General features: G+C 35.4%; 2 protein-coding genes across 2 annotated transcripts; one reads left to right on the top strand and one right to left on the bottom strand.

Annotated features, from left to right (window-relative positions):
• Nucleotides 1-10,893: 10,893 nt before the first annotated feature.
• Nucleotides 10,894-93,818, bottom strand: LOC145283959 (histone acetyltransferase KAT7-like). The gene is made up of 14 exons (XM_080133057.1): nt 93,583-93,818; nt 75,212-75,311; nt 70,547-70,606; nt 54,611-54,859; nt 50,225-50,307; nt 45,812-45,898; nt 37,468-37,677; nt 32,766-32,963; nt 30,347-30,436; nt 21,629-21,769; nt 18,940-19,033; nt 16,886-17,032; nt 13,304-13,410; nt 10,894-11,786 (listed from the first exon to the last, which is right to left on the bottom strand). The coding sequence occupies exons 1-14, from the start codon at nt 93,601-93,603 to the stop codon at nt 11,673-11,675; spliced, it is 1,701 nt and encodes a 566-aa protein (XP_079989183.1). The 5' UTR covers nt 93,604-93,818; the 3' UTR covers nt 10,894-11,672.
• Nucleotides 93,819-121,113: 27,295 nt separating this feature from the next.
• On the top strand, nt 121,114-124,903 carry LOC145283958 (uncharacterized). Its single transcript, XM_080133056.1, has 2 exons — nt 121,114-121,583; nt 121,937-124,903. The coding sequence occupies exons 1-2, from the start codon at nt 121,432-121,434 to the stop codon at nt 124,455-124,457; spliced, it is 2,673 nt and encodes an 890-aa protein (XP_079989182.1). The 5' UTR covers nt 121,114-121,431; the 3' UTR covers nt 124,458-124,903.
• Nucleotides 124,904-130,971: the final 6,068 nt, after the last annotated feature.

Here is a 130,971-nt window from a genome sequence, read left to right as displayed (position 1 = left end):
CTTCAATCTCTGGTCCTCCCTCGCCAATCTTTCACGATAAACACCTGCCTAGCTGAAACCACTGTCAAAAATTTTCCCCACTCTTTATCTGTGCCAAAATCAAAACGTAGATTCCATGAACAAAACGTCTTTCTTAGAAGTGCACGCCTGTGGAACTCTGTTCCGGTTGCCTGTTTCCCACCTAACTACAACCTGGATGTCTTCAAGTCCAATGTAAACAAATTCCTGATGAACCGTCCCCTAAAGTAAGACACTTTATCAAATCTCCAACACTAACGTACTGTACACACAATAACCTTTATCCCTGAGTGGCTTCTGGGCCTTGATAAGTGATGACTACCTTGTAAAAAAAAAAAAAAAAAAAGTGTTCCATGGGTTAATTATTTGTGTCAATGTACATGCAGGAGGGTCGTTGGCTGTGATGTTCATATTTCGAACGTGATTCTTTTCCCATTGAATGGTTCCCTCTAGTGGTTTTCTTGCTGGGATGACTTGCGAATTATGCTATTGATGTAGACACAGAAAAAAAAAAAAGGCTTTGATGCTCTTGTGCATTTGGTATGTTCGTTTAGTTTGTGTTGATGAACAGGGTTTGTCTCAGCGCCACTCTTGTGTGCATTTGGTATGTTCGTTTAGTTTGTGTTGATGAACAGGGTTTGTCTCAGCGCCACTCTTGTGTGCATTTGGTATGTTCGTTTAGTTTGTGTTGATGAATAGAATTCGTCTAGGATCGGAAGGAATGGTGAAAAATAAATCATGTGAGTTCGCAATCCACACCAAGTGAAAGATGCGACTCAGGATGATTGTGTGTGAATGAAAGTAAAAAAAATCTTCAGTTAAAAACGAAGACAACGAAAGGAAATCTCATTTCAACATTTGATAAACAACTTTATTTGTTATCTTTGTTAGTAGCGTGTACAACAAAGAAACGTGTTAGTAGGAGAGTTCAGTGTTTGTGCGCACTTGTATTTATAGTAGTAACGAGAAGAGTTCCTGATGTGGAGACGTAGGCCTGTTGAAATAGAGAGAAAAGTGTTCAATGTGTTTACGTGTTGTAGGAGCATGTGGCCGATAGTAGAGACGGCAGCCCCCTTTACTAATTCCTTATATAGTTGCTTTCTGGAAGCTCATGAAAGATGACTAGACCTATATAGCCGCCTGAGCGCGGCTCAACATTCTCTAAGGAACTGCGTGTCGTTCCGTGGCCTTTGACATGCCTCGACCGGGTAGTCAAGGATGAGGTGGGGAAAGGTGACCTCGATCGCGAGGTCCCAGACAGACTCCTCCATCAAGGTTTAACTCAGGAAGGCCAACCTTTCGGCATCGTGATGACACTTCAAATTGGGCATTCCCAAGCCTCCCTCACAAGGACGTTGAATACAGACCTGTCTGCGAATCCAATGCCTCCCCTTATACCAGAGCATCTTGGGCCTTTAGGTGTTTCACAGACAGGGAAAGTATGGCCAGAGTATATAGAGTATGAGAGGAAAGGTGAAAGTGGCGCACAGCTACCACTACCACAGGAAAGTTTCCTTCACTGCCAAGAGGCGACCACAGCAGCAACCTTTGACCATACCTCTGACCAATTCTTTATAGCTGGAGACACGGTCTGAACCACACGCTGAGGATCCAAACCAGGCCATCTGTCCAGCTGAAAGCCACCGGAAGGATGGCGACACCTTTCCATGCACCCAAACGCAGACCAACCAATTTGCTGCGGTTGATTTTGACTCCTGTGACAGTTTCATAGTGAGTGAGCGCCTCTGTTAACTTTTCGATGTCTCGAAATCATGACACGAAGATGGTGACGTTATTGGTGAACACGGCGAGTCTGGCAGAACTATTCTGCAAAGGATCAAACTTGCTTCCCCGCTCCATAGCCTGTGAAGTAGCAGCTCCAACGCAAGAATGACAGCGGAAATTCCACAAAATGTATACAATATATACACAAAGACAATTTACAGTTGGTAACCTTAAAAATTAAACTAACTGACCTAACTAATGATGAGCGGAGGGGGATGCTCCTCTCATTTATGGAGATACAGAAATATGCGTGTTTACGTCATGCTGTCCAGACGAAAAATGAGGCCGATAGAGGAAAGGGAATTCTGGGGTTGCATTTCCGTGTATCTCTGCGCTTATGGCCAAATCACCACCGGCCATGCTGAAGAGTGTGTTAACAACCGTAGCACCAAGATATAGTGCCACACCATTTACTACCTGTAATCGCCTCGACTAAAGTTTTGTGTATGAATAACATTAGTTGTTCCAGGAAGTCTTGTATCTCTAGTAAGGCGGTATTCAACTTCCAGTACCCTGCTAGCTTAGGCCTATTTGTTAATTTTAGACGGGCCATAACTAATTTATAGTCTGAATAACCTAGCCGGTGAAACTCTGGACATGCTATGAAATCTAAGTCGCTTTTTCTGACTAGCATCCTATTTGGGTAAGAAGATAAGCTATTGATGCATGTTCACGTCTCCCTCCCAGGACGTTTGACTCGAAACCTGTCAACCAGATTGCATCTAGCCATAAGATCGGCCAGGCTTGTCTCGCACCTTTCCATCCCTCTAGCACCCCCCTTCTATCTTATCTATGTTGGGGTCAATCCCCCACTAAAACTACCCACTTTGGACATGCGATGAATGCATCAAGCTGCCTGAGACCCTCTCCCAAGCAGCGCTAGGTGCATGAACTGCGATGACCTGAAACACGCAATGTTTGATGGCAACACTGGACACAATCAGCCAGCACTTGACAATCCCTGGACAAAACAAAGTGTGTCTCTTGTAGCACAGCTACATCCACTCCTAAGTGCAAGAGGTCCCACCAGAGGCAAGCCGTCCAGTTGGATAACCTCAAGCCCCTCACATTCAGACTAGCCAAGTTAAGAAACATGATGATGTACTCATCCTAGGCACTGTCGCTCCCAAATCAAACAATCATGAGGTTGTTTGCACAGCAACTGAGAAAGCTAACATGCTTGCTCGTCAGTTTGCCTCTAACTCTACCTTGGACCCAGCAAGCCATTCCCTCTCTGATTTTCCTCTGTGGACAGAAGCCACGCTAGATGATCTAAAGATCATGCCCTCCCAAGTACATGATATTATAAAAAACCTAGACACCTCAAAAGCACGTGGACCTGACCTCATACCGGCTGTGATATTAAAAAATGCTCCGCTGAGGTCGCTCTTGTTCTCTGTAAACTCTTTAACAGATGCCTTAGCAAATCTTGCTTTCCTGGCTGCTGGAAAACTGCTTCTGTGGTACCAGTTTACAAAATCTCTGGCAAAAGAACTGACCCATTAAATTACACCCAATTAGCCTCCTCCCTCTTTTTGCCAAAATATTTGAGTCCTTAATTAATCAAGCTCTAGTCCACCACCTTACAGCTGCTAAACTTCTGTCAGACCACCAATATGGATTTAGGCAAGCCCGTTCTACTGCAGATATTTTAACTATAATCTCTGTTTATACCAAGCACTGGATAAAGCAAGGGAGGGGAGGGCAGTAGCCCTTGATATATCTAAGGCTTTTGACAGGGTATGGCACGATGGTCTTCTGATGAAAATAAAATCTTATGGTATTACTGAACGAATGCTTAGCATAATTAGATCCTTCTTAAATGAGAGAAGAATTCAGTTTGTCCTCGATGGGCATGCATACAAAAAATCTGATATAAATGCGGGTGTACCTCAGGGATCGATCCTTGGACCTTTATTATTTCTGATATTCATAAATGACTTACCTGATAAAATTGTCTCCGAGATGGGTATATTTGCTGACGACACCACGCTCTATAGCAGGCACGTGGGGAAAACTAATGAGCACATATCTAAGGTAATGGCCAAAACACTAGAGGAAGACCTTCAGTCTGTAATGGAATGGGGTCAGAAATGGATGAATACTGATAAGACAAAGCTCGTTTCTTTTAATAATTACATGAAACCTTACAAACCACCAATAGCTATGGCTAGAGATACTTTACCTGAGAGCACTTCATTCAAGCTCCTTGGCTTAATGTTCACAGGAAACATGAGTTGGAATAGATACATCGAGATTATTGCTAAGGCTGCTGCAAAGAAAGTGGGCTCTCTTTACCGTGCTAGAAAGTTACTTATGCCTGAAAGTATCCTGTACCTCTACAAAGCTACCATTCGTCCATGTATGGAGTACTGCTGTCACATTTGGGCTGATGCATCTGATACTAGTTTCTCGCTCCTGGACAGGGTCCAAAAGAAAGTTGCCAAACTAATAGGCCCCGAACTGTCATCTAAACTTCAGCCCCTGTCCCACCAACGAAATTTTGCATCCCTCTGGCTGTTTTACAAGTATTTTAATAGTGGATGCTCTGACGAACTACAAGCCCTTGTACCCCCTCGACGAAAATACCCCCGACAAGCAGCAAAGTCCCACCCCTATACAGTAGATATCCCTAGATGTAAGAAAGACTTTTACTCTAATAGCTTCTTCCCCAGAACTGCAGGACTTTGGAATTCTCTTCCGGTTTCCTGTTTCCCCAACTGTGCTGATATGCAGAAGTTCAAGTGTAATGTGAACAGACATCTTGCTGCCCAACTCCCTACATAGTACCCCTGCAATTTAGGTCCCTGGTAGTAACCCCCTACATCAAAGTGGCAACATGCCTTGTTTGGGGTGAAAATGTAATTAAAAAAAAAAAAAAAAAATTCCAAAGTCCTCTGGTGAGAAGATGCTGATGTTTTATGCCATTTCTTTGATGTCTTTTTGGCTGCACATGATGCTGCTGATGTCCAGGGGAAATGTTAGTTTTAAGGCACTGTACAGTGACGGATGCACTAATACTGGGAGCCTTGCCTTGCATTTGGGCAAAAATTTGTCGAGAGACTCTAATTAGAGGGAATTTGCAATAGGCTTTCTTCTTGGCTTCCAGCATCTGCCAGACCTGGCGATTTGATGCAGGCCGTCATGAAGGAGGCACCTTTAAAGTTTATAGGAACTTCAACGTCCTTACCCCCCATTTGACAGAGGTTTAAGATTATTCCTTTGTTCGAATACCAAATCGCTGAAAACAGACAAGGGATTGATTTTGAAGATGTCCTCCCCAGTTTAGAAGGGGAGGACTTTCATATTTTTTTCTGACTGGCACCTCCTTCTTCCAGATCCAACCAAGGTGGGCCGTAGTGGTGGGTGTGTGAACGCTGGTGTTAGTGTTGTGGTGACTTTTTTGGAGTCTGGTGTTGGTGTTGTGGTGATTAAAATATTTTCCACATGTCTCAATACTCTGTATACCAAACTTCAAGTCTCTAGATTGTTGAGTATATAGGTTGAGAAGTGTCTTCACACACACACACAACCACATTCCCACTTATATAGATATAGATTTGCACAGGGAGAAAACATTTGTGTTTTCTTTTTTCAGCTTGATTCTTATTAAAATACAAAGAGAAATAAAGGACAACAATGCACTACAACAGATGTTGGTGGACATACTTAAATCATTGTCATGAAAAATTCTATGAACAAATGAATGGAAAGTTAATTTCGGTTTACTATAAGTAATGCTATTAGAGATTTCACTACTATTGCTGTTTTATCAGGTATCGGTTAAGTCTGTTCAAAAGGAAACGAGGCCGATAGCCATTAGTCGCGTGCTCTCGTGTAATGAATGAATGTGTGAATGTAGGATTGACATGAAATTCTTAAAGATAAACTAAAATGACCGAAAAATGGGCTGAAATGACTTAAATAAATAAAAAGCAAATGACTTAGAATAACTTTAATGAACTTAAGGATGAATTGAATGACCTTAAGAATGACTTGAATGCTTAAAAAATAACTGGAATCCTTCAAAAACAACTTGAATGATCTGGAGAATGACTTGAATGGCTTTGAGACTGACTGGTTGTAAAGTGGGTGATCATTTTACATTAAATTAATACAGAAAAGTGATCCCCCACTTTATATCACAATAAGTACAGAATATAGTAAAAACAGATACTACACTTTGATTTTGGCCAAAAGGCCAAGAAAAGGGTATTTATTTGCTCCCCCACCGAGAAAATTAGGCACAAGGCCAATTTTTAATGTGAGGAGTGAAAGGAAAATGGGGATCAACTCCCTGGGGAGTAGGGGAGCTGGATAGTGACAATTGGTATGAAAGGTTGCCCCTACATTGACAAAGGTCTTATATGTGGGGTTGACCCCACATATGGTCTTTGCTTGCAGTATCTGCCGGAACAGACACTTTGGGATATTAAATCCTTTATTCATGTTAAAAATACATTGAAAATCAACAATGAACAAAAAAACTTAGGCACATGGCCAACTCAAAAGGGGGGATTGTGGGGGTCGTTGGTCATCCTTGTCACTCCAGAACTAAACAAAATCAAAAGTTTCTCCCAGCTAGTATCTTCTTTCCCCATAATACCGCATTCACCCTTTCATACTGGGGGACATCCTACTTAACACCCAATTTTTAAAACATTTTTTATTGACGTGTAAAAACAAAAAAAAAGATAATAAAAATGGTACAATAATTCATTTGTGTCGTTGGGGGAAGAAAAAAAGGTGATTAGTAGGACCATCCCAACCCCGTCTAGTTCCACTAGGTTTGTAAAAGGAACCTCGCTTCTGCGGGTCAATCTCTAAGTGGGGATGCCCTCTAGATGGGAGTGAATCGAGAAAAGAAAATTTTGTGGGTAAGGAATGGGGGTTAGTTTGTATTCCTTTCTCTCCAAGATGGGTGAAATTTAGAGGAAGGGGTGAAAACAAAAATTGCAAGAAGGAGGGGGTGGGGATCTTGGAGGCTTCCCAATCGGGGAGGGATGGAACACACACTCAGCTAGCTGAGAGGCTACTTGTTTAATTTTACTTTACGGAACTGCGCGTTTCACACCTAGGCGGGGGAACACCTATTCAAATTTGGCTCCTCTTCGTACACACAGACTTGCTACATGTATCCATCTTCTGTCAAATGCTTCTATCACATCTGATCTTCACCTGTAGTTGGTGTTTAAAGAAAGCGATCAGATCCTGATCAGAAAAAGACCCCCCCCCCCGGCAACCTTGCAGACGCGACGTCCAAATCACCATTCTCGCCACGGCCAGGATCGTAACGTAGACCATGTCTTTCCCGGTCCCACGACGGCCTCACGTTGTCCACAACATTGGATACGGTAATTGAGCAAGGATGCTAAGGATCGATGCGAGCCGGCACCTCGCTGACATACGACCAGTACTGGCAGAGTTTGTGGCAATCGAAGAAAGCATGATCAGTCGTTTCTACAGCTGTTGTCCCACAACGGGGACAATCAGGCGACTCCAAAAACCCAGAACTGCATTGTATGTTGTTGAGTCAAAGTGCATTTTGGGCCAATCTCCAGGTCAGAGAGAACTCCGACGAATTGTTCAACTGACTCGAACCTGGCGCCCAGCTCCACGCGGAGTGGATCTCACTCTGCTGCCAACCCAAACACGTGCATAGCGGGTCGGCGGCGGCCCCCTTCACTAGATCCCTGTGGAGTTCCGACTCCACAATATGTAGCGCGTTATGTACGTTATGTAGCTCCACATTATGTAGCGAGGCTTGGCACTCTTTCATGTAGGCAGATTCTCCCCGCGGCCTGCGACGGCTCTCGATAGAAGGGTCGAGAACGAGGTCGGGGAAGGCGGTAGTAACCACGGGGTGCCACGGTTGGTCATCTTGCATATAGTGGGTCAGGAAGGCCAGCCTCTCAGTGTCTCGATGACACTTCAAGTCCGGCATTCCCAAGCCTCTCTCACATGGATGTTGAATACAGACCTGTCTGCTGACCCAGTGTCAGCCTCTGTCCGAAAGAAGCAAGAACAAGAGTTCGACAAAAGCTGTTAGGTGTTGTGCAGGCAGGGGAAGTACGGCCAGTTGGTAAAGGATGAGAGGAAAGACATAAGTGGCGCACGCCTCAGCTCTACTCTTTAAGGAATTTCAGTTTTTTTAAAAAACACAATACAAGGGAAACAACTAAAAGGGAATAAGGGTTTTTTTGTGAAATTACCTCCCTTGGGTTGGGCATATTTTTTTTTCTACTTTTTTCCATTTTTCTCCTGTAGATTTGTCGCAGTAACCAAAATAATATGGACATTCACATCTCATCACAAAAATTCAGAATCGCACTATTTGTAGTGAAAATCCAGATCTGTGTATTTCTGCCATTGGTCGCATTTGGTAGACGATCGTATGTAGATCAAAGGAGTAATTGTCACTTATGACTCCCATTAAAAGTCCAAAAATGCAACTATAATTTAATCGGTTTGATATCATCTCTTATCACAATATTTTATAATTCTATATGACTATGCACATGATGCTGTCAGTATCATCACTGATGCTTGCTTACGGAACCAAGAGGGAAAAGATAAGAAAATACCAAGGTACAACATAAAAAGAAACTTAAATATTATTACGTTGGTGCAAAAATAATGTTTTTTGACGTTCAACTTCAAAAGATCATAACTCTTTTCATAATAAACTTTATTAATCAAAATAAAAACCTTTAGAATTGACACATTTTTGCCAACGAGAAACAAGTTTATTTATTCCATTACCATAAAAATCCGACCAAGATCAAAGTGTAGTATCTGTTCTTCGGATGCAGCACTTCCATTTCTTGTTCTCTTTCAGTGGAGGAAGTCTTTCACGACTGAGACAATTTTTTATTTTTGTACCTTTTCTCCATGTTAAAAACGACCTTGGTGTCTAACTCTGTCCCATAGGGAGGCATTGTAAATAGGTACCATAAAAATCCGGAATTCTGGAAGTGATGAAGTCATTAAAGGCCGATTTGGCATCATCTCGGCCTTTGAAGCATTTTTTGCGCAGAAAGTTGTCGAGATGCTTGAAAAAGTGATAATCGGTGGGCGAGAGGTCTAGTGAATATGGCGGGTGAGGCAGAGTCTCATAGCCCAATTTGTTCAGTTTCTGCAGGGTCAGTTGAGCAACATGGAATTGTCATGGAAGAGAAGTGGTCCCTTCATATTGGCCAATCTCAGGCACATACATTGGAGCTTCTGGTGCATTTCGTCAATTTGTCGGCAGTACTTCTCTGTTGTCATTGTTTCACCCAGATTAAAGAAGATGCGATGGATGAGGCCAGCTGCAGACCACCAAACAGTCACCATAACCTTTTCTTTGGTGCAATTTCGGCTTTGAAAAGTGTTGTGGAGCTTCTCCTACATCCAACCACTGTGCTGAACGTCGCCATTTGCCGTAGAGGATCCACTTCTCATCACATGCCACAATCCGCTCAAAAAACGGGTCGTTTTTGTTGTGCAGAAAATGCGTAGAAGAAACCTAAAATCGACAATTTTTTATTATCTTTTACTTCATGCGGCACCCATTTATCCAACTTTTTTGATTTGCCTATTTGCTTTAAATAGCAAACAACTGTTGAGTGGTTGACCTCAACTTCAACAGCAACTTCTTGTGTGGTTTTGCGAGGATTGGCTTCAATTAAGGCTTTCAAATGTTCGTTATCAACCGCAGTCGGCTGGTCGCGACCATCTTCATCTTTGAGGCTCTCGTCACCACTGCGAAATTTCTTGAACCACCATTATGCCACATGTTCGTTAGTGGTCCTGGGCCAAACACATCATTGATATCACGAGCTGTCTCGGCAACTTTTTGGCCCAGTTTGAACTGGAACAAGAAAATTGTGCGGATTTGAATTTTGTCCATGCTGTCGAAAAGCCTGCAAAAAAAAAAAAAAAAAAAAAAAAAAAAATATGAACAAAGACATTGAGAACGGCAACGAATAACATGATTCGATAGAGCAAAAAATCTGCTTCAAAATGATATATAACATGGCTATATATATCAATGAATTAATTCAGAAATCATGTATAAAAGTAACATATGTGAGAAAATGATATTGTTTTTGCACCAACCTAATAATTTCGCCATGAAACAAAATGTCTTATGTACAACATGAAAAGAAACTGGAATCTTGGGAAGATTTCCATCATTCTAGTAATTATAGAAGCAACCAAATTCATGAAAAGGAATTTATAAAAAAATACCTGATGAACCAAGTGCAAGAGAAATACAAACAATTACCTTTAAAGGAAGAGTTAGAATCTTAAAAAGATCTCTCTGTTGGAGTAATTAAAATAGCAGGTCTGGCATTCAGTAGAATGCCTCATCCCAACAAAAACAAAATACGAAAAGAAAAAAAAAAAAAAATCTACACTGGAATTTTCAGTTACAGCTATAAGAATTCCTAGATAATTAAATAAAATTGTGTGATCACTTCTTGTGCGTCTGTGTATGTATTTCTCGTCTCTATGTGATTACACATTAAAAAAAATATATATATATTAATAAATATGTAGTTTCGCATACAAAAAAAGTAAAAATAAATAAATATGTAGTTTCGCATACAAAAAAAAAAAAAAATAAATATGTAGTTTCGCATACAAAAAAAAATAAATAAATATGTAGTTTCGCATACCAAAAAAATAAAATAAATATGTAGTTTTGCATACAAAAAAAAAAATAAATATGTAGTTTCGCATACCAAAAAAATAAAATAAATATGTAGTTTCGCATACAAAAAAATAAATAAATAAATATGTAGTTTCGCATACAAAAAAAAATAAAATAAATATGTAGTTTCGCATACCAAAAAAATAAAAAATAAAATAAATATGTAGTTTCGCATACAAAAAAAAAATAAATAAATATGTAGTTTCGCATACAAAAAAAAAAAATAAATAAATATGTAGTTTCGAATACAAAAAAAAAATAAATAAATAAAAAATTTACAAAACCTAAAGAAAATAAATAAATATGTAGTTTCGAATACAAAAAAAAAATAAATAAATAAAAAATTTACAAAACCTAAAGAAAATAAATTCCAATGAAATCAAAACAAAATAAAGGGTTAAAAATTTAATTTATTATTATTTTTTTTTTCATCAACCAGAAGCCTTGCTGCCAATTTATTTATAAGATGGGAGACATGGACTTGTAACATTAATAATCACAAGTTTCGGCAAAAATGTTTACAGCCACTTTTGTCTCAAAGTCTGATCAGGAAAAAAAGGGGGTATATTGACACCTGCCAAATTTCAAGAGAACAGATGTACTCCCAAAGTGGGAAGTGGGCGGGGTGAAGGAGATGTTAAAAAAAAAAAAAAAATTAAAAATAAAAATTTGTTATAAAAAATTTCTTTTAGTCTGTGCCAAAATGCCAATATGAAAAATATTGTAGATTTCAACCAAGAAGTTTAAAAAAATGTGTTTTTGATATAAATCTGGCGAAAATGATGGCCAATTTTGATCATTCATACAGCCACACATTCACACGTATATACATGCATATATACACACACCGCACACAGTCATGCACCGATTGACTATATACAGATGCTTAATCGAAGGCATTGTTATCGTATGCACGTATGTAAAATATCCGTGTCGGAAATGCCGACAAACGTGATGCTAAATGCATACATAAGAATGCATCCGTGAAATTCATTCACACATGACAGCACGGGGAGATGTTCAGATGAGAGAGAAGTGACTTGTCTTGATTGAGAGATTATGGTTAATCCCATTGGCAAAGAATAACTAGCACAGAACTATCTTTTCAGTAGATGCACGCAGGCACACAAAAAGAGAGGGAGGGGGGGAGAGAGAGCTGATGTCCAGGCTGTCAAACCTGAAGAGCACGTTTTGAAGGTGCTGTCCATTTTAAACAGTTTGAATCAATAGTCTTGAAATCTGGTGGACGTTTGGATTTTTTCTCCAGAAACTCATCAATCAAATCCTACAAAAGAAATTAAAAATATTACATAAAAAGAGAATCAGAAGAAAAAAAAATGTAAATATTTAAAAGTTTTTTACACACGCAGGACTTACAAGACACCAACATTACAATAAGTTTAACACATAATAACTTTACATTCAACAACAAACAATTTATACAAATAAAAAGCCGTAGGAAGTAAAATGGCTCCCAGCTTTGCTAACATCTTCATGCATACATTCAAACAAAAAAGCATACAGTAGAACCCCGGGATACGGCATTAAAAATTAGTAACAAAATACAGTACAGTATACAATATACATGTATATAATCAAATAAGATTATAAATAACACTGTAAAGAGGGGGCAAATACCATAACCAGAGGTCGGAAAAACATTGTATTACACATCGTAACCTGGACCCCCCCCCCCCAAAAAAAAAACAATGTATCCTAGGACTATCATATCGTTTTTACTGTCCACACATACCACCTCAAAGCATCACTCTTACAATCACATAGATGATATCTTTGTCATTTGGTCACACGGCGGAAAGACACTTCTATCAACTGACATAACAGTTTTAAATTCACAATCGAACACTCCACCACACACGTCCACTTTTTAGACGTTCTGCTTAACATTTCCAATAATTATTTCACCACATTACAATACTGAAAGTGACACAATGTTCAACGAGCGCGATCAGAGATGCACCACTCTACAACTCATGCTCTATACCGATCCAAGCTATAACATCAGGACCATTGCCAGCGCCTTCAAAATCCAAATTTGAACTATTCAATACTTGAGGGCACAGTTCAACGAGGTTTCCAGTTTATGGTCTTTGATGCGGTTTCAAGTGAGGTTCACATCATGCCACCTCACATCTCCGAAGTCGGCTTGAAAGTCAACACCAAAGAGTACTTGGATGTGCTGAAGAGTGTGGTGATCCCCTAGTGGAATCAGGTGGCTGCTGACAGACCCTGGGTGTGGAAGCAAGACTGAGCATCGGCCCACAAGTCCAGAGACCCAGGCTTGTCTTCAGAAGGAGTACTATGACTTCTCTCACTAGCCTCTCCCAACCTGAACCCACTCATTTGGTCATACGTTGAGAACATCACCAACATAACCACCTACAAAACCAGTTGAATGGCCGCAATCAGCCAAGTATTTGCCGAGCTTCTGCTGGCATTTTTGCAAATGGCATGTTCCCAGTTCTGGACCTGTATCAACACGATGATTAAGGCTGAAGGTAGCTACATTGAATAGATGCCAGCTCTACTACATAATCAAGTAACCCGAATTGATTTTTTTCAATAAAAATTTTAAAATAAAGCTGCAGTGTTGTTTTCTTTAGGGTGACAAATTTATTGTTCCACTCTGTAGTATGATCGGAATAAATGAAAAATATTTTGTTGTCAAAATTATTTAAAAATTAAATTAAAAAAAAAAAAGAAAAAAAAAGCTGCAACCTCAAAAAAAAAAAAGAAAAAAAAAGAAAAAAAGAAAAAAAAAAGAAAAGAAAGGAAACCTACTTGTCTCTTCAGAACCAAATGTTTCCCTTTCCAATATTTGAGCATTCCCAGTGCTTGTAACGTGCTGACAATGTCATTTGCATTTATCGCTGTTTCTTGACTTACATCTAGAAGACAAAAAAAAAAATCAGACATATTCAATATTTTATCATTATGAAAAGAAAAAGTTTCAAGTCAAAATGTGTTGACAAAACATCTTAAAAAGAATATATTGTAATCTATATTTGAATATATTCTTTATGTTTTTTTCTGTTAGTCACTTGTAGATACCAAACTAACAAAATCGAATCGAGAGTCAGTGCTATAATAATTATGATAATAAAAAAAACATACTTCAAAAACTGCTTGACAAAATTGCTTCAAATTTGTCATGAAGCATTCATGGCATACCAAATGTGTTATTCTAATATTATTACTACTACTAATTATAATAACAAGCAGTGCATGCATGGCCCCCCTCTGGTGCTGCATGTGAGATGACGCCACAAAAAATAGTGAAGAAATGATGAATGTGAGAAGTGTTAGGGCCAACGTTACCTTCACATTTTTGTAAAGTTTTAGAAAAATTTAATTGATGAGACAAAAGGTATGGGGTAAAAAGTGTCATTTTTTTTGCAATTTTGTGGCATTTGGAATCCCTTTTGAGCTCCTGGGAAAACCGAATCCCAGTGAGAATGAACAAACGGTGCAGTTTTATGCCTTAAGACATGTATACTTGAATGCAGCACTATGGAGATTCACTATATAGACATACATGTCAAGTTTTAAGTCATATGAAAAAAGAGCTCGAAAAGGGCATGTTTTTTTAGCCCTGAAAGTACCAGAGAGATGCGAACCAGAATTTTGCCAGGGTCACCCATACTGAATCTATATTAAGAACAATGGGCTGCACATTTTGGCCGAATTTCAGAAAAATCTAATGGATGGATCAAAAGTTATGGGGGCAAAATGTGTCTTTTGAGCACCTGGGGACACAATGGAAATTTTCGCAAAAATTTTTTTTTACTGTGCACATCTATTTAATGAAATACAATTTGTGACAAAATTTCAGGAAAAACTAATGGACGGTTACCTGGCAATTGTCTGGACTAACGGATGTACAGACGCCACTGAAATCATAGGTCCCTCTCCGATAAATTGGGGGACCAATAAACCTTTATGGATTCAAAATAGTGCTCAAAATATGAAACAAAGAACATTTTGAATATCAAGTGAATCAAAGGAGCAATAGTACTACTACTACTACTACAGATATAAATATCATATTTTTGTAAGTGTTCGTCTGTGAAACAATAAAGCCATGAAAAGTAAAGATTTCAGAGTGAAAATTACCAAAAACAAAGTAATGATCAGTGGTTGTAGAAAGTCCGCTTGTTTATTTTGTGGAAAAGGGGGTTGACAGCAACTTCATTTTTTTTAGTACGTGTAAGCATGATATGATATGATTTTACCAGTTTGCGTGCAAAAAAGTGTAAGACAATGGAGATAGATGAGAAGTCAGATATGGAGAAAATATACTTGAATGACATGGCTGTTCAGGTTGTGCAGAAGTTTTATTACCTTCGTAATACAATCAGAACACAGCAAAAAAACTGGTGCTGATGTGATTGTAAGAGTGAATGTAGTAAATTCAGGGAACTTCTGCCATGTTTTTTTTTTTTTTTTTTACTTACGTTCACCCATAATAAGGCATATCGCCACTTAGATGAAAAGGGTTACTAATTGAGACCATAGATTAACAAGATGTCTGTTTATGTTACATTTAAACTTCTGCTCAACAGTGAAGGGGTGAGATTTTATTGCTAAGCGGGTTTGCCAGGGATATGTACATTGAGGGGGCACAAGTGCAACAAGTTCATCAGAGCACATTCCATTAAAATCCTTGTAAAACAGGCATAGACATGAACCATTGAGGCGATGGGACAGGGGTCGGAGCTTAGTTGACAAAGTGGGACCTACTAGATTGAAAACACTATTTTTTACTAACTTCACTATCAGCATTACTGTTTTTATTTATTTGCGGACTGTTATCCTCATCTTCATAGCTACTGCTGTTTCACCACGTTTCAGCCAACTCATCCCCTGGCCTTCTTCAGGTGATTAACTGCGACACGATAGGAATGTTGAGTCTTGTCACTATCCTCAGTAATTACTGCCTTCCATAGTTGTTGTATTTACTGGGGATATAGTTACGAGACTCAGCATTCCTATCCTGTCTCACGGTTAATCATCTGAAGAAGGCCAGAGGATGGGTTGGCCATAATGTGGTGAAACAACAACTATGAAGATGGGGATAACACTTCGCAAATAAATAAATAAATATACAAATTACTTGTTTTAAAGGGTTCAAAAAAAAAAAAAAGAAAAAAAAAAGTATTACTGCTTACTGAGAAGGTTCTATCAGGCATCTTAAATCAGAATTATTTGGCAAAAACTAACAAAGTGCGATAAGCCGTATAAAAGATGTCTGAATATTTACCTAAGGCGACTTTAAACCTGGATATGCCAGGCATCGTCACAAGCTCCTCTAGTAGACTGTTGTTTTTTTTCTTTTTTTTTTTACATGGGGGTCACCACTTATCAAGGCCCGAAGGACACTCAGGGATAAGGGTTATTGCGTGTACAGTAATCAATGAGATAGTATTGTAGTAATTATTAGTATTGGGGGTTTTGATAGTGTCATACTTAAGGGGGAAGTTTGTCAGGAGTTTGTTTATGTTGGACTTGAAGACGTCCAAGTTGTAGTCAGGTGGGAAACAGGAAAGCGGCAGAGAGTTCCATTAGCATGCAGTTATAAGAAAGAAGCTTTTCTCATGGAATCTATGTTTGGATTTAGGCACAGATAAAGAGTGGGGAACATTATTGACAGTAGTTTCAGCTAGACGGGTGTTTCTCATGAAAGATTGGCGAGGGGGGATGAGGGATTGGAGCTCAGAAGAGCACCTGCCATGGAAATAGCGATAAAACAAAGACAGGCTTGCAACGTCTCTTCTGTGGGAGAGAGGTTGCAGGGAAGAGAAAAGGGCATCCCCCACTAAGCCACGAAGTCTATTTTGTACTCTGTCAAGGCAGGATAGGCTGTTTTTCGCAGCTCCTGCCCAGATGTAGCAGCAGTACTCCATCCTTGGACGTACTTGGCTTTTATACAGATAGAGAATTGCATCAGTAGTAAGATATCTTCTGGAGCGGTAGAAGGATCTCATCATTTTCCCAGCGTCCCTGGCAACAGATTTGATGTACGTGTTCCATTTCAGATCAGGAGTAAAGGTCAAACCCAGAAGCTTGTCAAAACATGTTCCACAGAGGAAAACCAACAAAGAATGCTGCTTTGTTTTTAACGAGACAACAGTACCTATAATACATTCTTTTGATTTTTACATGTGTATACAATGTGAAGATGTATCAAAGTGAAACTGGTTCAGTGAGGATTGAGGATATGCTTTGCATGGAGAGAATAATATGATGGATGTGACATATTTTACTTTCATCTCATAATTTTGACGTGCAACACTTCGTAACGAGAAAAGCAAACCAACAATTACTACCTTCCTTAAACCTCTACCTCCATTACAATTTGCTTACCTTTAATACAGATTTCTGTCCCCTTATAACGGTGCAGGTAATTCAAGAGAACTTCTTTCCAATAACTACGGTAGCTGATGAGACCTAAATCAGAAAGTGGACGCTCGGGAGATCCAATTTTTTGCTCCATTCGGCTTAATAAGTAACCTGCAAAAACAATTTGGAAATAAAAAATCCGATTTCAAATTAAAAAAAGTAAAAGATACACATAATATAATACTAAATGCCAATGACCATTCCTTTATTAATTTTTGCAAAAGCCAAAATATCCATATAACTTTATGTTTTTGGGCATAAACAATCAAGGAGATATATACAGGGTTGAACGATAAAATTGTCGCCCTAAAGAAAACAACACTACAGCTTTATTTTAAAACTTTTATTGAAAAAAAATCAATTCTGGTAACTTGATTATGTAGTAGAGCTGACATCTATTCAATGTAGCCGCCTTCAGCCTCAATCACCGCCTCGATACGGGTCTGGAACTGGGAGCATGCCTTTTCTCGGATGGTGCCGATTAGATTGGCTTAGATGCTATTGGAGGTCATGTTGGTGATGTTTTTTTTTGTTTTTTTTTTTTACATGGAGTTCACCACTTATCAAGGCCCAATGGCCACTTGGGGATAAGGATTATTGTGTGTACAGTACTCAATGGGATAGTGTAGCAATAGTATTAGAGAATTGATAAGGTGTCATTACTTGAGGGGGGGCGGTTCATCAGGAATTTGTTTGTGTTGGACTTGAAGACATCCAGGTTGAAGTCGGGAGGGGAACGGGCAAGCGGAACAGAGTTCTCAACAAACGAAGTAATCTAGTGGGTTCAGGTCAGGGAAGGCCAGTGAGAGAAGTTGTAGCACTGCTTCTGAAGCCACATTTGAGTCTCTTTGGACTTGTGGGCCGGCACTGAGTCCTGCTGCCACACCCAGAGTCTGCCAGCGGCCACCTGATTGCATCAGAGGACCACCGCACTCCTCAGCACATCCAAGTACACTTTGGTGTTGACTTTCAAGCTGCCTTTGAAGATGTGAGGTGGCATGATGTGGCCCTCACTTGAAACCACACCAAAGACCATAACTGTGACTGGAAACTTTGTTTTCATCACCCTGGGAATGTTCCTCAAGCCTCAAATTGTCTGGATTTGCATTTTGATGATGCTGACAATGGTCCTATTGTCATGACTTGGATTGGTAGGGAGTATGAGTCGTACAGCAGTGCATCTCTGATCTTGCTCATGGAACATTGTGTCACTTTCAGACATGATAGAAAACTCTTATCATTCTTGGGATTTGTACAAAGTTGAAAGTTTCCGGCCACAGTTATGGTCTTTGGTATGATTTTGTTGAAAGTCAACACCAAAGTGTACCTGGATGTGCTGAAGAGTGTGGTGATCCCCTGGTGCAATAAGGTGGCCGCTGGCAGATCCTGGGTGTGGCAGCAAGACTCGGCGCCAACCTACAATTGATTGAGACTACATTGAATAAATCAAGTTACCTGAATTGATTTTTTCAATAAAAGTTTTAAAATAAAGCTGGAGTGTTGTTTTCTTTAGGGCGACAAATTTATCGTTCTACCATATATATATATATATATATATATATATATATATATATGTGAAAGGAATTTTTCATACATGCAACTTATGTTTACATTAGATTTGAAGGCTACCATGTTGTATTCAACCAGGAAGCATGCCAGCAGAACAGTGTTCCAAAGGCAGACAGTTCTGGGAAAGAAGCTTTATTCATGGAATCTGTGTTTAGATTTAGGCACAGATAGAGAATGGGAAAAATCAAATATAGTGGTTATAGCTAGTCGAGTGTTTTTTTTTTTAAGGTGAAAGTTTGGCAAGTGGGGGGGGCATAGATTGGAGTTCAGTCGAGCACTTGCCATAAAAATAGTGATAGAGTAGAGACAGGCTCACAATGTCTCTTCTGTGGGCCTTTAACTGAAAATTTATCCATCTCAGTAACTCTTAAACGAAATGAATTTTAACTTTGGTAAGTGCTCACTCATTAGCAATAAAATGAAAAAAAAAAGAAAACAGAGCTACTCACTGAAATCAATTAACATTTTGCCATAACCCTGACGCATGTATTGTGGCAGAGTAAGTATACAAGACACATTATAGTTCAGAAAGGAATTCTTCTCCTGTGAAAATAAAAATAAAATTTAAAAAATTAAAACTGAGTTTACAACATGAAGTAGAAAAGAAACTATTAATTAGTGCTCCCTTTGAATTGAAGTTTAGCAAACCGACTAAATCCCGCTCATCTACCCTAACCCTACGGTCCCAAATAGCAGCCCTTACATCCAACATGCCTTGTTTGGGGTTAACATCAGTAAAAAAAAAAAAAAAAAAAAAAAAAAATCCATAACTCTCCAAGAAATTCTGTTACTTTCCATGACAGTTTTTTTTAAGGAGGCAAGTTTCCCAGAATCACAACTGGTATCATTTGGAAGGTTTCCTTCTTTTAAACTGGTTGACTCCTCAAAACGGGCTTCAGAGTTAGGATAAATCTATTACTTGAGACGTTGATTTATAAAAATTAACTAATATTGAATATAATGCACCACTTTTTTTTTTTAATTGAATTATTCAAATTAGGTTTTAAAAAAATCTCCCCAAACATCTGTTGAATTCACATACACCTTCCTCTAAAAAAAAATATGCCGATCCTCGATGAAAGCAAAACATTATAAATAACAAATGCTACATATAAATTATTATTAATGGAAAAAAATTTCTTAGATTGGAGTTAAATCTTTTAAAATTTTTTGGAGTCAAAGTCGAGTATTTGGAAGAGAGAATCCAGGACATTGCTTACCAATGTTTGAGAGTATAGTTAATGCTTTTTTTTTTTTTTTTTACACAGTGATCACCACTTATCAAGGCCTGGAAGCCACTCAGGGATAAGGGTTATTGCAAGTACATTACGTTAGTGTGGAGATTTGATGAAGTGTTTACTTAAGGGGGCGGTTCATTAGGAATTTGTTAACATTGGACTTGAAGACATCCAAGTTGTAGTCCGGTGGGAAGCAGGCAGACGGAACAGAGTTCCACAGGCGTGTAGTTCTAAGAAAGAAGCTTTGTTCATGGAATCCACGTTTTGATTTAGGCACAGATAAAGAGTGGGGGAAATTTTTCACAGTGGATTCGGCTAGACGGGTGCTTTTCGTGAAAGATTGGCGAGGGGGGGGACCAGAGATTGGAGTTCAGACGAGCACCTGCCATGGAAATAACGATAAAACAAGGATAGGCTCGCAACGTCTCTTCTGTGGGAGAGAGGTTGCAGGGTAAAGAAAAGGGCATCCCCCACTAAGCCACGAAGTCTATTTTGTACTCTGTCAAGGCAGGATAGGCTGTTTTTAGCAGCTCCTGCCCAGATATGGCAACAGTATTCCATCGGCATGTTTTTTTTAGAGGGAGGGGTATGCTATTTAAACAATAGACATGTGTAGTGTAGCGGGAAGGGGAGGGGGTATATCTCATTACGTGTGTCTCTTTTTCTGTATCTGTGTACGTAATTGTGATACATCGTGTGTGTGTGTGTGTGTGTGCATATATATATATATATATATATATATATATATATATATATATATATATATGCAATAAAGTAAAGTTGACCATAACTTTTTTCTGTTATATTGGCTTTGTCACTTGTAGCTGCAAAAGGGAAATGCATGCACAAAATAACAAGTCAAAGGCTTCCTTTAATTAATTAATTAATTAATGCTTGGTTTATTCTTCTTAGCCATTCCGCATCTTTCTTTTGTTGGCCAACTTGTTTTTACGTTTTTTTCTTCTAGCATCTTAGCGAAATCTCAACCGTGTCTGCCTATCCAAAATCGGAAATCCGACTGACTTGCATGCGAGAGAAAAGATATCTTCCTTTCCATGTTCTCTTTCACATGAACCTGACTAACCTATTTCAGATGCTATCATTAACCTCAGCTACAGAGTTTGACATACGTCAGCAACTTAATCCTTGAACTTTTTTGTACTAACCAACCTTCACAGCAAAATCATAATTTTCAACATCCCGGTATAACCCAGGATAGATTAATTACATGTAAAAGTCTTTGGGAAAAAAAATCATGCCTTTAAAATTTATATGTGAGATTTTTTTTTTTTTTTTTTTACTTCTGTAGTATTTGCTCCATCATGTTTTATTCAACCATTTTGAATAATAAATTTTAGAAAATAAATACAACACAGCTGTAGAAAATATTGATTTCATTTTCACATAACAGTCTAACAAAAATATGTTGAAATGTTTTATTTAGTTGACAAAGAGCAAAAAGTACTTTTTTTTTTTTTTTAAATCGTATACTAATAGTTTCACTCTCAACTTTCATCAGTGACGCATTTCATCGCTGACAATAGTTCAGCCATCAAAATTGAATTTAATTAAAATTTTCAGTAGGTTTAAAATAAATTTGAAAAAACTCTAAATAAACATGCAAGTTTTGAATACAAATAGTGTGACAATATGTCCCTGCACCACCAAAGCTTTTTTTTTGGCAGCTGATATATTGCAGGGGTACATATATCTTGTCTATCTGATTGCTATCTGAGGAATTCTATCATTTCACAATAGCTTTCTGTAGATTAATATCTCTGACGTTGAAGCAGCACGTTTTGGAGATGTTGATTCAAAATAATAAGACTCTTGACCTGATTAAAACATTTCCTGATAAAAAAAATGTCCATGAAATATTTTATACAAAAATTTAACAAACCTTTGAAAAATATCCAACAATATGGCAACCACTGGAATCATTTTCAGTCATCACATAAAACAAGAAAGGTTCCACGTCAAAGTAAAGAGTTTTGTGGTCTAAAAATAATTTTGCTAACAAACATAAGTTCTGACAATAGACCTGAAAATAAAATGAAAAATAGAATAAATTAAAAAAAAAAAAAAAAAACAAACTTTTTTTTTAAATTAAAAAAAAAAAAATCAAAATCAAGAAAAATACTAAAAAAAAAAAAAAAAAAAAAAAAAAAAAATAGTATTCAATCTATATGATTCCTGAAAATGTTATCTTGTTTACTTATCGTCATGAACACTTAATCAGTACATGAATGTTTTCGGTTGTGGAAGAAAGGACGGATGCTAAATAAAGGGGAAATAAGATGACTGAAATATGTAAGTAATTAGGAGGGAAGGAAAAAATAGAAGAATGAAAGAGAGAGAGGGTGAGAAGGAAAGAAAAGAAGAAAAATTAGAGGGTATATAATAATGTAACAAAATAGTTTTCTAAATATTTGCAAATTCAAAAAGGTTTTCAAATATTGGAATTTTGAAATATTCATGAAACTCTTGTGACATCATACCCCCCCCCTCTCTTTACTTTCAATTGTTCATATTCCATTACATTCCTCTCATCAATTCTCTTTGAATTTACCATACATTATATGTCTTTTCTCTTACCACCTAAAACATTCATGTACAAATAAAAATTGTGCACAGACAAGATTAACAACAAACTCCAAAAGGCTTTCACATATATTTAAGAATTTATATATATATATATATATATATATATATATATATATATATATATACAAGAAAACAAAACTGAAAAGTAATAGCGAATATAAACTGAAAAGTAATTCGGAATCAATAACTAAAACAAAATTTAACATAAAAAATAAACAAATAAAAACAAATTAAATGGCATCTTAAGCAGATTTAAAGATTATGTTCCTCACTCCCTATACCTTACTCAAAGAGAGTAAGGAGCATTCTAAAAACATCTGTTTCCTGTGACTCACCTTTATATATATATATCTATATATTATATATGTATATGTTTATTTATTATACAAACATTATTAATATTGAAATGTTTCAATATCAATTCTTTTTTTGGTCTGATAACGTGTTATCCTTGAATTGGGATTCCACTGAAACATGTATGCTCATATGTAACCAATAATGTTTGTATAATAAACAGACTATAAACCAGCTCTGTCCTACATTGAGCATTCTTTAATAATCAAGTGAGTTTAATTGGATTTAGAAACTAATCAATCAATACAACTATTATATATATATATATATATATATATATATATATATATATATAGCTGAGATCGAAATCGAAACCAAAACCTAAAGACAGCGAGTCAAGTATGATAACCATTAGGCCTGCTTGCCACTATCTTTAAAAAATATTTCCAACCTATTTATTCTTATCATGTGAACGATTCACACATGCACATTCATGAAACAGTTGACAAAAAGATAAAAATTCGATGACCCTCCCCCATACCAATTTTTCAATTTTGATCCCTTTGCAGTCTTTTTTGCAGATGAAAACTGATTAAAAAGTTTTCCACATCTCAATACCCTATATATCAAATTTCAGGTTGAATATATAGTTATAGAAGTGTACTCACACACATTCTCACTTTAGATCAATTTTGCAACTTTTTTTATCAAATGACTGCAGACTAAATCAGATTAAGTGAAACAAGTTAAGAAACAATTCATTTCCCTCGCTCTTTTATTTCCACACTCCTCTTCCTTCTACTCAATGAGTTCACATGATCTTTTTACTGGGCATAATCTTTTCACCTTAAAATAAATAGCTCATCATTTTAAAGAAATAAAATAATATTTTAATTAATTTAAAATTAGTTTATGTAATGGAATTTGTTTTTTTGTTTTTTTTTCTTATAAAAATATTTTTATATAAAAAAAACAGCAAAATCTGCAATTTGGTACATTTTCTTACAGAATATAAAAAAAATACACATATATAAAAAAAAAAAAAGATGCTTAAAGTTTTTCTCAAAAAAATTTTAAGAAAAAAGACATAAGTAATAAAAACACTTTTTTAAAGCATGAAAAATATCTTGTAACTTTGGTTTTTTTTAGATGACAATTAAGAATTATCCTTTGGTGTCAATTTCAGAAAGAAAAATCCAATTTTTCTAAGAAAAAGTACTTAATTTATTTTAAGTATTTTTTTTGTAAAATAAAAAATAAAAATAAAAAAGTCTGCAATTTATTTTTCTCAGGTTACACGTGTTGAAATTCGGGGGGGGGGGGAAGTTTGAGAAAAATGAGAGAAGACTGGTTTTCTGTTAAATAAAAATTGAAAATAAAAAATATTTTTGACATTTGTTTTATTGAAAATTTTTTAGCATGATTTTTTTTTTTTTTTTTTTACATAGGTGTCACCACTTATCAAGGCCGATAGGCCACTCAAGGATAAGGGTTAAAGAGTGTAGAGTAGTCAAAAGGACAATATAGTAATCGATAGTAATGGAAGTTCGGTAAATTTGTTAACTTAAGTGGAACGGCTCATCAGAAACTTGTTCACGTTGGACTTGAAGACAACCATATTATAGACAGCTCGAAAGCAGGAAAACGGAAGACAATTCCACAGTCGTGCAGTTCTAAGAAAGAAGCTTTGATCATGGAATCTATGTTTAGGTTTAGGTACAGATAAAGAGTGGGGAAAATTATTGATAATGTTTTCAGCTAGTCTAGTGTTTCTTGTGAAAGTTTGGTGAGGGGGGACCATAGATTGAAGCTTAGTCGAACACTTTCCATGAAAATAATGATAAAACAGAGACAAACTCGCAACATCTCTTTTGTGAGATAAAAAAAAAAAAATATGCCGCTATGACAATTTTCTCTTTACAGATAAAAAAATATGATTTCTATAATTTCTTATAAGCAACTCTTCACCATTTATCAAATAAAAATGTTTTCTATAAAGAATAAGAAAAATCCAAAGTGAAACAATTTACTTCTAATAATGTAATCGCTGTTTCCAATTAAGGGGAGATAACAATTCTGATATTCTCTGACATACCTAGTAATTGTGAAGACAGACGATAGGTTTGCACCTTTTTTTATTCATGCTATGCGATCTACCTATAATACCTTTGTAATCGACAAATCAATCATGATCAATAGCCTCAGAATTCATTTTTAAGCCTCCCTGACTTTACCTAATAATCAAGGCTTTGCTAATCTAATAAAATTTCTTAAATCATCTGGTGTTATGGCCCCATTTTAATAAAACATAAGTTCCCAAATTAGACTGTTACATGTACATCTGTAGTTTTTTTTTTTTTTAATCGCACACAAAATGATGCAACAGACATTCTATTAAAAAAATGCAGATAAGTATGAAGCCCAATAGCATGATGTGTTTATTGATGCCTTCCAACACTAAATGAATGTCATGTCATATAGTCACCTATTTCAGTAAGATATGATATACTCTCTTAGGACCATCTGAGCTCCAATCCCTTGTCCCCCCTCGCCAATCTTTCACAAGAAACACCCGTCTGGCTGAAACTACTGTCAATAATTTTCCCCACTCTTTATCTGTGCCTAAATCCAAACATAGATTCCATGAGCAAAGCTTCTTTCTTAGAACTGCACGCCAGTGGAACTCTCTACCGCTTGCCTGTTTCCCACCTGACTACAACTTGGACGTCTTCAAGTCCAACATAAACAAACTCCTGACAAACCGCCCTCCCCTTAAGTAAGACACTATCTAAACACCCAATACTAATGATTACTACAATACTATCTCATTGATTACTGTACACGCAATAACCCTTATCCCTGAGTGGCCTTCGGGCCTTGATAAGTGGTGAACCCCCATGTAAAAAAAAAAAAATAAAAAAAAAAAGTGATTTTTTTTTTATTATCCTTTTATAAAAGCTTCTTTACTAGAAGCAACTTATCCTGCCTTAACAGAGTTCAAAATAGACTTTGTAGCTTAGTGGGGGATGCCTTTTTCTCTTCCCTGCAACCCCTTTCCCACAGTAGAGACGTTGTCAGCCTGTCTCTGCTTTATCATTATTTTCATGGCAAGTGCTCAGCTGAGTTTCAATCTACGGTCCTCCATAAACACTCGTCTAGCCAAAACCACTATCAATAATTTCCCACACTCTTTATCTGTGCCTAAACATAAATTCCATGAACAAAGCTTCTTTCTTAGAACTGCACGCCTTTCCAGCTGACTACAATTTGATTGTCTTCAAGTCCAACGTAAACAAGTTCTTGATGAACTGTCCCCCTAAATAATCCATTTTACAAAATTTCAACCACTTATGATTACTACGCTATAATCACATTGAATAATGTATACCCATTAACCCTTATCCTCGAGTGGCCTCTGGGCCTTGATAAGTGATAACTCCTGTGTCAAAAAAAAAAAAAAAAAAAAAAAAAAAAAAAAGATGACAACAATTTTTACTTGGTATTATTTGGATTATTGTTCTCATCTTGAGTGTTATTCCATCTACCCTTATAGAATGAAGTAAAAATTAGACAGGAGAACAGTGGAGAGCAAAACTATTCAAAGCAGCAGCACATATGCTGGGAGACAATTACTTACTAAGCAAACCTAGTATAAAATGCATAACACTATGAGAAGCAATAACTATAAATAATAGATAAAAAAAATATATATACATAATCACACATTAGTAATAAATGCTGATAAGTAGTAAAATTGTACTTCTAAAAACAAAAATAGGTTTAAGGCTCCCAAAATTCATACTAGAATGGTTCGCAAGCGCCCGTGGCATAGTGGATAAAGCACTTAGTAAAATTCAGTTCTAAATTACTATTCTGTTAGTCGAAGGTTCATACTCAAAATACAATTGCAAACTTCTACCCAATTATGGCTGGCAGAACAAAAGCATGCTACCTCCGTCCGTGGATTAAATAAAGGGATCCATTCGTGAAGATTCCCAAGTTCGATAAGATACACCCAAAAAAGGTCAGAGGTTATTTTATTTTTTTATTTTTTTACTCACGTTCACCCCTAACAAGGTATATCGCCACTTGGACGTAAGAAGTTATTATTTGGGACCATGCCTAAGAAATATTAACAAGATGTTGGTTTACATTACATTTAAACTTCTGCATATCAGTACAGTCAGGGAAGCAGGTAACGTGAAGAGAATTTCAAAATCTAGCTGTTCGAGGGAAGAAACTATTAGAATAGAAAGCTTTCTGGCATTTAGGGACCTCAACAGTGAAGGAGTGAGATTTTGTTGCTAAGTGGGCTTGTCAGGGATATGTATGCAGAGGGAGTACAGGTGTAACGAGTTCATCAGTGCACATTCCATCAAAATGTTTGTAAGACAGGCACAGGGATGCAACATTGCAGCGATGGGACAGGGGTTGGAGCTTAGTTGACAAAGTGGGACCTATTAGATTGAAGACATTTTTCTGGACCCTATCCAAGAGGCTAGTGGTAGATGCACCAGCCCAAATGTGGCAACAACACTCCATGCATGGGTAAATGGTGGCCTTGAAGAGGTACAGGATACTTTCAGGTATGAGTAGTCTTCCAGCTCAATAGAGGGAACCCACCTTCTTTGCAGCAGCCTTTGCAATATCCTCAATCTATTTGTTCCAGTTCATATTGCCTGCAAATGTTAGGCTGAGGAGTTTGAAGGAAGAATTCTTCAATATGGGGTTATCTGTGGTGGATATAGGTGGTTGAAGAGGCATCTTGTAATTGTTAAAGGAGAGCAGCTTATTCTTACTAATATTAAATGTTACCATTCATTTGAGACCCCCATTCCGCTACGGTCTGGAGGTCATTTTCTAACAATTCTGCCAGTGTCTTGGATTTATGTACATCTGTTCTTCCCTTGTGCATGTTATAGAATGTTGCATTATCAGCAAATATACCCATCTCAGGGAGGTCATTTATGAATATTAGGAATAATAGTGGTCCAACGATCGACCCCTGAGGCACTCTTGCATTAATGTTATGCTGCTTGGATATCTATCAATGACAACCTGGATGGTCCTATTGTCTAAGAAGAATTTAATTATATTTAGTATACGTCAAGTTATACCATATGATTTAATTTTCATTAGCAGTCATTTGTGCCAGACCTTGACAAAGCCTTGGATATATCAAAGGCTACAGCCCTGGTTTTGATCACCTTATGGTATATGCATTCAGTGATAACTACTAAAATATCTGCAGTCGAACGACATTGCCTAAATCCGTAATGTTTGTCAGAAAGAAGATTTGCTTTTGTGAGGTGGTGGACTAGTGATTGATTAATTAAGGTCTCAAAGATTTTAATGGAGAGAGAGAGAGAGAGAAAACTGATAGGGCAATAATTGAGGGTCAGTTCTTTCACCAGAATTCTTGTACATTGGTAGAACAGAGGCCATATTCCAGCTATTAAGGAAGCAAGATTAGATTATTGTAGAGTTTGGAAAGTATGGAGGCTAGCTCAGTAGAGCATTTCTTAATTAGTATAGCAGGGAGGAGATCAGCCCCACACGTCTTGGAAGTGTCTAAGTTTTTAAGATATCACGGACATGAAACGGGGTGATTTTTACATCATCTAGTATGGCTTTAGTTCGCATAGGGAAATTTGGTAGGGAGTAGTTTGTTGGCTCTAAGGTGGAGTTGGACGCAAATCGCTGAGCAAGCAGTACTGCCTTCTTAGTTGCCGTTCATGCTGCCTTTTGGTTGCTCTTTATTCACTGCACTGTAATAGATTTTCCAGAAATCACGAGTTCCTATCTTTTACAATTCAATGCGTTCCCTGATTATTTCAGTATGCTTTCTTTTGGCTGTTGCTATTTCTCTCTTAAAATGATTTCTAGCATCTACGAATTTTTGCCTATTTGTATTTGACTTATGATGTACAAACCGGCAGAATACATGCTTTGTGCAATGACAGCTGCACAATCTGTAGCGAACCATGGGGGTGAGTGGGCTTGCTATAAAACTTCTATGTGGGAACATGTGCTTCAATGCCCGTTTTGCACTATTCAGTTGTCTTAGTGACACACTGTTCAGCAGGAAGAAAGAAGATATTGGTCTACGGAGCATCTCTGATGGCTTTCCAGTCAGTCCTTTTCTAATACTGTCGTTTTGAGCAATGGCGCCTCACCTTAGGGTTGGAATTTAAATGTGATGTCAACTGATACCACTAGGTGGTCTGTGTTTCCAAATAAACTGTGGGCATTAGTCAATCCTCGGGTACCGTGGTGAGAAATAGGTCTAGAGGTGAAGCCTGCTGGTATTCACGATTTGGGAAGCGGATTGCAAACATGACTGCCGCTGTGAGAAAATGGGTTATAGAGAAGCTATAAGTAAAGCGTCCATCTGCATCTGTGTAACCTGAGAAACCAAGCCAATTTCTATGGTGGACATTAAAGTCCCCAAATACATGTATTTGGGTGTTACTATCCAAGGAGAGTGCTGCATCTATACTATTGGAGACATGATCGATTAGGGTACAGTCTTGACTTGAGGGAGAATGGAAGAAAAAATATAACTAACACAGTAATAAAAGGCTAGTCGAAAGCACATAAAAGCCTGGTCTTCTGATTCAAGTTAAAGAAAAGGTGCTACGGATATAGACTTTAAGCCCATGCAGATATCTATCAGAGTCCTTACAGCAGAAAGGGAGGTATTCTGTCATGTTAAAGTAGTTAGAGGGAATTCAGGAGTTGTAAGTTTGTTTCATTTAATGCTAAGATATCCGAGGAGTTTACTAAAAGGTAAGACTCTACATCATCTAGATTTTCTTCAAGCCCACAGATATTTGTGAATGTAAGCCTCAAGGGAGGATGCGAATTGGTTTTGTTTGGGTGGTTGTCTGGTTTGATCATGATAGCAGCAGGGTCCCTTTCCATGCGCTACAACTATCCTGATATTATACAAATGATGATAGACCAGCTGCTCTAAACACCACCCAAAGAGTTAGGGTTCCTGTACTGTAAGTCGAAAACAACAGCAGCCAGACAAACTGTCAATGAGATATCCTCAATCTCTTAGACAAGACTGACCCAAACCCATCGAATGAACACAAGTGACATGCAAGGAAACCCAATTTGTTCAGTTTGGGAGAGAAAGAAGGGAATAGGGTACTGGCATTTAATGTCCTAGTCAGGAAACAAGGCTAAGCACAGGGTGGCTCTGGTGAGTCCCTGGTATTGTACCTCTGCGCCTGGCTAATAGACAAAGAAGGAGTGTGAAAGCTGGGGATAGGAAGAGCCTATCTACTCCTTAAGCAATTTAGTTTGAGTCACCAGTTCTAGGAAGGTTGTTGACCATGACTGGGAAGGCCTCCCTCCCCCAGTTTTAATATCAGTTTTCCATCTAGATGGATAACCTGACAAGATCTACGGGTCTATCACACCAAGAGAGGTAACCAATATTAACTGAAACATTGTGCAAATTACACTCAAGATGAGAACAGTCGTCTGAATAATGCAAATAATACAAATTATCAATCCTATCTCAATTTATATTTACTTTAAACTAAGTTTTATTTAAATGAACCTCGACTTCTTTCTAGGAGTTTTGTCTTAGCATTCCTATTTATGAAGACCTTACATGATGTATTGCTTAACTAACACTCTGGCAGCAAATGAATTTCAATACGATTAGAAATGAGGTAAAAACAAGAAGAGGCCATTTATTGTTTACCTTATTTTTCTGCCCATCCACTTCAAATACAGAAATTATAGTTTTCCTATAAATTTCATCACCAGGAGGATGCCGCCAAACACATTTGGCCTAAAATTTGGACAAAAAAAAAAAAAAAGAAGGAAAATAAAAAAAGCAATCAAAAACACAAAATAAAAGTCAAAAATGTGGTTCACTGCAATCATCACAATTCAAATCATGTCAAGAAATACTGATTGCAACTTTTAGTTGATTGGGCCAAAAACTCATGAATGTACCTTTTCCAATATTTTACCATTTAGGGGATTTTTTGTTAGCAAAATTTTCCTATGTCTACAAGTGCATGATTCTCTGCTCCTTGACCTACGAGTTGAAGGCTAAGAGTTGGTTTACAACCATGAAATATTTTTATTTCTTTCTGAACATCCATTTGGTTCTTTATGATAGGTACATGCTGAAAAAACATTTTTTTGAAAGCACAAATGTATCAGAATACTTGATTTTTAAATTTTAATTCTTGATTGACAGGCTTCAATATCATTTTCACAATATAATAAACAAATCAACCATCTATATATATAATAGTAGCGTTCATGTGTGTTTATGTCCGTGTGTACAACTTTCCTACCACTGGACCAACTATGAACAAACCTGGTATGATGATAGTCCCCCACCTAGGTATGGTGCACACTGTTTTTCAAGGTAAAGGTCAAGGTCATAGCCTATGTATATATATTCTCCTACAGCCCACACCACTGGACCGATCATGACTAAACCCGACATGATGATGGTCTCCGATCTAGGGATACTACATAGTATTTTTCAAGATTAAGTTCATGGCGCGGCTCTTAAAACATCCAGTTACTGCAAGGGTGCCCATGAAGCGGGTATCTCTAGCATATACATCAAAGTCCCGAGCGAAGCGCGGGTACCTTTGCTATTTAAAAAAAAAAAAAAAAAATGCTAACATTTGTTTACTTAATGAATGTTCTTAATTATCGTCTCAATTAGAAAAAAAATTCTGGCTTGATTGAAAATTTAAAGACAAAAGTCAAATACTATTATTCATCTATGCAGAGTAATATAAATGTTTCAAAACATATTTCGATTGTATCAAACAATCATCTGTTTTCATTTTCAAAATCTGCAATATTTCTTAAAAATTTAAAACTATGCCATGCAATCATGCTGACTAACTGATACTTTTTTTTTGTATTTTTTATATTTGCTTTCTTATCTTCAGAAGAGGAGAGTTACCCGAAGATTTCCTGTGATTAGTTGTCTGAAAAAAAAAAACACACACACACACATTTCAGATGCAAATGAATACTGACAATGTGGTTTACTTGCTATTCCAATAAATGGACTACAAAGATGTTATCAAGAGGAAAGGCATCATGTTGAAAACTAACATCATAGTTGGAATGTCCAACATGGACTAAGACATAAACAGACACTGCGATTGTGAAAGTTGTTGAATCGAACTATTTGTTACGAATGAAAATAAAATCTTAATTTGCACACTTTTACATGACTGTGCATAAGAAAATCTTTTGCTTTTATGTGCCATACTAGCAGGGATACCTGCTATATCAAGGATATTGAGCACTTTCAGCGATACAAAAATAAAAGAACGCATAAAAACAGGAAAATGTAATCGCCCCAAAAAAGTAGAAGTATGTGACAACCTCCCCACCAGATATTTCGGCAGAAGGGATATGAAGAGAAGTAGCTTATTCTCCAGATATCGAGCACTTTTTATTGCCCTGTGTTTGACACCCCCCCCCAAAAAAAAGAAAAAATAAAATAAAAAAAATAAATTAATCAAAACAACTTTTCTTTCAATCAAAATAGCAGGGAGTGCCCGTGCGACCACATAAAAAAAATAAAGAGCTGTGGTATCCGGTCTCAAACATCAAAGAGGGGACAAAGGCAAAAACATATGGACAAACGTGCTTGCCTGCACGACCACTACAAGTGCTTATGACATCATGAGGTTGTTAAATATGGTTTTAGTTTGATACGAATATGAACGTTTAAAAGAACATGCAAGTTAGCTAGATCTTTTGTAGATGAATGCAATTCCACAACCCATATATAAGAAAATTGTATTTTCTTTTTAAATAAATAGAAAAGAGGGTTTTTAATATGAATATCAATATACACACACAAAAAAAAAAAATTTATAGGAGTATAGATAAATATATCTATTCTTTCTCTGATTTTAATGACCTTTCTTTATCTTTCTCATGATTTCTATCTGAAGATCCCTCTCTCCCTCTTTCATCATTATTTTGATTTCTCATAAACACACACACACACACACATGCATACTATTTAATTTTTATAAAGCATCCACAGATAAGAATGAAAAATTTTGTACCATGAAAAATCTTTTAAACTTGTAGTAAAATTTTCATATTCCAGCACAAATACTTACCATATGTCGTCTCAATATCGTTCCCGTTTTCATGTATTTAAGACAAAATTCACAGAGATAAACTTTCGGCAAGCGAGCATATTCATCCGGGTATGGAGAAGAGTACCACGTGTTCATTTCAAACCGGCCAATTTCTAGTTTCTTTATTCGATAATCTTGAATATCACTGAACTGATAATGTTGCGTCATTTCATGTTCCTTGAAAAGAGTAAGGGGAAAATCAATTATTAGTTCTCTTATAAACAGACATTTACTCAAATATAAACATTTTCAACCACTTTAAATTGAGGGACTCTCTAACCCAAGCAATAAGCCAAGAGTTCAAATCCCATTAAACTCAATTGTGTCATTTAACCATTATACTGGGAAAGAGGGTATACTATTAATTTTCGATTTCACATAATTAGACGTAAAAATCACAACTTTTGATCAGTAAATCACATACAATGAATCATTTATAATATTATTATTATATTGGAACTTTATGCAAGTAAGTAGCGATTATATTAGTATGAATTTTAGCATGGGTTACATAAGTACATGTCGGAGCAACTTGGCGATAAACAGAAATATACCCAGTTGTAGGTGACGTGATTGAAGCAGGAGTCAAAAGTTAGCTCCTTAGAAATGTAGGTGCCGAAATATAAGAGGTGATGATGTTATGCCTTCAATGAGAGATACAAAAGGATTTTTAAAGTCAGTCCATTGTTGAGAGTGGTATAGACAAGATGTATCTCACAATGTAGAAATCAAAGTGAATGTTGCCGTGAGACTTTGCCTATGCATCACCATTAGGACTAAGAAAATCAAGTAATTAGTTATGTGGTTTCTCTCCCCAATGAGTAATCTCTCTAAATAAAACCTTTGAAACCTTAGCCAGTTTCCATTGTATTTTCATGCACGAGCAGTCTTGTTCATCTAGCTAAACAGAGAACTTCAGATGTCAACAACTATGAGGAAATCACAGCCCAAACATTAAAAAGTGACGATTTTTTTTTTTTTTATATAGGCATCACTACTTATCAAGGCTCAGAAGGCACTCGAGGACAAGGGCTAAAGAGTGTACAGTAGTCAATTGGACAATATAGTAATCGTTAGTAATCGAAATTCGGTAAATTTGTTAACTTAAGTGGAACAGCTCATCAAAAACTTGTTTACGTTGGACTTGAAGACAACCATATTGTAGTCATCTGGAAAGCAAGCAAACGGAAGACAGTTCCACAGGCGTGCAGTTCTAAGAAAGAAACTTTGTTCCTGAAATCTACGTTTAGGTTTAGGTACAGATAAAGAGTGGGGGGGGGGAATTATTGATAGTGTTTTCAGCTGGAGGAGTATTTTTCGTGAAAGTTTGGGGAGAGGGACCATAGACTGGACCTCAGACAAGCACTTGCCATGAAAATAACGATAAAGCAGAGACAGGCTCGCAACATCTCTTCTGTGAGAAAGAGTTTACAGGAAAGAGAAAAGGGCATCCCCTACGAGGCTATGAAGTTTATTTTGAACTCTATCAAGGCAGGATAAGTCCTTTCTAGCAGCTCCTACCCAGATATGGCAACAGTACTCCATCGATCGAGAGAATGAAGCACCTTAAAGACATTGTTTTTTTGTTTTTTTTTATCTTTTGCTGGCAAGACAAAAGTACAAAAATACATGTGGATGTAAACAACGATGTGCAAACTTTAAAATGCTACAATATGCATGGTTTTTAGAATTAAATCAGTATAAAACCATAGGAAGCAATCACTTTTGCACCTAATGTAAGTGGAACGTTTTCAGTTCCTTGGCCTTTCAAGCCAAGATCACAGTTTTGTATCTGTTCTGATGCTACACTTCATATTTTCTGCTCTCGGTCGGTAGAGGAGAAATCCTTTGTGACGGAGACAATTTTTATTTTTGTTCCTATCCAAACTGCCCCTTTTTGGGGAGCTGGATTCCCCCCCCCCGCATTAAAACTCAACCATGTGTCTAACTCGGCCCTCATGGGGAGGTAAGTAAATTAAAACAAATTCTTTTAAACTTTTAGTTTTGGTGGAGTTGACACATAAACAGAACAATACACACTTTTATAATTTTTAGGTCACAGATTTTTATTAAAAGAAAATTTTACTATTTAAGAAAAAAAAAAAAAAAAAAGATAAAGGATTATTTATTAAAAAAATTTGGTGCTTGTCTCCATGTGGGCATGTAAAAAAAATTGTTTTTCAAGAAAAATCTTTATCATGTACATACCTATCAGCACACGAAGATGTCATATTCCAAAAATCATGTTAATTGATCAAGTAGTTCTTTTTTTTTTATTTAAGAAAATCAAATTTTATGACATATTTTATCGAAGGATTAATGTGCCATCCTAATTACAAATGATCGGGAATGTAGGATCCATATAGATAAAAAAAAAAATCTTTCCACCCTCGAAAAATCCTTTGAAATTACCACTTGATAGGTTTTCAGGGGTGCTGAAAACGAAAATAACATTTATGAATTTAACATAAAATGAGCACCCACACGGTGACTCACCCCTAACAAAAATTCTGTGTTTATATTAGGAGGGGTGTTGTGGTTTGATTTTCTTAAACAAAAACAAATTATTTGATTGATATGTGATTTTTGGAATATGACATCTTCGTGTGGTGGCAGATATGTGCATTATAAAGATTTTTAAAGATTTTTCTTGAAAATTTTTTTTTATAGGCCCAAATGTAGACAAGCACCAAAAATTCTTTTAACTAAAAATGTGCATACAACAAAAAACATGTTCGTAATAAAACTTATTTGTAACTTTACCATAAAACTTGTATTGCAGACAGAGGCCGATAACACAACTTTCTCTTTTGCAACTAAAACTATACTACCTGGTCAGTTTTCTCATTTATTTTAAGGAGAAATCCTTCTCGATTGGGGAAGTTAAACTTTTGCCCCAATCTAGAGTGCCCCTTTATTGTTGAAATCCATTAAAATTTATTAAATTTATAAAAAAAAAAAAAAAAAAAAAAAAAAAAAAAATCATGGTCTGAGACAAAAATTTAAATCGTCTCAGTCTAGAAGGATTTTTCCTTAAAACAAATATAAGAAAATTAACATGGCAACATAGTTTAATTACAAAAGAAAATGTTTTGCATACCATTTGCCTCCATCTGCTTACAAGTCCAATGTTAAAGTAAACGATTCAACTCAACTGAAAGTAAAAATTTATTAATCCAGTGCTACTGCGGAAAAGGCATTCTTTCAGTCAATGCTCATTAACCAATGAAAAGAATGTTCCTGGCTGGACCATCCCAACAGGGGTCTGACTTCTATCCATAAAAACCTTCGATTATTATGCTGATATTCACTGATGCTGGCAACTGAGGTTCATACCAGTATAGCAAAATATAGTAATGCTGTTGCTTTGTAGCTGTTGGTGAGAAATTTATACTTGCACAGCAAACATTACCACCTAGAGAGGGTTGGGAGGGTTTTACTAACATTTTGATCTTATTTTGTGCCCCCCACCCACCCCAAAGCCAATGAAATAAAACAAATGACTTTTTATATAATTCTATGTTTACCAATTTATTTTATTGTTTTTTTATTAAAAAAAAAAAAATAAAATAAAATAAAAAAATAAAATATATAAAACCAATTTGATTTGGAAATCTTAAGTAGGACGACCCTCGGTGTGCTTGAGGTATTGTGGGGAACGATAACACTAGCTAGGACTATCATAAATCAGCAACGGTACAATAACAAGGATGACTATAGACACTCCATCCCCAATTTTTGAGTGATCTTGTGCCTAATTTTTTTTTTATCTTGTTTCATCATCCACAATGAGGAATACACACAATCTCACAGATAAGAGCAGAGACAGGCGAAGAAGAAGCCGTAGTTTCATAGAGGGTGAGAAACCTATAAGATGTTGGGAGATATAATAAATACAGTAATTAGCATGACTGGGCTTTACTGCTTATAAGTAACTCATATACAATAATCTGGCACTCCATTATACATTTTGGATATTATAATTGATAAAAAAAAAAAAAAAAAAAAAAAAAAATGGAGAAAGCATATTAATTACAACAAAAAAAAAAAAAAAAAAAAAAAAAAATGGAGAAAGCATATTAATTACAACAAAGAGAAAATAAAGTGTTTTCTCTTTTTTACAAAACATTTAAGTTCTTATCATTTATTCATTGCGGACTATTATCCTCATCTTTTAATTGTTGTTTCACGACGTTTCGGCCAGAGGAATAGTTGGCCGAAACATCATAAAACAACTACTAATAGATAAGGACAATAAATAAATGAATAAATAATACTCATCTCAATAAACATTCCAATTAATTAAATATATACCATTCGATACGGACCCGACAATGAAAGAGCCCTTCAGGGCCATGGCGCAGTGGATAGAGATGCTGAATCTCTACGGTTCCAGGTGAGCGTTGTCTGAAGATAGTGGTTTCAATCCGACCCAAGGCCAGCCAGAGACTTAGTTGGAGACAACAACAACTATGGAAGGCAGTAATTGCTGAGGATGCAGTTAGGATATTCAAAGTTTCTATCCCGTCACGATTAACAACCTGACGAAGCCCAGAGGAATAGTTAGGCGAAACGTCATGAAACACAACTAAAAAAGATGAGGATAATAGTCCGCAATAAATGAATAAATAATAAACTCATCTCAATAATGAATTCCAATTAAATAAAACATATTTCTTACCATTTGTTCACAGGCCCGTGCCTGGGCTTCTCTAAAGAGTCGCAAATCATAATGTGAAGCTAGACCTTTCAAGAGAGGTTCCCGGGTGCGGCCGTGTTTCTCTTTGTGGGCTAAATGTTCATTTTGTAATTCAAGTGAAAGTGGAACATTGCCCTTCTTTCGGATTTCGTTCACTTTTTGTGCTTTGTCTTTCTGTTCTTCTGTTGGTTGCTAAAAGGAATTGACAAAAAAAAAAAAAAAATGTTTTTTTAAAACTCAGTCACGGTAGGAAGGTAAAACTGCTAATTTATAAGATCTGCAAAGTTTTCAACTAAAGTATATGTTGTTATCATTGGGTATTAGTAAGGCTACTTGCCATTGCTTTGGAGAAATTATTCATATTGGGTTTCATTAAAATTCTAATTGATAATGTGGAGGTGTGTGTTAAATTTTGGGGTCCCAAATTTCACTGAAAATAATTACACAAAAATAATCATAAGTATACAGCAAATTTAGAATTGTCATAAAAATGCAGATAAATCATTAAAAATTAAAATTAAACACATTTACTTTTTCCAAATAATTTATTGTGTATTTTTTCTTCATTAATTAGAAAAGGCCAATTTTTTAAAACTTATTTTGCAGAGATGAGTTGGGGAGTTGTAAATGGAGAACTGAGGCTAATAAGTGTTTTTTTTTGTTTTTTTTTTGTTATTCTTTTATTATTTTTTGTTTTTATTATTTTTTTTATTATTTTTATTATTCTTTCAGTATTTTTTATTCTTTTAGTTTTTTTTATTTTTATTAATAAGTATTTTTTTATTTTTATTAATAAGTATTTTTTTTATTTTTATTAATAAGTATTTTTTTTTATTTTTATTAATAAGTATTTTTTTAAATCTTTCAGTTTTTTTTTAAATTTTTATTAAGTGTTTTTTTTTTATTTTTATTAATAAGTCTTTTTTTGTTATTTTTGATTTAAGGTCAGCAAAATTCAGGTTGTTTTTGTTTCTGTTTTTTAAGGCTGCATATGGAAAAGAAGGCTGAGAGATTGAAATTAGTTGTATTTACGAAATATTTGAAAAGGTGTAGTGTTCTTTAGCTGAAAAAAAAAAGGGTACAAATCAGAAATCTGTGAAAGTAAACTGATGAAAGGGTCCGAATTTTCAAATATTTATCGCCACAATTTATCATCTGCATAAATTCCATAATTTGTAGGTGAAACTCTTCTACATTTGTACAAAAAACACTGAAACAAACATTGATTAACTCTAACATAATAATGAATAAATATATATCCATCTATGTATAGCCCAGCACAAAGATTGAACTTACAACCTTTTTAGTCAAGAGAAGTCAAATGCCATGTTGATTTCTGTTAGATTTGTATGTGTTCACCTTCTGGTTAGAATGGGTTCAGCCTATGATCTCAATATAAGCCCATGATATTTCAACTAGAAGACAAGACATTCAGTTGCCTGGTAAATCTATGACAGTCCACTTCAAAAAAACTGAGCTACACTTATTCAACAAATTTCCAATTTGCTATATCAAAAACTGGCCTGTTTATACTGTGAAAACAAGTTATTTAAAGAAAATGTTCTTAGGTATGCTGGACTAGATATAAAGTTTGAAGTTAATTGAAACCTTCAATTCTTAAATATATAATTTATACCGTTGTGTAGAAAAGACTTCTTCAATATTTAATAGGAATAATATTACCTCATCTCTAACACATTTAGAGTTGCACACAATATCAAAATAGGAAATTTTTGTCATTATGGACCAAAATTCAATCTCTGGTCAAACATTTGTAGTGAGCTTTATAAATTTTTTTTTTTTTAAAGACCTGATTCCATAAGTGGCATTTCAGTTTTTGGTGAGTTTAACTCTTTAAATGCTTATCTTTTCTTCTCTCCTATGTATTATCTTGTCTATTACTCTTTTATTAGTAATCAACTGTACCTACCTGGAACTGCCCAGAAACCTGTATTTCTTTGTTTAGTTTTCCTTTATTTTAATAGGATTAAAGTTAAACTCAATTACAGAACAGTTTGATCATTAAGTTATTGAATGAAATTGTAATGTTTTAATCAATGTATAAGTAAGATTTAACTTTGTAATTAAATTATTTAAATAAGACTTTGTTAAATTTAATACTCTACAATATTGTAATTTAAATTTGGAAGTTTTTATTTTTAATTTAACTTACCATTATGGAAGGAAATGAAGAAATAGGAGCTCATAGACTGAAAAGACAACTTTCAAAATTGTTAAAATCTTAAGTTTCTATTTTGCTATTTATTTGTGATAAGAATCGCAATATTTGATTCAGCAAACATTTTTGTTACAAAAATGCAAGTCCAAATTTGGAAAATTCAAACTTTACACCATTACTGATTACTACACTACCACCTTATATTCATTAACCCTTAGCCTTGAGTGGCCTTCGGGCCTTGATAAGAGGTGACTCAAAATTTATAGAAAAAACAGCTACAGAATTTTAGCTACCATAGCTGAATTGAAAACGTGCTTCAAATGATGCTTGTTTTGTAATTGAACTATGCAACTGAAGACTTACGATTATTCAAATTTTACTGATCTATGGTAATATGGTTTAGTCATATCTGCTAGTTAAATGTTTTCTATAAAGTAATCTTAATTTTTTTTTTTTTTTTGCTTTAAGAGTTTTAATAGGAAAAACTTTCACAATCCATTGTTTTTACTGCTTTTCGGAACTAGTACACTTCCCCATATACAAATTACATTTTTCAATCAAAACATTTCTCAAATACTTTCACAAAGACGGTGTTACAATATTTTTTATAATGGGGTATGATCTCTCACAGTCGGAGATTCTATTTATAAATGATGCCACTAGGAGCTGACGAATCGAATTAATTCACGTTCTGCTACCAACCAATCAGAAACCAGAATTGCTCCATAAATATTAACCCTTTCTGTAGCAATTTTGCATACGTTTTCTTTGTGTCAACACGGGAAGAATCTTTTGCTTTAAATTCCAACTCTATAACTGTCTACTGCAAACCAGTCACCTCCCAGGACTTGTGTAGAACAACGAACCACCGGAAACTGTTCTGAAACTAAACATGGCTTACACTTCTAGACAGTGCAAACATTTTCAATCTCTATTCATTAAGTCCTCCCACTTTCCTAATTTCTCTGCCAGAACCAATATCATTTTCATAATACCATTCCCTCTCAGAAGTATGGCAGACTTAAATTGATATAAATACTTATCTTCACATTAGCTTAAAAATGTACACCTTCACATAAGTACATTGTATTAAGCAGACTATTCATAACTTGATTGCTTAATATTACAAAAGTATAGTCTACAGAATTAATATTAAACTTAACATTTTGTATCATGATTCCTTAACTCTTTCAGATCTATGGAGGACCAGATCTGCAATTAAACTCATAAAACTCTTTAAATTTTATTCAACTATTTAATCTCCATTATTAAACATGCAGTTATTGCATTTAACAAACCATAAATACAAATTAAACAATTACATAACCATTCATCTACATATACATTCAGTATTTTAACTATTTAACAATTTCCATAAAACTTGTAACATTTTAACAAATAATTGTGAAAATGCAAATACGTTTAAGTTCAGATTTCTTTAAATTATTTTCTATTATGAAACTAATCTTTCAAACACTTGGAGAAAAAAAATTGTTCTATTAGGTTGGCAATTAAGTTGTTGTTTTTAAAGTTTCGAAAATTATATCATTTTGGTTTAAACTATTTACATTTTCATATTAAAAATACATTGATTAGTTTTAATTTAAAAAAAAATGTAGATTTAAAAAAACAGAACTTGGTTGGTAACCTAATAGAAGTCAATATTTTATTCTTATATTGTTTCCTCAACTTTACAATGAAACTTACAATTAAATGTTCCAGCTCTGATACTATAATTACTTCTCATTGGTCATTTAATAGGAAATCCGTACACTTTTCAAAAATAACATTTAACTGATTGTAAAATACAAAATAAAATTACAAAAATACCCCAACCCAACTTTACAGAATTTTCATGTTGATTTAAATTTGAACTGTATCTTTTTTTTTTTTTTTTTTTTTTGAAATTGCAACTTTAAATTAGAGAAACTAAACATTCCACGAGTTATCAAGTAAATAAATGATATACTTCTATATTCAAACCACAAATTTATTTTGGTCAGATATGATTACACATATTAAATTTTGTACAAACTTCATAACATTTATGCACAAATCGGGTTGTTTAAATAAAGCATTATGCCACCACATTCCTTCATGAAATTTTCATGCTAAATGACACTTGGACATTTTAAACTCAGAACTTTTAATTAAACGGATTCAAACACGACTGCTATGAAATAAAGATGTTTCTACATTACTTAAATCAATTTTGTCAGAAAAATACTTTTTTAAATTAACTTTTCTGTACTTAATATCCTTTCCTGGTCAAAGTTGAGACACTGGCAAAGTATATAATTTTTCAATTTTGTAAAGAAAAACAAACTCAGAACTGCAGTAGGTTTTTGTGTCGCTATTCAAAGGAAACCCAGATTACTGTTCTCAGAATAAATCTAATTTTAGCTGTTTCTGCCGAAATGCACCTGAGCAAGTCCTTAAGTTGCCAAAATTGGCAGTTAATTTTCAAGCAACAAAATATAAAACTGGAAAATGGCTAAAAAGTTAAACTCCTTGGGCTTCTACACAAAAAGCTCTAAACTCTGCATATGTTTAAACAGAAGAGTATAAATTAAGATAAAAATAAATGAAAGTTAAATAAAATTCTTTAAACAGAAGGAACTAGAATTGAAAGTTTTTATCTCAAAAGATATTAAGTAGAATGAAATCTATAACTAGCATTGCTACCCAGCATAACAATAGAAAAATTAAAGTTTTTGCTTGTTCTCTCATATGGGAAGGTCGTAAAAAAAAAAAAATGTAAAAAATAAATTTTTTTTAACTATATTTACCAGTCTTTTCTAGGTGAACACACACTCATTCACTAATTCATATTTATATATGAATTGCTGCATCAACCTGCTTCTGCCTTGTATTAACATAATTATTCATCAGTAAAGAAGCACCCTTCCTTTTAAAACTCCAAGCAACTAAGCAGATCTTGCAAATTAGCAACTGTCCAATTCCATACAAATAGGAGCATAAGAAAGCAACATGTTGGGTCAACAGACTGAATGATATAAACTGATCACATTTGGTTTACGGAAGATACTTTCGAGGTAAGTGACTGCCTTGTCACAGATGAGGACAATCTTATTTCCAAACGCCTGGAAAAAAATGTTGGATGTTTAAACACGCAGAAATCATGCAGCTCTACAATAAATTTAAGTCTCTTCAAATGTCTACTTTTTACAAGAGTTATTGTCATCTTCCAAGGATACTGAAAAAGCATATAGTTTGGGTTGTGCTCTCGGAAATGATACATTAACCAAACTTATTTTTTTTTGTTCAAAATCGTCTACAGCTAAGCTTATTTGAACTGATATTCTTGAATGTTGAGCTGTAAAAAATGTCTGCAAAAATGATTGGTAACTTTCCATATTGCAATATGGAAAATCTAAAACCAGCTACCATTCTAATAGGTTTAATATATATATATTTTTTTAATACTTCAAGTTATTTCTGGGTGTGTAACATCCAATAATCTTGAAGTAGTGCTAGAGTTTATATTTTGAATAAAAAGCTTTCTCATTTTATTAAAGCTGAGTAGAAAATTGTTCACAATTTTGAATGTTGGATTCAAAATCTTTATTAGGTAATAACCTAATAAAGTATTTGGGGGTGAATTCTTTGAAATGAAGCACTTAAATCCAATAATTTGTATTTAATAGACTAAGTACATTATTACATAGCACTGGCTGCATGACTTTTGGAAGAGAAATCGATCAGTAGAAGCTGGCCCTCAAACACTAAAAAACTAATTCCAACATGCAAATCGAATGATATGCATGATTTTATCAACATCAAACCTTAAGCACAATCGAATAACAGGTTGGCTTAAAGGAAAACCAGCAATTGAACTATTAGATCTTAGGATGTCAAGGAAACTAAACTGAAAAAGGCAAATAATAGAAAACATGAGAATTTGTAGGAAACGATTGCAAATTAAATTTAAAAACAAATATTTTTACTTTTCCATTAAGCTATGAAAAAACAAAAGAACTGTCTTTAAATATGGTAGTCATGAGCATTGCTTGAAAAATTAAAATGCTACCTTAGGTACAAAAATAAATATAAATTAATAAACGACTGAAAACTGCTCTCTGCATCCATCTAAATAACTGAAGAAAAATTAGCGTTCAAATAGTTCTAATGAACTATTGAGGATCAAGGACATTTGACTGCTGTATATTTTGTATAACTGCTTATAAAGCCTAAAGGCCACTCAAGGATAAGGATTAACGAGTGATGCAAACACCTTGAAGATTCGAAATGAGTGAAGGATTTTTATTCTAGAAGAATTAAACGTTGGACCTGAAAACAATCATGTAGTCAGCTGGGAAGCAATCCAGTGCTATTGTATTCCACATATAGGAAAGAAACTTTGTTCAGGAGTCCTAATGAGTTTTAGGTAAAGAGGAAGAGAGTAGTGGTAGACGTACTAACCCAGATGTGGCAACAATACACCATGCATGGGTGAATTGTGGTTTTGTAAAAATATAGGATTCTCTCTTGGAGTAATTTTCTAGCATGGTAGAGCCCATTTTTTGCAACAGCCTTGGCAATATCCTCAATGTATTTGTTTCAATTCATATTGCCTGTGAATGTTAGACGAAGTTTGAAAGATGAGCTCTCAGGTAAGATGTTATTTGTCACAGCAATTGGTGGTTAAGGTTTTTGTAGTTAAAGGAAAGAAGTTTAGTCTTAGTAGCATTAAATGTTATCACCCACTTATGGATCTATTCCACTATCGACTGAAGGTAGTTTTCTAGAGTTTCTATCATTGCCTTGGATACGTGTACATTCATTTTTCCCTAATGTTTATTATCAGCAAATATACCCATCTTGGACACAATCTTATCAGGAAGGTCATTTATTAATATCGAGAATAAAGGTCCAAGGATGGACACCCCCTCCCCAAGGCATGCCTGCATTAATGTTTAAACATATGGCCATTAAGGACAACCAGGATTTTAAAAATTTATAGTGTTAAGATAATGATTTTAATCTCGATAAAAATATTGTAATGATACAAAATTTTTACTAGCAAAATACATACAAAAAAAAAATCAAACCCTTAAAGGGATTGTTGGAAACAGTAAATACAATTGTAAACCCGTATTTAAATACGCAAACTAAAAAGGTAAAATATGCAAGAACAAAATAAATTATTAAAAATGATACAGGTCAATTAAGACTCACCAGCTAAGCTGTTGGTGAATTTTTTTTTTCAATCTGTCCATACTTTGGTGGAATTTCGTCCGCAACCCGAGGACTGTTACCCGGAGAATGTAAAGAGGCAGTATGCGTGAATTAGTGATAACAGTTCGATGTAAGAATATTATTGTCGGAGTTAAATGTTAGTAAAGTATTTGAACTGATAAAACCTATCCAAAATGGTTTTGTCGGCAAACAAATGTTGTCAATGAGGATTTTCAATGCATAAATGATCAAAATATTCATTACGTTGTAATCTCCACAAAAATCTTCCATTTCCGTACGTTTACCAGGTAACTACAGAAAAGTTTCTCGTATGCTTTTTGTTTCATTTTTTTGAGAAAACATGGATTTGTCGATGCAAAGTCGACTGTAGCTGTTGATGTTATAGGTGAAAATTTAATGCGTATATTTTGTAGCAATCGTTAAGATTTTGCTAGCTTATCTTATTGCTTATTTTAATTTAAAAAGAAAAAACTAAACATTGTCATCATTAACTAAATCTTTAAATGAATAAAATGTCACATTTAAAATTGTAACAATTTAATGTTTCAAAACATTTTCTTTCTTACTAAAAGAATAAAACAAAAATTGCTGCTAAATAGTCTTCAAATCAATAAAACATGTAACTGTTTTAGATGTATTTATTTAAAATTGCACTCTTTTTAGTAGATGGATCACATGATCTGATTATGAAACAATTCATTTTAAAATTGGTAAAGTAGGAATTGTTTAGTGACACAAGATTAATCACTCACCACAATTGGATAATTTCATTTTTTTTTTTTTTTGTTTTTTTGTGTAAAAAGTGATATCATACACAAACATAAAATCCTTTACATTTACTGTTGTATTTAACTTGTCATAATTCTAATAATGCTATATCTCTCTTAACCATGGTTGCTCCTTCAATGATAATAAAATTCTACTTACCAACCGCCGAAGATCTCGCCTCTCGTTTAAATTTTTGACAACTTTTTTCCTTTCTTCTGAGGATTTTTGTCTTTCTTCAAATCTTTTCTAAAAAATAAAATTTTTTAAATGGTAAGTCAATGAATTGATTATATTTCAAATTGAACAACAAAAAAATCTTTGCAGGTGGAAAGTACAAGATTTATGCCCAACTAAAGCTAGAGTTTAGCCTACCCTGCTATTTCACCCATATGTGGTGGTGCAGTAGTTACTGCATTGTAGGTTTTAATTTTTAAACAATTTTTTTGTCATTTCACCTCAAACAAGGCACAGAGCAACTTAGTTGTGAGAGGTTGCCATTTAGGACTAGATTTGCAGGGACACTATTTATGGAGTTGGGCAGTGAGATATCTGTTCACATTACACTTGAATTTCTGCGTGTTAGTATAGTTGGCGATGCAGGAGCCTTGGAGAGAATTTCAAAGTGCAGCAGTCTGAGGGGAAAAAGCTATTAAGCTATTCAAGCTTTATGGTATCTAGGGATCTCTACAGTGTAGGGGTGGGATTTTGCTGTGTGTCGGTTTTACGAGAGTATTGTTGTCGAAGGGGTACTATTAGAACTTTTTATATGCCCCCTAGATCATAATATCTACGATTTGCGAAGGGACGTGTCTAGATTTATTTTCATCGACTTTTATAAAATTCATGCTACTCCGTTCTGTTGCGTGTTTGTTTGTAAATAAAATTAACTAATCGAAGAGAATGCAGTTCCTCGGCTTTCCTGCCAGGGACATCAAGAAAGCAATCTGCTTTGATCAATGCGGTGAAAACTGTCGTATCAGACAATTGCTATTCATTTGGACACTCCCCCTTTTTTATAGGGGAGCTGGTTTTCCCCAACATCTTGGGGAAAACTGCCTCGCAGCCAAAGTTAAGTGTGATTTCATTCCTCTATCTTTGACCTCATTGAATTTACGCACACCTGCCACTTAACTTTTTAATCGTTTAATTTCAACCATTCTTATTTCTCTTCCTTCGTAGCATCACCGTAAGTTATCAGGCTATTCGCCTCAAGGCTTCCGGTTCGAGCCTACCTACCTACCAAAACTTTTTTCTTTTTACACATCCAAACACCCGGGCAACGCCAGTTCAATACAACTCAAAAATAAGATTTTCAATCTTTTGTACTATGAATCATCTCAGATGATTTATAAGTTTGAAATGGAGGAATAGCATACAATTTCAATAGTATTTAGAAAAACATGTTTATCTGGTGCTGCCCAGTAGTTTTTATTTGGGTTTGTATTACTGTACACATAGATTCGAAAAAGTTGTCAAAAAACAAATATATATAAAATAATTGTTATCAAAAGCAAGATAAGTTACTTTTCTACCAAACTGGATATATTTTTCGTGTTTTTATTCAATGTAACATGTTTATTCAGCTCGAAAACCATACAGTGTTTACCGATGTATTGGAAAATTCAAGATGGCGTCTGATTCTCTCTTTAACACGGTAAGTTTGGGAAAAGGTGTTATAAATAAAAACCCAGATAAAATACTGTTAAAAACTCGCTCAATATATGTTACCGTGACATAGGTTGACATATATTCGGTGGGTTTTTAATAGTATTTTGTATAGTTTTTTATTTATAACACCTTTTCCCAAACTTACCGTGTTAAAGAGAGAATAAGATGCCATCTTGAATTTTCCAATACATCGGTAAACACTGTATGTTTTTCGAGCTGAATAAATGTTACATTGAATAAAAACACGAAAAATATATCCAGTTTGGTAGAAAAGTAACTTATCTTGCCTTTGATAACATTTATTTGTTATATATTTGTTTTTTGACAACTTTTTCGAATCTATGTGTACAGTAATACAAACCCTTTTATTTTTTTAAATACTATTTTGAAAGTTAAATATATTAAAAACTTTGTTATGGAAATATTTAAATCTCTAGAAATTATTAGATGCAAATAGTTTCCAAAACTTTCAATCTCAAAAATTTCATAAGGATTTAAGAATTTTTAAGTCAATTTATTTGACTTTCTATTCAACAGTTTAAATGCTTCTGAATTCCTTTCAAATTTTGACAAGTCAGAAAAGTAATTCATTTTATTTTTAACAAAAAAGAAAAATTTATTTCTAAACAAAAATGCATTCTGGTGGATTTAGTTTCCTATATTTTTAAATTGAATTATTAAAATGTTTTCTGCTACTGCATTTTTTCTTACTTCAATAAATCAGTTAAAAATGATGAAAAACATGCAAAATTTAATTGTTTGTACGTAAAACATTTATTTCATCCAATTTTTTTATCTGCAAATCTTTAAAAAAAAAAAAAAAAAAATATGCAACATTTTTAAAGCAGGACACATGATTTATGCTAAAAGTTAAATTCAAATTTAAAGTTTTAAAGGCTTGAAAATCATCTTCAAATTTCCAACGGACACTGTAAACATCACTGGACATATTTATGAATGTCTATTAATACACCTAATCTTGTTTGTTGCCCACACATAAATTAGATAAATATATATTGAATTATTTTATTTATATATTAATACGATAGCATGTGTTATTTTCTGTGTCACGCTTACATCCGAGTCATTTAATTGTTATGGACTTCCATTTCTTGTAATAAATAATTTTACCAAGAATTCTTCATTAGTTTTGGTTTCAGTTTCAATTCAAGCTGATGCATCCAAGTCATATGGATATATTTTTGCGATTTTTGAAATTGCAACTTTATAATATAAGAATCGAAGGAAAATTGACTCTATAATATATACAAAATCTGCAAGAATTAAAATATCATTTAAAAGTAATTTACGACTGGGCTAGGTCGGGCATCCCTGCTAGCTTAAATACTTTTGCAGTTTTAACAAAAAAGCTACAATATCAGAGCATCTCCATTTACACTGAACATCTCCAGAATGCCAACATCAATATATTACATATGAATGAGTCTCCTGTGGAATTTCCACAGGTCTCACTAGTTTATAAAAATCAAATATTTATTGAAATAAAAATTACTAAATGCCTAAGATAGTGCATATGAGTGCGTGCGGAAAATATCAGCAGCAGCGAAGGATGGCTGACTTGGAAAGAGATTAGCAGCAGCAGCAGCTGAAAAAGTGCATATGCGATTTGGTGCAGCGAGAAAAAGGACACCACGTGCTCGGGAGAAACAAAGTTGACGTTGAAAATGAGTCAAAGGTGAGAAATGGCCAGCGTGAGGTCACCAGGCGAGAGACTTACGTGGTGTTGAGACGAGGGGAAACTAACGATAATAAATGCTAGTGTTAAGAAAGAAAATATGCGAACTCTTATTTTTGTTTGCTTATTTCTTTTCGACTGTGCCTGATGGTGTGTGTGTGTGGGGGGGGGGGTCCAAGAGAAGTTTGAACTGCAATGAACACGGTTTAAGCATGATAGCAAAGTTACGGAAGAAATATTTCTGAAATCCTAATCATTGTAAAATAAAATGAGTATTTTACATTTTGTTAAGTCGCTACATGCAGTTTACATTGTAACGTACCAAATGAAGAAAAAAAAAAAATTGTATGAATCGACATAGTACAACTTTTACTGGCTTAATTCTGTTATTGGCAATTGGTTTTTCCTATCTAGAATCTGATCTTTACAGTAAGGACCACATCAAGGTTACCAACATCCAAAGTGAAAAGGAAGCTTCCAAGAAAGTATTTAATTTAATATTCATAAAATTTTTTTTTTTTTTTTTTTTTTTCAAAACAAGTTCAGATGAATGCAAATCATATTTGGATTCTTCAAAAATACAAATATGAATTACTTAGGACTTCTACTTGGTCATGGCTGACAGAATGAGAGCATGCTACTCCCGTGGATTGAATAAAGCGTTCTGTTCAAAATTTTGTGGAGATTCCCGAGTTCAACAAAATATACTTAAAGGGTAGGGGGTTATGTTGACCAACACGTGAAAATAACACTAAAGATGAGAAGAGTAGTCCAAATAATACAAATCAATCCTCATCTCAAATTCAGAACTGGAAATCAATAATTTGGATCAATTTCAATTTGGTTAAAAAAAAAAAAAAAAAAAAAACACTAAATTTTAATGCGATTCATTCTTACTAATTAGTACAAAAGCATTTACTTATTGCAAACTTATCCTTTTTTGTTTAAGTTGTTTTTTCACGTTTCAGCCAACTATTCCTCTGGCCTTCATTAGGTGGTAACTGCAATAACTGCTGAGAATGCAGTTCGGAGATTCAGAGTTCCTATCCCATCATGTTATCACCTAACGAAGGCCAGAGGAATAGTTGGCCGAAACGGTGTGAAACAACTAGAGGAATAAAAAAAAAAAAGAGGGGATAATAGTCCGCAATTAATAATCATCATCTCAATAAACATTCCAATTAAACACTATAAAAGCATTTGCTTACCTTACATTCATCTGCAGTTGTGTTGTGATACAGCGGGCATCCTGATATTGTCCGATGTGTATCATGTTTCCCTGTCATATGACCTAAAAAAATTCAGGAGACAGATTATTGACGAACCGCATTTTATAATCAAGATAGCACATCCCTTTTAAAATCATCTGTTCTTGGCAGAATGAGGTTGTACAAAGTTAAATTATCTGGCCAGCAAGATCAACCGACTGATAAACCATAAAAGAAATAAAACAGAATTCCTGCTTTCAGTGTAATTCAGACTACTCCTGCTGATAAGAATTCCTGTGTGGTGAAGATAATAGGAGGACATTTTACATGCCAGTCACAAAGATTTGAGTAGGGACATCCTGTAATAGAAGATACTACTCACACAAACGACGGTTCTGGATATGACCATAAACTATATTCGATGGTGAGGCCTCAGCTTGCAGGCTTTGGGAAGTGTGGAGCTACCCTTTAATTGCCATTGCTCCCGGATCCACTCTGACCCGGGGTGGTAGTACCTGTCAGAGTCCCAACTAGGAGTTAAATAGAAACAGACTTGAAAAAAAAATATTCTATAAAAAAAATTTTTCTTCAAAGTCACTGGATTTGGCATTAAATAACCTGAAAAGGGTAGATATGCCGTAAAACCAAAACAACCAACCCAACCAACCACACAAGCGACACCACCTGTTTAGCCTGTCAGATGACAGAATGAGAGGGAAAACAAAGAAAAGAAAAACTAAGTTTGTAGATGGATTCTAATGTAACAACTAGTGGAGAGTACTTGGTGTTGCCCATGTAGAGTATATTGGTACACATGGTTAAAAAAAAAAAAAAAAGTGGGTAATTAGTACTCCTTGCTAACCATTAGGCCAAAGAGGATAGTGAATTCAATGAGTTGATAATTAACTTAATAACCATAGGAGTCACCACGCATGCACAGAAATGAATGTTGCTTTTAAACCTGGCCAGGGCCCAGGCAAGCTTCCTGCTTTCTGTCGTTTGTGTTCAAATAGTTTCGCTTTATCTATAATCTAAAAGCGAAAATGTTTGTATGTGCATTGTTTTTGTATGTCCGCCAAAGGTTTTTTTGGTGGTGGGGGGTGGTGCTCAGAGAGAGTCACTAAATCTTACAACTTTTGTTATACTGTCTAGATTATAATATCTCCAATTTACGAAACGAAGTCGTCTGAATCTTTTATCATGTTACAAAATTTGTGCTGTGATTTCATTTTCTTTATTACTATGGGCCATGCAAGCTTCACACTTTCTGTCATTTGCGTTCAAATAGTTTCGCTTTATTATATGAAAAAGACAAATAAACATGATGATGGCATAATTTTTTTTTTTTCCAACACAAACCAAAAAAATGGTGTCCATTTGCGAACCTGATATTATGATCTCAGAAGTATAGGAAAACTTCTTGCAGCATTTAACCGACAGTGGAACCCCGATCTGAAAAGCCTTTCGCAGACATACACAAACGCTCGCGCCCATTTTGCCTTTTATATTTGCATATGAGGGGAATAGCAGCTATAAGAAGGATGAATTGGAGGACAGGGAATCAAGTTTTTGACAGCTGAAAAAGCATAGACACAGAGAGTTAGTGTTGTGAATTATGGTTTAAGTTAAGAATTTGTATTGAACATATATCCTTTCACTCTTTTCAAAAAAATAAATAAATAAAATATTTTTTTTTTTAAAATAAACAAAATTTTGCAACCGCAGATACTTCAAACTCCTAGGTTCAAATAATGCTGCAAAAAATGGAAGGTACTGGTTTGCTACAATTGAGATCCATTTGCAAAATCTAAAACAATACGCCTGAACTTTATCAATCCTTCAGTGTAAGAGTTAATCTGTAATGATCTCAACTACGAGAGAGAATCGTCAGTAAACTCCAGCAATTATATGACAACCCTAAGAAAAAACTATTTACATTCATACAGATATAGCAACTTGGCAGCAGAAACCAGAAGAGGCACTGGAAAAATATCTCTTGAATCTAAGGCATCTACACAAGGATTGCAACTATAAGGCCGTCAGCTTTGAGGGGCGTAAGTTCTGAGACTATAAATGGACTCCTATCCACATTATTCTTTAACAACTACTCGAAAATATAACAATGGATCTTTGATCAAGCCAGAGTTCTTGAACAAGCTCAGAAAAGTTAAGAATCCTTTATTTCTCAAACAGTTTTTACTGCTGCAACCTCTTCTAAAAGGTAATTGGGTAAAATCAAAATAAAACACTAAATATAACTGGTGTTGGACAGAAATAAAAAATTTTTATTTAAAAATGGTAATAAAATTTTTAAAAATATAGTATTTATACAGAATATGAACAAATAATAGCGTCATTATTTAGAAACCCTTCTTAACATGGGAGGAGGTGGGGTATTTTTTAAAAAAATTATTCTGTAGTTTCACATAATTTAATAAACAAAAGATACCGTGAAAATTGAATTTAACTTGAAAATCCTATTTTAAAAAATAGCAGTTTGTATACTGTATAAGTACTAATAATATTTGACAATTGAAGCAAATATTGTTGCTGGGCAAGAAAGTACACATGATACGACAACCATATTACCTTTAACTTTTTACAATTCGATTTTCAGTTCGGAGAATTAGATGAGAAGGGAGTCTAAGTAAAATTACTTTTTTTTATATAATAAACTAGCCTGGGTCCCTGAGGTGTTTGGAGATGTGTGTTGAGCAAAAAAAAAAAAAAAAAGTGGTAGTAGGCAGGCAGGCTCAAACCCGTATCGCGAAGGAGGAAAAGAACACGAAAAAAAAAAAAAAAAAAAAAAAACATGATGTCTTTGCTGTTGCATCCATCGCCAAAATGGAAGTGACAAAGATTTAAATTAAGGCTAGTCAATCGAAAAGAGGGAATGACTTTCAAAAATATTGACGAAAAAAGTGACCCCCTCCCTGTAAAAAAGTGCTGAGTTGAGGATGAAGGAATTAAGGGTTTTAGTCAATTTTTCGATATTTATCGTATGAAGGATCGAGCTTCGAAACCATACTTGATCTCGTGAAAATCTGTCAAAGTTTTAAGCAGACATACAAACATACATTCAAACAGACAGGTGAGATTTATATTATAGATGTTGGTAAATTTATAGTGTTTAATCCCCTCTATAAACTCAGCATTTTCCAGGAATCAGCAAGGATTCCTGTGAATTCCTGCTTCAAGTTCTGAACTCATTAACATTTCTATTTTGAAATTTCTTCAATAAAATAAAGTCATTAATTTTTTTATGGATGTACATAGCATGAATGCTGACCCCACGGCAATGTTGTATGACTTTTGATCCAAATAAAATATACTTATCCAAATACTCTGCGAAATGTAGTTTCATGCTGAACTTTTTAACAGTGGCCTATATTTAAATGGAATTATTTTATTAGAAACAAAGGTGCTTATTTAAAATTAAACCTATTTAAAAAAAATAAATTAATTGCTAAAAACCTTTATGATGTATGTATCAGTCACAAAACGAAGATGTCATATTCCCAAAAATCACATAAATCGATTAAGTAGTTATTTTTATATAGAAAATAATTTTTTTTTACAATTTTTAGCAACTTGATGGCCGTTACACAGGGATGCTCAGGATGACCCTCAATACATCATGGAGCCACGCAACAAGCCAACACCTTTATGGTGACCTATCACTAATATCACTGAACGTACAGCAGAGAAGGATGAGAGTATCCGGTCACTGCATGAGACACAGCGAAGAGAAAGCAGCAAGCTAGTTCTCTGGATACCAACAGATGGACACCCAAACCGTGGTAGAAAAACGACCCACATTGATAACCTGCTACAGGACAGAGGAATTGGAAAGTGTTCGGGACCTGCAAACTGTCATACGAGATCGAGAGAACTGGAGAAGTCGTGTAGATTTGGTGGTGAAGCGTCCTGAAAGACAACGAAGATGAGAGACGAGATATATCCATTACAAGGCTGATTATGATCTTATCTAAAAACGTGGCGGATGAAAACACTGTCTCACTTAGTCATGAAATTTAATTTTCTTAAAAAAAGATTAATTTGTGATTTTTGGAATATAACATCTTTGTTCTGTGACAGGTATGTACATCACAAAGTTGTTATTAAAGTTCCTACATTTTTATTTAAAAAAAAAAAGAAAAAAGAAAAAAGAAAAAGAAAAAAGAAAAAAAGAAAAAGAAAAAAAGAAAAAGAAAAAAGAAAAAAAGAAAAAAGAAAAAAAAAAGAAAAAAAAGAAAAAGAAAAAAGAAAAAAAGAAAAACAAAGAAAAAAAAGAAAGACAAAGAAAAAAAGAAAAAAGAAAAAGAAAAAAGAAAAAGAAGAAAAAAAAGTGGAATTGTAAAAAAGCATTACAAACAAAAAGTTTACCTTGAGAATCACATCCTGGAAATGGACATCGGGAATTTTCATTGTAATCTGTAAGTGGAGTGGCACGTTTCTCTGCAAAGCCATAAAGAGCCTGCAATTGGTCGTTTGCGATCTTCTCTTCTGGCGAAATTATGATTGCATTTGTATCGGCCTCCGTATCAGAACTCGATTCTGATAACGGTTTATCTTTATCTTTCTCTTTCTCGCTCTCTTTTTCTTTCTTTTTCTTTGACGCATTTTTCGGTAACCCTAAAAAACAAAATAAAATTTATAGCAAAAAACTTTAAAAAGAAAACATTTGCAAAAACATCAATTATTTTTATAATTATTTGCAATAGTACTCCTGCATTTTAAATCCCATTTTTCCGTGAGTCTCACTCGACAACGCCTGACAGACGACGCAAACTGCCAAGGAAAATGTTGAGTGAGCTTATCCAAAGAGAAACCCGAGTCATTAAAAGAGACACGAGTGAGCAGACAACTCCAAATTGGGGGGAAAAAAAAAGAAAGGGAAGCTTTTCATTGCGGGTCAAAAGAGCCATTGCAAAAACAATTGTGAAGTTACCGGAAACAGTTCTTGCATTCTGAAAAATTTTTGCATAAAATGCATTAAACAAAAATTTACCATCATCAGCAGTTTCATATTCTGACACGTCTGTTAAAAGTTTTTAGCAGACATACAAACAAACACAGATTTTTGCCCTTTATATTATAGAAGATGCAGAGCCTTCTTGGTGGTAGACTGGAAAAGTTAGATGACCCAAGAAAAACTGTATACAAACCGTCAACAATAATCTTAGTGATATTCAAATGGAATCAAGATTGCCAAGTTTGGAGGCTGATATTGTAAGATGTCAGAAAACATTAGACCTTTGACAAAGCACGATAAAATGGATGATAATTATCAGTGTTCAGCATTACTATTGTCAAACAACGGCACAGTCTATTAATCATGTGTATACAGTGTGATAACATAAGGAAGCAACACCTAGTCAATGAAGGTTGAGCATATGTATGGAAAGAAATATGAAAATCATATGACGTGTACTGTAGGCATTAAAAACACTTATTTATAAAATCCAACAAAAAATTGATTTTATAAAAAATAAACAAATAAAAAAAACTAGAAAAACAGCCATAATTGTAATCATGTTAGTAGTAGCTAAAAGTTTGTAAAAAATCTTTTATTATCGGCAGTCTGACTATTCAACGGATCTTGCTTGCTAGGACTTCAAACATGACATCATTTTTGAAGTGCAAAGGCCTGAATCTATATTTACATAGGTCATGGTAAAAACAAATAAGATTTGTCTCTGCAAGTTGTGACTAAACTGAGAGGCATTTTTTCAGGTTTTGCTTTTAGCACCAATTTTAACTGTTCTTGCAATTCTTGGATACAAAAAAAAAAACTCCAGAAATTAGGCTTAAGTAAATATGTATATATCCATTCCATGTGACACTAAGAAAAACTGGGTGATGGTATTTTGGGGTGCAAAATATCAAATTTTATTAAATGAATAATTTAATTCAAAAGCTCATCTCGTATTTGAAGGAGTACTCAACATCTGTAGTACTAAATTATCATCATCAGATTAAACTTTTATCATTCAAAATTTATTATACACTAGCGAGGGGTACCCGGCATTGCCCGGGTGTTTTTCGGGGTATGTGAAAAAAAACTTGAAAATGTGAAAAAAAAAAAACAGGTGCTCGTGAAAAAAAAAACCCGAAGCCTTCACGACGCGCAGTTGGAAAATAGTAAAGTGTTAAAAAAAAAACAGGTGCGTGTTTTTGATTGACGTGACGGCGATAGGTATTTGTTCGGGACAGTTTTGAATGAGGTGAATAAATCGGTTTGTTTGTTTTTAAAAACCCGCTCCCTGTTTATTAGGAGGAGCGAAATGAAAGCTACAGTCTGATATGACAAAGTCGACATTGAACAAACGTTACTTAGCTCTCTTGAGAAAACTGGCTTTCGGCCTGTGATTAGAGTCGAGTTTCGCTTTTTGTTTATACCGAAAACCGAATGTAACGCGTGCCGATGCGGGAAATGTGTAATAATTAACGTTTGAAAGTCAATAAAATTAAATAGACAGGCGAGCTCCGTGGTTAAGTGCGAGATATTACAACTTATAGATGATATAAAAAGTTTTAAGAAGTTGTGAAGCGAGCGCTTCTCTGAAAGAAGCCTTTTGTGGACATCGAGGAAAAGCGTACATACATACATTTTCGCTTTTATATATATAGCTTATAAAATGCTTACATTTTTGAAAAACTAAAATGATACATTTAATTTTTGACATCATTTTTTTTACTTACATTTTCCAAATTAAAAAAATTAAAGTTATATTTAAATAGGTCAGTTTTGAAAATTAGATTAGCAAGTCTAAAACAATTGCTTTGAATAACATAGATGACTAAATTGTGCTTGCAATTTTAAAAAAGTAGAGTGCATCTGTCACACTAAACTGTCAATGAAAGAAAAAAAAAAACAAAAGGAATAACTTATATTTCATCATTTCAATTTTGAAAGATTGAAATTACAATTTGTGTGAACTATCAAGAGATAATTTTCAGATCCGAGATATAGCAAATTAAAAAGCTCCAGATTACCTAATATGATAAATATAACTAGTCTGTACCTACTCCTTGAGTGGTGTTGATACAATACCTGAACATTCTACCGCATTATTAATTATCTTTAAATAAAATGGATCCATTTTGAACTAATACCGAATACAATTCATTTATGTTTACTTTTTACAGATTATCAAAAAGAAGTCACTTAGTTTAAAAAAAAAAATGTTCTTGTGTTTTGTCAATTTTTTTAAATTTATAAAATATGTATCAAGTTTTTAAAAAATCCTCGGCTCAAGAAAAAACAATCTATATTGTATGATTTGTCCCTAAAAGTTGGGACACGACAGCCATTAAACTGAGTGGCACTTATAGCACCAATTTCAACTGCTGTTGCAATTCTCTTGTACAAAAACTCAAGAAACAATAGAGAGATATGTGCAGAACAGGAGACTTTGATGGTTTGGCCACACTGAAAGAATCAATGAGAGTTCATGGGTTAGTAGATGTAAAACATTTAAAGCAACAAGATCACTTCAGAAGAAGAAAGGCCAAGGAAAACATGAGAAGTGATAAGAATGGAGTTGAGAAAAAAAAAGGATAAATTCAGATCTGGTTAGAGATAGATTAGTTTGGGAGTCAATTTCTAACAAAACGTTTTCTTCAAGAATTCAAAATTTGTAAAAAAAAAACTATATTCCATAATTTGTCCCAAAAAGTTGAGACACAACAGCCATTAAACTGAGTGGCACTTCTTTCAGGTTTTGCTTTTAGCACCAATTTCAACTGTTCTTGCAATTCTTTGATACAAAAAGCTTAAGAAATAGTGCTTGGTTAAACTTGGTTATTGTTAGGATTAACCTAAAAAAAAAAAAAAAACAGTTATCTCCCTTAGATAGAAAAGCGTGATTGCCCTTGGATTGGAAAAGGAAGGCGACAAAACACTTTGAGAAGAAAATACATGCTTCAAAACCAAGAAACTTATTGCACATCCAGTGGTTAAAAATATCATAAAGTCAATCGTAACTTGTAAATCTGTTAAACATTCCACTTAGTTGTTGTATGATTTTTACATTCAACACATTTTGAAACACGTAACAGTTATTAATCTTTTATAATTCTTACAATTTATGTTTAACAGTCGGCGATTCTAACCATTCAAACATCAGACAAGAGCCATAATCTTTTTTTATATATATACTAGCGGGGGTACCCGGCGTTACCCAGGTGTTTGGAGGTGTGTGTGCTCTTAAATAAAAAAGAAACTGAAGGGGTGGGGGTAGGATCGAACCCGAAGCCCTGAGGCGAAGTTTGAAAATAAAATGTGAAAAAAACATGAACCGTTCGGCCAGGCAGAATGAGTTACTGAAAGATGTTTGAATTTATTTAAGTAAGAACCAAATTGACAGGAGCCCGCACTTAAGTCGTAGTGCGTTACAATGACGACGTAAGCAATGGCTATTCAGCAAATGAGGTCAATGACCAGGTTTGTTTATTATAAGCGAAGTAAAAAAAGAAAACAAAAACTTAAGGGGGGGTAATCAAAACATCGAAAAAACACAAAAAAACTTAACGTAAGGCAAACGAACGATGTTAAATGTAAAAATCGAAAAAACAAAAAAGAAAACAGAAAAACGAACGTTAAAACCAAAAACAAAAAAACACGTGAAAAATGGCTTAAATAAGCCTGTTTCGATATTAAAATTTTAAAAATCGGTGAGTACCCGGGTGTTTTTGGGTGTCGTTAAGAATAAGCGAAGTAAAAAAAAAAAAGAACAGAAAAATGAACGTCACATGAAAAATGGCTTAAATAACACTGGTTCAATATTTAAATTTAAAAAAAAAAAAAAAAGACATCTCACACCACGATTTGAACCCAAAACATTTAGATAACGAACCAACGCACTAACCAACTGAGCTAACGCGACGTACATGAAATTTAGTCAATTCTTCAACTATTTAAAGTAAATCAGGTCATGACGTCATCTGACGCATGCATAGAACCGGTCGTCAATTTGGTTTTAAAAAGAGGGTGCGAAAATTCAGATACCACAGATTTTTGTAAAATTTTAATAATAGGTATAAAGAATAAATTAATAAATTTTTCCAAATTTCAGTTTCTTTGGAATATTTTAAAGAGGTTTTATGGGCGAAACCTTTGTGTTGAAAATTCAAATGCATCAGATTTGCATTGAATTCAATGCATAATCATTAGACGCAGATTAAACAAGATTCACGATTTTCAATTTAAGACTCCTTATGTTTAAATTTAAAACATTTTCTAGAATCATCAAAATCATCTGCTGGATTTTGATCAAAATTGGAATAATTTTTTTTTTTTTTTTTTGACATGGAGGTCACCACTTATCAAGGCCCAGAAGCCACTCGGGGATAAGGGTTATTGTGTGTACAGTAATCAATGGGATAGTATTATAGTAATCGTTAGTATTGGAGATTTGATAAAGTGTCTTACTTAAGGGGGCGATTTATCAGGAATTTGTTTATGTTGGACTTGAAGACATCCAAGTTGTAGTCAGGTGGGAAACAGGCAAACGGAAGAGAGTTCTACAGGCGTGCACTTCTAAGAAAGAAGCTTTGTTCATGGAATCTATGTTTTGATTAAGGTAAAGATAAAGAATGGGGAAAATTACTGACAGTGGTTTCAGCTAGACTGGTGTTTTTCGTGAAAGATTGACGAGGGGGGACAAGCACTTGCCATGGAAATAACGATAAAACAAAGACAGGCTCGCAACATCTCTTCTGTGAGAGAGAGGTTGCAGGGAAGAGAAAAGGGCATCCCCCACTAAGCCACAAAGTCTATCTTGTACTCTGTCAAGGCAGGATAGGTGGTTTTTAGCAGCTCCAGCCCAGATGTAGCAGCAGTACTCCATCCTTGGACGTACTTGGCTTTTATATAGATAGAGAATTGCATCAGTAGTGAGATATCTTCTGGAGCGGTAGAAGGATCCCATCATTTTCCCAGCGACCTGGGCAACAAACTTGATGTACGTGTTCCATTTCAAATCAGGAGTAAAGGTAAAACGCAGGAGCTTGTCAAAACATGGAGCTTCCCCAAGACGAGAGCCATCCATGTAAAGATAGGAGCTTGGTTTTAGATGCATTAAAAGTAACCAGCCACCTCTTCCCCCACTGTACCACGCATTCAAGTAAATCAGAACAAAAAACAACTTAACGATAGCGATTTAAAAAGATAGGGGGTTTGGTGGCATGTGGGCTTGAACCCGGAGCTTTGAGGCCTATAGACTGAGCCTGAACACCTGCGCTACGGTGACAATGTTAACGTAAGAGCGATTAAAGTGAGTCAAGTCAAGGAGGTTTTATTGACAGCGGCACTTAATGAGGTCATCGCGGGAGTGTTACGATGACGGGGCAAAAGTAGTTGCAGGCAGGTAGGCTCAAGCCTGTAACACGAAAGCGGAAAAGAAAATCTGACGTCTTACCGCTACTCCATGATGCAACCGGAAGTTTGGAACATTAAAATTAGGAAAAGTCAATCCAACCAATACGATGACTTGCAAAAATGGCTCGCAAAAAATCGACCCCTCCTTGTAGAAAACTGCCCAGTTGAGGGTGAAGAAATTAATGTTTATGGACAATTTTTTAATATTTGTGGTCCAAGACGTTGAGCTTCAAAATGATACTAATCTCGTGAAAATCCGTCACCTCTATTGAAAGTTTTAGCCAGACATACAAACATACGTACATACATACATTTTTTGTTGACCCCCCCCCCCCCCCCTGTCGAAAATTGTCGATTCTGGTGTGAAAAAATGAACGTTTTGGGCCAATTTTTCGATATTTTTCGAGCAAAGGATGGAGCTTCGATGTGATACCGAGTTTGTGAATTTTCGTCACCTCTGTCGAAAGTTTTTAACAGACATCCAAACATACACACATACATTTTCGCTTTTATATATATAGATGGACTTCCATTTCTAATAATATATAATTTTACCAAGAATTCTTCATAAGTTTTGATTTCTGTTTCAATTATAGCTGATGACACTCAATTCATCTATTTTTTTTTATAAATAATTTTATCAAGAATTCTTCATAAGTTTTCGTTTCGATTATAGCTGAAGGAACTCAAGTTATATATATATATATATATATATATATATATATATATATATATATATATATTTCATAAGTTTTGGTTTCGATTCAAGCTGATGCACCCAAATTGTTGAAATTCCAACTTTATAATATATAAAAACCAATAGAAAATTAACTATAATAATATATACGAAATCTGCAAGAATTAAAATATATTTAAGCACACTTTATAACCGAGCTACGCCAGGCGTTCCTGCTAGCTTAGATACATACTTTTACAATAATATCAGAGCGTCTCCATTTATGCTGAACATCTACAGAATTCAAACATTGATATATTACATATAAAAGAGTCCCCTGTGGAATTTCCATAGGTCACACTAGTTTTAATAAATAGAAATTCCTAAAGTTTTAGTCAATGTTGATTACTATGTCCATTTTATCATTTAATGGACTTAACTCATCATCGGTTGCATATTTCTTTCTTTTTCATCTATATTTGGATTAAAAAAGAAAAGCAATTAGTTTAATATCTGTTTTGCATGCTGGCACATGGATTTCAGAAATTGACTTCCAAACTACCCTATTTCTGGTCAGATCTTTATTCATTTCTCTCAAATCAATACTAAATAGTAATAAAAGGTATATCAATATTATGAACTCAGCTGAGATGGGTAATTCAGCTAGTCTAATATATATAAACAGCTATATGTCCACCTGTCGGTCTCCATATTTTCAAACTCTATCTCCTCCGAAACTAGAAGTTGCAGAGTGGCACGAGGGCCTTCAAATGATTGGATTTTTTACAGGTCTTTAACCGGTTAAAATTGTTTCTAGGGAGTCAAAAATGGGTTAAAATTGAAAAAAAATCGTTAAACATTTTGTACATTCATCTTTAATTTTTTTATCGGTTCACACGCGTGTCATATTGGTAAAGTGGTAACATCACCAGCTTTGAATGCTACAGTTTCGGTTTCGATTCTAGCTGATGGCCCCTAAATACTTTTTTTTTTTACTTTTGAAATCACGACTAATAATATATACAAAATCTGGAGAAATTAAAATATCACATTCAAGCGTATTGTACATGTAAGCACTCCCCCCCACCCCCCGGTTAGTTAACAATAAAATTTAATACTTTGTTTACTAAAACTTTATAAAATGAAATGGAAATTGCATAACTGGCAGATAATCAATCCCTCCTTCACGTACGGGTTATATAGCAAGCGAGACTAACCTCTCAAACTTTAGCAGAGCGAACCAGAGGATGAAAGCTCCAAAATAAAACGCACTTCCTCACTTGTCCAGGTGTTGTTTCTGATAGTCTTGTCACTGGACACAAGTATTACCAGGTCAAAACTGCTGTTGAATGCTGCACAACCGTTGCATCATTTTCAGAAAATATCCATTGTCTCTAGGGTTATTTATTGCTAAGTCTAGATGCTTGCTTCTGCAAGGGTTACAAACTGCATACATGTTTCGTCCTTAATTCGTGGTGCTGTCTGAAGATATTGGTTTGCTGACATAAAATGCACCAAACATTGATGTTATTATTTTTTTCCATTCCTTTTGCAAAACTCAATCATGTTCTGCAAAATGACAAACAAAAAAACAATTTTCCTCTACAAAACAACTAAACACCATGAAGCATAAAAACTTTCTCTAAAATGACTGAATTTGGCATTAAATTTTATCTGAGAGTACGTCTCTCAAGCTCCTTGGCCTAACGTTCACTGGAAACATGAGTTGGAACAGTTACATCGAGGGCATTGCCAGGGCCGCTGCAAGGAAGGTGGGCGCTCTCTACTGTGCTAGAAAACTTTTAACACCCGAAAGTATCCTGTACTTCTATAAGGCCACTATTCGCCCATGTATGGAGTATTGCTGTCATATTTGGGCCGGTGCATTGGCTACTAGTCTCTCGCTCCTTGACAGGGTTCAAAAGAGAGTCGCAAATCTGATAGGCCCTAAACTGGCATCAAAACTCCAGCCTCTGTCCCATCGTCGAAACGTTGCATCCCTCTGCCTGTTCTACAAGTATTATAATGGTGAATGCTCTGAAGAACTGCAAGCACTTGTGCCCCCACGACGTGAACACCCTCGACAGACCCGACAAGCTGCAAAATCCCACCCCCACACAGTAGAGATCCCTAGATGTAAAAGATCCTTCTACTCCAGTAGTTTCTTCCCCAGAACTGCTAGACTTTGGAATTCCATTCCGGGTCACTGCTTCCCCAACTGTACTGACATGCATAAGTTCAAGTGCAATGTGAACCAACATCTCGCTGCCCTAATCCCTACATAGTACCCCAGTAGATGTTTCCCCTGATAGTAGCCCCCTACACCAAAGTGGCAATGTGCCTTGTTTGGGGTGAAAATGTAAAAAAAAAAAAAAAAAAAAAATTAACACAAAAAAGGGTTGATATGCCGTAAAAACAAAACAACCAATCTTCCTTATTTGATGCTTTGTGATGTGACACGTATCATGACTGCTAATTGATTTTCTTTTTTAATCCAAATATAGATGAAGAAGAAAGAAAACAAAATGCAATCGAAAAGAAGGAGTCCTGTTTACGCACGGGCCTGTGTAGACACGTTGCAAGTAAATTCTTTATTTAGATCTGTATGGGTATCTCGGTAAAAACAATATGCAAAAGACAAAAAATAAATAGATGCTCAAGCCTATTTCAACATTAATAAGAAAACCTAAAACTTTCTCTATCACATTGCGGACAGTTGAGATTTTTAAAAAAATCTTATGTGAAACGCCTAATATTATCCATGCAGTGCATTCTTTATACCATAATATGAAATAGGTCAACATTATTTTCAAAACTAATCTATATATATAAAAGCGAAAATGTATGTATGTGTGTTCGCTTTTTCTGTGTGTCTACAAAAGGCTTCTTTCAGAGAAGCAGTCGCTCGCTTCACAACTTTTTAAAACTTTTTATATCACATATAAATTGTAATATCTCACAGTTAACAACGGAGCTCGCCTGTCTATTTAATTGGCTCGATTTCGGGAAGATAAATATTCAATATTTGTCGCTCACCGCATGTGGGTTAGTCTTTTCCCATAACATCTTGGGGGGGAAAAAAAAAGCGTTCAGCAGTAAATGAAATCCCGCAGTCAAACTTGACCTCATTAACTCATTAAAACGAGCACCTGCTAAATCCAAGTAATTAAATTTTCCGTAAGCATGTCGTGATGGGGCAATGGTTAACGTTGCACGTTTTTTTTTTCACAACTTTGCCTCAACGGTTCGGGTTCGATCCTCATACTTACTTTTTTTTAACCCCCCACCCCACACACACACCTCCAAACACCCGGGCAATGCCGGGTACCCCTCGCTAGTCTATATATATATAAAAGGCAAAATGTATGCGTGTGTGTGTGTATCCGCTAAAAACTTTGGACACAGGCCACGGATTTTCAAGCTCGAACCTTCGCCCGACAAATATCGAAAAATTGGCCCAACACATCAATTCCTTCACCCTCAACCAGACCCGTTTTTACCAGGAGGGGGTTGAAAAAAAATTGTATCTTCATGACAAGATGGCTTCTACGTATGCATCGACACATGCAAAAGATGTACTTGAATTCGTTTAAATACTATAAAAACCGACCTACTTTCGCCCACGCATCCATAACGCGATGGGTTAAGTGACAGCGTCGTTACCTTAAGATTCAATCCCAGTTATCAGATATATTTTTTCTCGATTTTTAAACATTTAATATTGAAACACAGTTATTTATACCATTTTTTTCCCCCCACTTTTCACTGTTTTTTTTTTTTTTTGTTTTTATTTTTCCTTTTTTTGGTTTTTGTTAAACCGATTGTTTTAAAAAAGTTTTACGTCCGTTTGCTGTTTTTTTTGTTCTGTTTTCTCTGATTTTTTAAAAAAGTTTAAACAGGGTTATTAATTTGCTTATTCTTCAACCCCCCCCCTACATACACACCTCCAAACACCCGGGCAATGCCGTCCTTTTTTTTTTTTTTTTTTTTCTTTGGTTTTATTTTTCCGATTTTTTTAAAGAAGTTTTAGGTTTGTTTGCTTTTTTTATTTTTGGTTTTTCCAATTTTTTAAGTTTAAACAGGGTTATTACGTTGCTTATTCTTTACCCCCTCCCCCTTCACACACACCTCCAAACACCCAGGCAACGCTGGGTACCCCACTAGTTACATTATATATCTTGATTTGATTGACATTCTGTTTTATGGATAATATAGTCTATAAGGCTGGGACTAAACAAACGTTGTAGAGCACAGGTTCAAATCTATACAAGCTTCATTTATTTAAAGGTATTACTCACACACTCTTTGCAGAAAGGGAGTTAAAATGAAAGAAAATTTTATATATTTTTTATAAAGTATTAACTTTCAAATGGCACATGTTAAAATTTGAGCCCAATCAAATTATTACTTTATAAATTAGTTATTTCAGTATTGAAGCTACTGTTAAAAATTTTCAAAACAATTGAAAAAGTTTAACTTCATCTATAAATATAAAAGCGAAAATGTATGTACGTATGTGTGTTCGCTTTTTCTGTATGTCTACAAAAGGCTTCTTTCAGAGAAGCGGTCGGTCGGTTCACAACTTTTTAAAACTTTTTATATCACGTATAAATCGTAATATCTCACAATTAACAACAAAGCTCGCCTGTCTATTTAATTTGCTCGATTTCGGGAAGATAAATATTCAATATTTGTCGCTCGCCGCATGTGGGTTAGTCTTTTTCCTATAACATCTTCGGGGAGGGGGGGGGGGGCGTTCAGCAGTAAATACTATCCCGCAGTCAAACATGACCTCATTAACTCATTAAAACGCGCACCTGCTAAATCCAAGTAATTAAATAAATTCAAACGCGTTTCCGTTAGCATGTCGCGGTGGGGCAATGGTTAACATCGCAGATTTTTTTTTTTTCACAACTTTGCCTTAACGGTTCGGGTTCGATCCTCATGCTTACTTTTTTTAACCCCCCCCCCCCAAACACCAGGGCAACGCCAGGTACCCCTCGCTAGTCTATATATATATAAAAGCGAAAATGTGTCTATGTGTGTTCGCTAAAAACTTTCAACAGACAGAACAAAAATTCACAAACTCTGCATCATATGAAAGGCCCATCTTCGCCCAACAAATATCGAAAAATTGGCCAAAAACGTTAATTTTTTTCACCCTGAAATCAACACTAAACTGTCCTCTCATGATGCGATCGGTTCTACGCATGCGTCAGACGACATCATAACCTGATTTAGTTTAAATATTTGAAGAACTGACACAATTTCATGTACGTTGTGTTAGCTCAATTGGTTAGAGCGTTGGATCATTATCTAAAGGTTTTGGGTTCGAATCGTAATGTGAGATGGCTTTCTTTTTTTTTCTGATTTTTTTTAAATTTAAATATTGAAGCAGGGTTATTTAAGCCATTTTTCACGTAACGTTCGTTTTTCTGGTTTTTTTTTAACACCCCCCACCCCTCTGCCGACCACACACACCCAAAACACCCGGCCAACGCCGGGTACCCACCGATTTTTTTAATTTTAATATCGAAACAGGCTTATTTAACCATTTTTCACATGGGTTTTTTTTGGGGGGTTTTATTTTTCAGATTCTTTAAAGAAGTTTTAACGTTCGTTTTTCTGTTTTCTTTTTTGTTTTCTTTTACTTCGCTTATTCTTATGTTTTTATTAACACCCCCCACCACCGCCTGAGCACACACACCTCCAAACACTCGGGCAACGCCGGGTACCCCCCCCCCCCCCCGCTAGTCTATAATATAAATCTCACTTGTCTGTTTAAATGTATGTATGCATGCCTAAAACTTTCGAGAGAAGCGACGGATTTTCACGAGATCAGTATCATTTTGAAGCTCAACCCTTCGGATGCCAAATATCGAAAAATTGGCTAAAAACATTAATGCCTTCACCCTCAACTGGTCACTTTTCTACAGGGAGAGGTCACTTTTTTCGCCGAACTTTTCGAAAATCATCTCTTTTCGACTGACTAGCCTCAATTTAAACATGCGTTACTTCCGGTTTGGCAATGGGTGCAACAGCAAAGACGACACATTTTTTTTTCACATTCTTTTCCTTCTTCGCAATATGAGCTTGAACCTGCCTGCCTACTACCATGTTTTCTTGTTTTTTTTTTTGCTCAACCCCCTCCCAAACACCCGGGCAACGCCGGGCACCCAGGCTAGTCATAAGCCGTGTTCACAGTGGGTATTAAGTTTTGTTTAGTTAATCAAAAATAACACTACGATTCAGAGTATTTGTTTGCAACTGTTTAAATATAACAAGAGGCTTTTGAGTGACAATGGATGAAACAGTGTTCTACCATTTAACTCTGGAGTCAAGTCGTGTCAGCTAAATGGACAGCAGCAAGTGAAAACCATCCAAAGTGACAAAAGATGCAAGCATCAGCAAACAAGATTTCTGTTTCTGTAATTTGGGACGGCAAGGTATTTTTGTTCATCGATTACCCTGAGAAAGGAACGAAAAGTTATGAATAGTTACTAGCGTTCCAAGCAGGCACATTAAAGAAATTCCTGGCTCGAACATTGAACTATTGATTGAGAGGGAAAAGATAACAAAATACCAAGTTCTTATGTAGAATATGAAGAGAAACTGGAATCTTAGGAAGATTTCTATCATTCCAGTAATTATACGAGCAACTGGACTCGTAGAAAAGAATTTAAAAAACTACCTGCCAAATATATCCTGTTAAGTGCAATAGAGATTCAAAGAATTGCACTTAAAGGAATGATCAGAATCTTAAAAAGATCTCTCATTCTGGATTAATGTCTGGCATCCAGCTTGAACAAACTAATAAAATTTAAAAAAAACATAAATTATATTCCAATAATGTTTTATTCTTAAATTCTATAAATAAGTAAAAATCAAAATAAAGATGAATAAAAAAAATATTAAAATAAATATTTAATGTGATGCAGAGAAGTCATTTTTGTTGTAATATGAATCATACAATGTTAGATGTAAACTTTTAATATGAAAAATGTAAGATTCTATGGTTTTTATTTTGGTAAATGGCATTATTTCTATATTTTAGTATTTTGAAACTTGCGCAGAAAGGAGAAAAAATACTTGAAGAGAGAGACCTGTATTTAGATGTAAAATCTCGTGTAATATACAGACATGATCGTAAGAAAGAAAAGAAAATAATAGTGAAGATATGACAAAATAGTTATCTATTAAGAAAAATCCCTAAAACTGTGGGAGCAGATATAAGGGTGAATCAAATTACTCCTGACCTATGCAAATGACCATTTAGAGAGCTAAATGGCTGGTGGAATAATTAATATATTAAGGTTTTGGTTTCTAAAGCTACAATGGTCAATTAAATAAGTTTTTAATACTAATAATGCAAAATGCAAAACCAGTTATAGATTAAAAACTACAGCTAAAAATTCCACCCAATGTGGTATTAAGTATTCTTGACATATTTGGCGCTATAAGATCGGAATTATAATACTATTGTTGCTACTACAGAGTTGAAAAAGCACCGAATTTGGCATAAAGGATTGTTGAGATACAAGATGTAATAAAATTAAGAATACTAATCATAAATTCTTTTACAATTGGCAATTTTTTTTTTTTTTTTTTTGCTTATTAATTATTCAACATGATATAGGAAATCCATAGACTAGGCTTTCAAATTCCAATAATATGACACGAGGGCAGAGTTAGACACAAGGTTGGTTTTTAATATGGGGGATCCAGCTCTCCAAAAATGGGTGTGGTCCCCCTCTGGTGCTGCATGTGAGATGACGCCACAAAAAATAGTGAAGAAATGATGAATGTCAGAAGTGTGAAGGGCCAACGTTGCCTTCACATTTTCGCCAAGTTTCAGAAAAATCTAATTGATAGGACAAAAGTTATGGGGTAAAAAGTGTCATTTTTTGCAATTTGGGGGCATTTGTGACCCTTTTTGAGCTCCTGGGAATGCCAAATCCCAGTGAAAATGGACAAACGGTGCAGTTTTATGCCTTAAGACATGTATATTTGAATTCAGCACCATGGAAAACCACTACATAGACATACATGTCAAGTTTTTGGAGTAATATAAAAAAAAAAAGAGTATATATATATATATACTCTTTATATATATATATTATTCCTTAATTGGAATTCATTTTTTGAGATGAGCATTATATATTAATTTATTTTTATTTCGGACTATTAGTCCTCATCTTTATTAGTTGTTTTTTGATTTTTTTTTTTTTTTTTTTAATTGGTTTGTTTATTCACAACGTTTCGGCCAACTATTCCTCTGGCCTTCGGGGCCCATGGCGCAGTTGATAGAGACGTTGAATCTCTACGGTTCCAGATGAGCATTGTCTGAAGAAAGCGGTTTAAATCCCACCCAAAGCGTGCCAGAGGTTAATTGGTCAAAATGTGGTGAGAAGACAACAACTACGGATGGCAGTGATGGCTGAGAATGCAGTTAGGAGATTCGAAGTTCCTATCCGTCGCGGTTACCACCTGACGAAGGCCAGAGGAATAGTTGGCCGAAACGTTGTGAATAAACAAACCAATTAAAAAAAAAAAAAAGATCAAAAAACAACTAATAAAGATGAGGACTAATAGTCCGAAATAAAAATAAATTTTAAAAAAAGAGCTTCAAAAAAGCATGTTTTTTTAGCCCTAAAAGTCCCAGAGGGATGCAAACCAGAATTTTGTTAGGGTCACTCATACTGAATTTATACTAACAACAGTAGTCTCCACATTTTGGCCAAGTTTCAGGAAACTCTAATGAATGGATCAAACGCTATGGGGCAAAAATATGTCATTTTTGGCCATTTTGGGGCATTTTTGACCTCTTTTGAGCCCCTGGGGGCACGCACAATGGAAATTTTCGCAAAAAATTTTTTTACTGTGCACATCTATTTAATGAAATACAATTTGTGGCAAAATTTCAGGAAAAACTAATATACAGTTATCTGGCAATTGTCCCGAATAACGGACGCACGGACTCAGGGACGCCACTTAAAACATAGGTCCCTCTCCGATAAATTGGAGGACCAACAAAAATAAAAAAATTGTCTCCGTCATGAAGGGTTTCTCCTCCACTAATCATGGACGACTTCAAAGTTTTTATTAATTTTCTTGCAAAGAGTCTGGTTTGAAAAACCAGACACTATGTGTTCAAAAGGTAAGAGATATGCAGAAGTTAAAAAAAAAAAAAAAAAAAAAAAACTCAATCTGCAAACAATCTGAATAATTTTATGAAAATAAGAGAGAGAAAAAAATGTTTCACCTTTTTTTGGTTTTACTGTGATTTCTTTTTTGTCTGAAGGTGGTTTTTTGGCAGAAACATCTGAAAAGAAAAACGATGAACAGTTTACAAAATGATTAAATAATTCCAAAAGAGAAAACAGTTTTGTGTGTGTGTACATCTCCTAACAAAGGATATTAATATCAATGTATCAGAACTTTAACCTAATGGCCGTTAGAAGTAATGGCAGTCTATAATTTGCAATGTTACGTTAACACACTGGCTCTTGTTAGACTACCAGTTAAGAAATGTTGAGCCTGATTAGTACTTAGATGGGTGACCATTTCATCTAGCAAGATTAGATATGGGTGTGTAAAATAACGTTAAAAACAGAATTCTTCACATAAGCTAGAATAAGAAATAATCGAAAAATTTCACAAGATAAAAAATAGAAATAGAGCTATGTGCACCGAAAGTTGCTTCACGGTGGAGACAAAATAGATTTTGTTTCTTGCGTGTTTGACATTGACGTGGAAAGACATCTTTTTCTTTTTTCAAGGCTCTTCCACCACATGTATGGGAGTTGACTGGAAAGATGCGTCAATCTAGATGTACTTGCTAGAGAAAATAAACCAAATAAATCAAGCAGAAACTATGATACAACCGTGATAAAATAACAGAGTTATTGTTCTTTTTAATTTATTTTATTACAGCTGGTGATAAAACAAATTAAAAAGAACAATAACGCCATTATTTTCTTAATACCATAAGAGATTTCTTGGCCTTCAGGCCAGGATCAAAGTGTAGTATCTGACTGATGCGACACTTCGAATTTTTGTTCTCCGTTAGTAGGGGAGAAATCCTTCATGATAGAGACAATTTAAAATTTTTGTTCCTTTTCTCCACATTAAAAAAAACGACGCTGGTGTCTAACTCTGCCCCGTGAGGAGGCAAAGTAAATAGGAACTCCGTTATTTTCTTGGGGTGTATCATAATTTTTTATTTCATTTCTTTTCTTACAGAAACAAAGAGAATAAAAGAAAAAAAAAATTCAACATCTCTAAAACAACTGCCAATGTCACTACCTACTGAGCTGACGACTTAGAAGATGCCACAACCAGCTGCTTTGTTTAAAAGAACTGCTCAACCATAACCCCACATTGAGAATACCAGTTACTGTGTAAGTTTGGAAGTGGCTGTAAAGTCACTTTCTCTAATAATCTTGGGAAAAAAAGATGGACCCATCTCTCTTCCTATCATGGTTGATAGACAAGATTTGGTAGGGCTAAAACAATGCCCATCTTTCTACTCTTTCCTCAGCATTGCTTTTTGTCATCTTGAATTTTTCCTTGCCACTGGACTTTAGAAATACTCAAGAAGGAGTGATATGGCTAGCAATTACACAAATCTGGTGTCAAAATAATTTTTTTTTTTCTAAAGAATAAACAAATTTTTTAGTTATCCTTCAAGCAAGTCTGTACAGTTGTTCACCCAAATGTTTGATTCCAAAAAATCCAAAAAGGTCAGACTTAAAACATCTACAATATAAATCTTATCTGTCTGTTTAAATGTATGTATCTATGTTTGTATGTCTGCCTAAAGCTTTGGACAGAGGCGATGGATTTTCACAAGATCAGTATTGTTTTGAAGCTCGACCCTTTGAATGACAAATATCGAAAAATTGGCTAAAGACATTAATTCCTTCACCCTCAACTGGGCAATTTTCTACAAGAAGTGTTCGCTTTTTTCACCAATATTTTCAAAAGTCATTCCCTTTTTTCGATAGACTAGCCTTAATTTAAACCTTCGCCACTTCCGGTTTGGCAAAGGACTCAACGGCAAAGACATCACGTTCTTTTCCTCCTTTGCGGTACGGGTTCGAGCCTGCCTGCCTACTACCACTTTTTTTTTTTTTTTTGCTCAACACACACCTCCAAACAACCAGGCGACGCCAGGCAACCAGGCTAATCTCCTATAAAAAAAATAATGTATACATACTATATATTATTTATAACATTTTAATGAGTATGGGCATGGTTTTCAAGACTCTGTAAGTTTGTTTTTTTTTTCCAGAAATGAAATTCATTAAAAAAAGAAAAAAAAAAAAAAAATTTAATGTTCATAATATTTTTGTACCTATTTACTATGCCTCCCCGCGGGACAGAGTTAGACACCAGGGTCGTTTTTTAAATGTGGAGAAAAGGTACAAAAATAAAAATTGTCTCAGTCGTGAAGGATTTCTCCTCCAACGAAAGAGAACAAGAAATAGAAGCGCAGCATCTGAAGAACAGATACTACACTTTGATCTTGTCCCGAAGGCCAAGAAAAAAATATTAAATTTTTAGTTTTCTCTTTAAAAAGAACTAATCCAAATGAAAAACTAATAAGAACTAATAAATAATCAGAAAGTAATATAGTGCTACATAGTTCAATACAAATAATAAAATCACAATGCAAGAGACAATTTACTCCTTCACTCCAACATCTCTTGGCAGACAATGTTCTTTTCTTTTTTTTTTTTTGAAGGTTCCTCATTTTATGTATGTTTCACTGACTTTTTACTTCACTGCATATCAAAATTATTACAAATTCCTTTCTCAAACCATTAAAACAATAATCAAATATTATTATAATATTTGCAAACGAGGCTATATCAAAAGTAGGTCATTCTCCTATTCTTGTGCAAGGTTGCCAACTTGGCTTTTTTAAGTGGTACAAAATTCTGTCCCAGAAAAACATTAGATGATATTTTAACTGGTGTAAATCGTCATCTGAAATTACCTTGCACTTTTATCTATTTGTTTATTGCAAGTTCAACTGAAACAAGAAAACAATTCAATTTAATTTATATTTTTACAAGAGGAAAAAAAAGAAAAAAAAAGAAAAGAAAAAGGAAAAAAAGGAAAAAAGGAAAAAAAAGAAAAAAAAGGAAAAAAAAAGAAGAAAAAAGGAAAAAAAAGAAAAAGGAAAAAAAGGAAAGAAAAAAAAAGAAAAAAAAGAAAAAAAAGGAAAAAAGGAAAAAAAAGAAAAAAAAGGAAAAAAAAGAAAAAAAAGGGGAAAAAAAAAAAAGGAAAAAAAAGGAAAAAAAAGAAAAAAAAAGGAAAAAAGAAAAAAGAAAAAAAGGAAAAAAAAGAAAAGAAAAAAAAAGAAAAGAAAAAAAAAAGGAAAAAAAGAAAAAAGGAAAAAAGAAAAAAGGAAAAAAAAGAAAAAAGAAAAGAAAAGAAAAAAGAAAAAAGAAAAGTGAATTTCTGTGGTTTCAATATATAATTTGCATATGGCTGCAATAAAAAAGGATATTATGAAAAAAAAAAAGGGTCCAGTATTTGGCAGCGAAGAGAACACTGCAAAGTCATGCTAATAATGCAAATGTGGGAATGCTATCAATTTTTTTTTTTTTTTAGATTATAAACTATTTTTGGCAAGAAAAGTAAAGTTGATGTGACTAAGTTGCAAGTCGGATTTTTTTAGAGTTGGCGTTGGCATGTTTTGGAGAATTTTAAATAAGGATTTGAGAGTTGGACATTTAAAAATTGTCATGTTATGAAGAAGATTGAACAACAGTTGGAGTCAAATTTTTGAAAAATGATGTCAAGTTATGGAGAAAATTAAATTATGATTCGAATAAGACTTTCGATGAATGGCGTCATGTTATGAGAAGATAGTTACGATTCGAATCTGACTTTTTATGTTTGAAGGGCTAGTCTTGCCGTATATGGAGGGCTAGTTGTATATGAAGTACTAAAGATGTAGGGTGTCGATCTGAGCACAAGTCTATATGATGTGAAATGATCTTTAAAGGTCACAGGGGCATGTGGTTACAAAATATAATTTGCATATGAGAGGAATAGCTGTGGAAAAGAAGAATTAAATTATAGAGGAGATCATCATCTTGCGACCACAGTGGAGATGATGAACTTCGGTAAATTCTATATTCTTTTCATATGGCTTTTGATGTGTGTGTGCGCCACCACCACACATTTAAAGCAGGAGGATAAACCTGACCATCCATTTACATACGGTAGATCCGCGGGACACGGTGGTTCTAGGATACATTTTTTTCAGGTTACAATGTGGAATATGATGTTTTTCCAGCCCCGGTGTTATTTATAATGTTATTTGATTATATACATGTGTATTATATACTGTACTGTGTTTTGTTACTAATTTTTAATGCTGTATCCCGGAGTTCTACTGCACAGCGCCTTGGTAGTCCCAAATGGTCACCTATCTGGTACTAGCCAAGCTCAGCATTGCTTAACTTTGGTGATTTGATGAAAACTGGTGTGTCAATTGAATAATTGGCAGTCAAGAGAACACTGCAAAGTTGTGTTAATAACATGAATGTTGTCGGAGTGCTGTCAGTTTCGTTTAGATTTTTAGATTATGTAAATAAATTTATTTCGAAACCAAAGAAGTTTTTTTCGGTGTATAAAAGTTCAAAAACATCTTTAGGTAAAAATGAGTTTACTTAATTTAGTTTATCTATTAAAATAATCATTTTTTTTAATGAACAATTTAAAAATAGATTTACTTAAATACAAACAAATCGAGAAAAGTGTACAATAATTTCAGAGGGGAGGGGGGGAGCATTACAATGACTAAAATTATATCATGTGATCTAATATCTTCCCAGACAAGAATTTGGTACGGATCAACTCTACCAGCTATGGTCTATGATAGAATGTATAAGTTAAAAGCAAAACTTACCAGAAGATCTTCGAGTAATTCGGGTATTTGCAGCAAAATCTCCGTCTTCATTTTCCACAGGAGAATTATCACTTTCTTCTGAAGCAGATTCAACAGGTTTCTGAAAATTAACATGTAAAAAAATTATTATAATCACATACATAGATTATAAAAGAAAAAAAAAAAAAAAAAAAAGAAAGTGGATTCTCGTTTTATCTACTTTTACGATGTAAACATCTGTAGGGAAGATTGTGGTGTGACGGCAGTCACGGAGACAGGCTGTTAAGGGTGGGATGTGCAAACTCGAAACCTGACCAATAAGGCGACAAATCATCAGGTTCGATCGAGTTTTAATTTGCATATTAATGAGAGAATATAAGGCCGGCAGTGAAGATGTCAGAAGTTGAGTTGAGTTGAGTTCTGGAGAACTGGACTGAACTGGTCGGTGCTGAGAATGTTCGAATCCAGTTCAGCTTTTTTTTTTCTATTAGAACATCAAATTATTTTTTTTAAAGTGAATAAGAAAAATATATCAGTATTATTTGTTGGATTTCAATTTACACAAGTAAAATTCTTTTATAAAAAAAAATTTTAAATAACTTTTATACAATCAGAAAAACATTTAAAACTTAACCTATTTATGCATGCATACTTGTGCTGGTCAAAAAGAAAAAGAACATGTTTTTTGGCACTAAATTCTTATTAAGGATAATCTGTGAGATCTAATTGGTGCTAAAATATCCCTTTCATGCTAAACTAACTGAAATAGTTGTTTTACGACAGAAGTTTTTTTTTTCATATCAATTGCAATGTCAGTTTTTGAATATTTCGTGTTTCAAAATAATAGAACAAGGCAGGTAAGTAAACAAAAAAGTTTTTTTATTAATATAAATACAAATAAAATTAATCAATATTTAGTAGCAGCACCTTTTGCCTTGAGAACAGCATCAATTCACCGAGGCATGGAATCAACAAACTTCTTGCAATCCTGTGTAGACAGTGAATCCCATGTGTTCTGGATTGCAATCTTCATGGCCACAAGGGTAGTAGGTTTTTCTTTGCGGAGCTTCCTCTTCATCTGGTCCCACAAGGCTTCAATAACATTCAAATCTGGCGAGTTCGCCGGTCATTCAAGAACAGGGATCGATCGTTCTCGAAGCAAGGAAGACGTGGTCTTGGCAGAGTATGCTGGTGCCAACTCATGTTGAAAAATGATGTTTGTAGCCTCTCTGTCAAACTGGTTATCCAACACTGGCAGTAAATTAGCTTCCAGGATATCTTGGTACACTTTTGCTTTTACAGTTCCTTTGATGAAGCATAAATTACCAACACCTTTAGCACTCATACAGCCCCAAACCATGCAAGACTGCGGGAACTTCACAGACTTTTTAATGCATTCTTGGTTATACCGTTCCGTAGTTCTTCGTCGCTGAAGGAGATACAAAATCGAGACTCATCTGAAAAAAAATCACACACCGCTATTCGTCTGCAGTCCAGGTTTGATGAGCAGTTGCCCATCGCAGCCTCTTCAACATCTGCTTCTTGTTAAGGAGCAGTGGAGCAGTTTGGTGGCAGCTATACGATTTCGGTATCCCAGTTGCTGGAGCCTTCGGTAGGTAGTGCTTCTCAAAATGTCGGCACCAGAAGCGTGTTTCCACACTTCAATGATGTGACTTGTTGATTGGAATTGACTTTTCTTTGCCACCTTGTCCAGTGCCTGGTCTTGTCTTTCGGTGGTGCTTTTCTTTCATCTGCATTTCTTGAGATTGCTGTTGGAAACACCCTCAGCACCTTTCTGGAGCACTTTGGTCACCACTGATCTTGAACATCCTACCTTGATTGCGATTTCCATGTGCGTCTTTCCTTCTGCCTGCAAATCAAAGATACGCTGCTTCTCAGGCAAAGATATGTCTTTAGAGCGACCCATACTTATACAGTATTATTAAATCACTTTCAAAATCTTTTTAAACAATATTTGCAAAATGTTTTGAGTTTAAGATTACTAAACAACAAAATGTTCTATTAAATTGAAACGTTGATTTTTCTAATGTGACAATAATAAAGTACTCATTGTCTGCCATATGCACCTCCTCAAATGATTAAAAATAGTTTCAATTGTTATTTGAATATAAGATATCTCACCTGTACAATTTACAAGCCGAAAATTATCCCAAACGAATGAATTTCCATATGTTCTATTATTTTGATCAGCATGAGTAGATCATGTTTGACGGTGTTATTATTTATCCTTTTCAACGTAAAATACTCCTGACAAATCCTACTAGTAATAAAATTTGATCCCCTCACAGTAGCGGTCCACAGACACAGAAAATACTACTCCAATAACTTCTTACCTCAGACCATTTGCCTTTCAAATTCCCTTCCTGCTCCATCGATTGTACTAACTTGCAAAAATTTAAATGTAATGTGAACAAACATCTTGCTGCACAACTCCTCACTTAAAATGCTCTGTATGAATCTGGTTACTATTTACAGTAAACAGCCTCTTCAGGATAATTCCATGTCAAAGCACCCATAAGTTTATGATTTTGAAACCCATTGTTCTCCAAATTTTGTTTTTAACTTTCATCACAGATGACATCATAAAAACTAAGAAATCCTAAAAAATTTAAGCATGTAATTCTCAGCAGTTTCCAATTTAGATCATTTTTAGGTTTCACGTAAATCATGCAAGACGTTGCCCTGGCAATATTTAAAAAATTACATTTTCTTGAATTTATTTTTCTTAACAGTTTGTTCAAGCTGGGAATGGGGCATCCTACCGAATGCCAAACATTCACCCGCTAACTTATATATTCCAACTAAGAAATCTTTTTAAAATTCTAACCGTCCTATTAAGTGCAAGTGTTTGTATCTCTCTTGCACGTGGTTCACCAGGTATATTTGCCAGGTACTTTTCCAAATTCTTTTTCATATGTCCAGTTGCTTCTATAATTACTGGAATGATAAAGATCTTCCTTAGATTCCAGTTTCTTTTTTCATGTCACATGCAAGATCTTGGTATTTCGTTATCTTTTGCCTCTCTGCTCTGTTTAATCCAGCATCATTGGGAGACGCTACCTTCTACTAAGGTTGCTTCTTTCTGATCCTCACAAAGAAGAAAACTGCTCCAATGAAACTAAACGTACAAAATGCACAGAAAATCACCTCTAAAAATTGTGAAATATGCAAGTGAGAGAAAGAAATCCTGACAACCAAATACACATTCCAAAAAGCACATAAAGAAGTAGTGAATTACACCAAAAAACACATTCACAATAATAACCCAACAAGCAAACAAAATGCACAACTACACCCTCCAGAAACCCGAAACATAACAAAAGAACTAAAAAAACATACTCAAAGAATTAAAATCCTTTTTATCTGAACAAAAAAATAAATTTTAACAGTTGCCCTGTCAAGAATACATTGACTGCCCCTCCTGCAGAGAGTAAAATTCCCTGAATGGGACCCCCTGTTGATCCTGGTGGTTGAGCAGATCATGTTTAAGGATAGGAGATGCAACACGCCACCTTGGTCCTTACTTGGGCTAAGACAGGCAGTTGGATAGGCCCGATCCAATCAATCGGTTGGTCATAACTAGCACTGAATCAGACAAACGCAAGAAAATACGCTCACCTTCCCCACATTAGACAATAAACTGATTTAGTAAGCAGTGGCTGAAGGGTCAATCAACTTGCTGAAGAATGGATAAAATGCAACTGGAAAACTAACATCATTGGGAACATTAACTTCTACTACAGTTGCTTCTTTCTACCTATCCCATATAACTATCTCAGATTTAACATTTTCAAGGTACATAGCTATAGCAATTGTATAGTCATAGTGGATGATGTACGACCTATTTCCAACTGGTCTTTCTTATATACTAGCATGGGTGCCCGGCATTGCCCATGTGTTTGGAGATGTAAAAGAAAAAAAAAAAGTGCTGGTAGGGAGGTAGGCTCGAACCCGAATCCTGGAGGTGAAGATAGAAAAGAAAGCGTGAAAAAAACCTTGAAATCTTACCACTCGGCCACGACGGGATAGAAATTGAAAAGCGTTTTAATTCAATGATTAAAAAAGTGAACTGACAAGTGCGTAAAGTTAATGAGGTCAAACATCACGCGACTTAACTTTGGCTGCAAGCCAGTTTTCCCCAAGATGTTGGGGAAAACTAGCTCCCCATAAAAGGGGAGTGTCCAAATGAATAGCAATTGTCTGATATAAGGGGTTTACCCCGCATTGATCAAAGCTGATTGTTTTTCTGGACCTCCTGGCACGACTGCCAGGTACAAGTCTTTGTTCGGAATCAGTTTCGCTTATATACGGAAAAGCCAAATAAACATGGGGAGACTAAGAAATACTGTGAAAATAGCGCGTAAAAGTTGCCCAAATAAAAGATACACACCACCCCCTTTCGTAAATCGTAGATATAATCTAGGTAGCATATAAAAAGTTCTAAGAAACAGACACGTTGGAACGGGAGAAAATTGTTATAATTTCAAAGATCGATGTCCCAGACGGCAAATATCGAAAAATTGACCAAAAAGATTAATTCTTTCACCATCAACTGGACCATTGTCTGCTAGGAGGGGGTCAATTTTTACCGCTGACATTTTTGCAAGTCAGTCAAGCCTCGGGTGAACAACATCACATAAAACAGGTTATTTTGAATGCCCGTGACATCACAATCACAGTGGATGCATCGATAAGACCGTTTGCTTCTTTTTCATCTCCTTTTCCTCTTGCGCATTACGGTTCGAGTTTGCCTACTATTCCTATTTTTTTTTTTTTTTTGCCCTTGCATGGGTACTCGCTATTTTGAGTTGTTTTAATTCATTTTTTTTTTTTAGGGCTTTGGTTGCTCAACCAACCCCCTTACACACACCTCGACACACCCGCGCAACTAAGTTAGTTTTAAAATAAGTTTTAGTAGTTTAAATAATATGCAACACATAGTTTCTGCTCTAGTGGTTCAACCAGGATGGATGAAATTTTCATGGTTGGATAAACTCAGTTACTAGAAGTGTTAATATGATCTAACAGTGTGTATTTGCTGTTCTAGCATATCGAAGGTAAATAAGCTCTGTTCTATATGCAACAAATGTGCCATACACACCGGCTTGCTCATCATTCACATTCAGAATTGTGTTCTCAAAACCTATTAATTACATCTCTCTCTTCGATTTGCTCTTACAAATTTTGCTAACTTCTATAATCACAATGACAATAACCATAAAAAGCATTTAATTCTCTGGTAAAATCTGTCTCATAAGCAAAACATATTGAGGTTTTTAGGCTCCAAAATGTGGATGAATTTTTCTTGAGATAAATCTGCAACTAGTGCTTATATACTATAACACTGTTTGCTATATTACGATACGAAAAGCAGATCAGCCATCTATAATATAAATCTCACCTGTCTGTTTAAATGTATGTATGTATGTTTGTATGACTGCCTAAAATTTTCAACAGGGGTGACGAATTTTCACGAGATCGGTATCGTTTTGAAGCTCGTCCCTTTTGGACGACAAATATCGAAAAATTGGCTAAAAACATCAATTCTTTCACCCTCAACTGGGCACTTTTCTACACAAATTTTCACCAATATTTTTGGAAGTCATCCCCTCTTTTCGACTGACTAGCCTTAATTTAAACCGTTGTCACTTCCGGTTTGGCGATGGGCGCAACAGCAAAGATGTCACGTTTTTTTCCTCTTTCGCGGTATGAGTTCGAGCCTGTGTGCCTACTACCACTTTTTTTTTCTTTTTGCTCAACACACACCTCCAGGCAACGCCAGGCACCGAGACCAGTATGTTATAATTAACAGTGTATCAGTAAGTAAAGATTGATGCTCACCTTCCACAAAAGTGTGTCACTTACGAAACGCATTCTTACACTTGAAAATCAATTATGACTAAGCAGAAAAGGGAATGATAAAACAATGGAATTTCATAGTTCTGTCACTATCTATACTGTATAGACACCTGCAGTTTTAGGCAAATCGAAAATTCTGATGAAATAAATCACTTTAGCTTCAAAACTGAATTGAGAAACAATACTGGGAATCAGAATTTGACAATTTACGCATTTGCCAAGTCAATCGGACTCGTTTTTCAGACGATGTAAATAGTTTGCATGATTATCTGTTTATACTGAGTCCGGGCATTCGATTATTCATTTCATTTACAGCAAATTTTCCAGATATTCAACAAAAACTGATCTACATTTAACCCAAAAACTTTTGCTTCTTTAGAAGAAAATTTGCATAGGTAAAATTCTAGAAAGCATGTATGAACACCAATCTATTTATCTGTTATATTCATAAACTTTGATCTTTTTCTGCCTTTCTGATTTTGCAAGATCTGCAGAGGAAACTCTGACCAAATTACTTCTAAATCGATCCATTTTGAAAATATAATAATATTGTTACTATTTTGACTTTTGTTTTTTTGTTTGGTTATCCGCAGCATTTTAAAATAATGAAAAACATGTTTAGCTTACAAGAGTTTAACTTTTCCAACTGAAAAACCGATGTGTTCCTCTAATCGAGCAGTTTCTAAAATATAATGTTGTTTCCTTTAGTTATCCTTAAGTGATTTAACTTAAAAAGACACAGGCAATAGAAATGTGATTCCATAATGGTGAAAATTTGAAAATATTCAATGATGATCCCCTTGCTGTTGAAATCCTTATTGGATAGAATATTACACTGTAATAGTACTTTGCTACCAAGATTTCGATGGAACACTGAAACATCTTTCATTGCATTTTATTTCTGACTAGCAGGGGTACCCGGCGTTTCCAGAGTGTGGAGAGGTGGTGTAGTAAGGATATTGAAAAAAAAACAAAAAAAATTTAGACGCAGTAGGCAACCTGAGTGGAGAGAAGTGTGGAGGAAAAAAAAAAAAAAAAAAAGTAGTAGGCAGGTTCGAACCTGTAACATGAAGGAGAAAAAGGTGAAAAAAAAACAAAAAAAAAAAGCCAACTGCTTATCCCCCACGCCCATCACGACATCACCGACGTTCGAAATAAGCTTAGTCATTGCAAGGAATATGATGACTTTACAAAAATGTTGATGCAAAAACTGACCCTTCCTTGAAAAAATAAAAAAAAAAAAAAAAAAAAAAACGGCCCAGTTGGTGGTCAAAGAATTAATCTTTTTTTGGTCAATTTTTGGATATTTATCGTCTGAGACACTTACCTTCCAAACGATACCAATTTTGTCAGTGTTCGTCACGTGTGTCAGAAAGTTTTTGGCAGACATTCTCACACACACACACACACACACACACACACTTTCGCTTTTATATATTAGATGACAACACACACAAAAGTGTATTCGTTTATCAAACCGAGACAATGATGGTTCACTACACTCGTGCATTATTGGCCCATGTCAACAAAATGACTTACTTCAGCGACATCTGTGTTGATCAATATAAAAATAATACCTTTATAAATTTATATCTTCATAAAGAGAACTTTAGGATTACTGTGTAATGGATTCTCTTAGCAACAATCTTTGGAAAATCTCCATGTGATGGAATAAATGGTTGAGTAAAACATACGGCAAAACAGTTGTTGTTTCAATGTTCCCGATACTGGATTATGAACGCATTCTAGAAGTCTGCTTGAAGATGTCTGCAATCAAGTTCTTTGATATTAATATGGAACTTATGGGGGGGGGGAGAAATGTTCTATTGGAATATCTGTAGTACAGCAGTGCAGGTTGCAATATGGCGCGTGGTTCAGTGGGGGAAGATGTGGCTGGTTACCTTTAATGCATCCAAAACCAAACTCCTATCCTTACATCATCAACGCTCTGATCCCCATCTGGCATCAATTGTGATGGATGGCACTCGTCTGGGTGAGGCCCCGTGTTTTGACAAGCTTCTGGGTTTGACCTTTACTCCTGATCTGAAATGGAACACGTACATCAAGTCTGTTGCCAAGGTCGCTGGAAAGATGGTGGGATCCTTCTACCGCTCCAGAAGATATCTCACTACGGATGCAATTCTCTATCTATATAAAAGCCAAGTACGTCCAAGGATGGAATACTGTTGCCATATCTGGGCAGGAGCTGCTAAAAACAGCATACCCTGCCTTGACAGAGTACAAAATAAACTTTGTGGCTTAGTGGGGGATGCCCTTTTCTTTACCCTGCAACCTCTCTCCCACAGAAGAGACGTTGCGAGCCTATCCTTGTTTTATCGTTATTTCCATGGCAGGTGCTCGTCTGAGCTCCAATCTCTGGTCCTCCCTCGCCAATCTTTCACGAAAAACACCCGTCTAGCTGAATCCACTGTGAAAAATTTCCCCCACTCTATATCTGTGCCTAAATCAAAACGCAGATTCCATGAACAAAGCTTCTTTCTTAGAACTGCACGCCTGTGGAACTCTGTTCCGTCTGCCTGCTTCCCTCCGGACTACAACTTGGTTGTGTTCAAGTCCAATGTTAACAAATTCCTAATGAACCGCCCCCTTAAGTAAACATATCAGCAAATCTCCTCACTAACGTAATGTACTTGCAATAACCCTTATCCCTGAGTGGCTTCCGGGCCTTAATAAGTGGTGATCACTGTGTAAAAAAAAAAAAAAAAAAAAAAAAAAAATATTCCTTGCTCCAATAAAAACTGCGGATTTCGTCTTGTATAAGAAAGGTTTTCAAAGTCTCCAAGGGCACAAACATCATTCCAGCAACGATTCTCTTTTGCTTTATTCAAGAGTAATTTCTTGTTAATCTTTTATGACCTGGTTGAACTAATTTGTTCAGTTGTAAATAAATGAACATAACAGTAAAAATAAAGTGGGAATTGATTTAAACACGCCTTGTACATATTAGTTCAGTATCTGGGTAGATGTCAGATACCTCCAGATTGCAACTGGCCATTGCTTACATTCAATATGCCACCATCTAAAATCAATAATGAATATTTTTTAATCATCTGCATCATAATTCAGGTACTAAAGAGTTAAACCATCTAGAAATTTAAATTTTTAACTTGCATCAGAGATGAACATCATAAAAATTTTTAAATCCTAAAAATTTAAGCAAATAAATTCAATTCAAGCGGATGCCAATTTAGAGCATTTTCCATTTTGCATAAATTGTGCAAAACATGATATAAGGGACTACTATCAGGGACATGAGTTGCATGGAAACAATGTAGGGAGTTGAGCAGCAAGATGTCTGTTTACATTACACTTGAACTTCTGGGGAAGCAGGAAACTGGAAGGGAATTCCAGACTTTAGCAGTCCTAAGGAAGAAACTATTAGAGTAGAAGGCGTTCTGGCATCTGGGAGATCTCTACTGTGTAGGGGTGGGATTTTGCTGTGTGTCTAGTTTGTCGGGGGTATTTATGTCGAGGGGGGTATTTACGTTGAGGGGGGTACAAGGGTTTGTAGTTCATCAGCACCTGCTATTAAAATACTTGCAAAACAAGCAGAGGAATACAACATTTCATCAATGGGACAGCAGTCGAAGCCTAGCTGATAGTACGGGACCTATTAGACGGGACCTATTAGATTGGCAACTCTCTTTTGAACCCTGTCCAGAAGTGAGAGACTAGTAGCAGATGCATCAGCCCAAATGTGACAAAAATACTCCATACATGGGCGAATAGTGGCCTGTAGAGGTACAGAATAATTTCAAGTGTATGTAAGTATCAGTTTGTTCAAGCTGGGGATGGGGCATCCTACCGGCTGCCAAACAGTCACCCACTATCTTATATATTCCAACCGAGAGATCTTTTCAAAGTTCTGAAGTGTAATTCTTTGAATTTCTCTTGCGCTTGGTTCACCAGGTATATTCGTCAGGTAGTTTTTGAAATTCTTTTCATGAGTCCAGTTGCTTCTATAATTACTGGAATGACTGGGTTTTTTTTCATGTCGTACATAAGACCTTGGTATGTTGTTATCTTTTCTCTCTCAACTCTTCAATCCAACATCAATGGAGACACTAACTTCTACTACGGTTGCTTTTCTCCTTATCCTATATAACTATGTCAGGTTTAATAGCTCCATTTTCAGGGTACGTAGCTATAGCAATTGCCTAATCATAGTGGATGTCGTACGATTTATTTCCAACTGTTCGTTCTAGTATATGCTCCCCGGACTTACTGGTGCATTCGATATTCAACTTTTTAGAGACCGTCTAGTGGAGATGTTTACACACACCATTGTGCCGCATTGTATAGTAGTTGTTTCCTAGCAGAACCTTACAGCTGGATGTCAGGTGGTTCACGCTCTCTACTTCTGCACTCGTTGTCATTGCTGAAACCACTCATCTTTTATAATCCTCTCCAGTTCAAGTAGAACAATCCTCTTTATAGCCAGTCTATAAAACCTTTATCTATATAATCCTAAGTGAATTCTTCCAGAAAACACTTGGCACACTGTTGGTGGATCCATTCTTCTAGTTTTTTTTTTTTTTACAATGAAAGTCCTTGGTGTATTTTTAGCAGCTCTTTTGGGGTTTTTTTCCATAGCAGAGTTGTTTTCTGATTCTGTCCCATTTCTAAGACAGTTTTGTTTAAAATGTTTGGCCAGTTTGGTGATGGAGAATGTTCTGCTGGTTCTAGTTTCATGATGATGATATACCATTCTTTTTTTTTTTTTATTTAACTTCAGTAAGTTTTAAGATATCAAGGGGCTCCCTCCTGGAGCTAACACTTGATTCTGTTATGATTTAAATTTATAACCGAGGGCTCTTTTAAGAACAGATGATGTTCCCTTTATGGCTGCTATCTGTATTTCATTACAGCTTGGTCTTCCAGGGATTGCTTCTAAGTATTTCTGAAGATTCTTTTTTATTAAGCCAGTTGCTCCTATCATAACCGGTATAATGTTTATTTCTTTCAGAGACCATGTCGTTTTTAGATCATTAAGTCTGGAACATGATGTGACCCTGTAAATTCACTTGGGCAATTTTTTTTATTTTAGTTTTTTTTTTTTTTTTTTACTAGAGGAATCCAAAAAATAGCATCAGATTTGCTCAGAAATTAAGCCTTCAATGTGATTCTATCAGATTTTGAAATTTTTAACTAGTGCCCCAATATGAGCTAAACAACAACAACAAAAAAAAAAAATGTGGCTGATATGTTACTGGAATTATTTCTTTTGGACATTCTTGCAGACACTATGCAGTACTTCTATAATAAAAATGGTAAAAATTATTGTTTTGTTAACTCAGATTCCATTTAAAGGTAAGTCGCTTTTCAAAGGATTCAGAAATACTCTATCAAGGGAAGCAACTAGTTTGGGTATGCAAGATGAAGTTTGTAAGACCATCTAAATTTATATAAAATTCATATTGAAATAAGTTTTTAAAAATAAGTTAAAAAGTGAAAAATAAAACAATCTCACAGTGATCAGATATTTACAATAAAAGTCGACTTCACAACAAAAAACAATATACAACTTCATATGTTATTATGAGAGTACTTGATATGGCATGGTTAGTTGTTCCCCATTCATTGAAATGAAATTCATCATCTGGATCCACATTGGTCTATTTTTCATCCAAAAACTTCTGCAATGCTTCTTTGCCAGGACATGTCTCACAACAGTGCATCTTGCATTCCCTGTTGGAAGAATCACAAAAATAGTTTTGAAATCAAATCCTTGTGATATCCCAAGAAGTTTCACATTCTGATGTATGCTACACACATAAACAGATTAGATACTTGTAGACTCAGTTAAAACACATCGTTTTGGATGCAACTGAGAAAATTTAAAAAAACCCACTTTGACATTGGGATATTTCTGCGGCAGAAAATTCATGCAGGTTACATAGTTTTGAACGCTTTTGTTTACGAACACCCTTTGCAATACTAACACAGTCAATTTCGCCTGGCATTTGAAAGCTGTATTCATCATTTTCATACATGTGTACCAACAGTTCTACCATTTCTGGAGAGAGTCCCCCCCCCCTTTTTAAGGGCAGGCTTTGAAAGAATACCAGTCACCTTCTTCCATTCTTTGATAGTTTGAACAACATACTCAGACACCTTGAAGAATTAGGAACAATATTCATGAACTACAAATCAGAAGCAAGTGTCATGATTTTGATTTGATTGAGGGTCAAGGTTTTTTTCAATTTCTTCAGACTATGCAATCAATCCAATTCTAATGCTTTCTCTTTGATTTCTTTTTCAAAACAAACCAATTCTGACATTATAAACTTTGTATATAGTCAACATGTCACTTTTGAGTGTTCCAATCACTGATCTTAATTTTCTTTTTACATTGTGAACATGACAGGAGCAGCACCTTCAAATGACAGAAGATTTTAGACTAATACTCGATTTTTGGAGGTGGATAGGGGTAGAGGTGGGTGCAAAAGTTCTGTAAATATATTGCATTGTTGTCTGCATCCATCTTGTCTGCATCATTGATCAGTCTCATATCTTTTTCACAGGCAACAAAAACAAAAAAAACATGTCCTGACGTTACATTTTTTTTTTTCAAACTTTCTGACTACTTCTAGGATTTGCCAATGCTGAGGAATGGCAAAATAAAATCATAAAAAAAAAAACAAACAAATAACATTTTATATTTTTTATAGTAATTACTAAAGTTTGTCAGTGTTTTTACTTAACAAAAATATTTTAAGTTTTAAACATTTTTCAAAACCCTTTAAATCAACTGCATTCTTTTAAAGGTCACCTAGTAAATTCAATTCATGCAAAGTTTCATTGTGTTTCTGTTATTTTTGTACATAAGTAAAATACATTTACATCATATTTTAATGTTATTTTATTATCTACAGATTGTTTTTTTTACTATTTGTTTAAAAAGAATATTTTATTTTATACATTATTGCTTATACCAGTGAGTATAAGCAATGAAAAATTAAGTTAAAAAAGAAAAGAATCGTTATTGCTATAAGAAATTAGGCCAAAACTTTTCTGATTCTGGATAATTGTTCCAACACTAATCTAGATATTGACAGAACAACTTGTTGCATATGGGATATGGCAGGTATATTAACACTTCTAGTAAGAGGATCAATTCAATCATGAAATTTCATCCATTCTGGTTAAACTATTAGAGCAGAAAATGTGTGTTGCTTATGGGAAAAATATTGTAAAAGAATGAAATTTTATCTAATGTAATAAACAAGTTGCATTCAACACTATTATATATTTTAATTAGGTATAGATAGTGGTTTTCATTGAAAATTATTTTAGGGTTCCTACAGTCTATTATGATGCACTAATTCAGGTCCTCTGCATATTAGACATATTTTACTGTAAATAAACTAACCAACTAATGCAGGCATAAAAAACAAAGAAACATTTTGTCATCTTCTATCTATATATACAAAAGACAAAATGTGTGTGCACATTTTTTGTATGTCCGGTAAAGGCTTTTTTTTTGGGGGGGGGGCTCCATGGGCTTACGTTTTAGAACATTTTATATACTGTGGAGATAGTAATATCTACAATTTGCGAACGCGCGTCGCGTCTAGATTTATTTACATCGACTTTTACAAAATCCTTGCTATTTCAGCTCCCCTTGTGTGTGTTCGACAACTAATCTAAAGCAAAGACAGCGTTCCTGGCTTTCGTGCCAGGAACATCCAGAAAGCAATAAAGCTCTGATCAATGCAGGGAAAACAAATCCCTTATATCAGACAATTGCTATTCAATTTAAACAATCCCCTTTTTATGAGGAGCTGCCCTCCCCCAACATCTTGGGGAAACAAAACCAGACAAAGTTGGGTAAACAAACCCAAACAAGAGGTAGAATATGCAGAGGTACAGGATACTTTCAGGCATAAGTAACTTTCTAGCACGGTAAAGAGAGTTTACCTTCTTCGCAGCAGCCTTGGCAATGCTCTTGATGTATCTGTTCCAACTGTGAACGTTAATCCTAGGAGTTTGAAGGAAGTACTTTCAGGTAATGTATCTTTAGCTATTTGTGGTTGAAAAGGTTTCTTGTAATTGTTGAAGGAAACAACACTGTGAACATAACAACAATGTTTCAGCCGATGTAATCCGTAAGATGAGAATACTAGGCTGAAGAAATAAAATCATCAAACTTATCGAATATTTCCTTCTTTTCTAGACTGCTAGCTTAAAGAAATTCTGTTTATCATTCTTCAGTAAGTTTTAAGGAATCAAGAGGCTCCTGGAGCTAACACTTGATGCAATTATGATTTAAATTTATATCCGAGGGCTCTTTTAAGAATAGATACTTTTCCCTTTATGGCTGCTATTTGCATTTCATTACAGCTTGGTCTTCCGGGGATTGTTTCTAAGTATTTATTAAGATTCTTTTTTATTAAGCCAGTTGCTCCTATCACAACCGGTATAATCTTTCAGAGACCATGTCGTTTTTAGATCATTTTTTAGGTCCTGATATTTTATCTTTTACCATTCAGCTCTATTAAGGGCAAAATCATTTGGGACTGTGACATTTGTTTAGGAGCACACGTGAACCAATAATTCTTGAATTTGGTCAATAAACTTTTCTATCTCTAAATTTAATTTAAATGTTTTAATATGACTTTGAACATTTAAGTTTTGTACATAAACATCTTTAACATATTTTTCATTATTATCTACATGAAATATAGACATTTATTGCAGTAAAAACGACATTAAAAGTACAAACTTATATACAAAATAGAACTTCTGATTTCTAACATACTAAGCGGGTTGATGCGAAAATATTGACCAGGTTAACTAATTTTGAAAAATTACAAAAGAACATCTCATTAATTCACTGTTTGTTCATATTGTTTTCTAATTCAATGACCGTTTTCATTTTATAAAAAAAAAAAAAAAAAAAAATTGCTTAATTGGATCAAGTAGTTTGTTTTTTAACATAGGAAAATCAAATTTTAATGAGATTGATCGCATTGCAGCCATCTTGGCTATTTCCATGGATGAGAAGAGGGGTGTCAGAGGAGATAACTCCATCACCATTTAATCTTTTCAAATTGACAAACTTTATTTTGAAATATGAGCAGAAAGAACAGCTAGATAAATATTTTAGGGGTTTTTTTTTTTCACTTATTTTACAGTTTCTCTGTCCTTTGTTAATTCCCTTTTCGTTTAAAGGCACTCCCTTCCTCATCCATGGAAATAGCCAAGATGGCTGCGATGCAATCGATCTCATTAAAATTTGATTTTCCTATGCAAAAAAAAAAAAAAAAAAAAAAAAAAAAAAAAAAAACTACTTGATCAAATTAAGCGATTTTTTTTTTAATAAGAACTTTATTCCGCAACGGGTACATACAATATAGTTATTTTTCAATACCTTCGTTTTTTAATGTCTGGTAAACTGCACAATAGGTATCTCCAGGGCAGTGTGTAAAACGTCAGCATTATACACATTAACAGCAACGTTATCATTTTGTATGTTTGTGTCAATTTCTATGAATGGGCATTCGCGTTATAATGGTTACTGGAAGTAACTTTTTTTTTTACTATGGATAAAAACAATATAAGACTTACCTTTTGTAAAACAAATAAATTTTTATTAATGAACTACACAGACGAGAGTTAAAATAAAATTAATTTCAACGTCTTCTGTTGACACATGTATCTAAAGATAATGTTGCTTACAGGCCTCCGTACTTTTTTGAAGAAAAGTGCAAAAAAATAAGTATCACCCTCTATCAATATAAATAATAAAATCAAAACAATTTTTTTAGGCTGATTTTGGATTTGCAATTTTTATTATCTCGATAGTTTTATATTCTTTTATATGAATATATTTTTTTATTATTGGAAACCTGTTACTAAAAATATTTGTTTAATATATTTATATAAAATATATATCGTGTAATATTTGAATTTAATATCATTTAAAGTTTTTTAAAAAAATTATTTTTTTTAATTGTTTTTTGTTGTAATTCAAATATTACTGAGAAAAAATTATCAAGAAAGAGTGGGGGTTTTAATATAATAATATTGATTTTATGTTCAATTTTATTTACAACTTTAAGTGAAATAAATAACGGGATTTTATGCATATATAAAAATAACTATATTTTAATTATTTCATCTTTTCAGCTTAAAAAAAATGTTGAAATTTTTATCGATCTGCATTTATTTTGTTTAGTTTTCGTAACATGAAATATAGGGAGGGGTGTAGAAACCCTAAAAAAAAAATTTCCTCTAATATATTTAACGAAACCTACTTTTATTATGTAAGTTTATTTAATAATGAATAAATATCGAAAATTTCAGGAAGAAATGATTATTATTTGATTTTTGCTAGATTTTTAAAACATGAGTATGTCTGCAGCTTAATAAACGTCACTACATAGGAACGTTGTTTTTTAAAGCGTTGATAATGTAAACACGATTTTTGTCTCGCACTTTCATTATTTTTGTATGCTGTAAAAATTTTTCCGAAATTAGCAATTTATTTGACGCTTCTTTTAAACGGTAAAAAGTTAGGATGATAACATTAAATTACAGTTATATCGTATTACATATAGGGTGATTAAAACTGTGGCTAGGATAATAATATTAAATTAATTTACAGTTACATCGTGTTACATATTGGGGGGGGGGGTAAACTGTGGCGCGCGTTGGAGGTACCTACTGCACAAACACCAAAATAACTTCCAAGTTCCAAAACAGTAAACAAAAGTTAACCATTTTAAGAGATTTAAAACAAAACACAAAAAACCGCGCCACTGGCGCATCAACAAAGCCACCCAAGGCAACAAAAGTGTTTTTAAAAATATATACAGATATAAAACTGCCATTTTAACTTTGTTGTTTATGAAGGGATATACTGAGCAGTCTATTTCTTAAAGTTTTATTTTGAAGTTTAATCTTTTTCTTTTATTTAAAAAAAAAACAGAAGAAAAATGTAAACAGAATTAGACAAATATTTTGAAATGATTGTGAGACGCCGGACGTCATAACGTAATTATCTCCCTTGACAGTTCGTATGTTTTTTTTTTGTTTTGTTTTGTTGTTTTTTTTTAATCTATTTTTAATATTTGCAAATCAAATAAATTAATAAAATGTGGATTTAAAAAAAATAATATGAAACAACGATTTGATAATTAAATGATTATTACAGCATTAAAAAAAATAATTTTAATGTAGAAAAATCAAAATTTATAAACAGATCTTTAATAAGTTAACAAATACACATGCGTGTTATGGTTATGGTACCTATGCAGAATCTACGGACCGTTCAATTTTTTTTTTTTTAATATATATATAGACTTTTTAAGTTAAATTCAACTTTTGTTTATTAAATTGTTAGGTGAAAGTACAGAATCGTTACAAAATGCCTTCCCCCTCTCTATATTATGAATAGGTTTCTAAATAATAACGTCATTATTTCAGCACGGTCAGTATTCTGTAGGATTACACTAGTTTTATATTCATTTTTTTGCTTGTTTGTTTTGGGATATGTCGCCAGCCAGTGGGCAGTCAGCGCAGATCACAATCAAATGTCAACACAATGTCTTATATTGTTTTTATACATTGCCTACTAGGACCAGATTTTTAAGGCGGTTGTGAGGAGTTTGAAAAGACGTTTAGAGGTTTATGAAAATTGGATAGGCACGGAAATAAAAGGTAGAAAGAGCCGTGGAAGATAAATTTCGAAATCGTCAGTGAGGGAGACGCAAACATCTTGCTCAAGTATGCCCGAGGCATTTTAGTATTTTGTCTGTTAAACAGAAAAATTAAACTTAGGAGGATACGCCAATTCCTTTTTAATTCTTTTGTAACCAAAACGCAATTAATTATTGTCAATTACTAAGCTTAAATTCCGTTGTTTTTTTGTTAATATCCTGTGTTGCAAGGGGATCCATTTTTAAAATGGATCGAGAGTTGATCTAGTTAAACAAAAATATCAAAACGGGAGAAAGTTTGAAAGTTTCTGATATAAAATCGAATGATCGAGGAGTCGGGTTCAAAGACTAGATACATTTTACATGGTAGTAATTTTCGTAGAATAATTATGGTTATACTTAGGGATCAGATTTGTAGAGGGGATAATATAAATAAATACGATCAGTGAATAATTACATAGGATGGTCAGTAAGTGGGGGGTCATTTTATAACGGGGTCCATATTATAAAATGATCCCCCATGTTTTGCAAAATGACTAGCGAGGGAATAAAGCGTGTCACTTCAGAGGGATGGGACGCTTAGCCTAAATGTGCGATCAAAAACGAAGGAAAATAGGACATAGAATTGCGGAAAATGAAAATTGGTTTGTCGAAAACAAAAATAATGTACAAATATCAATTTATAATTCATTAAACGACATTAATATTGTAGGAGCGCCTTTTTTTTTTCCCGGCATACAACAATAATGGTTGCTTATAGGGTGAGGTGAGGGGGATCCCTGTTTGCTGGAGTAGGGGGAAAAAGAGAGTATAAATACGTCGACTTACAATGGCTTTTCTCTTGGGCATAGCTCCGAATTTCGCCGTCAAACCCTATAGATCGTTAATAATTCGTACTGGGTTAATGTTAGATGTATGAATCCATCGACATGATCACGCAACAAGTTTTGAGCTTTAAACGAACAAGAAGAACTTAGTGGCGGAATTTTAGGTTTGCATACAGCGCCATCTGGGCACGCCGGAAGTGGAAGGGAGCAGCCATTATGTGATACATCGCACAAAATGTAAACATGGCGCAGGGAGCTATTATTGTTATTGTTTTCAAATTTATCAACCTTTTAGAAACGTAATGTCGCATATTTCTATTGACTTAATATTTATTAATTAAATATTTCAGATGAACATTTATCAAAAGACTATTAAGACGCTCTAAGGTTGCTCAGGACATGAATAATAAAATAAAATAAAGTGAAACATCTTTAATGATTTCTTTCCCTTCGTCTCCCCCCTCTCTCTCTCTCTCTCTCTCTCTCACACACACACTCTCTTTCTCTCTCTAGCAACTGGTTCAATATAATAGGAAATAAGAAGAATGTTATAGAAATAATATTTTTTTAAAATCTTTTCCATCCCAAACAAGGCATACTGCCACTTGGAATATAAGGAGCTACTATTTTAGATAGTGTCTAACAAGGGACTATGGAGAGTTTAGCAGCGAAATATCTGTTCATATTACATTTAAACTTTTGCAGGTTAGTACAGTCGGGGAAGCAGGAAACAGAGAGGGAATTACAAAGTCTATCAGCTTGAGAGAAGAAATGAAACTATTAGAGTAGAAGGCTTTTCGGCATGTAGGGATTTCAACAGTGAAGGGTGGGATTTTGCTGCTTGTTATGTTAGTCAGGAGTATGTATGTTGGGGGGGGCACAAGTGCTACGAGTTCATCAGAACATATTCCACTGAAGTACTTATAGAACAGGCACAGAGATGCAACATTGAGGCGATGGGACAGAGGTTGGAGCTTGGTTGACAGTGCGGGACCTATTAGATTTGAAACTCTTTTTTGGATCCTGTCTAAGAGGGAGAGATTAGTGGTAGATGCACCAGTCCAGATGTAGCAACAATACTCCATCCATGAGAAAATTGGGATTTTGTCAAGATATAGGATGCTTTCTGGTGAGTAATTTTCTAGCACGGTAGAGGGAGCCCACCTGCTTTAAAACAGCCTTGGTGATACCCTCAATTTATTTGAAAGAAGCTTCGCTTTAGAATTAAGTGTAAGTAAAAATTGGTATGGTCATCAAAATTTGTGGTATTGGCTGATTTTAGTAATTGAAAATTTACCATTTTTTTATAATTAAAATATATTTTATTTCTGACTCCAAAATATTGGGGTTTTTATACAAATAAAACAAATAAATAAATGTTTACCATGTTTTTATATTTCTTTTCAGTCTTTCTATAATGTGTATTGTGTATAAAAATGGCAAATGTCAATTTTTTCACTGAAGAGAATTTTTTTTTTCACTAAAGAGAATTTTATTTTCACTAAAGAGAAATTTTTTTTCACTAAAGAGAATTTTCTTTTCACTAAAGAGAATTTTTTTTCACTAAAGAGAATTTTCTCTTCACTAAAGAAATTTTTTTCACTAAAGATAAATTTTTTTCATTAAAGAGAAATTTTTTTTCACTAAAGAGAATTTTTTTTTTTCACTAAAGAAATTTTTTTCACTGAAGAGAAATTTTTTTTCACTGAAGAAATTTTTTTTCACTGAAGAAATTTTTTTTCACTGAAGAAATTTATTTTCACTAAAGAGAAATTTTTTTTCACTGAAGAAATTTTTTTTCACTGAAGAGAAATTTTTTTTCACTGAAGAAATTTTTTTTCATTGAAGAAATTTTTTTTCACTAAAAAGAAATTTTTTTCACTAAAGAGACTTTTTTTCACTAAAAAGAAATTTCTTTCACTAAAGAGACATTTTTTTTTTATTTATGTTTGAAATGGGAGTTTACAGCAGTAGGAAAACATAGAATGTTTGTGAATATTTTTAGAGTCCTTGTAAAACAAGTGTGATTGTTTAGGTAAGATATCAAAGAAATCTGTGTCAATAATTTAAGTTAGTATTATTCACGGGTCTGAAAATCATAATCAAAATTTCTCCACTCAATTATACAAATTATATTTCATTAAAAGTTATTAATACGAGTCAATGTTGATTAGTTTTCATAGTAGAAAGTTCAGTTAGAAAAATGAAGAATATTTCAATTAATTTGTTTTTTATCACACGAAAAAATGATAAAATAGAGAAAATGTCGATAACTAATTCATTAAGCAATATTTTCATGGCAAGTGCTCGTCTGAGCTCCAATCTATAGTCCTCCTTGCCAAACTTTCATGAGAAACGCTCGTCTAGCTGAAAATACTATCACTAATTTCCCCTACTCTTTATCTGTGCCTAAACCTAAATGTAGATTCCATGAACAAAGTTTCTTTCTTAGAACTGCACACCTGTGGAAATGTCTTCCATTTGCCTGCTGTCCAGCTGACTACAATGTGGTCATCTTCAAGTCCAATGCAAACAAGTTCTTGATGAGTTGTTCCACTTAAGTTAACAAATTTACCGAATTTCCACTACTAACGATTACTATGATATTGTTCTATTGACTGCTCTCTCTCTCTCTCTCTCTCTCTCTCTCTCTCTCTCTCTCTCTCTCTCTCTTACACACTCTTTCTCTCTCTAGCAACTGGTTCAATATAATAGAAAAAAAAAAGAATATAATAGAAAATTAACCGTTATCCTTGAGTGGCCTCTGGGCTCTGATAAGTGGTGACGCCTATGTAAAAAAAAAAAAAAAGAACAAGAATAAGATGTATTTACAAATATTTGGTTGGTGCAAAAATAATTTTGTTTATTTTATATATAGTTGAATGTCAAAAAAACGACATTATTTTTGCACCAACCTAAAAGTGTTAGTTATAAATTCATGTTATTTGAATATGTCCGTGTACTCTGCAGTTGCTTTGGCATTTATACAGGGTGCGGCATAAATATCTCCCACATTTTAAACTTTCAACTACAGTAGAACCCCAGGATACGGCATAAAAAATTAGTAACAAAATACAGTACAGTATATAATACACATCTGTAAAATCAAATAAGATTATAAATAACACCGTAAGGCAGGGCAAATACCGTAACCATGGGCTGGAAAAACATTGTATTTCACATCGTAACCTAAAAAACGTATCCTAAGGCCACCGTATCCCGAGGTTCTACTGTATATGTTGCTAATGAACTTATACAAGTGCCAATAATGTTTTTATTTAGCTAACAACTTGCCATGTCTTTTACAGGTATCCTCATCAAGCAATATGGGTTGGACTGGTGAGCATCGTGCTTTTACTGTAGAAATGTTTTTGAAAAATGGTGAATCTGTAACTTCAACACAGAGAGATTTCTGAAGCCTTGACGCAAAGGTGGAAATGAAAGGGGAAAAAAGCCAGACACCTAACCGTCTCGGCCACGAGGGAAAGGAACTGAGAAGGGCGTTAAGTGGATGTTTATGAAGCGAAATAAACAGGTGCAAGGAAGTGGCATGGTGTCTGACCTAGTTTTGCGCTGCAAGCCAGATTAATCACTTTTCGGAACGGCGAGCTGGTAAAAGTTGGGCAAATTAAATACACACACGACTCCTGTTCGTAACTCTTAGATATTATCATTTAAACGTGATATAAAAAGTTTACAGAAAGAGTAAGCCAACCGATCGCTTCTCGGAAAAAAGCCTGTTGCGGACATACACAAAAAGCGAACATACATACATACATACATACATACATACATACATACACACATTTTCGCTTTTATATTTATAGATTAAGACGTTACAAATTTGGACGGCATGATGCTGTTCCAGATAGAAAATCAGTACAGCTATGAGTTGCAAATTTCCAAACTACTGGGTCGACACTTAAAAGAAAGCCACCTGGAAGGTATATAAAACCCTCAAACGCCTGACAGTATTTGAGCTGTAAGACTTTCTGATATTCAGTCTCCTACACGTTCAGCTCGTAAAAATGCTTGGCCTTAGGATTGTCTGATCAAACAGTCAGAAGAATTCTATACACTGATATGCGGTTCCATCCATACAAATTAATGATTGCTTAGAAACTGCACGAGCTTGACTGGAAAGATCACATATCAAAATGTGGGAGATATTTCGGCTCCACCCTGTATTTCCAGGTGACTGGAAGTCATATGCTCTGAATCATATAACATTTCATCACCCTTTCAAATTTTTATGTTTGTTTGACGTCATATTTTTTTTCTTTTGGGATCTGTTTCTATACTTCCCATTGGAGTACATTTTCGTTTGCTTGTCCATTTTTATTTTTTGTATTGATGAGGGCAGGGATACCTCAAACATATTATTTGCATCTTTTTTTTTTATTATTTGGTTAATATATCTTCATACTTTCAATTTTAGATGTTTTTATGATGTATATCGTATTCTTTATTCCTCTTTTAATTTAGCCCTCTGTCCACGCTGCTTTTCCTAAATAATGATTTAAGCAATACATTTTTTCACCTGAACTATAAGTTTTATTTTTTTTATTTATTTATTTTTTTGTTCAATTTTCACCCCAAATAAGGCACAGTGCCACTTTGAAGCAGGGGACTACTATTTTGAACTCTATCAAGGAAGGATAAATCCTTTCTAGCAGTAGTTTGTCTGTAGGATCCATATATTATGTGTTGTTGCATTTTTTCCGCCTGCGCTTTCTACCGAAACATCCGTCTTCTTCAGGCAGTTATTTGTCTGTTGGGCTTAAAATGTGGCTATTTATAGAAAATATGTTTGCCACACGGTTTTCAACCCAACAGACAAACAACCGCCTGAAGACGACTGAAGTTTCAGTATCAACCAACCAGGTGACCCATTTTTTTTTTTTTTTTATTCAATTTTCACCCCAAACAAGGCACAGTGCCACTTTGAAGCAGGGGACTACTATCAGGGACATAATTTGCAGGGGCATTATGAAGGGAGATGAGTAGAAAGATGTTTGTTCACATCACACGTTAACTTCTGCATATCAGTATAGTTGGGAAAGCAGAATCCCGGAAGGGAGTTCCAAAGACCCGCAGTTCTGGGGAAGAAACTACTGGAGTAAAAGGCTTTCTTTCACCTAGGGATCTCTACTGTAAAAGGATGAGACTTAGTAGCTTGTTTGGGTTTGTCGGGGGGTAGTTACGTCGAGGAGGTACAAGTGTTTGCAGTTCGTCAGAGCATTCACCATTAAAGTACTTGTAGAACAGGCAGAGGGATGCAACATCTCGTCGATGGGACAGAGGCTGAAGCCTAGATGACAGTTCAGGACCTATCAGGCTGGCGACTCTCTTTTAAAGTATTTATTTCCTTTCTTAGGTTGAAGGGATCAATTTATTAAAAACTGAACTTACGTTCCTCGTAGTGATGGGACAATTCCAATATTTTTTTCCGATTCCAATACAATTACCGATTCCTTACTAAATTCTCGATTCTAATACAATAACCAATTCTGATTCCAGTTCTTTATAAATCTCTAAATATTTAACGATATTGTTGTTATTTTCCCCGATTTCTGTAAAAAGCACATGTTAAATATGCAGATATTTTCCTAAACATAAAACTACATGCGTGGAGGATGATCTATTTCTGTTTAAAATCAATAAATATTTATTATTTTATCATTATTACCAGCAATGGAAGATTTTGGTTTAGACAAAATCAAATAAAATTATAAGAATCGATTTGGCATCGGAAAATAGGCACTAATTTTTTGCGATTCTGATACCAATTCTGATACCCCTAAATTTATCGAATTTTCAGATTCCCGATTCCGATTACTCATCCCAACACTAGTTCCTAGCAAACATTAAATCTGCAGGTTGGACTTTTATTTTTTCCAAATATTAGCATTAATTATCGTTAAGTCGAACCTGGAATTTTATTTTTTTTATTATTGAGATCAATATTGATAGTGCAGTAGGAGCGATTTGCGTATTCAGGTCACATCGGGGGGGGGGGGGGTCACCATTTTAATTAAAAATGAATAATAAAAAGAAGCCTCATTCTAGCTTTTAAAAGCAACTTTATTTTTTTTATTAGTAGGAATATAGGAGAAAAACGGCTTGTATAGAAAAAGGGTTAGTCGTTGAAAGTGTTCTTGTGTAGAACATAGATTTAATATTAAACAAGCCTCTTGAAAGAGGGAAGAGTTCAGTGTATATGTGTTGAAGTTAATAGTAGGAGCATGCGACCATGTATGGACGAAGGCAGTCCTGTAGCATGAGAAATAAAGTTTGTGTGTAATATCGCATTGTGGAAATAGCCATGTTTGTATTCATGCTAGCCTGGAACCAAATGGCCAGGCGAGGCCACGCTCCAACGGAGGTGTGCTGTCAGCAAGGGCCAGGAAGAAAGAGAGGGAGTCTGCTGCTGGTTAAACTTTTTATACATGATCACCTGACCTAGAGCTCGCCTCTGATTGTATAAGCCAGAAAGAAAGTGGATTCAAAATCTCCAGTCGTGAGAATTCGCTCCTACTACTGTGCTTGTTGAAATGGTAGTAGAAGTATGCGTCCATGTATGGACGAAGGCAGTCCTGTAGCATGAGAAATAAAGTTTGTGTGTATACTGCAGTGTGGAAATAGCCATGTTTGTATTCATGCTAGCCTGGGGTCAAATGGCCCGGGCGAGGTCATGCTTCAACGGCAAGAGCCGGGAAGAAAGAGAGGGAGTCTGTTGCCAGTTAAACTTTTTATACGTTTGGTCACATGACCAAGAGCTCGCCTCTGATTGTATAAGCCAGGAAAAAAGTGGATTCAAGATCTCTAGTCATGAGAATTCGCTCCTGCTACTGTGCTTGTTGCAATTATCATCTGCTACAATAGAGTTTCTTTGAATTTTCTCAATTGTTAACTGTTCAGCCATGTACTTTAGAGCATTTTTTACTTTTTATTTTGTATTTTTTATTTTTATTTTTTATTTTTTGTTTCACACCTACAGTGATAGAATTTTTTTTTTTTTTTTTAATAATTCAATTTGCACCCCAAACAAGGCACAGTGCCACTTTGAAGCAGGGGGCTACTATCAGGGACTTAATTAGCGGGGTCATTATGAAGGGAGATGAGTAGAAAGATGTTTGTTAACATTACACTTGAACTTCTGCATATCATTGCAGTTGGGAAAGCAGAATCCCGGAAGGGAGTTCCAAAGCCCGCAGTTCTGGGGAAGAAACTATTGGAGTAAAAGGCTTTCTTGCACCTAGGGATCTCTACTGTAAAGGGATGAGACTTAGTAGCTTGTCGGGTTTGTCAGGGGTAGTTATGTCGGGGAGGTACAAGTGTTTGCAGTTCGTCAGAGAATTCACCATTGAAGTATTTGTAGAACAGGCAGAGGGATGCAACATCTCGTCGATGGGACAGAGGCTGAAGCCTAGATGACAGTTCAGGACCTATCAGGTTGGCGACTCTCTTTTGAACCCTGTCCAGGAGCGAGAGACAAGACACAGATGCACCAGCCCAGATGTGACAACAGTACTCCATACATGGGCGAATGGTTGCCTTATAGAGGTATAGGATACTGTCAGGCATAAGTAGTTTTCTAGCATGTTAGAGGGAGCCAACCTTCCTTGCAGCAGCCTTGGCAATGCTCTCAATGTATCTATTCCAGTTCATATTCCCTGTAAACGTTAGGCCGAGGAGTTTAAAAGAAGTACTTTCAGGTAATGTGTTCTTGGCCATTGCTATTGGTGGTAGAGAAGGTTTCTTGTAGTTATTGAAGGAAACAAGCTTAGTCTTAGCAGCATTGAATGTGACCAACCATTTTTGTCCCCATTCCACTACGGATTGGAGGTCATCCTCTAGTGTTTCTGCCATTTCCTTGGATATGTGTTCATTTGTTTTCCCCTCATATCTGTTATAGAGAGGCAAATATACCTATCTCCGAAACAATTTTATCAGGGAGGTCGTTTATGAATATCAGGAATAATAGAGGTCCAAGGATAGACCCCTGAGGTACTCCCGCATTTATGTTGTATTGTTTGGATGTACGACCGTCGAGGACAACTTTGATTTTTCTATTACTTAAGAAGGATTTAATTACATTATGAATTCTTCCAGTGATTCCATATGATCTAATTTTCCTTAGAAGACCATCGTGCCATACCCTGTCAAAAGCCTTAGATATATCGAGGGCCACCGCTCTACCCTCCCCTGTTTTATCCAATGAACGGTATATACGTTCAGAAAATACAGTTAAGATATCTGCTGTTGAACGGGCTTGCCTGAATCCATATTGTTTGTCAGTCAGGAGTTTAGCAGCTGTTAGGTGCTGGACTAGGGCTTGATTAACTAAGGACTCAAATATTTTGGCGAAAAGCGAGAGGAGGCTAATGGGGCGATAATTTAGTGGGTCAGTTCTTTCATCAGAATTCTTGAAGACTGGTACCACAGAGGCAGTTTTCCAGCAGTCGGGAAAACAAGATTTGTTAAGGCATTTATTTTAAAGTTTGGACAGAACTGGAGCAACCTCGGCAGAGCATTTTTTTAATAGCACAGCCGGGATGAGATCTGGTCCACATGCTTTTGAGGTGTCTAGGTTTTTTATAATAGCATGTACCTGAGAAGGGGTGATTTTCAAATCGTCTAGTGAGGCGTCTGTTCGCAGAGGAAAATCAGGGAGTGAGTGGTGTACCGAGTTCAGTGTGGAGTTTGAGGCAAACCGACTGGCAAGCAGATTAGCCTTGTCAGTTGCCGTGCAAGCAACCTCATGATCGTTTGATAGTGGGGGAATAGTTGACTGTCCATTATTTACTACGCTGTTGTAGATTTTCCAAAAATCCCGGGTTCCTAATTTCTGTGCTTCGATGCGTTTTCTGGTGGTTTCAGAGTAATCTGTCTTAGCTGTCTCTATCACTCTCTTACAATTATTTCTAGCTTCTATAAACTTCTGTTTATTTGAGCTGGACTTATGTCGGTTGAATCTGCGGAACGCATGCTGCCTTTGACAAATGGGGAGTGGGGCTTGCTATAGAATTTCCGTGCAGGAACATGTGCTTCAATAGCAGTTTTGAACCATTCAGTGGTCTCATTTGCACACTGTTCCGCTGGAAGAGTAAAGATATTTTGCCATGGGGCATCTCTGATGAGCTCCCTGATGGCTTCCCAATCAGCCTTTTTGTAATACCTCGTTGTTTTGAGTAGTGGGTCTTCAGTTTTAGGGCGAGAATTTAGGCTGATTTCTACCATTATCACAGCGTGATCAGCATTCCTGAGTGGGCTGTGGGCATTTGTTGTACAGTCATTGGGAACCGTTGTCAGAAAGAGATCTAGAAGTGAGGCATGTTGATCTTGCTGGTCTGGGAAACGTGTCGGAAATGTAACCAACTGAGATAGGGAATGGGATATAGAGAAGCTATGTGTTGCGCTACCAGCTACGTCTGTGTGATTAGAGAATCCTAGCCAGTTACTGTGGTGGACATTGAAGTCACCAAATACATGTATTTGTGCGCTAGTATCGAGGGAAAGTGCTATATCTATGCTGTCTGAGACTTTGTTTATTAGGGTACAGTCTTGGTTTGAGGGAGAGCGGTAGAGAAAATACAAATAGCTAATATTGTGTTGCATATTTAGTCTGAAGCACATAAAGGCCTGGTCCTCTGATTCTAGTTTTATTTCTCTAGTCAGGGGGAGGGTGTTACGAATATAGACTCCAAGTCCATGCATATGTCTGTCCGAGTCGTTACGGTAGAGTGGGAGATAACCAGGCATGTTAAAGTAGTTATAGGGAATGGAGGAGTGAAGGTTAGTTTCACTTAATGCTAAGATATCCGGGGTGTTTACAAGGAGAAATGACTCAACATCATCTAAGTTAGTTCTAAGCCCGCGGATATTAGTAAATGCAAGCCTCAAGGGAGGAGGCAGGTTGGTTTTCTTTGAGTTTGATCCTGGTTTAAACGTAACTTTTGCTTGAGCTGTCATTTCATTTTATTTTATTTAAAAGTTTCAGTTAGGGTGAGTGAGTGAGGGGGTGCTGGACAAGTAGTTGTGCAGAATACCAGACATGCAATACAAGTAGACTATCAGCTGTCCTCACCCACAGGATTGTGGCCTCAGGAAAGCCCACCGGGAATGAGTGCAGGGTCCCTTTCCATGCACGACATGGCACTACAAACATCCCGATATTTTACAACTGTTGATGGAGCAGCCGCTCTAAGTGCTACCAAAGAGTTAGGGCTCCTGTACTATCAGTCGGAAACAGCAGCCAGGAACTGTCAATCCGGTACCCTCAATCCGTTAGGCAAAGCCAGCCTAGTCCAACTGCACCGACATATATGGCACTGAAGCACCCCACTGTGTCCAGTTTAGGGGGATGGGATGTGGCGGGAGTGGGGAGAAGCGGCGTTCATTGCCCTAGTCAGGAAACAAGGTCAACCACTGGGTGATTCAGCCGAGTCCCTGTGATAGTACCTCTACGCCTGGCCAATAGGCAAAGAAGGAGTATGAAAGCCGGGCGATAGACAGAGCCTATCTCCTCCTTAAGCAGTTTTGGTTTGCCAACTGGTGATTTGTTTGAGTCACCAGCTCTAGGAAGGTTGTCGTCCAGGACTGAAGAGGCCTCCCTTCCCTAGGTTTAGTTTCAGAGTTTTCCTTCTCCTAGACGGATGACCTGGGAAGACCTACGGGTCCATCAGCTCCGAGGGGGTTCGCCCCACGCCTGGGTCCTAATCCAGGTATTTCTGCGACCCCGCATGGGTAGTTAATATTTATTGGTTATTTAGGTTAATATCTCCTGAAAAAATCGGGCATTTAGGTTAACTTCTACAGAAAATTTTCACTCCTCAAACCTGGTTAAAAAAGGGCATTACTATGCTTCCATTTTCATTTTTACTGGGAGAGGGTATAGGTAAAAATTTGTGCAGTGGAAGCAGCTAAATTTGCTACAGTATGTCCCTTAAGTCCATAAACATTGTTTTTTTCGGGTTTTTTTTGCTTCTAAATGAAAAGTTTTGCTATGAATGTAATTCCTTACAACCATAACATGGATTTATTTTAAAATAAGTTTTTTTTTGGTTACATTGTGCCTTATTTTTTATTGCGTGAATATTTGCTGTATCACATTCTTCGATTTTTGTGTTGTCCACTTGCAAGTTTAGACTTCTTTGGCATTTTTCTGTTAAATTTTTTAAAGTAATGTTTTGATTTTTCTCCATGTTTCTTAGTAACCGGGTTTTTATTTCTTTTTCTGATGCAAAGGTGAAGTTTTGTATGAATATTAGACATTTAAACATGTCAGATGTTGTTTCACTTAACTGAAACTTTTCACAGTTTTTAAGCATTCCAGTGTACCTAGAACTTTTCACATTATCTATGTACTGAACTAGTCATTCTAGCTACTAATTAATGACTAGAAGGGGGGGCGCCCGGCTTTGCTCTAGCATAAAATACGCTTAAATATGATATTTTAATTTGTCCAAATTTCGTATATATTATTATAGTCGCTATTTCAAGAGTAAAAAAAAATATTTAGGTGCCATCAGCTAGAATTGAAACCGAAACTGTAGCATTCAAAGCTGGTGACATTACCACTGCACCAGCATGACACACATATAAACCGATTAAACATTAAAACTCAAAAATAAACTAAGATGAATGTACAAAATATTTAACGATTTTTTGAATTTTGACCCATTTTTGACCCCTTAAAAACTATTTTAACTAGCTAAAGACCCATAAAAGAACAGCCCATAAAAAATCCAATAATTTGAGGCCCCCCCCCCAGTGCCGCTCAGCAACTTTTAGTTTCGGAGGAGATAGAGTTTGAAAATATGGAAACAGACAGACCGACATATAGACGTTTATATATTAGATTTCTGCTGATGCAGAGGGTACTGATTTATAAGATCTTTAAACTGGCATTAGTTTTTTTTTTTCATCTTGAATTTTGCCTTAGGACAAAATTCAAATCCTTCTGAAATAAATTCTTAATTTTTTTCTTTTATTATGTTGGTGCAAAAATAATATTGTTGGGTTACATCACTCGTTACAAGATCATTTGAGTTTTATAATTATATAGATATATGTGTGTGTGTGTGTGTGTTTGTGTGTGTGTGTGTGTGTGTGTGTGTGTGTGTGTGTGTACTTGTACTTTCTTGTACTTGAAACGACATTCATCCTGGAGGAGTTGAGTCGGCTTCGTGAAGATGCACATCTCGTACCACTGCGGCCCAAGCCCGGCGATCGGAGGCAAGATCCCGAGTGAGCAATAGCCAGTCACGTCTCCAACGAGACAGGCCATAGATGAGCGGGCCCGAAATAAGCTCAGCGTCGGCTTTGATAGTCCCGAGCCACGTTCTTAGCTGGCCACCGACACGTTTTTTCCAGCTGGGTAGAGGACGTGTGTGCGTGTGTGTGTGCATACGGTAATTCTTGGCCTGAAGACGTAATCCCCCAACGTGGGTGATTACAGAAACATGTATGCACATATGTAGCCATTAATGTTTGTATAAATAAAATTAATATACCTGCTCTGTTCACTCATTGAGCACTATTTTGGTAGACACATGTTGTTTCATTGGATGTACTTCTAGGAAACTAAACTCTACTGGCTATATATATATATATATATATATATATATATATATATATATATATATATATATATGATGAAAATTATGGAAATAGTATTCCGACAAAATAGAGAAATAAAAATATAATATAATACGGTTTGTTCCCTTTTTATTTCTCTCTCTCTCTCTCTCTCTCTCTCTCTCTCTCTCTATATATATATATATATATATATATATATATATATATACACACACACACACACACACACACACACACACACATATCTCTCTGTGTCTCTGTCTCTCTCTCTCTATATATATATATATATATATGTGTGTGTGTATAATACACACACATATATATATATACACACACACACACACACACACACACACATATATATCTATATAATTATAAAACTCAAATGACCTTGTAATGAGTAATGTAACCTACTTTCCGGTTTATGACATCCGGTTGCGCATGCGCGTATAAACATTAACCCATAACAACGTAAACAAATAAACACAAGTCGCTTCTTTTGCAGATTTTGACCTGTGCACTGAAATATTAACGTAATTATTTCAAAATTATTATTTAACATGGGAAGAGTGGGGGTGTTTTGCAGCTATTCTTTATTACAACTATACTGTCGCTATTTTCTTACAACTAAACAACTTTAACCAGTTGACAAACATAAGAACAATTGTAGTAAAGTCAAGACTACTACTACTACTACTACTACTACTATTCTCTATCCGTCCCTTTTCCTTCCTTCCTTCTTTTTTTATTTTTTGTTTACATTTCTAGATACAAAATAGTTGTGTGAGAACGGTGAATTTGTTGACACATTTACTAATCTGTTTCAATATTAGTTTTATTTTATTTTATTTATTTAGATTTTATTTTTTGCTCCAGGTTTTATTAATTATTTTTTTTAGATTTTAAGTTTCTATAACTTGGTTGAAGGATTCCAATATGGGTTTTTCATTCTTATATTTCTCATCGGTAGGTTCATGTGCGTTTTTGCTGCTAAATGATTTTTGTCGGCGTTCGATTTGTAGGAAAATCATGTTTAATTTTCGATTTTTGAGCGATTATTCGGAAAAATAGGTAACTTTACACGAATAGGGAGGATTTTTTTTTTTCATGTTTGAGTGTTCCGGCTGTGATTTTTCATTTTGATATACTTTCATAGAAATGTTTCTGTCATGTCAAAAAAAAACTATTTTCTTTACGTCACAAGTGTCACGCCCATACATGAATTCCATAGCTAATATAACACACTGATCCAACGGGTTATGGGTAGTCTAGTATATATATATATATATATATATATATATATATATATATATATATATAAACGACATTACTTTTGCACCAACCTAATAACTCTTTTTTTTTTAGCTTATTTGAATTTTTCATAATACTGTCTATTTTACCACAGAAATTTTTTATTGCAATGTTAAATAAATCAAATTCCTCCATTCAATTTGTTCCCAATAACTTCAGCGAATTTTAGATTACAGAAATTTTTTCTTTTTTTTTTTCTTTTCTGTTAAAAGAAACTTTTTTCACAGTTTTAAATATGGCAGATGTTCGCTTGTTTAACTGGAACTCTTCACATTATCTATTCACTGAACCGACATACATTGTATAATCCTCCAAATATTTTTTTTTGTCAGGTTTAGGTATTGCCAGCAAGTATTAAATAGTGAGCTCTGTTCACCAAATATTTTTGTTAATGTTTTTATTGTTTCTTGTAACGTCATTTCACAAGGTTGCCTTGGTAAAATAAAGTTTGCGTATTTTTCATGTTCAACTCAATAGATGCAGTTTGTGCTCAGGAGGATGATAGCTGTGAGCGAGCCTTTTCTAGTCTCACACAAAAACACGCGTTCACATCTCAAACCATATTTCTTGTCATATACATACGCGCACACAAACATATTCGCGCATATCCACACATGTACATATATTTACGTTCGCGTATATACACTCACATTCACTGTATGCACACACACACACACGCTAACGTACACACATGTACTCACATATGCTCACACGTACGCACACATGGGCAACGTCACTTCCCCTTTCAAAGGAAATCCACACATGCGCAAAAGACCACCGAAAACAACTATAAAAGCAAGAGCAATAAGCAGCTTCTTTCTTTTCCGACTCGCTTTCCGAGCTGAGTGGTCGGCTCACCAGCCGCCGCCGTTTCAACAGGCGCGTGCCCGCGCGTCTCACACCACTTGCTACTATATGTGGGGCAAGAAGCTAACAAACAGTACGTAAACCTTATACATTTTCTATCTCCATAACCTGGATTGACTTTCTCTCTCTCTCTATCTACAACTTGTGCCAGAGACTGCTAACATGGCGCACAGCTTTACTGATGTCAACCCTCTATCTTTGTCTTTGTCTACAAGCTGGACTGTCATTCCCATTTCCACTACATTACTCACGCCTCTTTCCACACGCGAACAAATGATAGTGACCCGAACGTGAAATGAACACACATTTCCTTTTCTTTGTACAGTCCTGCAACAAACGATGGTTACACCCGAATGTGGACATGAACACGTGTTATACCTAAAGCACTCATTTTTCAACAGTAAATAAACGACATGTTATCTTATCCAGCAATTGAGTTTTTGTTTCCTTCATTCCATTCGTTTCATTATTTTCTTTTGTAATGGGATTAGGATTTATATATCCTAGTCTTCTACAGCTGCTACAAGTTCTTCTTCTTCTTCTTCTTCTTCTTCTCCTTTTCTTCTTCTTGCTGCTGATAGTTACATGAATGTTCTTTCTGTCTATGCGCAGACTCTTTCTTCATCTGAAGATGATATTACTTCCTTTTATCATATGATCTGGTTTGCCAAGTGCTGAGAATTTAGTGGTTCTTGGTGACTTCAATGCACGAGTCGGATCAGACAATGAGACTTGGTCTCTGCTGGGTCCGTATGGCATTGGCAGAGTCAATTCAAATAGTATGCTGCTCATCCATCTCTGCAGTGAACTAAATCTTATTATCAACAACACTTTTACTCACAAGAAAAACAAGGAGACCTGGTTCCATCCCCAGTCTAAACATGGCTATTTGCTTGATTACATATGGTTTAGATGTGGTAATCTTGGAAATTTTTGCAAAGTTAGAGTAATGTGTGGTGCCAACTATGCTACTGATCATTTAATGGTCAGAGCTAAACTCAAAATTACAATTCGCAAGAAAAGCCGTTTCAATGGAGTCAAAGTGCCTAAGCGTATTGATGTTTCCAAATTGAAGGCTCCAGTCGTACAAAGCTCCTTGAAATCTGCTTTTAACCAGGTGGATTTCTCAGATTGTGATTGGGAGACAATAAGAGATACAATATACCAAAAAGGTGATTGGTTTGCTACAGTATAGTCTCGTCAGTCATGATCGGGTAGAAATCGTGAGTAATTTGCAGTTGTATTATTAGTATCATGAGAATTGAATCTTCAACCTCCATAAAGACCGGTGGCAAAAAGCATAGAGTAGTTTAACAGAAAGAGTCCCGAGTTCAAAAAGACTCACCTAAAGAAGGTCTAAGGTTACATCGGCCGAAATTTTGCACAACTAACACTCAAGATGAGAACGGTAATTCTAATAATACTCCATATTAAAATGATGAAAACCCATTCAAATTTACCTACGTCTTAATTCTAATCCATATCAAATCTAACAATATACTCAGTATCACCTCACCTTTCTTCATATCAAAAAAACATGAGGATGAACCATTTAAGTAATTAACATTCAAATTGATAGGAAGCGGAAAGCTTATTTGAAACATTTCAACTCTTCACCTCTGAACAGACCAGCTTTCACTGCCCACTTCTCTTCTGTACGGAGTGAGGTTCAGTATTGTGTGTGGTGGGCGCCAAATAAAAAACAAATGGTGGTCTGACCTCTTCAGAGAGATACAGACTGCCTACGATCATAAAGATGCTAAGACACCATCATTTCTCAAGGTTGCCTTGGGAAGATAATGTTTGCGTATTTTTCATGTTCAATAGATGCAGTTTGTACTCAGGAGGATGATAGCTACTACAAGTTCTTCTGCTTCTTCTTGGTTGTCCGTCGTTATCCGATGATGAAAATCTTCTTTGTGTCAGTCTGCTGATGTTTAAATAATCCAATCCTGGATCGACAATCAAAGGGAGAAACTATAAAATTGTCACCCTAAAGGAAACAACACTACAGCTTTATTTTAAAACTTCAATTAAAAAAATCAATTCAGGTAACTTGATTATGTAATAGAGCTGACATCTATTCAATGTAGTTGCCGTCAGTCTCAATTATCGCCTCGATACGGGTCTGATACTGGGGCATACCTTTTCCGCAAGCACTGATGGGAGCTCGGCGAATACTCAGCAGATGGCGATCAGGCTGGCTTTAGTATTGTCGTAGGTCATGTTGGTGATGTTCTCGACATATGACCAAACAAAGTAGTCCACAGAGTTCAGGGAGGGAAAGGAGGAGGGGCAGTGAGAGAAGGGTACAAAGTCGTAGAACTCCTTCTGGAGTCAAGCCTGGATTTCTTTGGACTTGTGGACCAGGACCGAGTCTTACTGCTACATTCAGGGTCTGCCAGCAGCCACCTGATTTCACCAGAGGATCACCACCCTCTTCAGCACATCCAGGTACACTTTGGTGTTGACTTTCAAGCTGACTTCGAAGATGTGAGGTGGCATGATGTGGCCCTCACTTAAAACCACACCAAAGACCATAATCATGGCCGGGAACTTTGTTGAGCTGCATCCTCAAGTGTTGAAGCATCTGGATTTGCATTTTGGTGGTGCTGGCAATGGTCCTGTTGTTATAACTTGGATTGGTACAGAGCATAAGTTGTACAGCAGCGCATCTCTGATCTTGCTCATTGAACATTGTGTCACTTTCAGACGTGATAGAAGGCTCCTATCGTTCTTGGAATTTGTACACAACAGGCCAACTAGTAGATGGTCTGCAACAAAAAAAAGAAAGCTAGTTTTCATCAAACGGAAATGGAATCATGTCGTCTTTTCTAGGGGGACAATTTTATCGTTCCACACTGAACAGTCACAGATCGGGCATGTGAAGGAGGTGCCGGGTGGAGCAGGAATGGCCTGTTGAGCACTCTTTGCACTCTATGGTCATGTATTTGCATTTGCTGCTTTTCAATATAGTCCACTCCCTGTGAGCAGAGGGAGCGCCAGAGATCCCGGCGGGGAAGCAAGTTCCTCTAGTGAAGAGGGGTCTATTCGACACTTCTTCAGAGATCTCTTAATATGGTCTTTGAAACACTTCCTCTGCCCACCCGCACTGCATCGACCTTGGAGTAATTGATCATAGAGAATTGTACGTAACATGGTATGAGCAACGTCACAACACTATTACACAAGAAAAAGTTATGAGCAACGTCACAACACTATTACACAAGAAAAAGTTATGAGCAACGTCACAACACTATTGCACAAGAAAAAGTTATGAGCAACGTCACAACACTATTACACAAGAAAAAGTTATGAGCAACGTCACAACACTATTACACAAGAAAAAGTTATGAGCAACGTCACAACACTATTACACAAGAAAAACAGGTGGTGAACGTCGAGTCTTACAGTAAAGCTTGAAGTCATAATCAATTCAGTGACTCAAAATTTGTTTGCTTATGTGACAGGAGAAGGATGTTAAGAAAAGGGAAATCTGAGAATGTTCATGATGCACCCATGTTGAATCTTTCTAAAATGACACTTGAGATGCTTATAATATTTGTAATATTTAATCAGATATCGACTAAAAAGAGACCAGGATGAAAAAGGTTATATGCATCGATGATATACGTGGTTTTCCGCTGTAAAAAAAAAACCCACTCAATCAAATTAAGTGAAATTTTTTTTTCGGAGATCTTCAGTCCATAAAAGATACGTACAATATAACCTTTTTTCGATATTTTCATTTTTGAATGTCTTGATTAAACTGTACAAGTATCCAAAAAATATATAGTATCCAGCATTAGGTGAAAACAAGAAAAATTGTAGCGAATTGACACCTGAATATTTAAAGTTTTCATAATGACTTAAAAATAAAAAAATTATACAAAATACTATCAGAAACTCACTCACTAGATGTCACAGTAACACTATATGTTTTTTGGATAAATATTTACCTGGTTTCCACCTTAATTTTTTCCTTTAAAATTACAGTTTTCGGGTATGCGGAAAACGAATATTGCATTTAAATTTTCCGCAAATAAGTGGTTTTCCAGATATTAAGCAATGTCATTTCTTATGTTATTGCTAGTAACCATCTTGGCTTGCACATAGTTTATTGGGGTTGCGCTCTCATAAGTGTTTTTCTGCTGTAAAAAAAACAACTATTCAATCAAATTAAGTGAAATTTTTTTTTTTCGGAGATCTTCAGTCCACAACGGATGCGTACAATATAACCTTTTTTTCGATATTTTCATTTTTTAATGTCTTGATTAAACTATACAAGTACCTAACATTTGATTGTTTTAACCACATCTACGTAATCTAATCTTGTTTAACACACTTACATCCAATCTGGGTTTGACCTTTACTCCTGATCTGAAATGGAACACGTACATCAAGTCTGTTGCCAAGGTCGCTGGAAAGATGGTGGGATCCTTCTACCGCTCCAGAAGATATCTCACTACTGATGCAATTCTCTATCTATATAAAAGCCAAGTACGTCCAAGGATGGAATACTGCTGCCATATCTGGCCAGGAGCTGCTAAAAATAGCCTATCCTGCCTTGACAGAGTACAAAATAGACTTCGTGGCTTAGTGGGGATACCCTTTTCTCTACCCTGCAACCTCTCTCCTACAGAAGAGATGTTGCGAGCCTATCCTTGTTTTATCGTTATTTCCATGGCAGGTGCTCGTCTGAACTCCAATCTCTGGTCCCCCCCTCGCCAATCTTTCACGAAAAACACCCGTCTAGCTGAATCCACTGTGAAAAATTTCCCCCACTCTTTATCTGTGCCTAAATCAAAACGTGGATTCCATGAACAAAGCTTCTTTCTTAGAACTGCACGCCTGTGGAACTCTGTTCCGTCTGCCTGCTTCCCACCTGACTACAACTTGGATGTCTTCAAGTCCAACGTTAACAAATTCCTAATGAACCGCCCCCTTAAGTAAACACTTCATCAAATCTCCATACTAACGTAATTTACTTGCAATAACCCTTATCCCTGAGTGGCTTCCGGGCCTTGATAAATGGTGACCACTGTGTAAAAAAAAAAAAAAAAAAATCGTGCTACACCATTTAAACATATCTTTTGCATGATAATTTACCTAGACTCATATTGTGAAGGGTTATTTAAATTGATAAATATTCAACAGCAAAGAACAAACTATATAAAGCACAAAATACCTGTTTTTATATTACATTTTCACCCCAAACAAGGCACATTGCCACTTTGATGTAGGGGGCTACTATCAGGGACCTAAGTTGCAGGGATACTATGTAGGGAGTTTAGCAGCAAGATGTCTGTTCACATTACACTTGAACTTCTGCATGTCAGTACAGTTGGGGAAGCAGGAAACCGGAAGAGAATTCCAAAGTCTAGCAGTTCTGGGGAAGAAGCTATTAGAGTAGAAGGCTTTCCTACATCTAGGGATATCTACTGTGTCAGGGGGGGGGGACTTTGCTGCTTGTTGGGTTTGTCGGGGGTATTTTCGTTGAAGGGCTTGTAGTTCGTCAGAGCATCCACCATAAAAATACTTGTAAAACAAGCAGAGGGATGCAACATTTCATCGATGGGACAGGAGCTAAAGCTTAGATGATAGTTCAGGATCTATCAGGTTGGTGACTCTTTTTTGGACCCTGTCCAGGAGCGAGAAACTAGTATCAGATGCATCAGCCCAAATGTGACAGCAGTACTCCATACATGGGCGAATGGTAGCTTTGTAGAGGTACAGGATACTTTCAGGCATAAGTAACTTTCTAGCACGATAGAGAGAGCCCACCTTCTTCACAGCAGCCTTGGCAATGATTGTATCTATTCCAACTCATATTTCCTGCGAATGTTAAGCCAATACAGTGTTATGTTTCTTTGAATTTGATATATCGTTTCAGTTATGAAACTTTATCAAGAATAGCATAGAGTAAGATTAGATATATAAAAAGTTGGGAGTAGTAGTAAGAGAAAGATGAGGTGGCTAAAATAAAAGTGTGTTAGTGTGTAAGCTGCTACGGTTGGTAGTAGGTGAAACCGTTGATTGTTATATTTTTATATGAAAATTAATTTTGGTTTCTTTGTACATTTTGTTCTTTGTTAATTAAATTTAAATCTAAATTATATCGATGAATGTAAATGAGACATTGAAAGATACCAAAGGTGCTGATTATTCAAATAATTTCATGTGGACTAGAGAGATTCACTTTGGGATAGTCAGCTGTTATGTTAACAAGTTGGTATTTAGAAGTGGTGGTCTCAAAGTGTCCCTGTGTGATCCTATGTCCTTGGGAGTAGTAATAGGAGAAAGGCGGTCCCAAAAGACGAAGTGGCTAAAATAAAGGAATGTGTTAAGGTGGAGATTTTTGTGGTTATTAGTAGGTAAACCATTGATTGTTATATTCTCATATGAAAATTATTAATTCATTTATTTTTTTATTTTTTTACAAAGGAATCACCACTTATCAAATCCCAGAGGCCACTCGAGGATAAGTGTTAAAGAGTGTTAAAAGGGTTAAAGAGTGTACAGTGGTCAAAAGGACAATATCATAGTCATCGTTAAAAGTGTAAATTAGGTAAATTGGATTACTTAAGGGGAACGGGTCATAAAGAACTTGTTTACATTGGACTTGAAGATGGTCATATTGTAGTCAGCTGGAAAACCGGTAAACGGAAGAGAGTTCCACAAGCGTGCAGTTCTAAGAAAGAAGCTTTGTTCATGGAATCTGCATTTAGGTTTAGGCACAGATAAAGAGTAGGGGAAACTATTGATAGTGTTTACAGCCAAACAAGTTTTTCTTGTGAATGTTTGGCGAGGGGAACCATAGATTGGAGCTCAGATGAGCACTTGCCATGAAAATAATGATAAAACAGAGACAGGCTCGCAATGTCTTTTCTGTGAGAAAAAAGTTGCAGGGAAGGGAAAAGGGCATCTCCCACTAGGCTACAAAGTCTATTCTGTAATTGAAACCAGAAGCAAAACTTATGAAGAATTCTTGGTAAAATTATTTATTAGAAGAAATGAAAGTATATAACAATTAAAGGATCCGGATGTAAGCGTGACACAGAAAGTAACACACACACACACTATTGTATTAATATATAGATATTTTGGTAGGAGTGTAGTAGGTGGTTTACAATCGCCACTCTCATGATAACAAACTGCTGGGTTAGTTTCACCTTCACCTTTCCTTTGAAGTTTAACAAATCAGAATTCAAATTTATTTGTAAGCACACCAAACCTCATCAGTTTGTTTAAGCACAAATCCAGTGGGTAAGCCTAAGAATAGAGTAGCTTCTTGGTCAGCAGCATCGCCAATAGTCTGTAGCAGCCAACACTTGCTATATCACAGGCAGAAGCTAATTCTCTCGACTTGAGATTTGAAATCCATTTTCTCCCTGGCCTGTCCAATCACAAACCAGCTCTCAGTCATGTGACATAGTATATAAAAGGTGAAATCTGAAACTCTCAGCCATTTTTCATTCTGACCCTGTCGGCCAGGTGACTTCGCCTGGGGCTTTGGCTAACTATATATAAAAAAGCGAAAATGTGTGTATGTATGTATGTGTGTTTGTTTGTATGTATGTATGTTTGTATGTCTTGCAAAAACTTTCCACACGGGTCACGGATTTTCGCCAGATCGGTATCATTTTAAACTTCCAACCTTCGCCCCACAAATATCGAAAAATTGGCTAAAAACGTTAATTCCTTCACCCTGAAATCAGTAGTTTTCTACAGGGGGGGGGGTCAGCAAAAACCCTCCTCTCATGACGAGTTCGCTTCTACGCATGCGTCATACACCGTCGTAACCTGATTTACTTTAAATATTTGAAAAAGCAACAGAATTTCGTGGACGTCGTCTTAGTTCAGTTGCTTAGAGCGCAGCCTCATTATCTAAACGTTTTGGGTTCGAATCGTGGTGTGAGATGTCTTTTTTTTTTGATTTTTTAAATTTTAATATTGAAACAGGGTTATTTAAGTCATTTTTCATGTGCTTTTCAGATTTTTTAACGTTCGTGTTTCTATTTTTTTACTTTGCTTATTCTTAGGTTTTCATTAACACCCCACACCCCCACCCGACCACACATACCCAAAAACACCCGGGCAACGCTTGGTACCCCCCCCCCGCTAGATCATGCTAAAGAACATACACTGGCATACACACACCCATAACAACACACAAACACACTGAATACCTTTCCCTTTCCTTCTTCTTTAACCAGTCTCCTTCGTCCCCACAACTACTAGCTATAAACACGTGTAAACAGAACTGAGCTGTTCCCCCCTCAACAAACCAGCAATATATTAACTCTATCGTTACACAAGAACACTTCAACCTACTAACTCTGTTTCTCTCTTGTACTGACGCCACTAACGAAGATAACAAATAAAGTTGTTTATTAAATGTTAAAATGAAACTTCTTTTCTTTGTCTTCATTATTAACTAAAAGTCAATCTGTTACCACCCTCAGGAACTCTGTTAATCACATTCCAAACATCCTGTTGTATAAACTAATAAATTGAGCCAGTAATTTAATATGATCTCAGAGCAGTGGATCAAACGCTAACCAATATTTGAAATGTGATCAAGAGAGTACTTGATACAGAAACGGATACTACACTTTAATCCTAATGATTTGTTGTGTAGTGGGCTGAGAAGCTGTTGACTTATTTCTCTCCCACCTAGGAAGATGCGGCATAAGGTTGAAAGGCGGCGGGAAAAGGCACACTTTCAAAGGGACACTCTGGTTCTACAAAAACAATCATGAACAAACCCATAAGTATTTCCTGGTACGAATGCCTCAGGCGATTAATAATAAAACCACCCCTCCTTAAAGAGAGAAAGTGATGTCTGGAAGGTTGCACCTCCTAAGACTAAGATGGGCCATACTTTACCCCAACAAAAGATAGTGTGGAGCTGCCACGATATCCTCTAGTTTGTCAGAAAGGGTATTGAGGTAAACCACAGTTAGTACTGGGGAAGCTAAGAAGCTGATTCTTATCTCCCTTCCATGGCAGGAGGATGTGACACAAGGTCGGGGAATTGGGATTTGAAACGAGCACTCTGGCTTGCAAAAAATGCCTAGACAGCCCCATTGGCGTTCCACAATAAGACCACTTTAGATCATTAGCAATAAACTAACCCCTTCCCAAAATCTGAATTTGGATGGTCGGAGGAAGTTGGGTACCAAGCCAGTTATGTCAACAACTTTGAATACTGCCCCTTCATGAGAGGCTGACTAGGATTGATCCTTACTGCTCATGTTGTGGAGATAACTAAAGAGAAATGGCTGCATATATCTTTTTCACTTGCAGCAAACTTTGGCAACTTTGAGAGTATGTCGATGAGGTAATAGCTTACATCAACGCCAAACATGCATTGGCTCTATGTATATATATATCTATATAATTATAAAACTCAAATGACCTTGTAATGAGTGATGTAACCCACTTTCCGGTTTACGACATCCGGTTGTGCATGCGCGCATAACCTGCGCACTGAAATATTAACGTTATTATTTTTGAAATTATTATTTAACATGGGAAGAGTGGGGTTTAAAATAACTTAAACGTAATACAGAAATGAACGATGTAAAAAAAATAAGCAGATATATCAAAATTTGAATTTAACTCTAATAAGTATTATGGTATCTGTTCAGTGTACATTTACCTATAAGTATGGCCAACCACTTATAATTCAGTAACTGTAATTTTTTTTTTTTCAAAAATAATCAATTATTATAAACAGACCGACTCATAGAAATCTATCTATATTCTTTTTTCATTTTAATATACTTTCGTGTAGTCTAGTATATATATATCTGGTTGGGATCCTTGACTGCACCAATGTGACTTTCTCTCTCTCCAGACTTCCCTGTCTTCCATCGGCTTCCTCAGATCTTCAGGATTACAGTTGGCATTGTGTGCAATTTGTTGGATCTATGTGGATCTAGTTCTTTCTATGCTCGTGCGCCCATGTCGTGGAGTCTACAGCAATACATTTCTCAACAGCTTTTACCTGTTCCTCTGGGTATGAGCAGCAAATTGTAAATGTCACTCTTTGATGGTAGTAGATATGGCAAGTACATGGCCATAAAGTTGCTGCTTCGTGGGATGATCTTGCCAAGATATATTTAACACTGTTCATAGCATACAGGTGTACATGCCGTCTAGCTTCTTTTTCAATCTTATTGAATATCCGAGCTGTAGCACCATAAACAATGGCTCTTAATGTAGCATATGTTATTCACAATGAGGGCCTGTCATTGCCTAAAGAGAAAAGATTGTTTTTCTAGCCATGATAGACGTAACGAAAATAGTGACATAGGTTTCATGTCTTGACAAAGTCCATGAAGGTTGGATCAGTTTCCAACCATAATCTAATTGTTAATTTTAAACACCAGCTTAAAGTGAAGATCAGATGCGATTGGAGGAGATTGGACTGCATGGAGTTTGATAAGAGGTGGGTGTTTGACATTAGTTTGTACATCCGTCAAGAAGCCAAATACAAGCTCTTGTTCCCTGCTTAGGCATGATGCACATGGTCCTGGGTTCTGCAGAACCCTTAAGTTAAAAAAAAAAAAACTCTTAGCTAGTAAATAAATCTTGACCCTGTTTTGTTTTATGGTACTAGAAAGCCTTCAAAGATACGTACTCCCCTGTATTATTTTGCCTCCGGTTACCCTTAAACTGTTGATATTTTAGAGGACCCCATTCATTCCTTTTAAGGGAGCTGGGGGCTTCTACATTAATAACCCCTATATCTAGCTTCTAACCTTTTGCCTGACTTTGTGATGAAGTTAAAAACGTTTCATGCAGGTGTTTTGTGGGTTTGGGAAGGTTATAGCATGTTGGTTGGGTTTGAATGACAGGTGTTATAAAACTTCACCGGTGTCAGAATAATTCAAGAAAGGTCAGACTTACACGCGGATATCTGAAGTTGGAAAAAATAAAACATTTCATAAAATGCATCTCTCTCTCTCTCTCTCTCTCTCTCTCTCTATCCCTTCTCCCTCTCTCTTTCTTTCTCTATTTCTCTCATTCACTCCCTTTCTCTCTCTCTTTCAATGAAGAAAGAGAGAATTGAAATATAATTTCATTGTTATGCGTGGGGTGGTGGTGGTTTGGTGTGCACGCTTCCTACCTGTTAGCTGTTAAATAAATTATATATTTTTATAAAAATGCATTTGTTTGCTATTTTTGTACAAGTGTTCGATTTCAGCCTGCGGTTCCTCCCATAAATACGACAACGGCAAGCTGCCTGTGGCGACACAATGAACACACAAGAAGCGACCCATGCCAGACAGTTATAGCCGACGACATATCGACCCGTTTTTGTTGATGTTTCTAACATGTGCTTAGCGTTAGAGTGACCATCGTAGGGTAAGTCCAAAAATAATTCACAAACTGCATGACTACTGATCCCTTTATGCCCCCCCCAATAAAAACGATTCAGGCTTCATACTTCAGACAAAGATGAATTTTATGAACATTCTTATTGTAAAACATTATTTGTAAATGATTTTGTGGCCTTCGAGCCAAGATCAAAGTGTTGTATCTTTCTGATGCTGCACTTAAATTTTGGGGGGTTTGTACTATTACTATACACATAGATTCGAAAAAGTTGTCAAACACCAAATATATAACAAATAAACGTTATCAAAGGCAAGATGTGTTACTTTTCCATCAGGCTGGATACGTTTTTAGTGTTTTTATTTAATGTAACATGTTTATTCAGCTCGAAAAACATAGTGTTTAACGATATATTTGAAAATTTAAAATGGCGCCCGACTCTCTGTTGAACCTGGTAAGTTTGGGAAAATGAGTTAAAAATAAAAAACTATACAAAATACTGATAGAAGCCCACCAAATATATGTCAGCCTATGTCACGCTAACATATTGAGTGAGTTTTTAACAGTATGCGATATAGTTTTTTTTTTTTTTTTTAACTCGTTTTTTCAAACTTACCATGTTCAACAGAGAGTCGGGCGCCATTTAAAATTTTCCAAAACATCGGTAAGCACTGTATGTTTCTCGAGCTGCATAAATATGTTTAAATTAAATAAAAACACTACAGTTAGGTAGAAAAGTAACTTATCTTATCTTTGATGACATTTATTTGTTATATATTTGTTTTTTGACAATTTTTTTTCGAATCTATGTGTATAGTAATACAAACCCAATTTTGTTCTCGGTTAGTGGAGGAGAAATCCTTCATGACTGAGACAATTTTTATTTTTGTTCCTTTCTTCACATTAAAAACGATCCTGGTGGGGAGGCAAAGTAAATCGGAACAATTCGTAAATGTATATTTTTTGTCTAAATAAAATACCTATAATTTCGAATGTAAGCGTATTTCTATATTTTCCCTTACACATGGCGACGGCTGATAGCATAGTGATAAGGGTTTTCGACGGCTACTAACGCAGTCGGGTTTCGAATCACAGTTTGGAGCACCTGTTCGTTTATAGCCATAGTGATACGGCGAAACAGCTATCTATGAATGAGCATATTTGTTTAATTCAAAGTTTAGAATAAGTTTTTTTTCAATTAGAAATAAGTTACTAAAAATACATTGTACAAACGGTATTTTATGTTTTACTTAATTCCATATATTGAAATGCTTTAGGAATACACCGTTTTTAAAAATCATAAAATTTTAATAATTTTAAATTTAAAGAACAAATAAAAATTAATACTAAACTGACACTAGGCGAAAAAAGAAGGAAAAAAAAAAAAGAAAAAACAATTGGAGTTATTTCCCTTAGAACAATAACGATGGAATATTTAACATTTTCACTGGCGATTCGGCTTAATGAAAAACCGTTAAAAGATAAGTGATAAGTGTATATAAGCATTAGTTTCTATTTTTTAATATGGAACTAATATTATGAAATAGAGAATTAAAGTTGAGAAGCATATTTAAAGCGATAATCCATTTTTTTTATTTGGATTTACCTGCTAGAGAAAGTTCGGTGTGTATGCGTGCGTCTTTGTATGTGTGTGCGTGTGAGTGTTTTTAAATATTATCAGCGCATGCGCATCGTCAAGTCTTAAGGGTTGTGTGCTCGGAAAATGGCGGACGGTAGACGGGTACAACACCAACCTATTTGTAAAGGCCAGAAATTACCTGTTTTTATCGAAGAGGCCATCGAGGATGTCCTCATTGTGTGCTTGGAGGCCGGAGCCAAAAAATACCGGGGAGTTTTAGTGGATTCTGATAAAAGGTAAGCTAGCATTTCTACTAATGTAGAGTCGAAATTAGGCAAAATGTTGTCAAAAAAAGCAACGACAGCTGACTTTTTTTGTAGTATTACTTGTTTGTCAGTCTTTCGATTGTGTTATGATATTCTGTTTAATGTTTATTTACATATTGTGCGTTTAAATAAGTATCGGTCGTTAAGCTTTCATGTAAAATTGAATTTTGTTTATAAATTGAAAATGCTAAAACCGAGCCGGTATTAAGTGAACGAACGGGAAGGCCCTCAAAGTTAGTGATTCTCTCGACTCTCTAATCAATGAGTGAACTTTAGTAATGGCTTCAGTTTTAATTGTGATTTTTATTTGTTTCTTGTTGCAGAAATCTGCCTCATGGTGTGTGCTTCCCGTTCAAAAATGACTCTAAAGACGACCTCTCTGATAACAAAAGTGATATTACAAGTGTCGACGGTGGAGTCAAAGGCGGGGAGAACATTCAGATATCGGCGGCGGCTCTTCGTCACACATATAATCAGGATTTTTCACAATTTGGCGAAAAGGTGGCTGCACTGACCAAACGGACATACACGAGACATTTTAAAGACAAGACTGTACGCAGTATACGCCTCCGACCACGTCAAACTTTGTGTTCTAAATGCAAATCGGCTTGCCACGACAATGCCGACCCATCAAGCTCTTCCATTTCAAAAGCCCCCTTTTCGTCTCTCAACAACTCCACATCTTCTTCTTCTTCATATTCTTCAGCTTCAAACTCTCTTCTGCCCCGAATTGCTCATCCAAACCCTCCCCCTCCACAGTTCTCATCACCAAACAACTTCCCCTTGACCACACGCAATAATCAGAACTCCAGGAACAATTCTCTGATGCACAACACACGCAGTAGATCACCACCGGTTACGCGAAATCGGCAGCAACAACAGCAACTTCAGCAGCAGGTACCCCAGTCTTCCTCTGTGGTCAGTCGTTACTGTCAGCCCCCTCCATCCCCAAAGACACCTCGTTACGACCACCCTCCCCCTTCCCCAAAAGCAACTAGATACAATCAACCGCCCCCTTCCCCAAAAGCAACTAGATACAATCAACCACCCCCTTCCCCAAAAGCAACTAGATACAATCAACCGCCCCCTTCCCCAAAAGCAACTAGATACAATCAACCGCCCCCTTCCCCAAAAGCAACTAGATACAATCAACCACCCCCTTCTCCAAAAGCATCTAGATATAATCAACCACCCCCTTCTCCAAAAACGGCAAGGTATAATCACCCACCTCCATCACCAAAACAACACACACATGGTGGTAACCAGCCACCACCTTCTCCAAGGGCTACGCGTTACAACCAGCCCCCACCCTCGCCCAGAGCAACCTATTACAATCAACCACCCCCTTCACCAAAGAGCCCTAGATATAATCACCCACCTCCTTCTCCAAAAGCATCTAGTTATAATCAACCACCGCCATCTCCAAAACCCCTTCGGTATAACCATCCACCACCATCTCCAAAACCAACACACTACAACCAACCTCCAATGTCCCCACGTAATTCACGCTATAGTTTACCACCCCCTTCATCACCCAAACCTCCCCGTTTCAACCAGCCTACACCTTCTCCGAAACCACCTCGTTTCAACCAGCCTCCACCTTCACCAAGACATCTGAGTTCCGCTATCACCCTTCCATTACCCCAACCCCAGGTGCAGCTTGAACCCTTAAAACTTGGAGAACATCCAGAAACTCGAAGTGAGTCTCGGAAAAGGAAATGTTCTGTGACAGAGGAGTATGTGCCTACAACTAATGACAATAAAACTAATATCAGTCTCAAGTCTGAAGGACTGACCGTTGTAAAATCTAGTCCAATAATAAAAATATCAGTTGGTGAGGGAACAGTGCTAAAAATTCCACCGCGCCTCCACTCGGAAGTGGTTGACACTGACCAATCATCAGATGAGAAACTTGAAAACAAGGATTACCCGACCCACAAGAGACTGAAAAAGGCTTTAAAGAAAGCAAAAGAAAAGCTGAAACGGGTAGATTCAGAAAATGGTGATAAAATTTCCTCAGGTCACCATCGCAAACACAAGCGCAAACACAAACATAAACATGCATGTGCTGACATAGATCGAAATTTACCTACATTGGCTGTGGAAAAGGCGAATAAGGAAGGAGAAAACGACTCTGAAATGGATGCTACTGATCCAGACTTGAATGATCACCAGCGACCTCGCTTGCTTTACACCTGGCGACGCAACAGTGGCCTATCACGGGTAGAATCGGAAACTTCAGGTAATAATACACTATCGGCAGGGGATTTAAAAAATGACGAGAAGTCTCCACAAAACCCACTGCTTGATAATTCTCTGGAGACAAAATCAGACTCGTCGGGAGAATCAACAGACGGCTTCAATTCAAACTCTGCCAATGGAGTCTCAGACTCCGACTCTGAATACGAAGAGGATTATGGGGGAAAAGAATTCTCCGGTAGCCGCTCTCCTGCAGCAGATTCTCTAAAGCCACTGATGATGAAAATTCAGACCAAGACGCTAACAAAAGTGGAAACCTCTGAAGGCCGCATCATTCATGTTGGGGACATTGTATGGGGCAAAATCCAAGGATTCCCTTGGTGGCCTGGTCGAGTGCTCTCTATCACGGTCAGTACACGTGACAATGGAGTTGTGATAGCACAGCTAGCTCATGTGTCGTGGTTCGGCTCATCCACCATGTCACATATGCAGTGTATCGATTTGTATCCATTTTTAGAAGACTTTAAGCTCCGCTATAATAAAAAGAAGCGGGGCCCGTACAAAGTGGCTATCAAGCAAGCCACAGTGGCTGCCAAGAGTTTCCTGGGCACTTCCAATATTAAAGTGGAAGATATTGAATTGTGACTACGAACTAATAATACAGACTTTGTCTCTGTCACCTACTTGGATGAATTTTGATCATCTGAATTAACTATTAAACTTTCTGTTGGTTTATCTTTCATTTCTTTTAGCCAATTCAACATGGTTACATTTTATCATACAAAATTAACCAATCTGTTATTTTATGGTTTCATAAAAAGGTACGTAAAAAAAAAAAAAAAAAAAAAAATCAGAAATAAATACAAGGAATTTTTTTTTCTTTATTCTAAGATAACTATGAACAGACTTCCTGCCATGGTATATAATGCCGATTTAATTCTTGCTGCCCTCAAAGGAATTGTAAGGGCCAAAGAAACCAAGGAGTGTAAGTTGTGCTATGCATTCTAGATGGAATTTGAAAGTTTGTGGATTGTAAAGAGTTTATATATTTAATTATTGAGTAAAATCCTTGGTCAAACCATTCACACACACATAGGTCTGTATTGTTTTTTTTCTTTCTTTCTTTCTTCTTCTTCACCCCACCCTCCTTCATTTCTCACAAACCAGCCGCTCTGTCACACTTTAGATGCCCTCATTTTCAGGTTGTGCCATTATCGGCTGGTGGTGCTGTTTTCTTCAGATTCCTGTGTTTTTTTTTACTTAAAACTCTCAGTGGAAAAAAAAAATTACATCTACACAAGGAGAAATTCGGAAACGTGCTTGCTTTTTTGTTTTTGTTTTTTTCCTTCTCAAACACAGCTACAAATGCAAATGCCCTAAGACCCTACACATTTTTATCGCCTATTTTTATTACCCAGTATTTTTTTTTTTTTTTTTTTTTCTACGTTAAGACTTACGCAGCATTTAACAACTGCTACACCTTGCCTACATCTGTCGTTTGGTGTATGTCTGATTTCACTGCTCATTTCTTTTCATGATGCCATCAAAATTCAAGACCAATCAACAGAGAGCGGTTTTTCTTAAAAACCAAACAGGGGCCAGATAGATATTCCATTTATTGTTCCTGCGGTTTACAGCTGGTCATTTACAGCTTAAGATTCTTTAATCGGCACACATGACAAAAGATACTACTATATTTATTGAATACTTATGAATTATAAGTCTATTCTAAACATAAAATTCCTATTACCGATTCATTTTATGAATATAAAAATATTGCAACAAAAATATTTATCACAAACAAATTTTGGTCAATGTACGCTGCTTGTCCAACTGAAGACCTACCTTTAGAATGTTGACTTTTAACACTGTATACAGGTAATCCAGCTTGCATATCACCTTTAAATTTATCGTCAACAAGTAGTTTTCGTTTTTGGTATTAACGCATCCAGTGTGCAATGTTATTTTCTATTATTTTGAATTGTCTGCCATGTTTGTTGATGAAAGGGAGTTGTTCCTGGAGCATGCTCAAACGCTGTTCAAGTTTTGCATAAGACAAGTGCATTACTTTTACTGAATACCTGCAATTGGAGAAAGTCTCCCTCAAGGAGAAGAATTCAACTAGCTTGCTCTTAAATTTTTTTTTTTTTTTCTTGAAGTAACATTTTTTTTTTTTTTCTTTCATTGAAAAATAAATATTTTTGTTATTGAAGAAGGAACTATCGTCCCCGAATTCTTTCCGTATTCAGAAAGTTTTGTTCTTTTTCTTTCCATTTGCACATGTGCACAACTTGCAGTTTCTCTTAGCTGCTAAAGCAAGAACAAAATGGCTGCCAATCAAAACTACTACAGGAAAACATGGGATAATGAATTATGTATCTTTCGAACTAGTTGTCGGCGATAAATTTAATGGCTATATTCATTTGTAATGGACCGGATTACCCCTATATACCGTTAAAAGGCAACAATTTAAAGGTAGGTCTTCGGTTGGACAAGCAGCGCACATTAACCAAAATTTTATATGTAAAAAATAAAATTGTTTCTGAAATTTTTTAGATGAGGATTGATAATTGTATTAGTCGGACTAGTGTTCTCATCTTTAGTGTTATTCTCACAACGTTTTAGTTGGTGTAACCCTCAGCCTTCTTCGGGTGTATCTTGTTGAACTCTGGAATATGCATAGAATTTTGAACGGAACCCTTTATTTACTCCACAGGGGTAGCATGCTCTCATTCCATCAGCCATAATCGAGTACAAGTCTTGAGTAATGTGCAATTGTATTCTTAGCATCGCCTACACTGAGGATTGAACCTTCAACTCCTTGAAGAGTGTCATTTAGAAAGTGAGGACGATATTAAGAATACAATTATAAAATCCTGAACACTTGTACTCTGTCATGGTCGAAGAAATAATAGCATGTTACTTGTACAGATTAAATAAAGGGTTCCCTTAGAAGTTCTGTGCAGATTCTAGATTTCGACAAAATATATCTGAAGAGGGTTGTATGTACAAACTCGCTTAGCAACAAAATCACACCCCTTCACTGTTAAGGTCTCTAAATGCCAAACAGCTTTCTACTCTAATAGCTTCTTCCCTTGAACAGCTAGACTTTGGAATTCCCTTCCTGCTATCTGCTTCCCTAACTGTACTGATATGCAGAAGTTTAAATGTAATGTAAACCAACATCTTGTTAATGTTTCTTAGGTATGGGCTCAATTATTATAGTAGCCCCTTACGTTCAAGTGGCCATATGCCTTGTTTGGGGTTAAGATGAATAAAAAAAAAAAAATGGGGGGTGAGTGAAAATGTTACATGGACCGAAATGTGAGAATCACACTTTAGATGAGAACAGTAGTCCGAATAATCCAAATTTAAACGTGCAAGTTTTGAAAAAACTAAAATACCAACGATAGCAATTGTGTTTTAGTTTACTAATGTGGATTATGAAGTTTTCATTTTGTGTGAATTGGCAGGATTTTTTTTTTTTTTTTTTTTTTTTTTTTTTTTTTTTTTCAACCTATTTGATTCTGATGTTGGTATTGGTCGCTCAAAATCGTTTTTAGAATTGGATACCTATAGGAGGGATCATTTTCTAGTTGTTAACATAGTATGCGAATGTGCTATAGATTTAACAGGATTTGAACACTATATTAAGTCAGCTTACTAGTGATGGGATGATCCAATATTTTTCTTGATTTCATTTTTTTTTTTTTTTTTTTTTTTTTTTTTTAATATCTAAATATTTAACTATAGACGAGTAATTTTCCTGATTACCGTAAAAACATGTTAAATGTGCAGATATTTTATCAAACGTAAAAGAAAAACTTTTATAGAAATGGCTTATGGGAATTTTACTATGACTGGTCGTTTAAAATCATTAAATATTTATCATTATTACCAGCAGCAGAAGATATTGCTTTCAACAAAATCAAATAAAAGAAGATAATTAAAAGAATCGTTTTTGGCATCGGAAAAATCGGTACATATTTTTCTGATTCCAATACCCAAAAAAGTTCCGATTTTTCTGATTCCGATTAATCGTCCCAACACTAGTATTTACATTATCACTGCCAACTTCTATGGACTTTGTAAGATGGATAAAAATCCTGTCACATCTCTTAGTCACTCAAGCAGTAATACTCTTAGAGAAAGAATAAACGTGTGATTTCCCGTGTTATAAGTAAAGTACTAAACTATGATGATTCCGCTGTAATAGGTAGTGTGCTTTAGGTATTTTGGGGACGAGGAGTATTTGGATTAGTTTTGTTTTTTTTAAATCGCAATTTTATAATATATAAAAATCGATAGAACACTAACTCTATAATAAAAAATATGAAATCTGCAAGAATTAAAATATCATATTTAAGCGTACTTTTTATTTTGTTACTGTTAAAGTTATTTAGAGTTTATGTAAATTGGTTTATGTAAAGGTTAAATTTAATCATTTCACATCATAAAATTTAAATTACTAAATTATGATATATATATATATATATATTTCGTAAGTTTCGGTTTTGATGTAAACTAATGCACCAAAGTCATATGAATGTATTTTTTAATTTTTTTTTTTTTTTTAAAACGCAATTTTATAATATATAAAAATCGATAGAACACTAACTCTATAATAATATATATAAAATCTGCAAGAATTAAAATATCATATTTAAGAGTACTTTTTGTTTTATTTCTGTTAAAGTGATTTAGAGTTTATGTAAATTGGTTTATGTAAAGGTTGGTAGTAATACGAACATTAACATGTTCGTTTATTGTTATAACTAGGGCTATGACAACAGCATATTCTTTTCCTTGTTTTGATTCTCAGGTATATATATCCATTGATATCTTATGTGTTCATGTTGAGTGATGTGGTTCTCTGTTGATTAATTGTTGGTTGGTTGTTTTTGTTTTACAGCATATAGGAGTATTTGGATTAGTATTCTGTTTGTTATATTCACGTTTCACTCAATATAAATTTCGACCTTCTACAAATACATCTTTTCGAAATAAGGATCCGTGAAAGGATTTCAAATTAAATCCTTTATTTAAGCCATGCGACCTGTGTGTGTAGAGGTTAGGAGTTTAACAATCACTTGTGAGTTTTCTGGACGTTGAAGACTTGATCCTTATAATTAGTGATAATTAGGGCTATGACAACAGCATATTCTTTTCCTTGTTTTGATTCTCAGGTATATATATCCATTGATATCTTATGTTTTTATGTAGAATGATGTGGTTCTCGGTTGATTGTGTCTGTGTCGGATTTATACTTGAGTCAAAACATTGAAAATAATATGCTGTTGTCCTAATGATAATTCTAGCGCCATGAATTAATTAAAGGGTTCAATTCAGAATTTTTGTCTCGGTCACCATCATATCTTACCATTGTTGGGCATCAAAGTTACAATCCATCAAATCATGGTCAGTACAAGCAAGGTTGAAGACTTGATCCTTATAATTAGTGGTAATTAGAGCTATGACAACAGCATATTCTTTTCCTTGTTTTGATTCTCAGGTATATATCCATTGATATCTTATATGTTTTTATGCAGAGTGATGTGGTTCTCGGTTGATTGTGTTGAGAGTGTCTGTGTCGGATATATACTCGAGAGTCAAAACAAGGAAAAAATATGCTGTTGTCCTATTTCTATTTATAAATAAGTTCAATACTTATTGAAATGTATTCTTTGTCTTGCAAATAATGAAAATAAAAATTCCAGATTTTAAATTTAATCATTTCACATCATAAAATTTAAATTACTAAATTATGATATATATATATATTTCGTAAGTTTCGGTTTTGATGTAAACTGATGCACCCAAGTCATATGAATGTATTTTTTTAGTTTATTTATTTATTTTTTTTGAAATCGCAATTTTATAATATATAAAAATCGATCTATAATAATAAATATGAAATCTGCAAGAATTAAAATATCATATTTAAGCGTACTTTTTGTTTTATTACTGTTAAAGTTATTTAGAGTTTATGTAAATTGGTTTATGTAAAGGTTGGTAGTAATACAAACATTAACATGTTCGTTTATTGTTATAACTAGGGCTATGACAACAGCATATTATTTTCCTTGTTTTGATTCTCAGGTATATATATCCATTGATATCTTATTTTTTTTTTTTTTTATCTAGAGTGAGGTGGTTCTCGATTGTGTCTAACTGTCGGATATATACTCGAGAGTCAAAACAATAAAAAGAATATGCTGTTATCCTAGCCCTAGTGATAATAACTAAAAACCCAAGTTCTACTCGGTAGCGACTGGCAGAATGAGAACAATCTACCTCCATGAATTAAGTAAAGGGTTCAATTCAGAATTCTGTCTCGGTCATCGTTATATCTTACCATGCCAATACTGGATCCATCAATACTGGGCATCAAATTTACAATCCATCAAATCTTGGTCAATACAAGTGATCCAACACTGCAGTAACTGGGATTTCCATACAAGCAATCATTTGTTTCTGAATTTTTGAGATGAGGGTTGGTTATTCATATTATCTGGATTTCTCTGACTACTGTTCGCCATGGGAGAGGGAAAGACGAATGGTGTTCTCATCTTGAGTGTGATTTCGCAACGTTTCGGTTGATGTCAGACTCTGAAATTTGGATGGAACCTTTTATTTACTTCATGGGGTTATATGCACTTGTTCCATCAGCCATGACTGGATAAAGGTTCTAAGTAATTCGCAATTGTATTTTTTAGTCGCCCGCACTGAGAATTGAACCTTCAAACATCAGGAGTATATCACTTTTACAATTGATTTTTCCAAGTACTCTAACCGCTGTGCCGCGGGTTCTTGCAGACAAATCTAGTACGAATTTTAGAAGCCTTGAATCTATTTTTTAGTTCAACAGAAACATTCCTAAGTTTGACAAGATACACCTGAAGAAGGTCGGAGGTTATATCGAGCGAACACACTTAAGATGAGAACAGTAGTCCAATCATTTGTTGTTGATCCCCACCTGTGGAGGTTGCTGACTCTCTTTCCAACCTTCACTCTTGCTTTGTTCAGGTTCACTAAGTCTATCCTTGGGATATCTGCTCCATATGGGAGATGTTCTCTGAGTTCTTGGATAGCTTCATTCAAATAGACATTCAAACGATTCAATCTGTCAGTGCGGTAGTTCTCTGACTATACAGCGTCG

Source organism: Euprymna scolopes, chromosome 8 (assembly GCF_053919585.1).
Source record: "Euprymna scolopes isolate OS-2025 chromosome 8, ASM5391958v1, whole genome shotgun sequence".
Lineage (NCBI taxonomy): Eukaryota > Metazoa > Mollusca > Cephalopoda > Sepiida > Sepiolidae > Euprymna > Euprymna scolopes.
The sequence above is the reverse complement of the archived record's forward strand: the minus strand, read 5'-3'. Positions and strand labels throughout refer to the sequence as shown.

Excerpts from the sequence above, each read along its gene's own strand:
- LOC145283958 (XM_080133056.1), top strand. The coding sequence starts at position 121,432 with ATGGCGGACGGTAGACGGGTACAACACCAACCTATTTGTAAAGGCCAG. Across the intron at positions 121,584-121,936 it reads TTAGTGGATTCTGATAAAAG|AAATCTGCCTCATGGTGTGT; the intron begins GTAAGCTAGCAT and ends TTCTTGTTGCAG.
- LOC145283959 (XM_080133057.1), bottom strand. The coding sequence starts at position 93,603 with ATGCCCAAGAGAAAAGCCATT. Across the intron at positions 70,607-75,211 it reads AATTACTCGAAGATCTTCTG|ATGTTTCTGCCAAAAAACCA; the intron begins GTAAGTTTTGCT and ends TTTTCTTTTCAG. Across the intron at positions 30,437-32,765 it reads CGATATTGAGACGACATATG|GCCAAATGTGTTTGGCGGCA; the intron begins GTAAGTATTTGT and ends TCCAAATTTTAG.